At 42.4% G+C, this 144,179-nt stretch overlaps 2 protein-coding genes across 2 annotated transcripts; one reads left to right on the top strand and one right to left on the bottom strand.

Moving 5' to 3' along the window:
* Window positions 1–1,109: 1,109 nt before the first annotated feature.
* On the bottom strand, window positions 1,110–47,621 carry SCAF4 (SR-related CTD associated factor 4). Its single transcript, XM_059819788.1, has 20 exons — window positions 47,592–47,621; window positions 36,299–36,382; window positions 35,640–35,684; window positions 34,605–34,766; window positions 32,154–32,289; window positions 29,539–29,678; window positions 28,816–28,992; window positions 28,345–28,445; window positions 26,531–26,639; window positions 26,015–26,182; window positions 24,471–24,556; window positions 22,871–23,061; window positions 20,937–21,037; window positions 19,809–19,922; window positions 18,933–19,089; window positions 17,196–17,350; window positions 10,676–10,838; window positions 10,465–10,545; window positions 10,176–10,364; window positions 1,110–2,160 (listed from the first exon to the last, which is right to left on the bottom strand). The coding sequence occupies exons 1-20, from the start codon at window positions 47,619–47,621 to the stop codon at window positions 1,319–1,321; spliced, it is 3,231 nt and encodes a 1,076-aa protein (XP_059675771.1). The 3' UTR covers window positions 1,110–1,318.
* A 28,192-nt stretch (window positions 47,622–75,813) lies between these two features.
* On the top strand, window positions 75,814–134,267 carry HUNK (hormonally up-regulated Neu-associated kinase). Its single transcript, XM_059819679.1, has 11 exons — window positions 75,814–76,083; window positions 97,175–97,467; window positions 106,425–106,480; window positions 111,961–112,096; window positions 113,946–114,073; window positions 119,628–119,763; window positions 124,307–124,475; window positions 125,447–125,530; window positions 130,353–130,453; window positions 130,872–131,089; window positions 133,474–134,267. The coding sequence occupies exons 1-11, from the start codon at window positions 75,814–75,816 to the stop codon at window positions 134,112–134,114; spliced, it is 2,232 nt and encodes a 743-aa protein (XP_059675662.1). The 3' UTR covers window positions 134,115–134,267.
* The last annotated feature ends 9,912 nt before the right edge of the window (window positions 134,268–144,179 follow it).

The following is a 144,179-nucleotide window of genomic DNA, read 5'->3' as shown; positions in this document are numbered from 1 at the left end:
TTCAGCTGAAGGCCTGGTGCTGCCCAAGCCAGTTGGCCTGGTGCGTGAGAGCTCAGCACAGCACGTCTGTCTGTCTTTCAAAACTTTGTGCCAGAAGGGCCGACCACCAAGAACTGGTATCTACCTTCCTAAAAGTTGACAAAATGACTTAAGTGGTATGGGGAGATGGTAAAACTTACGCAAATACAAGAAAAATGCACGCTTTGTCCGCCAGTCCGATAGGTGCAACACTAGGTGGGTAAAAATTTGAAACCTACCTCTTGCAGGATTACAGGAGGTAGACAGCATCAACACAGACAACAGCAGCAGCCCAGATTTGTGTGAAGGAAGAGGCAGCATTGTAAAATCTTTGTGCACCCTCCCGCCTCCCTTCCTTTTCCCAGCCCCCATTTAAAAAAAAATAGGTTAGCATTTTATATTGTGTTTTGGCGTCTTTGATATCTCTTTCACCCCACTTTCCAAAAAAGCGTCAATGAACAACAAGTACAAAAGATGCTGAACTGGTGTGCTTCCTAGCCCACCACACAGTCATTTTATAACATTACAAGCAGAGCAGACGAAGTATGTCTGAAGGTGTCCACTTTTTTAAAAAAGGCTGATTAGGGCAACATTTACCACAGAACCAGTTGGGGGGAGGAAGGAGAAAAAAAAAAATTGATTGCATTGCAAACACTAAACAGGTAACTCTTCAATTAACATTTTAAAACCACTAACTTTTACCTAGTATGGTCAAGTAATCATTAAAATGCAGCAATCTAAAAATCAAGATGACTATTACAAATAAAAATTTGCTTCTGTGAATAGCTACACAAACAGATGTATTTCTTTTAACAAATATAAACAAAACAGTCTAATTTAGACTCCAGTACAGCATTAGCAGTTCAAACTTTAAGATGTTGAACACTTCTTTTCCACTTCAGTGCAGTGTAGGAAGAATAGCACACGTTAAAGTTTGTTACGAAAATAGAGTTTATTAAAAACACATCCCTATTGTTTCGAGGAGCTTTCACCGTTACCTTTTCTTAAATTAAAAAAAAAAATAGAAAGCACTTCTACTTCTGATTTGTAAACTTTTTAAAGTCAAAACTTTAAAAAAGTTACAGCAAAAATGGGTAATATTTTAATCATATCTTCAGTATTTCATGTTATGTTGTGGCTATTTTAAATAGAAGGGAAGCAATCAAATTGCTTACAATTCCCCACCAACTACTGAGGGGCTGTGATATAAGCAGAAGCAAATATAATACAGCAGACTGTACAACTCTAAAGCTCTACACTCCAACAAATGTCACTGTCGTCTTTCAACAACTTCCAGTCTCTAGCGAGGAGCCTCTGCCACTGAGCCCGTATCCTTTTCCGCTTGTTCCACAGATGAGGTAGCCTCGGATGTTAACTCTTCAACAGGTTTTACACCTGTAGGTTCAGACTCTCCTGCAGCAAGTTCTGAAACAATGTCTGCGTCTTCCATTTTGCCGCTATGAGACTCATGGTTTTTGTCGCCATCTGCCCTGTCTGTCATCTCCGGTTTTTCCTTTCCTCGATTTTCTTCCTTGTCTCTACGAGACTCCCTATCTCTTGAATCTCGCTCTCTGTCTCGATGTCCACTGGACCGCCTGTTTCTGTCCTCCAAGTCTCTGTGTCTATCACGCTCAGGGCTTCTTCTTCCCCAGTCTCGCCTGTCACGATTACCAAGTCGCTCGTGATCTCTGTCATCATTGCGGTTACCATAGCGCTCACGATCGTTTTCTACCCGATTTCCAAAAGATCTCCTTCCAAACCTTTCCTGGTCTCTGTTAGGCGTGAACGTCTGCCTGTCATTCCTGAACTGCCTCCCATCTCTGTTATCCTCGGGTCCGCCCGGCCCCCCGCTTCCCGGCATCCCCCCAGGTCTCACAAAGTGACCCGGCGGTGGGAAGGGGGTTTTCATTCCGTGGGGGGGAGGCATCCCAAAGCCCCCTGGCCCCGGCGGAGGCCCTCTGTGCATCATGTGGGGAGGCATGTGTCGCGGTGGCATCAAGGGAAACCGCTGCAGAGGAGGGGGTGGCATTCCTGGCGGTCGCTGGAGTGGTATCAAACCAGGCCGGGCACCTAAGAGGCCGGTGGATGGAGTCTGCAACCCAACAACAGGGGCTGGCGGGGGTGGCGCAACTCCTTGAGTGCCTGAAACAAACAAACAGACATGCAAAGTAAAATCAGAGGCTGGCAGGAGGGGGAAAAAAGCATTTTTGTAATTTCAAAAACTTTCTGAAATTATCTCATGAAATGAGCAACACCAAAATTGGGGGGCAGGAGGAGAGAGCAGCCTGCAAAGCTGCCTGTGATGGTTTACATACTCTGAAGAGAGCATCATCTTTAAACAGAAGTTTGTGTCGTGCTTGAAGTAATTAGTATTGCAATGGAAGTAGCTTATCGCTTATCCTAAAGGCTTCCTTTTGTGAGGAAGCCATTGCCATTTTGCAGGTCGGAGCTCTTCCTGATCTCCAGCTCAGTGCCTTGCTTCCTCAAGTGACTGCTGACAAAACACCCTCGTAATAGGTTATGCTTCCCAGGTTTCTAATTAAAGACACCTCACCTCCTTTAGTTAGCTTTAAAACATTTCTCCTCTATTACAAACACCAGCGAAATCGTATCAGGCTAAAATGCTTGAGATTTGAACAGGTCATCAACAAGGTTTTCAACGTGCAGAAGAGGCAGCAGAATCAGTAAGCTATGAAGGGAGAGGTAACGTCAGAACAGGGCTGGGGTAGGAGCAGGAAATCACAGAGAGTTCAGTTTACCCTTCCAGAAAAAAGGGGTACAACAAAGTTCCATTTTAGTAGAATAAACCTTGCAATGTAAACTAAAAGGAAATGCAACAGGTAATTTCCGGATTTTTTTTTTTAACCCAATTTTCCATCCTTTATAGCACATATCCAACACCAACTATTTCCCATTTTTATTCCTGGACTCTCATTTTTAGCATGGTCTTGGCAAGAGGAAATTAACTCTCAAAACATACCGTTTGAGAAAGCTCAGCCCAAAGCTTGTTGACATCAACACAACAAGCCAAAACGAATGAGGATTACCGAGCTCCAGACGAGGACTTCATACCAATAAGCGTATGCCAGCTTATCTCGCGTGCCTCTTTTTGTTTGAACTAGTAAGACTATTGACTCGTGATCTCTGTAGCCTTTTTACTGGATCTATCTGCTCCTTCTGCTCACTAGCAGTTATTTACCTGAAAATAAGCTCCGTATCTGAGAAAGCATCTGTTGTTTTTTTAAACTCCCAAACCAAAATTTAAAGGAATCAACAGCTACCAGCAGAACAAGCACAAATCTCTCCTAATCCATCTTGCATTCCTTTATTAATTTGTTGAGACGGTAAATAATGTTTAACTTCCACATATATTAATGAAAATGAAAGTTAGGAATGCAGATTACATAAAACTTTGTAACTCCTGCCCTGGGTAGAACTAGAATGTGAAATAGCTATGTAAATTAATACTAGAATTAAGTACTTGGCAGTGTCATCAGTGAAAACTGCACTTTGATTTCAGCTTAATGAGCACGGTGGAGCAGACATCCCAAATAACCTTCCACTCAGCTGTTGTAGCTTCCCTCTTCCACCATCTGATTCATTGGGCGTTTCTATCCCAAATATGCCTGAGCCGTCTGAAGAACATACATGTTACCCTTTCACCACACCACTTCTTATGCTTCAGAACATCCCTAACAGAAACCTTTTTATCTGAGTGGTCTTTATATTCAGATTAGAAGGAAATTATGTTTTGTCGATCAGGAGAACTCAGGTAACAAAGATGTGAATATTCTTCCAGCCCATGGTATCATCTTACCTTCCCCTCCAAGCAGTCACTTTTAAGACACAGCTTGATAGGTCACACTTTTTGAAAGAAATGTTCCAGCAGCAACAGCATTTTTTTTCTGGGGTTGGTTTTTTTTTTCCCTTTTCAACTTTAAAATGCACAGCACTGCCCCCCGCCCCCCGCCCCCCCATTCATAACCAGAGCTGTAAGTCACCTAGTTTAAACTCCTCCCATGACAGTACTACAGATCTGAAGAGACAGACATATGGCTAATGATGTCTTCCAAGAATGTTATTTTGCTGAATTCTGAGGTTTGGGGATATTTTTGTTGATAAAGTAAATTCTTCCACAGAAGATTAAAAATAAAGCAGAAAAGAATAACTGAAATCTAATGAACTGAAGAGGATAAGCACATGCTTCTTCTCTATAGCAGCAGAGTAGATGTGGGTTACAACAGCATGAACATGAGGCAAGTGCAAAAAGTTTTTTTTAAACAAGTACCAGTAATTTAATTTCTCAACTTTATTTCTACATGAAATGAAGCACAGAAGCAGCGTAATGGTATCTGAAACTCACAGAATCACTGTGGTTGGAAAAGACCTGTGAGATAATCAAGTCCAACCATCAACTAACACCACCATGCCCATTAAACCATGTCCCACAATGCCTCATCCACACGTTCCTTGAACACCTTGAACTCATTCTCTTTCAATCTGGACTGCATCAGCAGGGTAGCTGAACACTTTTTATTTTAAATCAGCTCACTCAAATTGTGAGGCTGAAGTACACTGCAGGAAGAACTATGAAGAGTTTCCTCACTGTGCTAACAAATCAGGCACCAATTAAAAATCTACTCTCAAAGAGCCATCCAGAAACACATCCAAGTTTACTGAAAATGCTTGGTAAAATTAGTGGTGCAGATTGCACATGCAGTGTTTAGGAAAATTTAAAGCCCTTAGTTGTCTTATATAGGGAAAGACAATATGTAAAATTTAAAGACTTTGTCAAACTTGAAAAGTACCAGAGCTCCTAGAGAAACAATAAAGTGATTTAATGACCATCTCATACCTGTGCAGACGAGTGACAGAATTTATCTGCCCCAGCCTGTATTTTATTCATTTGTTCACAACTGTAAGCCTTTTTGTAGTAGCTAACCTTTTCTTCTTGCCTATAGGTATGAAATACAGCCATCCCTTTCATCAGCTGCTTATTCTGCGTAACTTGGCTTTTAATAGTGGAGATGGAATCCTCAGACCTTACACCTAGTACGTTATTCTGTTCAAATGTGTACAAATATAAATAGCTTTCACAACTTATTTTTATTTGTAACTTTTACCAGTGATGCATAGCGAAAGGTCCTCAGAACTTGCGAAGCGTTTACTATGAAGAATGGAGGTATAAGTGTACTAGGAAAACCCATCACCAACCACGAGTGTTGTTTCAGAGGTGCAAGAATAATCACACAGTGTCAAGTTTCATAATTTCACTTTACTCGTAAGACATAGCCCAAAACGCTATAGCTGTCCTGAAGAAGTATCTTCTATCCAGAGAGGTCACAGGAGTCATCCTTACTGTTTTGATAAATTAGGTAAAAAGCCAGATTTCTCTGTCACTGCAATTCCATTTCTGATTATCTTCTCTTCTGGCTGGACAAATCCCAGGCTCCCATGTGATAATTATCAGTGTTACAAACATTAACATAACTGAGAAGTGTAGCATCTGATTTTTTTTTTTTTTTACTGAACTCTGCTCAATAAGTGATTACAGTGTCTCTTATAATCCATTAAATTACTTTTCAGCTGTGCTGTTACAAGAAAGCAAGTGGAGGAATGGTGTTTTCTGTATCTGACAGAGCAATCCTGCTTCAAATACACCTCCTTTGCAAATCTGATGGAAATACATATAAGAACAAGTCAAAAGCTTATGATTCCAGCAGAACAGGCTAAAGGTTTACACTTTAAGTTTGATGCTGACGTTCTGCAACATTTAGCAAGTCACTTAATTCTCCTGTTGTTCTCCAGTGGGGAATGTTGCACCTTAAAACTAGAACATTAAACTACCAGGAAATTCCTGAAAGAGGGACAATGTTCTAAGTCTTGTGTCTTTTTCTGGAGTTTGATACAGAATCCTTTAGATCAGGCTAAGACTGTAAAGAAAGAAGCCTAAACTTCAGAGCTTAAATATTGATTCACAGCTTAAATAACTTGCCATAAATACCAACATTTTTCAGGGTAGTCAATGTCCATCACTGAAGCCAGTAGGAGCTTGCTCCTATTCACATAAGATGCTCAAACAAGGCTGTAAGAGTCAAACTACGTTCTGTGCACAGTGTTGGTTACTGGTATTAAGACTTCTAAAATTCCTGCTTTATAAACACTAAACTGATCCAGGTCAAGGGAATCATCAAGGCAAAACTGAATTCCATGAATGGTGCTTGAGAGTTCATGTTCCCTTACCTCTGAATTCTCATTCGGTAGTATTATGAAAGCAGCAGTCATATAGCTAATTAGCAAACATGCAGTGTTTGTTATGCTTTTAAAACAGGCTCTCACAAGAAATTTGGAAATGTATTAAGTTTATCACTGTTCATATCCTGTATTAATAAAAAGCCCATCCTTCCTGTGAAGGAAGCATCCACTTTATAATACAGTAATACTCTGACGAGCTCAGAGAATATTGTAGTCTGTCTTTTATAATTTAATGCAGATTACAAAAAGACCATGCAGTTACTTAAGAACAAACCAGCAAGGGAGAAAAGAATAATAATTCAGCATGCATTACAGGAAATAAATACCAAGTTCAATAAGAACTACAATATAATTAATCTTTGAGAATATGCAATTACCATTGTAGGAATTTTGGTAAAAAGAGCACTAGACCAGAACCTACAAACTGCAATATGGTGTATTTAATCAATGTAATAGATCACAGAATCTGAATATTTGAAACATAGCATCTGCAACAGCAGTTTATTACTGGTCCAAATTACAGCATTTGCTCAACACTAATAACAAGTTGGCAAATCAAAAATGATTTAAAAGTCTGTCACTTTCTGCAATATGCACATGTAAAAGGAGTCTAAAAATATCTGCTTTGCAGATCATTTAAAAAATGACATATGAGCATACACTCACAAAACCAGTTACAGTCTGGATAATCTTGTTCAAATTAAGAACAAGAAGCTATAACAGCAGTGAATATGATCAAGGATACAACTAAATCAAAACAACCTGAGGGTGTTTTTTAGAAATAAGCACAAAAAAATTCAGACACAATGTCCATGAGGGATGACTCCTCTGATGTACAAACGCGTCTTTGTTGGAAGTGATGAAAGAATTACATTGGAGGAACGAATGAAATTAGTGGAGATGAAACAGAACGTAACTTACATTACTAAGAAAGCATACGAAATCTTACAATAATCAATTTAGAATTACTTTGTAACATATCTTCCAAATAAAAACTGAACAGAAAGATAGATAAGCTTCATTCTGAAGTTACAAAAATCAGAAAAGAGCTCCTGCATTTGTACAGATTACATAAGGTGTTCTCAAGCAAGGTTACGTTTGGATTTCTATGACAGTCTCTTCAGAGCAATCTTCATTCCTTGAATTCAGCCTGCTGAAGTAAGTTCTTCTATCCTGCCCAAATAGCCGAAGAACATTTCTTCATTCTTCATGTTACACTACTCAAGCCCCTTCATCCCTACTACCCCAAGCAGAGTCCTCATGACATACTTCATGATGCTGTCAAACAATCTTTCTTCCACCTTCTTATCTCAGCTTGGAGAGCCACGTCATGGGAATGTTTAACAAGCAGTTTGAGGACTTCGTGAGAAACCAGTCACACGATCAGTCATCTGTTCAAATTGCTAAACCATATACTTGTGAACATGAGGTCCTTTTAATCTGAAGCATTTGATTTCCCTTGTCTGCACTTTCCCATGGCTAAATGAGCGTGATGCTGTACCTACTCATTTACTTTGTCCAGTTCATTTGCCTCTGACCCGTACAAAACTGTAGGTCAGACACTAAGGCTACATTTAAATTGTCAAGCCTGCAACTACTTCCGGGCTCCAGGACTGGGATGCGTATGTAGATTGCATCTCATGTCCGCACACGTGGTGAAACCCTGGCACACTCCATTTCCCATGCTTTGACTTCCCTAGGAGTGAAACCTGACACACAGAATGAAAAGGAAGGAATGATGATGCAGCCTGGCCAGCTCTGAAACTCAGAGGATGGGGAGGGCAAGACTTCAAGGGATACTTCTTTGCTATCTAGACCAGCACGAATGGTGGAAAACATGACCTCTTTCATGTTTTTCTTCCAGCCTAGGGAGAGACCAGATCTGGACTCTCACATGCAGAGCTAAGCTCAATTGGTAAGTGAATCAAAGTGGTTTTAAGAAGACAGCTTCATTTGTGTTAACTTACAGAAAAGTTTTAAAAGCAAAAGACAACTGATACTAATCTTTTATCTTTAACCATGTAAAATGTTAGAATCTGTTTCTTCTAGTTTTCTTGTATCAGGTTGTGAACAGTCCCCCTCAACTCCGAAATGTCAGGATGGAAGGATTTTACATAACTCCTTGATTACAAATAACTTCTTCTTGAAATAAGACACTCATCAACATAAAATGCTTTTTAGGTAAGTAAACACACAGATCTCTAAGCTATTACTTCAGGACTACTCTGTGAGCTCACACACGCAATCTTATAAAAAGAAAAAGCTCTCCTATCCCCTTGTTGATGAGACTGAATGTTGAGAGAAGTCACTCTGACCATATGAACAACTTTATCTGCCTCGACTAGTCAGTAAACAAGTTAATAAAAACAACGGCAAGTTCTTGATCTTCAGATTAATCAAATTCAGCTTCCTTGAATTTGTAAGAATAAAAAAAGCTACTTTCCAAGTAGCTAAATGTAGCTATATAAATTACTTCACTCCGACCTCAATTTTGAAATTTTTTCTTATGTGTATAGTAATACAGAAAACTGCAGAGTAACTTAATACATTCCAAGGGCTTGGAATGAAAAGTTCAAGTCATGCCATGCAAGACATAGTACCATGAAACTTCAAAAATCTGGTAATACTGTATTACAATTACAAAAAGTGTAACTTTATCATTAAGATGTGAATGTCTTAAATGTATAGTCCAATAATCTTTATCACTACAAAATTCTCTCAATCCCTGGTGTCACTGCAGAATTTTTTTTAAGCTTTTCTTTGTTTGCCAAGTGTCCAAGATACTGTAAAACAATTAGCTGCTGGTTTTGCATATCTGCTTTGATAGATTTTAAAAAGCAGCTTTTGAGAGAAGTAGCTCTTCACTTTTTGAAAAACGCCTTTTAAAAGGGTCTTATTTCGAGTTTCCAACAGGAAGGATCCAAAAATCACTAGTCACGGCTGGAAAACTTAGCCATCAAATCCAAAAGAGCAGTAAGCTCTCAGGGAGACAAATCTTTGTGTTTTTTTCAGTGTACACTGTAAAGTTCTGGGCAGAAACACACTAAAACAAAATTACCTTTTTCATTCACTTGTTAAGCTCTCATTTAGAGGTCTGAATTTCCATAAATGTAATAATCTCATTAAAATTTGTAGGAAACAAGTCTCTTGAGTATATTCTTGACACTGACCCATAAAAGGCCATCCTGAAACAAATATTTAGCAGACCTCTATAACATTAAACAGTATACACTCTCTTTAAAAATCTGACCAAGTTCATATCATATCGTGAAAAGTAATTTACGTAAGATATCCAAAGTTGGTTTGGTTTTGCTAGTCAAAATACCATTTTGTAGTATTTAAATAAGGTAACATATTGTTAAAAAAGTTTCAAAACCTGTAATACTGCAGGGCCAAATAAAAGCTTTTGTTTTTTCATTTTATTAAAATAATTTATTCCATACATAAAAAGTATACCATACTTTCACAGGTTTAAAAAATAAACTAAAAAAAAAAATACTGTTTCTCTGTAAGTTAATTTTATACATGTAATAGTTGATTCTGAAACACAGTTCATATGTCATACAGATGTTTTGTTATAAGTTAATTTTTCATATGGTATAAACCTCAATTTGTTAAAAGTAGACAGCATTTTGTTCTGTCCTGAATTTGTAACTTAAATGTTATGGCTTTTTTGTTTCTTCAGAAAACAGATCTTCAATAATAAAAAAAATGTACTGCTCCTTCTGTGCAAAATCAAGCCTCTAAAAGTGATTTAAAAGCCAACAGAAGAGCAGAAATTTCAACAAGTTTAGAAAAATCTGCTTTACTTTCCCACAAACTGTAAGTCAGTAGTAAAATCAAAACAGTATTTTAAATTCAGGGAACAATAAACTGAAGAATATATACAAAAATGAACTTACCAAGAAGTGGAATAGCTTGGGTGACAGGAGCAGGTACATTAGTAGGTGCTACAGGAGGTGGAACAGTGCCATATATTTTGGAACTATCGGTAGTTTCAGCAGTCCCTCGGGATCCAGAAACCACTGTTGGGATGGGATTTCCTACTGATGAATCTTTTGTAGTGTCTTCATTCACACCAGTTGCTGTAGCTAAGAAACAAGGCATTGACATATTAAAAAAAAAAGTCAGCTTTTCTGCTTGCACGATACCTTCCTTCTACTGCCACTTGCCCAAGATCTAAACACTTACAATTTGGGATGTTTACTGCTGGAGTGTGAGGAACAGATACCGGAGGAGTTATAGGTGGTGGTGGTCCAGGAGGAAGAAAGCCTATAAAAAAGTATGTGTTAACACACTTTACAAAAACATACTTGTGCAGTTTATATGGCAGATGCTTTTATTTGCTATATAGTAAAAAAAAAAAAAAGGACTTAATATTCCTAAAAATATATAAATATACCTGGGGGTAAATGCATTGGGTTGAAACCAGGTCGTAAAAATGGAGGTGGCGGTGGTGGTGGTACTCCAGGAGCAAATCCAGGAGGTGGGATTCCTAAAGGTGCTGTGAAAGCAGGTGGTTGGAGTCCACCAACCACAGGAGGACCTGATGGATGTGGTGGAACCTAAGAAAAAAGGAAGGGAAAAAATGTGTTACCTCAAGACTGAACGGATTATTTGTTGTTTAGCTGTGGACTGCTGTCTTCTGTGCTTTGTCCATCAAAACAAGAAAATTTAAGCTACTCTAAATTACTCTGCAACAAGGTGACTTACATAACTGATCTAATTAGCAGTCAAAGAACTCCTACAACTTAAAATATCAACATTGATCTTGTTTGCCTTTGTTCTTAAAGAAAAACTTATTCTCTGTGGTAAACTGATATTAATGCATGCTGGTAACTCACCTAAATATACCCTTTACACAGTAGCTGGAATTAATTTTACCATTCAGCATGATACACTATAATGCACACAACTTTGGAGCAATTAAAAACCTTTACTTTTTTCTTTTTCGCTACCTGAGTCTGTGTATTATATTAGAGTGACTACTGTTTCCTTATTCATTTATCTTTTTAAATTCTGATTTATATCAAGCTCTGAATGAAAACTGGTTTAAATTAAGTTGGTCCTTAGACTCATATTTATGAGCTTACTCTAAAAGCTACATTAAATGTGTAGGACTCAAAAGGAAAAAAAGTTTAATCCAAATATGCTCTGCATTTAAAATTGATTTATTAAAGCAAAGGAGAGCTGTGTGCTCAAATGATCATAACTGACTCACCTCCACAACCATCAAAATTTCACAACTACTACACCAAGACCCTTCATAACTCATTTTTTATTTCTAGAGTAAAGAAGGAAAAGCCTTTACTGCTTTATTCTCAGAACTCAAAGAAGTGGCATTAAACCACTTGTGGTTTAATGTGCTGAGGCACATTAAAACTTCTACTATTAGAATTTTAAAATCAATTAATTACAATAGGCTTTAATTCATCAGGCTTTAGTGTAGACCACCACTTTCTATTTTTAGTTTTAAATTGGTTATTTCTTGGTTTATAATAACCTGCAGATTAGGCCCTGGCCTGAAGTTAAGCTAACTGAGCAGGATGTGAGAAACTACTGGATGTGGCACAAGAAATCGCCAGACGTGACAGATAACAATGTGAGAAGCTGACAAAAGTTACAGAAGGCACCATGAGGGATGGCTGGATTCTGCAGGTTGTTAAAGGGGTGTTATGTGAACAACAGCCAAACTTCAGAGAGAAGTAAAAAGGAGCACTGGGGACCTTCTGGGGACTAGGATCTTGCAAGGCCAACAGTGCACTGACAAGCATATCTAGGAGTATCACGTAAGGCCAAGACTACCTAGATGAACTTTAACTTTGAGTAACCCTAGAGGCATTCCCATTAATCACAGTTAAAGCTTTAGAAAAAGTGCTCCAAAACCACAGAAATGTAATAGTCTTGGTAGGTCTTTTTGTTTGTTTTACAGGGCACTCCTTCAAACAACAACGACTTACAAAATTAGCTAGACATAGCGACAGATCTGTTGATCGCAGTAAAATTCTGTGAAGCAAGCATTCATGTACAGAGTGTGTACGTAGCAGAAGGAATTGAGGAGGGGTATCAAGAAGGCAAAAAGGTTTAAAAAAGGGGGGAAACTTGTTAACTTAAGCCTTAAGTTGTTAAAAGCTGAGAAAAGTGTGGATGAAGCATGTGTATGCAATGGCTTGAGAAGGTATAATGGGGGTTGTTTAGCCTGGAGAAGTGAAAGCTCAGAGGAGACCTTATCGCTCTCTGCAACTACCTGAAAGGAGGTTGCAGAGAGGTGGGTGTTGGTCTCTTCTCCCAAGTGACAAGTGACAGGACAAGAGTAAATGGCCTCACATTGCACCAGGGGAGGTTCAGACTGGGTATTAGGAAAAATTTCTTCACTGAAAGGGTTGTCAGACATTGGAATAGGCTGCCCAGGGAGGTGGTTGAGTCACCATCCCTGGAGGTATTTAAAAGACATGGGGATGAGGCGCTGAGGGACATGGTTTAGTGGTAGACTTAGCAGTGTTAGGTTTTCGGTTGGACTCAATGACCTTAAAGGTCTTTCCCAATTTAAACGATTCTATGATTCTATGAATGAATAGTAAAATATTATGATAGAACCAGAACAGAAGTAACATCAAAGGAAGATTATTTAGATACATATTAGAGGACATTCATACCTAATTATCCAAGCTTAACTGCTGTACTTAATTTTTTCTAAAAAGTTAGCCCTCTAATACATAATTGTAAGTAACACAGTAAAACCTTTCCTTTAAGCAGAAAGAAAAAAGGAAGGTGGTAAAAATCTGTGCATGAATGTCACAACATCTAATTTAAAATACGATTTGAAGTATAAAGTTTCTCTGTTTGTTAAAGAGATGGAACCAATGGCTAATAAACACTGAAAGATAACAAATGCAGAGGATTGGTGAACAGTTTCAGAATAATAGCTAAAGAATTGGATAAACCAAAGTAACAAAAATGCTATTGGGGATACCCTTTTTAATGGGGAGACAAATATTGGGAAAACCTGGTATTTTACTAGCAACAGTGGAAACTGGGATAACTAACCTCTCAGTAACTGCAATGCAGACTGCCAGGTGCATCTCAATGAATAGGTCTTGGGGTTTGGCGTGTGTCCAGGTACAACTATTTCTTACTGCACACCTCTCAGATTGAGACTTGAAAGAGAATTGGCCCTGTGAACTAAAGGAGCACAGCCTACCTACAGTGCTCCAAGACAAGTAAATATATATTTAAGAGCACCTGGAGTGTCCAGCAGGAAGACTGCAAAGGAGTCTGCCAGTTTCAATAGCAAGGGTACGGGATGGATATTGTACAAGTGCACAATTCCCACATCTAGTTATAGGGAGAAGGAGCATGTGGGATTGACAAATGCATCAGGAAATTTGGGAGGTACACGCTCAACTTGGACTCTAGTTTCTGGCCGAAAACCCATTAAATGAAGAAAAGGGACTTTGGGTTGGATTGGGAAACTTACGGAAAGGGTGGTCACAGCAAAACCCCTGGACTTCAATGTATAACCCTGGCAAAGCCTGAGCCATGGTTCACTGTAAAAGAATGGCAGTTTTGGTAGGGTAACACCAAACTTTGCCAGGAGAATGGAACACCAGTTGCCCAAAACCTCGTCAACAAATGCACAGCACAAGTGATATCACAAGCGCTATTAACTGAAACTGACTCTCAATAACCAAAAATAGACTTAAGCTGATCTTGGACACTGCAATATGACTTAAAAATAAACACAGACCTACCCTCAGAGTGGACCACTGAGGTGGATTACTCAGACCTGCAGGAGTGGGACCAGATTCAGCAACAGCTCAGAGATCTGAATCTATAGGCAAGAAAAGGGCTCACTCCAGCAGCATAACACAACAGAAGTATTCCACCTATCTTGCCAACAACCCAGGACCCTGTGGCTGAGAAGACACTCCGTGTGCTAGTGAGGCCAAAGAACCAGACTTAGCTACGCAGGTTATCACTCTTAGAAGGGTGTTATCAATTTCAAGTGCCTTACTACATAGACGTTGCATTCATGGGTCAAGGTGATACTGGCAATAACAGGAGGTCAGTCTGCAGTTAGTTACACCGCTCACAGGTAATGTCCAGCAGAGCAGGGCTCCATCCCTATGTGTCCAGCCCATGGAGGGGGGTAGCACAGAAGGCCCGTTCAGGCTCTACCAGAGAAAGGGGTGATGCAGCTCCTTCCCATCCTACCTTTAAGCGTGGGATTGTTAGGGCTGGAGGCAGATCGCAAAGCTGCTGACTAGGCCCTGGCCTGAAATTAAGCTTCATGAGAAAGGGGATTATGGGCATGAGAAGCTACTGGACACAACATGAGAAACTGCCAGACATGACAGATAACAATGTGAGAAGCTGACAAGTTACAGATAGCGGCATAAGGGATGGCTGGATTTTGCAGGTGCTTAACAGGGTGCTTCGTGAACAATAGCCAAATTTCACAGATAACCAGAAAGGAGCGCTGAGGATCTTATGAGGAAAAGGACATTCCTTGTGAGGCCAACAGTGTCTAAGTAAACATATCCAGGAATACCATACAAGGACAATATTACTTAGGCAATCGTATCATAAATAGCAAATCTGGGTAGGGACGCAGCAAACCTGGGACCAACATGGAAAAAAATAATTAGGGGAGAGTTGTTTACTTGGGAGGAGATTGGAGTAGAGAAAGGGAGGAGAAAGCACAACAAAAAGGAAGCTCATGAAGCGAGAAAAGAGAGAGTAAGTTATGGGAATCATGCAGTCAAAGCTGTTTGGGGTTATCTGTCAGGCAGCCCTATGCTTGATCACTGCAGCCTTCATCAGGACAACGCATAAAGCCTGTTCTGACATACCACACGCATCAAACCTGCTTCTCCAGTCAGAGGGACCAGGGTGGGCGGGGTGTTTTCCATGGCTAACAGAGGAGCAGCCAGACGGACAGATTGAGCAACCTGGTATCATTGTGCTGATGCCCATTCCAGGCTGGACAGCATCAGCAGCTACCCAAGCACTTGTAACAACCTCCCCACCTCTTACAGTCCCCAATACTGAAGCCAAATACAAATGAAAGCAGTTCTGCTTGTATCAGAGGACAAAAATACATCAGATAATTAAAATGCAATGGTACTCTGCAAAGTTATTTAAACAAAAGAAGCGGAATATAATGAGCTTTTTCCTTTAGGTATTAGGCCGCATTTGTGTATTACAAAACATGGTACTTTTATTACTACCGCCATTAATATCATCACAGCTGAACTTAATTTGTAAGTTTTAAGAACTATTTACAAATTATTAAACTATTGTAATTTTATGGCCAGAGAAGACAACTGAATTGGTCAAGTATAAGACAGCACGAAAAAGTTCATAGTGAAACAAAAGATAAAGACTAAATACAGTTCTCTGATCCTGGCCTGCGTTTGTGAAGACACAAGTTTCTTTGCCATAGTAAAAAACTGAGGTTGATGAGGCTGAGAGAAGCAATCAGCACACTCCATATATGCTGAAACTGGCTGGGTTTTTCTTTATACTTTCTTTCTCAGCATGGATTTAAGGAAAATATACAAAATCACTACTGTTTAATACAGTTAATGTCTATTAAAACTCTCCGAAATTAGAAATTTTACTTACATATTCATTTACTAATACTACCTTACACCATTTCAGGAATTCTGTGTCAAAACAACACAAAATTCAACATACTATGTTATCAAATCACATAATTGGCTAAATTATATATGTCTTCAAATAATTTGAGTTATCTTTTCTGAGTGTCTGCCATATTGTAATTCATAAATCACATTTTCTCAAGATGTAAAATAGTTTTATTCACACTTCCTCCCATTTAGGAGAAGGTATACCACTATTTTAACAGTAACAAGAAAGAAACTAGTAATATAAAAGTAGTAATGCGTCTGTCATTAAGTAAAGCTAAAAGAAATACAGATTATAAAAATCTGGAGGGAGTAATTATTATTACATGCTACTTAAACTAATGGTAAAACTTCAGAATGTTCTTTTAGCAAATGAACATCAACATCAGCTTTGACTAAAGAACAACTATAACAACAAAGGAAGAGTATGAAAATTTTTATATTAAATTCCCAAAGGCTGTTCAAAGAGCGTATACACAATATGAACAAACATGAAACCGATGTGCGTATTTTAGAAGGTCTATAGCTTATTTAAGCCAACAGTGAGGAAAATTAATTAGGAAAACAGAAAAAAAATGCAATCATAAAAAAAATGCAATCATAAAACTGCGAGGATGTAATTCAGCCCATTAATAAAAAGAATCTACTGCAATAATTTATCCAGAACTGAGAGAACAGGTATTAGAAGTACAGTTCTACAATACTTCAAATAAAGATCTAGCAGACACACATACGCTCTGTCGACATTAGCATTAGAGCAGCAACGAGGTTTGGAGCAAATCCTCCATCATTCCCATCAACCACGTGCTGACTCAGTTCCCAGGGGTGTTCTGGTACATGCAAACTACATCCCCTTTCAGGGAAATCAAACCAGATGCTCTGCTCCTGCTGGGAACAAAATATGCTCCAAACCCTAACGGGTTCGGGTTTTTTCAAGTCTTCCATTGCCACTGTGGCTTAGCAGAGAAGGGATGTTCTTCTATGTGACCATATTGCTCTTTTACATGAAGAAGCTCAAATAATGGATTTCAGGTGCATACTCGATTTATGGCACAGGAAAGTTATCTCCATAAATTGACAGCATAGCCAGTCTGCTAACAAGAACATTTTTAACCAGGGACAACAACATGACAAACACACACGCACACAAAATCAACTAGTTACCATTCATCATATTTCCTCCCTCTCTTAACTTACATATTGCCATACTGAATTATTTTTTAAATTAAGTTTTTGTTTAGATATCCAGAGCAAATGAGAAGCAACTCTCACCTGTGGAGGAGGTACTGTTATTGGTGCAGGCATGGGAACGGGAATTGGAACAGGTAAAGCTTTAGGTATAGGTGACACTGGTTCATTATGTGTAGCTTCTGCACCTCCATTTTGAGCTACTTCATTTTCAGACTTCTTGGGAATCCCCTTCCACTCTACACAAAAAAACCCCAAACATACACATGTCAGGTCACTAGAAGCAGACAAGTAGTCAAGTACTGCCATGTAAAACTACCATGCTTTGTGATGTTTACAAAAATGACATAATTGAAAATATTCAGATAATGAGACGCACAGAGCTAAAAAACATTTAAACATATTTCTGACAATAAAAATTCCGAATTACTTTAAACACAGTACAGCAAATCACTGAAACATAGTAAGTAAATTTATTCCTTTCGTTAGTCATTTAACAATTCTTTGTACTGACAGCATTTATACATGCCCAAGACTCTGAAACGCATTATCTGTAACAAAAACAGTAAGGCTGTTTTGGGACAAGCTTTCAACAGATTCATTCCATTGCTCTCGAGCAAGAAGGCAGCAGCCTTTTCACTAATTTCAGAAGTCATTTCTGAAAAAAACATTTTCAAGTCTTGAACAAGGAAAAGGAGACTACAACAATAAAGAATCACAACAAAAGAAGAGAAACATCAAATACAGCTTTAAACTCATTTTACAGAAGAAATATGCCTCCTATTCTCTGTCAGAACTTCCTGGGAAAAGACAACTAAGCAGAAAAAAGGGATCAGTGAAGAAGCATTAAGGGAAAGAGAAAAGCATTGAGAAGACTGGAACACATTGAGGCTATGTTTATCGTTTGTTAGACTTTCATTTAAAATACACACTCAACCTATTTTTGTGCATTTATCATGACGAGGTGCTACTATTTAGAGTAACAACCACGTAATTAGGGCAAATTGGACAGAATGACAAAACCCTGAAATAATGTTTCAGTAACTAGACAGCACACCACACAATGGTTAAAATCTACACAGTAGCCTAGAGTACCAATTCAAAAAACTTAAGGCAATTTCAATTTTTAAGTACTGCATTCATTTAATATTACTTTTAAAATCACAACAGCCAGCACGCTAGCAACTCTCTATATATTGATATATATAAATATTGATTTGAAGCCTGTGATCGATTTGAAGCTGCTGATTATAACACGTGTCATTTTCTTAATGCAACCATAGAAGCCTGATATTTTAACTGCTTACGTACAAAATAACAAGAATTCTGCTAGGTGCCTATAAATACAAGACTAGCTAAAGGAACTGAAAATGTCACAAGTGTGAAAACTATAGGCACTTTTTTTCAGAAACTATAAAGTTGCCGTCAGCTCAGTTGCTACACAAGTACTCCAAAGGCAGGCTCCTTTGCTAGGGGTGCCTCGCACAAACCAGAACAGGGGATGACCAAGCTGGCTCTGGGACTAACAAGTACAACACACTTGCATCGTGCATTACCATTGAGGGCAAACACCAGTGCAGCTGACAGGTCACCTGGTATCCGCATGCATTTTTAGACCAGCCTCTCGGAACACAGCTGCACAACTCCTTATGAGGGACTGTCATTAACTGCTTACAAACTCTCTCCAATCTGCTGCACTTCTTAGCCATTTCAAGGATTTCATATGCACCTCAGAGTCATGAAAGTCAGCCACACCAACTTCAGTACACCAGCACAAAGGACAATTTTTAAAAAGCATTTAAAGACGTAGCAATACTTTACCTGGACTAAGAGTTTCATTGTCCAACATTCCTCCTTCACAGAAACTTTCAAGATCTTCAGGTTTCACTTTGTCCCATGGTATGTAAGTAACACCTAATTCTACATCCCAATACTGCTTGTAATCTGGCTTTATTCCTTTATTCAAAGCCCATGCAATCTTGGGGAAAAAAATACATGCAGTCAATAAAATGTTTCCATTTTAATGGATTTAATATTTAGTTCTCAGAAAACAGCGTTACCATTTGAGGCTAAAAAGCAAAAATAATACTCTAATTGAAACTGCAGAAAAAATAGGTTAGTTACAAAACCCTGAAACAAGAGGGTTTTTTAAAGCAGACTCAGTTCTTATTTCTTGGCTTGACTCTTGCACACAATTTGTAAAAATGCATAAAGGCAGTTTCTTCAGGTGTTCCCCAGTCACTAAGATTAATTCTATTTCCCTCCAGAGGACAGTGTCATACTCTAATATGATGTTCTACAAAAGGAACAACTTCACTAATAAATGCATTCTTCCTTATTTATTAATACTCTTTGTAGGATTATAATATATAATTAAACTCGATTATAAGACAAATAACTGGCAACAAGAAAAACATAGTTACAGTCCACTGTATGACTAAAAGGACACCCTTTTTGTTGGTTAAATAGACAATTATTGGCAATCTTTCAAGGAAACTGATAGAAGTTCCACTAGTCACATTACAGAACAGGAAGAATACTTACCAAGAAAAAAAAGTGGTCTATTCACATAAATTTACAGAATACCATATCCAGAATACATAAAAGTCTAAAATACCTAAAAGTCTAGAATAGATTAAAAAGGATTACAGTAATTACAGTAACTTTAGAACAGTGTGACATTTTTGCAAGAAGTACCTTTATAGATTTCTGATTGACTTTGAAGTTTCCTCGGCTCAGTTTTTGTAGGGCGCGGTAAGCATCTTGCCTGTGAACCATTACAATATAGGCACATCCTCTAGGTGGTATCATCTGTATTTTAAGAAAAAAAATTGGTTTTGCTAGCACATTAGCAAAGTAATGAACAACATACAAGTGTTCAATTACAGTAAGCTGGAACATCAGCACGTGTTTCAAAAAGGACTATGGAAGTATGAAAGAGAATGTTAGGTTAAGAGGCAAAGATAGCCAGTATCTCCTGGAAATACAAATTTCTAGTAAATTAAAAGCAACTTCTTATGTGGAAAGTTTTAAACTCTATTCCATGTGAGAACATGGATGACTGTTGCAATCCTTTAAAATTGTTTAGCAGTAGCATTCATGTAAATGCTGTGGTCTGGCAATTAGTTGCTTTGTTGGAAGAAACAAGACACTCTAATACCCCACTTCATTCCATATACCACAAGCTGCCAGCTGCACCTCCACATTCAGTTTTAACTGCAGTTCTGTAATAATTTTTATTATTTGTAATGCATTTGAGAAAAAACTTCTATGTTTTACAAAATTTGGGAATAGGAAGAAAATTACAGTCACTTCTTTTTGTTTGTTTAAATGAAATTTTATAGCTACTGGAACAGCTATCATTTATTTATAAAAATAACCTTAAATACAGCAAAGCATAACAGTAGTTCTCCATGTTTATGACTAAAATGACAGACGAGAAACAAGCAAAAGGAACAAGAACACCAGCTGAGAGTCCACATTTCTATAATCAAACAAAATGGAGCAGACAAGGAACTCAGTAGCACAGTATGCAATTCTGTACCCATCTCCTCACTAGCCCTTTTTCATTCAGTTCTCTCCAGAGAAAGCATGGGTTTTATGAAAATGGGATAATCTTCTGTATTACGCCCAAGAGCATTTTTAAATTGCACGAAACTAAAGCAACTGCCTTCTTGTTTTTCTACAAAGAACCCAAATGAATTGAGTTTACATGTTAGAAAACACGACCACATAGGAAATTAGAGCTCTTGAATCTATCAAAAATAAAAGATTTTTGTAACCAAGGCATATCAAAGTAGCTTACATTGCACCATTTATACTTACATTTATTGATTCAATTGGGCCAAACTCCTCCAAAAGACTTCCCACATCCTGCTGAGTTGTCCTTTTGTCAAGTTGTCCTACCCAAAGCGTAGTACTACAAACTACAATCAAAGTTAACACAGCTTGTAAGAGCACTTCGAAATACACATTTCACAAGCCAGAATGTCAAAATAGTAATTTTAAAATAGTCAGTTATTCAAATGGAAAAGCCAGCTAATATTAAAATATATATTTTAATCTTCAGGGGTGTTTGACAGAAACCTCTTTTTCTTGCCTGCCTGGAGCTGCGTTAACAGTTAACCACAGCAACTACATCAAAATCACTGTTAGAAGGCACTCACTAAGAAACTCTCTAGTTAACTTATATTGAAGCGACCTGCAAGTTCTGATGATAGTGAGCTCTGCAAATCATCATAGAAAGGAAAAATATGCTTCGCTGCTAACAGTGCTCCATGAATTATCCCAACACATACAGTGGATATTTCACAAGATAACTCACTCTGCTTATTATGAAATGCAAGCTACGGGCCACCATTGCAAGTTATAGATGGTACTTACTGGCAAGATGATAATTAGATTGTTTATGGTTATACACCCACTACTAGCAAGACCTTCCTCCAGAATGTGGTGACAGTTCAACTACAATGAGCAACCAAACTTTTAACCTCTTTAGTGACCTAGTCAATGCCATTTCTTTCTACAGTTACGTGAAAAATTATGGACATAAGCTTTTTCTTTCAGGAAAGGGTAAGCAACATGCTTATCTCACTTCATGCTTCAAGGTAATAAAACAGCAGATGAGTTCTAAGTATGATGTTCACTGAAGACTACTACAACATTATTTAATACTCAATCAATGTTTTTCCCATTAAGCGATATAAAACTGCAAACCTAAAAAGCATTATGTGACAGAATCTGGGAGAGATGCTGGCAAAAGCATATCTTAACACCACTGCCAGTAAGCTTTTAATAAACAGCTACTAAGTCTCTGCAGTACTTCTAAACTAATGATATTGTCATTCACAAGGTTTTGGCTAGTTAAAACTCTTTCGTTTTCTTCCCTCTTGTATTAAAAAGAATGTTCACATTTTATCTGAGATCTCCAGAGGAGATTCCACATTCCCCAGGAATACTCAGAAGACAACTACTACATTTGTCTATAAACACAGGCAAAGCCAGGATTATTTCAGAAATCCAAACACTAGCCTATGTGTTTTCCAGGTCAAAGCTCCCATCCAGGTTTGAGAGACACGCAACATTGAATCATTAGAAAAACTGTAATGATGTGCTCAACTTCTTGTTGCTGAACCTGCTTTACCTTACATGACTCGAAGGAAGAAAAGAAAAGCACGGCATTTCAGCTTTTTCCTTCCTCATTTTACAGCCAAAATATTTCTGACTTGGAGATATTCCAAAAATGCCAAATTGTCTACTATGAGTAAAGGAAGTACAGGGATGTGTGGTGAATTTAATTCTTACCAGCTTTACACAGTTCAGAAAATAAATTACAGTACAGTTTACTTTTATTCTGTTTGGATGAGTCTTGAAACCCACATCAAATAGCATTAAGCCCAACAAAATGGAACAAAAAAAATTTAAAAAAATAACATCAGACTAAGAGTTGTCTTCTGGGATATTCTGCACCGATATCATATACTGAATGTAAGTGGATAGATACAAGAAGTGTACTTCTTCGACATTTACAGGTTTTCTAAAATACCTGTTTGTCTTCTTAGTATTACATTTTACATAGGCATAGTACCGACTGTAATATCTTCAACTTCACAGAACTCTAAAATTCATTAAGGAAAATACTGGACACAGACAAAAAAAAAATATCCATGTATGAATCAGGAAGATGCTGAGCATCCGAAAAATAGTATTACAAGAATTGGTAGAGTTACATCAATGATAAAAAGAAAGAATGAACTCACCACTGACAGTTTCTGACTTGATCTGAGGAAGGCCTTTTGACCTGCGTTCTCTCTCCCTCTCACGTTCACGTCTTTCTTGTGATCGAGACTTAGGAGAGTGTCGACGTCTATCCCTGGACCGAGATCGCGATCGACGATGACGTGACCTTCGAGATCGGGAGCCAGATCTTGAACGTCTCCTTTTAGGTGACCTAGTTTAAACCAACAACCATTTACGTTCAATCTTTCTGACCCAGGCATTGACAGATAGGTAACTGTTTCAGATATCTATTTAAATAATCAGACAAGAGTTCAGCCAGTAAAAAAATAAATAAATCCAAGTTCATTTGCATGCATTTAGAACTTGAATACGTTATTACAGTAGCTTATTAATGCACTCCAGCTGAACAGTTGATTATTTTTCAATTTCTTCTCTTCTATTAACTTTGTACTAAAGTTGACTATCAAAAACTATGTCCACGTTAACGTAGAAAAAAATTACACCTGCTTAAATGAGGAAAATGTTTATTGCTTTTACAAAAGAATGGCTAAAAAAAAAGAGATTAAAAATAAATTCTGCTAGTGAAATTGTATTTTACATCATGTTCAAGTTCTAAACCACTCAAGGTCTGGAAGACAGAACAAACCTTTAAAGAAGTCATATGAAACTTGGCAAAGGAGAAGACTCGTAACTAAGTAGATCGCTTTGCTTTAATACTGGAGCCAGATTTGTTAGGTCAGCTGAGACATGTGAAATACTGCCTCCATGACAGGCAAAGTCCTATAGTGCACTGGATCGCAGATTTCTTCATAAGAAAAGTGTCTTTAGAGCACAGACAAAATTAAACTATCATGTTCTGCTTCCCTAAAATTTACTCATGGGCATGGAAGTTACTCTCTACCAATAAAAGAGAACTTTCAGAGGTTCACAAGCCTTAACAGTCACTAATCTATTTCTCATTATCACTGCACTGAAGTACATACAACACTTAGCTGTATTTACACACAACTCCCCTCAGAGGTAAGAGATGGAAAGGGTCTCTTTTTTTTCTCTCTTCCAGAAGGGGAATTCAAATAAAGCCCTTGACAGTTTTGACTTTACCAAGAAATTTCACTAGTGTTGTCCATACAGAGAGTAATACACAGACAGTAATTTATTGTCATTAATCCTTAGGTTATATTGAAATGGACTCTTCCACTTAATGTGTCTTTGGCATTCAGTCATAGAATCCAACTTGTACAACATAACTGGGCACTTACAAGAAACGACCTCAAAAGAAATATGCTGAGAGGGGCATCCAAGAAGCCAGCTTGAAATACAAGTAACAGGACTACATCCTAAGGCACTGAAAACAAGCTCCACCAATAGCTCAAGGAGTTAGCTCACCTCTCAGCTATTTACTGTCATCTCAGTTAGAAGTTACCACCCCCACAGTAGATTTGGCAGCACAGCACCAGATTCTCTGAGCTCCAGACAATCAGCATAACTCTCCTCAGTACTTGTACACAATTCATAAAAGCATTTTCAAGTCTTTGGACATGACACACTTAAGTTCCTTATATTAAAATCCAATACTTGATATAATATATACCCTCACTAAAAGAACTTTCACTAGTTTACCTTGATGCAGATCTAGATCTTGACTTTCTGTTGTCAGAAACATGCCGTTTTCCCTCTTGAATAGGTGGCTGTTCCACTTCCATATCCTAAAATATTAAGTCGATTGGTGTTACAGGTGAGTAGCGCAAGCATTTTATTTCATTTTATGCCTAGACTAAATTACGTAACAGCACTAAAATTATATTGAATATTCATATATATGAAATTAAAATGTAATGCAACTCTCCAGAGAAGCTTCACCACTACTTTGTAGTCACTAATAGGGAGACAGTCCAGTATTAAATGAACTTAATACAACCACTGCAAAAACATAATAAAAATAATTTACAAAAAATTCTCATTTTCAATTTGCAAATTACTGTTTTTCCACATTTTAGTCAATTTCAGCACCACATATATCTCCACAGAATATGATTATATTCCTTTAAGTCAGTCAGTGGATCTTGCTCTGTCATCAAAATCACAGGCAAAGTAAGGTCTACTAGAAAACTTTTCTCCAAGGTGTTACAGGAAACTACTTTAAGCCATATATATAAGCAAATTACAATACAATGAATTCAAAGAATGAAGCCGTAAGTCATCAAAATACTTAAAATGCAAGAACCAGCTTGAAAAAAACCCAGTAAGTTCAACACAGCTCTTTGTTCCTACCCCAAATCCTCTACAGCTTCCCACTCAAGAACATACTGTGTCCTGCCTAAACTTTAAATAGTCTTCATGATGCGACCCTGGCAGGGAACATCCAAAAAGGCAATCTCTCAAAATGTACTGATTCAACAGAATTCAAGACTAAAAAACTAATTACAAAAATACTCTTGAGAATTGTCCCTTTATGCCAAGTGGAAAGCAAGAACTTATTTCTACAATCTGTGACATCGCAGGTCACCACATAAGGACAGCTTGGTACCATCACTATTTCTCATTTTAGGATTTCCTTTTCTTGGAACAAGAGAGGCAAATATATTCAACTTTTTTTTTTTTTAAAAACACCGGCTCATAAATAGACTTGCTCTTTGATTTCTTCTTAATAATAGCCAGTTACCAAACCAACAATATACTCCAAAATCTTAGGAACGAGAGAGGTGTTTACAAACACTTAGATTTTTAAAAACTTTTACAAACTTCTGAGTCCATTTCCACTACATCAGCGATCTACCAGGCCCTTAAAAATTAACTTTTCCACATAGTTTCTCTCCAGAATGCGATTGCATTGTTAGAATTCCATGGAACAAAACATTCCTGAAGCATGATGGCAAAAGGCAAGGGAGGATGCGGGGAACTGAGAAGTGGCAGGACAAAATGCAATCCAAAGTCTTTCACAAAAGGAGGCATAAAGCATACATATGCTGGTTTTGCTAGACTTCTGAAATACCAGACTTGTCATGTAGCACTGCAGCTATCCAACTTTCTCTGAGATGAGCTGCCCTTACAACCATCTCTGTCCATGGTTATGAAATTTCCTCTCCTGAACAAACTATACACATTTCAGAAAGACATGTATTAGAGCATTTTAAGTCAGCTTGTTTACTGCAAGGGGTCCTCACCTGCTGATGTGGTTTTTGCATGTGTGATTCACTCTGTACTGGAAAAGGAGACTGAAAAGTTTGCTGCACAGGTGCTGTTGGCGGAATCACAGGCTGAGCCATGGGTGGAAACTGCGGGGTAGGCAGGAGACCAAAACCCGGCATTTGCCCGTTAGGAGGAAGCGGAACCTTTGGAGAAGAAAAAGCACAAAAACTTCCAGTTAGGAAAAAAAATTACATTAGCTTTCCCAGTTTGCTAAAGTAAAATTGTATCTCTGCTCCAAAGTCACAATAAAAGACAAGAAGACTGAGAAGGATGAAGTAGGTCAAGTGTTTAGGTGTACAAAGCAAAAATCTTCTTCTTCAAAGCCTGACTGGAACAGAGAACAAAAATATGTTTCTTGGGAAAGTTGGAGGGCTAAGCCATATTCACTCTTCAGTAAGAGGAACACCACTTCCTTACTTCGGCACCAAAGAAAACAACACAAGATAGAAAACATAACACAACAGAAGGACAAGGGAAAACCATCAAGTTACCTGGTGACGCATTGGATCCTGTTGTATTCCCATCATTCGCTGCTGAAAAGGATCCATATTTGGGAGTTGAGGAAATACTGGCTGTTGTATACCTTCTCCTGGAAATCCACTAAAACCAGTAATATTTTGGAGAGACAAGTCAGTAGATACACAGATTTTTTGCCTTTATTTTACGTATTTCTATGTACATTTACACATTCTTGCTTCAAATTTAGACAGAAAAGTTATCCTTACTATGATCCCATTTCCTCTCTAAAAAGTGAAAACAAAAAAAGGAGAAAGAGTGGCTTCCTTATCTTTGCTCCACTGTAAGAGCAGTCCTTTAAAATTTAAAGAAATGCTACATAAAGGTTTAAGCCTCTCTTCCCTCTGTACTTCTATGACCTTGCTGAAGATCTCAGTCTATGGAAATTTTTCATGAGGGTTGTCTGCCTTAGGCTAACACTCTTCCTTTCCAGTTCCTCTTTTGGGAAGAAGAGAAGTAAGCCTTTTCCTCAAGGGAAATAAACTGACCATACTTTTGCTGGGAAAAAAACTTTAGTTTGGGAGGAATTTAGGGCAGAGGAGAAAGGGATATGTATATCACACAAGGATTACAGTAATGCCATTCACTTCCTGATTCAACACACAGAATGGACAGTGCTCAGGGTATTAATGAGGTCTGTGCAGTTAATAGGACCTGTTTACAGGTTGCAGTTTGTGTTAAGAAACTGAACAGGATTTCAGGAAGATAGGAATTTCATGGTGATGTGAAATGGAACTTTGTAGTATTTTAAGACACAGGTGCCATACAATTCTTAGATGATTCTGGACAGATCAGTTCTTCATATAGAGTATTACTGATTTTGTGTGCCCAAAATGAGACTACTGGAATCTTCAGAAGCATCTTACACAACTATAAGGTAATAAGAACAGAGGCTTTGAAGTGCTACAAATGGAACATGAACATGCTGAAAAGTCTAGTCCAATGATCTCTGGTTGGGCATACACAAGCAGTGCTTATGTTTGACCTACCTCATCTTTCTGTACTCCAGAGTTCCATCTACAGATATATAGAGAAAATACTACCAATTTACTTAAAAGGCATTTTAATTAACTAATACTTGTGGAACATTAAAGTGCTCAAGGTGATAAACACAGTAAGAAAGCCAATGACAAAGTTAGTGATTCTGGTTTTGAGAGCAGGGTTTGGATGGCATTTACAGAAAGTTAGACATGGGGCCACATACTGAAGCAGGGAAAAAAGAAATATTGACTAACCCAGGTATTGAGCACCATCCAGCCTGTGCACTGAATGAGAGAGAGGTCCTGTGGAAAAAACTAGTATGTGATCATGTAATTTAAGACTTTATCATAATGCATATTAAAAGGGAAACAGGAGTCTGAGTTAGTTTGCGTGGGTATTTAATGTTTGCGAACATAAAGCTGCAAAGCCAATTTTAATTTTTTATATTGTTAAAACTACCAATGTTTGGAACAGCATCTTTTCCCCAGCCAGCAAAGCAATCCAGCTGATTACTAACAACGCCCTGACACACTCAATTGTGCAATAAAAACATGGAACTAATCTTGAAACCAAAGCTGCGCTTTTCTCTACAGAACACATTCCTCTGTCAATGATGCAACATGCCAAACCTACAGCAGATCACCAAAGTAAAAAGACAAAAAAAAAACCACCCCAGAAGTTGTTAACAACGTTTTAACTTTGGACTATAACAGTTAAGCACTGAAGTAACTTGGAATGTTAATCAGCTTTCTAACCTAAAGATTTTTAGAACAAAAATTTATTAATTTTATTACGACACGAAACTTACAAAGCTGGCTGAGAAACTGAAGGAGAAGGAGCTGAATCTTCTTTCTTTGAATCTTCCACTGCTTCTGGTTCATCATCATAGTCAAACCGATCTAGCAGCTTCTGAAAGAAATTACATGAAATGAGCCAACTATTTTTTCTGTATCTTATATAATTGGCAGCCAAAATAACCTTATTATTGAAGACTTACTATGTATTTAACAGCTCTAGAATTAAAGACAAGGTTAGAAACAGAAAAAAAAAAAAAAAAAATCTGTATCCTAATACAGACTCAGAAACTGTCCAAAATCAGTTTTATTCAACTTTAGAAAATGCGAAGGCTATAAAAACAGGAAGCTGACCTCCAAACAGAAAGAGAAGAAACAAAATTTGCATAATTTTTCTCCTAACAAATGGAGGACATTGAGGCATCCATCAAACAATCTTCCGCTGAACTGAAAAAGTTAAACACAAAGAACAAATGAAGACTTACTTTGTCAAATGATGTTTTTTGCTCAGGCGGTGGGAAAGCAGCTTTTTGCTCTGGTGGTTGTGCTGCTGTCGTTTTCAACTGAGCAGTAATAGCTTGAACCTGAGCCATCACAGTGTTATCTATGACCGGTGACTGGGGTTTTTGAGGCTGTTGAAAAGTCTGAAGAATTTGCTGAAGCTACAAAAACATATATAGTATTAAGAATATATCCTTATATAAACACATAGTATTGAAAGAGTTGTAGGATATAAATCTTACATCAAACCAGACTATGGCACAATATGAACACCACCACCAACCTGACTGAACTATGGAGAACTTTCAGCAAGACCAAAAGTCACTTTTTAAATACTTCAGTGGCAAAATTCAGCAGATCCCAAGATTTCAGTATTCAGGCCTTTCAACACTGCAAACATTTAAGTGGACCAAATAATAAAATTTGTGTTTGATATATTCTGCCTGTTCTTGAAACGTTGTGACTGCATCAATTCAGAACTAATTATTTAGGAATATATAACTGAATTTTCCTCAAATACCATAATTACTTGATAGAAGGGTCACAGATCATTCAAATACTGACTTTAACTCTTAGAAGTTTTCCACTGAAGACCTTAGGGAGGCTTTTTGTTTTGCTACAAATCAAGGATATTACTTCCATCATTGTTTCCCCCTCATTTAACATAAAAACTGAAGTTAGAAGGGAACCAAATATAAACAGGTTACCTGTTGTCCTTGTGTTGTTTGAAACAACTGAGCTACAGCTGCAAAGGCATCAGAACTGGGCAACTGTGGCACAGTAGGTACTGAGTTAGCAGTAACTTGAGGGGGCTCTGAAGGAACCTTTGCTGGAGGGGGCGGCGAACCTAAGAGTTTCATAGGAATTGAGAAAGCACTACGTTACTCCAAAACATTCATCTTACTCTTCAGTGCATACATCTACCTCCTCAAAACAAGCGTCTACCTACAATACTCTGTTTAACCCCAAAAGTCTTAACTAAACTACCCCAATTGCATACTCTATTCATTTTGCCTTTAACTGCTCCGTTCACTGCTCACATCTGTGTATTACACTAAGAAAGAAAACAAAGAAAAATGGCCTATCTGAAAACTAGTCCAGCATGGCATTTTAGATCACAACTCAATGTTTATAATTGTACAATTTTAGAACAGTTAAGAGAAAAACTGTTAGTCAAACAATGTTAAGCAATGCGTATCAATACACTTAAAATGTTAGTTCTGGTTACAAAGTTCTGGACTCATTCTTTTGGATTAATATTTCAAATCTATCATCTAATGGTTCATTTTAAAAGCAAGTGAGTTTCTCTTAATATTTTCTAGCAGTAACTGAACTTTTGCTGAAACATCTGGTAATAATTAAAGGTTTTTAAAAATTATTTCACAAGCATTATTTCACCTTCTTTGATAAGGTTTGTTCACGTGCCACTTTTGCATAGGCATAAGCCAAACCTGCATCTGATAGATAAATCCTCCTACCATAAAAGTAATTTTTACTAATTCTTCCAGGAAAAGACTTCCATTTCCACTGAGATTTACTAAAACTGAGATCACATTTTAAGACATGCTATTAGCTTTGGCTACACATGCAGCTTTCCCGTTCTATTTGCTTTAGATTACAATGCTTTTTTTTAATAAACGTTTTGCCTGTACAAAGTAAATTAGCAGTAATACCATCAATTCCCACATGCTGTGAGCAAGTAACTGTTCTTTAGCAAATACTTTTTAATGGACTACTATAAAACTGTACAAAGAGAAACAGTTAAAAAAACCCCACAGATAGAAATATTTTTTAGTTTGAGACACTAGGCAAATATTTTTGCCTCACAATACCAACTTCTTTAAAGCCATTCATCTGTTTGCAGTTTAAATAACTGCAGTGTTGACTTGCAGCAAGCAGAGACAAACATGTTGAATAATACTTTCCCAGAAGTCAGATGCTACATAAAAATACTGCAAAAAGATACGTGATTGTTTTAAAATATAAATTAACTCCCAAATTATTTCCTGCGTATATTCAGAAGGATATTTACTTGCTCAAGGGAGAAAATTTGCATTTCTCTCTCTCTCTCTCTTTCTGGCTAAACAGACTTTGAAGCATTATGAGCTAAACAGATTCTATTTCACATAATGCATTAATATATTTATTATTATTCATTAGCATATTTATTTCAGGGCCAAATTATCCCCTCTGGTGCATCTGAATAATCTCACTGAAATCAGTAATTCTGTACATGAAAATCTATGCAGAAGGCACCCAACCTGTTAGCTACTAGTGATGAGACAAAGATGGAAAAACAGTGCCACTCACCTGTCATATCAGGATGAAATTGTACAGCCACCAGCCTGAACCCAAGCTCAGATGCCAAGACATTCCCTCCCCCTTGCCCTGCCACGTTTATAAAACGTGTCAATAGGATATGCTTTCCTAAACAACGCTGGAGACCATTTCACTTATGCTCCTGTACATCATTATTTTGTTGTGTGTCACCACACCTCACTCACTCCATTACAGTTTTTGCCAGTCCTACTCCAACACACATGAGTGCAATAAATAAGGAAGTTACCAAAGCTAACTCTGAAATATAGAGTACAAACTCAAAACGAAAGCCCTCCAGAGAAAGAGAGAATTGTGGTATGAGTATCTTCATCCACAATTCCGTAACCTCACTACCAGCTTTTTATGTGGCATAAAATAGGTCAGTGAAAATACTGTGGGGAGGCCATCATTACTTTACTCTTTAGGTCAGTAGTTTTCAACCAGTAGCCCATGTAAAAGCCTACAGCCAGGCATAAATTTACTGTTCAAGAATTTGGATTTGAAACACCAGTTAAAATGTTTCGGGGCTGCATTGAAAGAAACTGGCAGCTGTTGCTTTCAGATACTAAGCTGATTCAAAGAAAGATTAAGCTCTTAACATGTAAGATCATGCTTTACTTATGCAGATTCTAACATTTAAAAAATGACATCAGAATTACAAAATTGAGAAACAACAGAAAAATGTTTCAGACCAAAAGAAAAAAAATTAAGTATTTTTTTAAGAGGGGACATTAAAATCATCTGTAAGCAAAGTGTGCACATATGTATGTGCATATGCATACACATTATATAAATTTCAGCTGTTTTCCATGTTCACATTCTGATTAATTTCTGAAGTACAGTATCAGCATTTATTTAGAATGAGTTCAGCTGCTCCACATGTGACAACAAAGTTGAGTTTATTAATATGCTACTGTTGAAACTATTATTGGGCACTTTAATTTGAAAGCAAACAAGCTATTATCATTCACCCTTTTAAAAGAAGTTATAATGTCATTCATACCTTCATTATTAGTAGCATTTTCTGTCACTGGTGCAGTGGCAGTAGTTCCTGCTGCCATATCCAGAAGAGGTTGAATTATTTCAATTTTAAATACTCCATTTTTCTGCCAAAGGTTCAGGACACGGACTATTTTACTCTGTTGAAACAAAAGCAAGCGTCAATGCTAAATACAGCTTTCCTAATTCGCAAACTCTAAATTTATCTTCCATACATTGAGAAGAAAGGTTTGAACAATATAGGAGTTCAACATAATCAGGCATACCTATTTAACAACGCCTATGTTGTCACATAGGTCAGCAAGACCTTTTACATGGCAAAGATAAAAACTGCCAACTTATTTTATTATCTGATTTAATAAAAAGCAACTTGTGCCATTTTTCTACAACTGTTCTGGACAGTCAGAAAATCCAGGTTAGACATACAATAGAGGAAGTCACATCAGCCCCATCATTTCTTCACAGATGGTCATAAAGGAGTAAAACAAACAATAAATGTGACAAGACAGACAGAGAAAATTAAGATGAGCTGGAAAGCCCTAATGAAGAGAGGGCAGTTACACCACAAAATGCTAGAACAAAGCTTTAAAGTTAGACAGAAGATTGTTTGCTTAAATTTTTTTCTACTAACCCAACCAATTCTACGCTAACACCAGAAAACCCATCACTATCATTATTCAAAAGGTCAGGAAAGCAAGTGGAAAACATTCTAACTGATCACTGCAGAAAGATTAAATTAGAACCTCTGATTGTCAGCTGTTATTTTAAGTTCATTTCTTTTTTTAACGTTAAGAACAATGAAGCTTTCAGGAACAAGCTGGAAATTAGTCTTTCCTTCTTTAGCCCAGTATTAAACAATAATATCTAACTAGATGTGCTGCTTCAGTTGGAACATGCAAGCAGGTAAAAGTCAGAATACATGTTACATTCACATACCTGTCCTTTTTGTGTACTTAGTCATCTGACTTGCACACATACACTTTTTAAGTACTTTTTACTTCTACTGTAGCTGCTAAGGATGAATCAATTATGTTCCTCCTTGTTTCAACAATAAAATGTCTTACTGTGACTCAGTTATACACACCCATGCAAATCCACCTATACTTTCACAAGCTAAGCTATTAAAGAATTTCACAAAATGTTTTCTACAGTAAAGTCAACTAGAGAGAAGCCTGAAATGGCTATTTTAAAGTAAGATTTTGGTCTGAAAAACAGTTAACTTTAAAACAGCAGCATTTTTTGGCTTTGGATATTCTATCTCTCCAGAAGACTTGAAAATAATATGAAGGCCAAAAAGTAATAAATGTAATACTCTTGTTTTCAGTCACATATTAATATTAGAGAAAAGATGTTAAAAAAAGTAGTATCATTCTCTTTGGATGTCAACCATAGTTGTTGTGTATTTGCAGATCAGTTTTCTTGTTTAGATACTAGAAATTCATTAAAGCAAGCATGTTATAAATAGTATTATTCCCCTAGTGGAAAGTATCTTAATTATTTTAGCAGTGAGATATCAGGTAGTTCCATAAAGGAGATGGATAGTCTAATTCATTTAGATGAACCAAATGGTAACCACAAAGACAGAAAGAAGAAAAGACTGCTCTATTTCACCAGGGTATTAACCCAGAAGCTCTACAATATCAGACTGAAGGCCTAAAGGTCTAAATGTTCCACATCAGAAAACTAGAGAGCGTCAAAGCATTTCAAAAGCTTAGTTGGAAAGTTAGGGAAAAAGTCAGTAAGAAAAAGAGTATTTTGCTCTTACAGTACTACCATTAAGAAAAAGAGTGAGCAGGCGATTTTCTGGAAACCAGTTGGGAGCTTCTAAAACATACTTATCTCAGGAGTCTTTTGAAATTGTTCTGACAGAGGGCAGAAAAGCCCTCTTCTGTTGGTAGCAACCTAGACCATCATGAATTCAGGATACTTTCTGAGCCTCTGTTCTATCAGCAAGTACAGCAAAACTAAGGAAACCGAGGCCTTAAACCAGTCTTGACATTGGAGAGCAGCAATGAAATTCCCAAGTATGGGATTTGTGAAGACTAAAGAAATCAACATGATGATTTTCTTAGAAAATTTTTGGGAGCAGAACCTTCACTGCCTACAACACCAGAGCTTCTCCTATAACACTTTCTTTTGGTGGGAGACACTACCTTCCATAGTAAGTTTTCCTGAAGGAGCCTCAAGAAGAAAAGTTTTGGCATAGTCACACACACTGTTGAAGTGTCTGCATGGGCAAAACAAAACTGATGAACTTAGGCAAAATAAATATTTTAACTAAAACTTTCATTTAACTATCACCTTTAATAATCCTTCTCAGCATGTTTTACTATTTCATATAACAACATTCACTACCACGGACATAGAGAATCACCAAATTAGCTTTCATGTAAGTGGAACACCAAGGTAGGACTGTTATCAATTCACAACAACACTTGAGAAATTATAGTCGTACCTTGTCTTCAGATGGACAGAGATACAAATACTGGAATGTGGCAGTAATATTTTTAGAGAATCTTGGCCCAAAAACATCTTTGTCTGTTCCAAACTGGTGACGAGACTGACGAACAATAGAGTCAATAACGTACAATCCAGGGACTTTATATTCCGGTTTGCACTGAAAGGATAAAAATAATTATCCATTATGCAGTGATACTAACAAGGTAACATACATTCACCTTAGATCTGTACATGAAATCTATACTTAGTATACTTGTGTAGGAAAAAAAAAGTTAGTTTGTTTTATGTAGAATTCTCTTAGTGCTTTACTTTTGTTTTGTTTATAGAAATGGAAAAGAAAGAAGCACGCTTTCACATTTTGGACAGAGTAAATATACCTGGATAGCTTGAAGCAGCCTACATCTTCTCAATCACTGTTTTTAAAGTACCTTTAGCATCACAACATGTAACCGCAACAACAGATCTACTACGTTAAAGTATAGACTGTCACAACTCTGCTATCAAGCTACCTCACAGTCAATGCACTGAACTACTTCCACCAACTCTATTCTCCAGAATTTAATGCAAAGTCCTTCTCTTTGGAGGTCTCTGAAGGACTTCAAATGAAAAAAGTATTTTTCCTGTTCACTCAGAGGAACTTACTTTAGGCAGCATGATAGTTTGGTTTTAGTGAGTATTACATTCTAGCCTGTTCTACATGCCTAGGCAAGCGAGAAAACGGTATTTTCTGAAAATATGTATTATCTTAGCCAGTGAAAATTAATTTGAAGTTCAGTACCTCCAGTTTCCTCCCCAGTTGCTAGACAGAGGAGGAAGGGGGAATTTCACAATTTTTTTCTCCCCTTCTTAATATTCTACAGAAAACTAAAATGACATTATATAGACAAAGAGATACCAAAAATGTATAAAATCTTAACAAAACAGAATTTTCTCCCCCAATCCCTGAATAACAGAAGCCTTTTTCATTATTTACTAGCTAGTAACAGATGCAGACAATATCTTCATCAGTAGATTATTTTTTATTTTTTACCTTTTTGATAAACTTCTCTACAATCTGGACAACATGCTTGTAGAGCTGGAAAATAAATACATAAATTAATTTATCATCTACTCAACAGTGACGCATCATTTTAGAAGTATTTTAAGTCTTTGCGCTTACTACCATTTAGGAAAGACTACAAAATATTGTAGTCACATTCTAAAAAGAAGTATGTTATAAAGCTAAGTTAATCAAGCACAGCGAAAGAGATTTCACAGGGGGGAACAGACAGAAACAAGCCATCCTTTCTGTCAGAAGTGTGTCAGTATGTACACAAAAGACACACTGCTTCTAGAGTATTAGTGGGAGCTTTCTGGATTTACTTTCTAAGCAAGTCCGCTATGTTTTAACATGCTAAGGTGCGGTTGCATCCTGCAACATTTAAAATTTTATTACATAGAAATCGCAACACCCTAGTGTAGCATTAAGAAGCAATGATTCAAAAAAATCAAGACGGCATTATGCTACTAGTCTAAAACCAAGAGATGATATTCACCATCCCACTTGTTTCTAGGTAACATTCTTAACACCAGCTAGAATAAAACATCCATGAAGCTAAGACTGGGAAATACAGAGATGCGTTTACTTAGAAGTAAAATAATAAAACATTGCTACTGTTTCAGTTTCATGTTTGTTCTATTGTACTTTACCTTAATAGCTTTAATGGCAGCTTTTGTGATGAGAATCATTTTTGCTCGGGAAATAGGAGGTTTCATCTCCATCAGTGAAAAGAGCTAAACAGAGAAAACAAATATTAAAAATGTATTCTGAAGTTTAAGCAATTAACCAAAAAGACAACATTTCAGACAACTGATTCATTACCAATGTTCCACACTACGTATCACCACAATGCTGGCTGGCCCTTGAAACAGAGAGACTAACAAGCAGATCTTTCTAGGCAATGTTCAAAGCTATCTTCCTTGTGAACTAACCCATATACACTGATTTACCAGATTTCAGTAAGGCTGCTGTCACAGTTCTATTTGTGTCTAAAAATTAGTATCTGGTAACTTACGGTACAGGCACTGTTAACTTACGGTATGGGAACTTGCTATTTTACAAAAACAATATAAAACAGAAATAACTGCAGCTTGATTTAAATTAGCCTGAGTATCTGCTTACCAAATAGAAATATTAGGATGGCCCTACAGATAGCTAGACTGACATAATCCTATAATCTTAAAAAAAAGTGCATAAAAGTATGGCAACTTTCATCCATCAAGGCGATAAATCAATACTAAGTTTTCAAATTAACATACAGGCATTGCAAATGTCTTTAATGGAGACGTTTACCATTTTGTTTGCTATGACCATACCATATTATTATTAAAATTAACTGCACCAACTGTTTTGGAGAACCCTCTGCATATTCTCCATACTAACGTCACCCAGTGGAAAAGTTAACTCCTCAAGGGCAAAGTTTTCAGAAGTTACTAGTCTTTATAGATGACAGATTGAGGCATTCTCTGAACCCAACTTACAGAATAATTCTGATCTCATTTCCATAAACGTAGCCCAGGCACACTATTATGAAGAGTTTTAATCATATCAGAGGTTAAGAAGAGTTCTATTCTGTTAAGACCATTAAGCACAAAAAAGGATTCTGCAGTGCTAGATTTAAATACTCTTTTTTTTCTTCTGAAGTCTGTATTCACAGAAAGCATATTCTATATTCAAAACATGTAGGATACAGGTAGGATGTTCAGCTCTTCAAATCTGAAAGTATGACTCTAAGCAAAAAGCCACCAAACTTCATTTTCCCAAATAGCATCACCATGACTTATACCTCATGTGTGAGGAAATTTATTACAAAACACTTTCAAAAAGTCTTGAACCTAGACATTCAGAAAAGACACCGCTCTGTCTTCCAGTATTGACCATAACTCTGAAAACAAGTATTAGTTTCACATTTCAGAAACTGAGAGAAACTACATCTTGCACACAGAACTGTCAGAGCTGATGAAACGTCCATGAAGGGCTGAACACAAAAAGCTGAGGGAAGAGGGATACGTTTTCCTCAGAACCCCAGCACCACCTGAACAGCATGACATTCTTACTGTACTTTGCTTCCTGTAGAGCATTTTAAGAGAATAGGGAAATAAGGGATTTGGGGAGGTTTGTTTTTAAATAACAGCCCTAAAGTCCGGCACTCATAAACATGCATGCGCACACACCAGAAGACACCAAAATCCAACGCACATTTCGCCACTTTCCAGACCACTCTGCCTACTCTGGATCTACAGTGAATTCTATATACTCCATAAGCTCCTGCTGTAATTTCACATCGTTAAAATAACCAGTTGCAAAAACTACACCGTATGCTACACTACGTTTTTATGCCATACTGTGCACACTCCTGTTCTACTATTCGTTAAACCTGGAAGCATAACCCACATTGGCTTGTCAGGACCATTCTCTCCTCTCCAATGTTCCTTCCCATCTTCCAAGCAGAAAGAGAAGCCAGGACATCCCAATACTACTTTTTAATTCCTCCTTCTATATCTTAGCTCATAGTTAGGTGCTCTGCTTCATTAAATATCATTTTCTATTCTTCCCATAAACTTAGCTTCCTATTTAAGCTGTGGCTTACTGAAGGTAGAATCATTATAATGTCATGATTTGTATAGTGCTAAAAACCATAGAGACCTTCAACATCTCCTACACACACATAATCATTTTTACCTTGAAATATTCCCCACAAATCACAGAAAAAATGTTTTTGCATTACATAATTTGATTTTGCTCTTCACAACAAAGAAAAAATAGAGCCCTTAAATACTAGCCAAAAATGTAATCAATTGTTTGGAACAAAGCAAAATAAGAGAATAAAAGTATCTTCATTCGACAGTGTAATGCAATGTAAGATGTCATTTAAAAATTTATCTCTTATTTTTCTATTAATTTAAAGTTCCAAGATACTTGTGAAGTGACCAACTTACACAGATTTATCCACTGTCTCAGTTAAGAAAAAAAACAACGCAGAAGACAAAAAAATTTGGCCAAATACTTAAAGGCAAGTAAAGTGATAACAAGACTTCCAGCAATACAAAATGAAAGCCTTCCACCAATAAAATAAAAGGAGGAGGCAAGAAGGTATTTACTTTCTTAATTTCATTCCTATTTCAGGAGATACGAAAGAAGAAAAATTGTCCTTCAAAACAGTGGTAGCCAGATACCTTTTCCAACACCAACATCAAATCAAGACCATGGCTTTTCATTACTAATCTCCATGAAAGGCAAGTTCTAGTGCCAGAATGCTTGCTTTTGAAAGCCATTCAAGCTGTAAGACATACTTCAGCTAACATCCCTGCTTGCTGAGAAATCACAGTACAGACAAATAAAAACTGTCAGATAAAAGACAGAAGGAGAGAGGTGTCTGTGAGTTGGACTTGTTTTTTTAAAAAAAAGCTTAATTTAAATTTCGAATTATATTTCTTTAGAATAAGTGGAAAGACTCTTGATGCTATTATTAAAACTCATGAAAATCTGTTTTAAGAGGTAACAAAAGAAAAAAAAAAAAATTTCCAAAACCCAACACCCATAAACAAACCACCAGAAGGCTCGAAAAATGAGACGGAGGAGGAAAAAAGAAGCCAACATTAAGACAGGCACTCCATATCCTTTCCTTTACACACCAAGAAGCAACTGGTCCTCCAAAAAAAGGAGCCAGTCCCATGTAACAAGAACAAAGAAGCCAGTGTGAAAGGAGCACTTCAGCATTCGTATTTCGGGAACACAACCGGAGAGAACCAGGAAAATGGGAGAGCTCATAGCAGGACAGAAGATGACAATAAACAAGGGGCAGCAAAAAAAAAAAAAAGATGTGTCTTAAAAGGTATCTCAAGAATGACTTTGCAACTAGGGGAAAAAGAAAAAAATCCAAGGAGAAAGAAACTGCCAGAGGGCAGGAAAAAGGGAAATCAGCTAGATGCTCTGAAGTAGCCACGGAGGATGCAATAAAGAATATGGTAGCTTGGAGAAGCCATTAATTAAAGAGCACGAGAGGCTGAAACTTAGGCTAATAAGGCAGGAATAAACAAGAGCTTTGGAAGAACAGGATTGAGCAGATCACTGTAAATTGTTCCTTTGCTGTTACAGACAGCACTCTGCGCAACAGCAACGAAAACACAGTAAAAGCAATGAGGTCAGTACACACAGATATTTCCAGCTAAGGATGAACTACAGCTGAAACATGCATCAAATGGAGATGCAAATATTTTATATATAAATATATATGCACAAATACATATATACACACATATACGTATATGCACATATGTGTGTGTGTGCATGCGTGTGTGTGTATATGTATGTATTCTGCCCTCTCTTCACACTCACCCCCATCACTATCTCCTGGAATAGCGCATCAAAACTTTGTTGCCTTTTTAAATTTTCATAAGATTTTAGAATACCAAATGACTATTTTAAAGCTGATTTTTATTTAATTTTCAGTATCATAGTTACATGTGTCAAAGCCATGTTTTAAAGACGGGTAAATCTAAAATTTAACAACTTTACTAGTTCCTCATGGATTTTCACTGTTAGAAGGGGAAACTGTTCAGTAAGACACCCATGTACTTTACATCTGCATACATTCAATTAGACTTGGATCTTCTTTCATACACATTTCCCAAACCAATATATGGAAAAAACCCCACCTATTTTCAGAGGACCGTCCTTCCAATAATACATCTAATTCCACAAAGGGCACCATGATCAGCTCAAAAAACAACCTAGACACAAAAACTTACACTTTATTTAAAAAATAAAAGAAATGTGATGGATGTAACAAAGGCAACAACAACTTGCAGCTTGAGAGTGTTTCCAATGTACTGCCTCACAACAGGAGCCTGTCCCTGGAATGCTCTGCCCTGTAAAGTCTGACCTGCTAGAAATGACTTGCTAATGTAGAAAAACTAGTAGAGAAAGGCTTAGCCACAAAATGTTATCAAAATCATTAATGCAAAGGTCAGAAGAAAAACTTTCCTATTTCAGTTATAAGTCTCACCTGTTGAAAGCAGTACGAAAAAACCACACTTTTGTTTTACACAAGCTCTAGCTTAGGATACAATTTCAATTTAAGAATTTCCAAACACTTCTGGAACCTCCCTCCCTATATTTGAAAGTCTGTGCACTGTAACCACACATGTTTTTAAAAGGAATCGTTTTTTTGTTGCTCCGTATCAACCCATGTACTACAAAAAAGTGTAGGTATTAAAGAGCCTACTACACTCAAGCCACAATACAAAATAATGATTCAAGGGTATTTCTGTGTACTTTTCCCAACAATATGGAAGTACAGGATAAAATATCTATAAAGCCAAGAACCTCAAAGGCAGAAAAATCACCTGCTCATTTTCAGGCTAATAAAGACAATTAAAAAACAAAGATAAGCAACTCATTAAACCATAGCAGATAACAAAAGGGAGACCAACCATATTGCCTGCTATTTAAAGAGCAATCTAGTAACCACCCCCAAATGAAAATTCCATGTAAAGTACAGAAGTACTATAGAAAACACGTGGCAGGAGTGAACTAAGAAGGCCTTCCAACTCAAACTGTAGAACCTGCCCCAGTTCATAAGCCGTGGGTGAGGTGTACTAGGAAGGTGGGTAACAGGAGAAGGAATAGGAAGATGGTCTTCAGTTTTCATTCTTTCAAGCAGCAAATTATTAATTTCTGCCATTCTACAATTAATGCCCTTTGAGGGTCTATTTTACACAGAAACGTGAGAACTATGGGTTTTTGAAGCAAAGGGGAGAATCACTATTTTCAAATTTACCCACAGCCTTACCTTAGAATCCTAAAAAGACAGCATGTCTGGGCACAGCATGTCTTTAGAACAAGAGCAAGTTGAAATGTAGGAATACTATCAGCTTCACTTTGTTATTGAATTCATTACAAGAAAAGCAAAAGCAGACAGTGATGTGTGGATGCCAGTAGAGAAGAAACAGGGGTGCCAAGGGAAAAACATAAAACACATGGTCAGAGAAAAAAGGCAGGCAGCTCATACACTTTCCAAACCGGAAACTATTAGGGAAGAAGTGAGACAGTGTCATCCAGTGAGACTTACCCATCGGCACAGAAGAAAAAAAAGATCAGGCTTATATCTTTTGGGGTGTCTCGAGCTTGATGTATGATCTTAAGTCTATTTATCTGTTTTAAGCATGAGATAACATAGTAGGAAGGTAAAAATACCTTTTAAGACTTGAACTGACTTCCCTGGCTTTGCTCTCTTGCTGAAGTTTCTTTGCCATAAAAAGGTCTCTTTATTTACAAATAAAGATGTATGGCTCCATTTTATATACTTACTAAATAAAACCCACAGGAAAGAAGCAGCACAGTTAGAAGCATGGTCTACTGAAAGAAACACAGTGTTTAGTGACTAGTGGATAACAAGCACGCAGGTCATTGTTACAATACTCTCATTCAATCTTCCCTTCTCTGATTTTCACAGAGCAGTCTAACATGCCCTCAACAATTTCATCAAGTCTTATGTATCCAAGAATATTTCTCTAAGCAGGCTCCATACACGCATATGACACAGTCAGTACTCTGTACATTCACTCATTATTTTTTGGAATGTATTTTATTCATGCATTTAGAAAACACCAGATACAGCCGAACTACAATTCACTTATAGACATATAATTGTAGTTATTTGTTCATGTGCCTACAGAAAAAAAAAAGATGATGGAAGACGCAACTAACAAGCACAGATACCATACTATTTTCTTAACAAAACACCATTACTATTAATGCATGATCAAATCTTTAAAAGGTCAGATGTTTTAAAAAACACACGGATCCTAAGGAAATCTGTTAGCCACATACATTTTCCTTCCCCTATAAAACTCATTGCTTCCCTTCCTCTTCAGGTCCCCATTCTTCCTTGAGCTACTAAGAAAAGGAGAAAGATAATGTCTACTAGACTTCTGTCACTAAGCTACGTCTCAGAGGATCAATGCAAGTTTCAAATTCTTGACCATCAGCTGTGAAGCATACCAAGTATTAGGTGCTGCTGAAGGTAAGAGATCACCATAAAATTCATGGCTGTCAGGCTACATTCTTTGGAAAATAAAGTGAGATTTAAATTTGACCAGATATGAACCCCAGGCAATGAAGCTAAATAGTACTTCATCAACTAAGCTATTTCTGTGACCTAGAAAGACCATTCATAAATTCTGAATCACTGGCAAGAAACATCTTTACAAAAGACACTCATATGAAAATGAGATCATAAAGGTACACAGAATAGAATTTTGTTTTCTACACAAGTGTTTTTGAAACTTATCTGCCTTTTAGGATGAGTGCTGGGCTCGTAAGTCCAGCATGTCTCCTGAAAAGCTGTTCTTCTCTTACCAAGAATCTCTACTAGAATGCCACAGCTCTCAATATTCCCGGAAACAGTTCAGTCCAGAAGCAACAGACACAGCTCTTTCAGGATCACACTGATGATGACCCTTCAATTACCATGATACAGTCATAAAAGCAACAAAGCAACTTTCATCCCAAAAAAGCTGCACACTACTTCTGCAGTAATTTCAGCCTGGGTCTCACAGTTTAAAAAAAGGGGCTAAATTCACTCTAAAACTCTAGTAGCACTCTCCTATCTTTCTCTCCCTCTATCCCATCCAAATAGCATTTGAACTACTGCTTAAGCACTCTCCCAGGACATGTGGGAGGCAGCACTGACATAAAAATACAGCCTATTGCACCTACTGAAATATGGGAATCATTTCAGGCAGCTACAACAGGTAGCAGCTTCCACTGTTTTCTTAAAGAGACAAAGGGTGCCAAAATGCACAAAAGACTTTGTTCATCTTTCCTCCAACCACAGATCTTTGCAGTTGTGTCCTTGCTGCTTTGCCATACAACAGAGGGAATCTAACGTGGGTTCATGAGTTCCAGTAACTGCTGAAGAACCACTGTGAAGGATATCCTGCTAACCTCTATTTATAGGTCCTGGGGAGGGGAGGGGAAGAACAGGGAACAACAGATTGTAATAGAACATGCAAAATTAAGTCTTACCATTAGCATGATAGCTATACTACAGCAAAAATGCAACTGTCCACTGAATACGGATAAATAGTAAAAAAGAAAGCTGCAGCTCTAACTTTAAAGAAACAGCCCACAAAATACCTATCCTGTTTGTGATCTAGGCACGCTTAAGTGGGATGTCAATTGTTTCAGTGGTACAGATTAACGATTACCAACCTGAGGCACACGATTAAGTGAATATACTGCATTACTCAATACAAATAGAAGATTACAAAATAGGAAACTTGACTTTTTTTCTAGTTCCAGCAGCAAGACTGTGAAGAGATCTCTATTTCTAACTTTTATAACCAGTAAACTATCCCTCAAGTTTTTCAGATTAAAGAAAAGGAAACACATATCCCATAAATTAAAACACAACGATTAAAACCTTTATAAACCCTGGCGGATGTGTGGTTTGGGGTTTTTTTAGAAAAATGTTTACTTGTTTTCTTAAAAACATAACAAAGTTTTGCACCATTATCAAGTTACCTTTTGTGATTTACATACACTGTACTATTAATTTAACACAACATATACACCTAACAGTACATGAATTCTAACTCATTCTTCAGGATACAGTTTGAACTGATTTCCTCAGGGAAAATATACTATACTACGTAACTGTCAAATCCCACCTATTCCGTTGGTAATATCTGCTCAGAGTACAATTGGATAAGAATAAAGCAGCAAATGTGTTTGGTCAATACAAAGAATGTCCTTGCTCCTGTAGAAAATCGAGAATTAAGAGGCACATTTACTGGTAAACTTGCATTCAAAATATAGGTACAAAGAACAGGACTAAGGGAATGGGCAACACAATCAAACACGATCAAATTACGCAACCCGTGTAAGTTACCACCCATTGCCAGAGCCAAACTAATTGACTCTTAAGTGTTCTTTCCTAGCTTGCCACAATTGCTAAGTGCAACGTGCTAGCTCAAACCTCTATATTTAAGTTTTACCTCACAATTCAGATGGGCAGTTAACATCACATACTTATCACAATTATCTGACAGGCAGAAACTTGTTACTTCACTGCAACATAGTCATACATATTGTCAGAAGCCTATAACCCAAAGGGCAGAAACTGAACTTCCGAGTAATTGGAACCCAAGTCAGCCAAAACTACTGATTTCTACTGGACTGGGTGAACAGCTTCAGCCAAAACTAAACCGTTCAAGTTGCATAAATAAGAGCGTTGCTGGCGCTTTTCTCTTCCTCCCTAAGCTCTTTTGCCTGAGAAGAGCATACCAACATAATAGCTTAGAGGATACCTAATTTACAGCCATGATTTGAACTTGGACCTCCCACCGTTCAAGAAATTGCTGTAATCACCAAACCCACCCCAAAGAATCCCAAATTATCATAACACCTGAAGCAGTAAGCGGCATCTCCTCCTTCATATAGACTAGCAAAGAGCTGACAGCTGCCACCTCCACAGAAGAAGAGACAGTAAAGCCAGAAGCACATCACCTCTAGCATACATGGGAAGTCCAGCACAAAACTCACGGCTGCTGCAGTTAAAGTTACCATTATAAAACCACAATTCTCTGCCTACAGTGGTGTTGTACAACCATCAGCCAGCAAGTTCTGGAATTCTTGACCTACAGGGTATTCTGTAGACACCCTGATCTTTGCTGTTGAAGCTATTTCACTCTCAATAAAATAATTAACCATTCAGTGATCAGAGGCTGGTACCTCTGTAGTCCTCACAACGTCTATGCATTGTAAGACAGTCTTACAGACAAAATGAGTTCTCACACACTCACTAGCCTGTCCTATTGCCACCATTCTGTGAATAACGTTGAAACCTTTTGTGAAACAGCTCTTTCACTTTCTCCGCTTTCACTGCGAAAGCCCAAAAATGGAACAATATCTGACTGTAAATCCTCCCCTCCTCAAAAAAGTTTGAGATGTTTCACACTTTATTTTAGTATGTATTATTTTGCATGCACAGCTTCAGGCAACACATGCTGCAAAGTTAAGAGAACAGCTTAAGAACTGGACTTTATGTTCTTAGCTAATATCATAAACACGCCTCCTGAGAACAGGACAGTAATTACACAAACCCTGAATTTACTAACATGCTAGCTTTACACATAAGTAGTCCTATGGAACTAGTCATACGTACAAATGATTGCAGAACCGGGATTGTACCAAGTATAGTTTTCTTCCCCTTAACTGATATTCAAATGAAATCCAGTGTTTTACTACCTTTCAGCAGCCAGCCATCAGAATTTCACTCAATATTTCTGATTGTATCAAGCAAAAGCATCACGCTTTTAATACATCTGAGAGGAAGATGTATGAAATAAAACATACCCATTTCTAAAAGGGAGATTAGTCACAGAATACCAAGAAACACGGCTTTCACTCTAAAGTCACACATACTTTCACCAGCAGATCAGCAAAAGAAGTGGGTTTTAGTGTTTAAGAAACACTAAGCACTGTCTGTACAATTAAGTTTTATCAAGTAGCAACATGTTGAAATGAATGAAGTGAAAGCAATAATCTGCTAGAACTTCCGTTTATATTTATGCAGGTAAGAATATTTCTGTTCTGTTTACAAGAAAATTGAAAATGCCACATGCATGCCATTCTATTTTAACATATTTGGGAAGGTTACTTTGTACCCTTCCATACCACTGGTTCAAAGCAGCACAATACACCCATAACATGGGCAAATAAATAAAAACAAAACCGTTAACAGGACGCATATACTATCTACCTTTCACTTTGTACTTCTGTAAATTTGTATGACAAGCAGTTGCAGAGAGTGAACTTTACACAGCATGACTTCATCACATGAGAGTAGTCTGCCATTTTTCCTGTTTCTGATCAACAAGCATGCACAGCAACCTAACCTTCAAAGCATATTAAACATCCTGGAATAGGTTCTGGCTTAGCTTTAACTCATTATCTGCAACGAGAATATGCATGTTCTATAGTCCATAGAGGACCTGCCAAAGTAAAATTGTCAAACTGAGGTGGGAGCGTCATCTAACCTAAGAATCATTTTAAGTCATGTGTCAAAAACTTTATAAAGTAGAAACTAGAGTATTTTTTAATATATTATGCAAAAAACAATCACGGTCCATTTTTTTTTCAAATTCCGATTGGCTGACTAAGGAATCAAAAAAAATCATCATCAGAAGACAGAGACCTTCTGTGTACCATGAAAGAAGACTGAACGCTTTACGCTTTCCAACCTACCTCCCACGTCCCTAGTGTTGGGGTCGATCCCTTAGTCCAATCCCCAGGCGTCGTTTCCACACAAAGATAAGCCCCCTCGCAGTTTTCCCTCTCTATATTCAACCTCCAGCCTATCCTATTTGCCGCCTGTTCACATGGCAGGTCTCTCGCCAAACCACTGCGAGGAAATAAAAGTGCCTCGCGCCCTGAAACGCGGCTTCCCCCTTCTTAACAACACGCACGCAGTGGGAACGCCTTGTAACAGGGATCCCGGCTCGAATGCTCTCCAGTGGAGCGAGGAGGAAACCGGGGGGGAGCGGGGGGGAGGGAGAAGAGAAGGGGACCCGAAGATCCCCTCAGCGACCTGCCCCCCCCGGCCCGTGCGGGAACCCGGGCTGCGGCGTCGCTCGGGGAACGCTCCAGGCCGTTGCAACTGCCGCGGCGGGCCTGACCCCGCTCGCCTCCATTTTACTGAGGAGACCCGATCTCCCCCACCCCCGCCCCTCGGGCCGGCGGGAGGGCCCGGGCCGAGCCAGGCCGAGCGCTGCCCGGGCCCTCCCCAGCGCAGGCCTCTGGCGGCGCCGCGCCGGGCCCGCGCGGCCCAGAGCCGGAAGCCGACCGCGGGTTGCGGGGACACGATGGCGGCCGCCGTGACCCTCCCCGTCCCACCACGGCCCCCCGCTCCCCTCCCCCCCGCTCCCCGGCTCCCACCTCCTGGTTGAAGGCGTTCACGGCCTCCATGTTGGCGGCGGCGGCGGCTGATGCGGGCGGGCGCCCGCGCGGAGGAGGGTAGGAGGAGGGGAGGGGGAGGAGAGGCAGCTCGGTCCCGCTCAGGGGCTGCGCGCGGACATGGCCGTTTGGCTGCGGCGGGGCTCGCGCTCTCCCCTCTCCCTCGCTCGTTCGCTCGTTCGATGCGGCGTCTCGCTGGCAGGGCCCCGGCACAGACCGTCTCTCCCAGCGGGATGGCGGAGCCCACGCCGCGCACAGCACCCTGGGATCGTGCAGGCCTCCCGGCCCCGCACCACCCACAGGAGGGGGGGGGGGGGGGGGCGGGGGAAAGGAGAGGGTGGGAGCGCGCGCGCGGCGCGGCGAGGGCACCACGTGACCTGGGGCCGGGTTACTCCCCGGGCCCCGCCATGTCAGCTCCGGCCCCGCCCCCGGGGAGGGGAAATGGCGGGGATAAAGCCGTCCCAGCCGCCACGAAAGGGCCGGGTGCCGGCCTTGGCGGTGTGGCGGGGCCAGCGGCCTCTTCCCTGAGCTGTGGGGTCTGGACAGAGCCAGCAGGCTCCGCGGCTCGTCGTCCTCAGGGGAGGCCGCCGCCCCTGAGGGGTTGACCGGGGCCGGGTGGGTCAGGCCGGGCCTGGCTCAGTTCGGCTCCCTGCGGGAGGGGCCGCGGCGGGCAGGGGTGAAAGCGGCGACTGCTTCCATCTTCACACTTGAAAATTGCCGGTTTTTTAATGCCCGGTAGTGGTGTTTCGCAGGTGGCACAGAGCACACGCTAAACCCTTCTCTGAATAGAGCGAAGGACCGGCGCTGGAGCGTGATACCTAGCATGGTCAATACCGTCACGGTGGAAGAAACCGCGCTGCTTGCTTAAATGTAAAACAGAGCAGAACGGAAAGGCTGTTCTCAAAGTCGAGTGTTTTGCACTGGTAAAGAAGATAGTTAATCAATGGCTACATTCACGCTAACAATGGTAGCTAATGTTTGTGATAAAACTGCATGTGTGCTGCAAAGTGTAGTTTCAAGGACATGAGCGGGCTATTGGCATCTATTAAAGAGCATGTTTGTTAAGCACACTGTCAAGTGCTATAGTAATGCGTTGTTATCAGTCTCAAATCAGCGATTTGAGGTTTGCAGGGTGCTGTATGATGTATGTTTGAAATGTTATTGTTTAGCTTAAAATTTCATTGTTCGGTATATCAGCAAGGGAGTAAATTGGAAAGAGGAGACTTAGGATGTTACAGAAATCTCACAGAAAGAGTATGTGGCTTTAGTTTGTGTTCTGGTTTTCAGTTGTGCCTGATGTTTAATTGAGTTGTTAATCAAATGCAGCTTACTTTCAGAAATCTCTTCTCTCTTTTATCAATGTATGGCTGTCCAGCAATTAGCCCTTTTTAAAACCGAATATTTTGAAATTCAGAGAAAGTTGACAGAGTAACAAGAGCTCTTGTTCTACTTAGATTATGAAATGCATAAGGAGGAGTTTGTGTACAGTTATATGGCTGATATCAGAGGAATTTTTAAAATACGTTCTAGTGGCAAATGGAAAACTCTTCCAGGTGTCATAAATTTCTATAGGTTGATCTTGTATCAGAAAAAATGCAGTTTTCATACTTTGTTTTTTTAAACAAAGCTGCCAAGCTAGAGAAGAGTGGGGGGAAAAAATACTGCCAATCTAGTGTCTTTGCTTTTTGTGATTTTTGCCAGTTTCAACATGGTGAATTACTTCACACATAACTTTTACTACTGTTCTTGTTCATGTCTTGGTCCAAAAATTCATAAAAGGTAGCTCGTTCTACCATGTGAAAAATATGAGCAACAAAGGTACAACTAGAGTATGTAGTGAGAGCTTGAAAAAATGCGAATTATCTCTGTCCAGTTCTTGCATCAGCTAAAAAGCTTTCTGAGGTGTAAGAATGATTTCTTTGAGGGCTCTTGGCATAGGGAGGGAGAGTGAGTGAGAGAATGGATTTCCTGCATTGGTGATCAATTTTCAGGTTTGAAACCTAAGTGTTAAATGGTGACAGCTGTTTCCATAATGTTGAGTACCTGACATTATGTTCCTTTCAGTATATACTTGATAATACAAACACAGCTCTCTCAACACACTGTTAGTAGTGTATACAAAGTACAGAAAAACAAAACCTTCCCAGAACAGAAAGGCTGCTAGTGGTTCTGGAAATTCACATTACATTTGGGAGTTCTTTTTTGCCTGTTAAAACTCTTTGAGTTTTTAATATTTTATATTTGCCTTTCACAGGGTGTCACTACAGGTTCTAGAGGTGACTCCTTTAAAAACTGAGTATTAAGTACTCAAAGTTTTCCTCATTGCTTTTTATGTATTAGGTATTGCTTTATTATGAATCTTTAAAAAATACGCTTTTGTAGCATGTTTGTAGTCAGACTTTATGCATAATCGGATTTTATGTAATGTGCAGGGGGGAAAAATAATGTAGGTGTACCCTAGTGTGTTTCAAAATTGTTTAGTACAAGTGCTGGTAGCTGCAGTGCCTTGGTGCTCGATGGGCTAGCTGTGTTAGTGCTTAGCTTACTGTGCTAGGCTCCATGCCCATTCCCCTACCAAGCTAAAATCTGGTGTGGTTTTGTCTGTGCCATAATACGGTCCTGGTTCTGCCTGCAGTATAGACAAATCCTTAGGGTCTGTAGAATTATCCTTGGCAACTTTTGTTCATTGAAAATTAAATTCTCATTCCTCAAGGGCTGAATGTTAGGTTTGGGGGTGGGAAAAGGTGACGTAGGTTAATTACTGCAGCTTTAGACTTAAGTCTGGGTTTTGCTAGGCTATGGCTTTGCTGTTCAAAGTAGATCTGCTTCATCAAGATAATATGCTCAGTAATTTTGAAGTAAAATTTGACATTGCTTGTATTGTCTCCTCTTTCTATAGGTAGTCATAAAACAGTTGTACAATTTCTTAATGAAAAGCATGTTATTTTCATTATGTTTTTGTCAATTTTACATTTGCAGGTACTTGAGCTTGCAGCAGGTTTGTTATTTAGAGTTGCTTTTATAACAACATAAGGCATTGTATAAATATATGGTGTACCATGGCCCAGCATTGTGTTATATATTTGTACAATATAAAGGATGGTTCTTGCCTCAAAGACCATGCAAGCCAGTGTGGTTCCTAAAGCATTTAGTATCATTCTTATTGTTCATATATTATATATTTTAAAAATATTGTTCCATGTTATTCCATATGTCTTATGTTTAACAGTTTTGACTTGTGTTGGTGCACAGGTTTAGTTTATTCAGTTTGCTTACTTTTGTTTGACAGATGGGCAATAAATGAGCACACCAATGTATGGAAATTGCTGTTGAGAACAAATTATGGTTACTTGATATAATGAATCTTTTTGTCTTTGTACCAGCTGATGAAATATATGTGCAAGTCTTATTCAAGCTTGTTGAAATCTGAAATGTTTTTGAATTCAGTATAGTCCTTGTCATTTTATACATAACTGAAATCCTGTTAAACTTGTATTTCATTATCTTAATCATTTAATTAGTTTTACACAATATGTCTGTCATTTTTTTCTTGCAGTAACATTAAGTCTTGATTTTTTGAAGATGTTAAAAATCCTAAATTTTGCTCGGTCTCCTAAATTATTATTAGCATTGTGCATCATTATTAACAAATGATTGACAACAATCATACACAAAAATGTCATATTCCCTGTTCTTTGATTATCTGTGTCTGCCTATCAGTGTTTCTCTGACTCATTCGATAAGGATTAGTTATCACTTGCACATTATCACTCTCTAATTTACTGGTGTAATTTAACTTACGGGGCAACTTTTTTACTATAATTTCCTGGAATCCTGTGTTCTATAGAAAGCAAAACTGGTTTTCCTGCAATGTTCAATATATTGCTGTGGCTTTATATTCTTTATTAAAGTAATACTGTGTATGTTTGCCATGATTTATAAGTATTTGCAATGTGATTGGCACTCTGGGTAGCTCTACCTCACATCATGGGGAGGGGTTTACTTATTGTTCTCTAAATGTTGGTGTCAAATACAGACCACGCTAAAATCAGATCCCTGAAAACAATAGGTCTGAGAGAAGAGTTTCTTTCCCTCACTGTTTGTACTCTGGCAGGATTAAACTTACAGGCCTGTCACTGTGATTCTGTACATGAGAGTTAAACTGATACTTATTGATGCTGATCTGTTCTTTTACTGTTTGTAAACTCAAGTATTATGGACAGGCAGACTGTAGCGGAACTGTGCTTTGGAAGCCTTTTGGAAACTTCGTAGGACGGGGAGTATTTTGCCTGCCTGCTTAGTCGAGTGAGTTGGTGTGCAGAAGCTTTGGACAGAGCTAGCTTTCAATTTGATTTTTAAGTTCCACCTTAAGTATCCAGGTATAGTTTAAGGTCCTGAGTTCTAACCTAGAAAACCTCATGAAGTTTAACAGCCTTAGAGGTTGTCTCTTCCTTTGCACTGTTGGAGTGATATAAGTGACCAGAGTAAAAAAGGTGATTCTGCAGGCAGCCTTCTCATGCGGACAGCTGGATCTGATGTTGGCACTTAAGATATTCTAGCTGTGGGGCTTTCTCTGGTATTCTTAATGAATGCCAAGATTTGAGCCTGGTGTAAAATACTTCTTTCTGGCCTGGAGTTACTTTTGAACTACTTACTGATGCAAGTTGGAGCAGGGGAATTTATGGATTTTTATCCGTTGTGAGCATTTAGATTTTTGTGCTCTGCCATAATGTTACTACTCTAGACTTGGCTTTAGTGTTAAAAAATACTTGGTTTTTTTCTACTGCTGGTGAGCCAATATCTAACCACTGAGGGTGTGGCTTGTCTATATCTGATGCTTAGTGTAATAATTTATTTTAATATTTTGCAGACAGGAGGAAGCCTCTGCCTTTAACAGTATCTTGGATAACCATATGGAAATGGGACTGCCCACTAATCCCTGCTTCCAGTGGATCTGGAATATTACTCCAGTATTTACAGAGATTCCAAAGCATACAGCAAGATAATAAGGAGCTCACTTTGCAAGATATCTTTGCAACTCCTTATTAAGTGAATGGAGGTTTTGCACTTGACAGCTTATGGCGTAGAATGTTAATTTGGTAGAAGACAAATAGCCATTTAGGTTGTCTGTGCAATCTAGACTTGCTTTTGCTGGTAGACACATGAGAACAGACTTCCCACTTTGCTTCTCCATGGTTATATCACCAAACTCTTCTGGTCTGATGTGGAGGCTGGCAAGACTGAGACTAGGCAAGGTTTTATTGTAGGTGCAAAACTGAATATGAAAGCTTGTCAGAAATTACTTCCTTCTCTGGTAATACTGTGGTACTGCTGTTCCTGCTGTCCGTCAGAGGCACAGAGACTGCTCAGGGCTAACAGCCATTAAATAAAGACTAACTCTTTCGAAAAAGTCAGTGTTTAACTATGGCTTAAGAGATGATGTGAATGTGTGGGACTTAGGACACAGCACAAAAGGAACGGATACAGAATACATGCTATATGTGATGGTTAATAGTCTGTATAGCACATTACGGGGTTTATAAGAACAACTGTAACAAATGTGTTCACATCATCACATTAAAATTATTCAGTGCTTTAGAAAACGTGCATGATAGGAAGCAAGCTGTTTTTTTAATTCGGAATCACAAATGACATTTTTCAGTGAATCATTTATTTGAAAAAGTCTGCAATTCTAAGGCAGCCACCATTCTGAGTTTGAGTCAATTTCCAGGCATGTGTGTAAGCCAATAGCAATAAAAATGTTAAAATGTGAAACTGTTCACCACTTGTACAACCTCTGTCTCTTTCTGGTAGCTTTGTGGTCCTAGTTCTTTATCCCCTTTCTTGTTAAGTATTTTAAAACAAAGTATTTAGGTTTGGATTCAACGAAATTTTACTTCAAAGGGTTTTTCCCACCCCTTCCATAAGTGAAGTGAGAAGCAGCAAAAAAATGTGTCCAACTGGATAGGAGTTATGTTTCTTTTTTGTGTTTGCTTGCTTATTTAGGAGAAGAAAAATAAGATTACACAGTCAACAGAAGCGGAAAACACTGTCTTTATGAAACCAGCTTTCAGCTTACGGTGTTTCTTGTGAGTAAAGCCTGGGAACATCCACCTCTTCCAGCACTGATACCTATTTTGCAAAATCAGTTCTAAATAGGATCAAACCCTGATGTCCTTAAGTTCTGTGCTTCTGAATTTCACTGAGACAAAGCTCCCACAGATTTCAGTGGGTTTTGGTGATATGCTATTGCAGGCCTCAGTTCCTTTGCTCTGTGCTTTGTACTTAGTTCCTTTACTCTCTACTTAACCTCCCACTGGCATCAGTAGGTCAGAAGCACTGGGGGCTTTGTCCTTTGTGATTATCACAAAACCCATCAAGCTCACTTCAGGTTTCAAAAGAGTTTGTGTGAAACATCTTTCACAGAAACAATAAATAGTGTGCTATTGTTCCTTTTAGCCTCTCTCTTTCCCTCCCCATATTATCTAGGGCAAAAGGGGTTCTGGATTTTAAAGTGACTTTTACTTGTGTATAATCTGTTAGCAGTATGCTGTATAATCTGTGTTTACAGTAACCCATTCCATTGAACCTGTGTTGAAGTGCCTTATTTTATATTGTCAGGCATTCACAAAACATATTCAGTCCTTTTCTCCTCCCCTGTAATGAGCGAGACTTAAAAAAATCACCAAGAACAGTAGACCTGCGTTTCATAATTATTTGCTTTCTAGCTTTTGGAAGCTGACCTTTAGTGTTTCTTCCTCATGCTGAGGAGGGAGGGATTTTTTTTAACATCAAGATGTTCATGTAGTCACTACTCAGAAGATGGGATTTTAAGGCAGCTAAGTGTCATGGGATGCAATAAAATTCTGGGTACTAGCAGTGATACTTGATTTACTATGGGATGTAACCACGAAGTATTTAAGACTAAGAAGGAATATGTAACTAATTAACTTCTAAGCATTTTTGTCTTTGCAATATACTGGTAAAAATTTCTAGACAAATTATACTTGAGGGAGGAGAAATAAAGTTTATGCAAGAGGCAATAATTCTTAGGCTTAAGTTTATAAAATGTGGCAATAAGTAGGTGTCTCAGTCTTCATGGGAGATGCATGGACAGATTGCTGAGATTCACTTGATTCAGGTGCATATTTTCAATAGTGTTGTGTGTTGCTGCTGCAGCCTGACAACACGGTACAGGGCTGACAAATGTCAGGTTCTTTGAAATTCTACTGAAGTGCCCTAAGAGGAATTTGAACACTTTTCCTTGGTACTATTGAGAAGTACTGGTGGCACAATCCTTGTTTGTGGCATCTATTTAGCTTTCTAGGCTACAGCACGTTGATCTTGGGAACGCAGGATAAGAAGGAGTTACTGGGCCCCTGGCTGCAGCTACTTCCAACAGAGGTGAATGGCATTATCTGATTAAGATGCACCTACATGCAGAGCTTTGTGTCTATCCTTCCCCACTCTATCAACATTAGAAGGATGTTTGCAAATGTGATGACTCTGAACTTTAGGAAGAAGCTTTCACCTTCAGATTAAATTCCTTCACGTTAAACCTGTAGGCACTTGTTCTTCGTCTATTACTGTCTCTAGAGCAAATAATTCTTCACAGCTTTTTTTCCTTTTATTTTACCACTTCTTACCACTCTTACAGTCCCTGTTGTGGCCAGAAGATGGCACTTATGTACCTGCTAAGAAGGGGTAAATGAGGCTAATATAATTTATCTTTGCTGAAATTGTGTTTGTGGAATGGCAGTAAATATCTTGGGCAAATGATAACTCACAGGATAAAAGATCACTTTGATCGTGTAGCACATGAGGGGCACAGATTCAAGAACAAAGTCCAGGAACTTGTTATTCTACATAGAAACTCTTTATTTCCTTATTCAGTAATAAGGATCTGATAAGCCCCTGAATTCAGAAGGCAACCATCAAACGAAAATCCTGCGTGCTTGTTTTTCTACGGAGAATAATCTAAAAGCAGTTTCTAGCACTTTTTTCTCTTCCAGCTGAGATTTTTGTGCTACATGTTAAGGCCTGGTCTAAAGATGATTTCTCCACTGAAATGGCTTTACCACCTATGTTTTTTGTTCTTGCCCTTCCTTCCCAAATTATGGTATTATATCATTTGTGGAGACTGAGTTGGACTGTTCTGCAGCATAACTAACTTTCTATACCCATTTGTGGTAAGCCATCCCCACATGAATCTTTTTATCCCAGTATAACTTTGTCAAATATCAGGGACATTGCTCTAAACTACTCTTTTTAAAACAATATGGCTCTTCTGTGTATCCAAGTTTGAAGGCATGGAGCTCTGAACTTGCACATAAGAGATTGCAGGGGGAGGATATAAAGTGGCTGCAATTCATCTAGGCAGTTTCCCAAGGCTGTCAGCATATTTTTGTGCAGATCATGGGCCCCATCTAAATCGGAGCAGAAACTAGAGTGGTTTGTCTGGCCTGCAGTGCATGGGGTAGTGCTGCCTGAAATCCCTGGACTCATGCCTGTAGACTCTCACAGGGTTGGGATCCAGCCTCCCTATAGCCCTGTTCTTCCAACAAACCTTTTATCAGGGTATGCCAGGGGTTTGATGATTTGCCAGTTCGTTATACCAACAGCCACAGTCACTGACCCATCATGACCTGTCCCTTTCACCTGCCATTGCTCACAGCTGCCTTCCCATTACAATTTTTTGTCACTGATTTATTTTCAGGATTCACTTCCAGATCTTTTTCTTTGTTCTCTATAAAAACAGTAAACATTGTCATGGAGAGTGCCAACTTACATCCAAACTTCCCCAGCTTGTAAGTCCTGTTTCAGTCGGAAAGCTAAGTGTAAGAACAACTTGAAAACCTGCTTCATTTGTGCTTTCATCAGATGTCTCTTGGTAAGAAAATCATTACATATAGACTCACATGCATACTGCACCATGGCCACTAACAACCAGATTATTTTCTATATTACATGCAGAAGGATTCTTGCAGAGGATGGTTCATCCCCTGTCTCTGGTAGTAGTTTTTGTGATTCAAGAGCAAATTAAGTTGTATCAAATCCCAGCCCAGTCTCTGAAGACCCACATCCAAGCGCTAAGCCCCTAAGCAATCCAAAGGGCTCCTGGGCCTTGTGAAGTCTGAAGACAGCAATCAACAGTCTGGGAAAGGAAAGCAGTAGGAAAATACCTCTGGTGTCGATTGTATGCCAATGTCAAATACTTGACCGCTGGCAGGATAAGAGACTATGAGCTGTAAAAGGAGGAAGGGCCGCAAGGAGCACTGGGGGTGGGCTGGCTGGCTGTGTCCAAACTGGCAATGGGGAGGCTGCAGTGTAAGTGCTGGAGTCCTGGCTTGCCGATGGTCCAGAACAGGGTCTTAGCTGGAATGAGGCACACTTGTTATCCAGACTGCATGCTTTCATTTATCTTTTTTTGTGTGGAAACCAGGTCTCGTTAGTTCTTTGACTCGATGGCTGTAGGTTCTTGGCAGTGAGATGTAAGCTGCCTGCTGCTGTTCTGCACTGTCCGACTGTACAGGTCATAGGCTTCAAGCAGCTCTCGGTGGTGTGAGTGTACCTGCTACTAAATGCGCATGTAACACCATACCTTCTTTGACCGTGAACTGTTAGGTCAACTGTTAAGCACTTCATTTGCAAAACTCACTGGGGGTTTTTTTGGCAAAGTAGAAATACAGTCATTTCAAATATAAATAATTAGCAAAAGAGACCCTGCCAAAATAAACGTTATTCTGCATGTGTGAATCTTCCCCTACTTAAAGAAAGAAAACAAGTTGTATGATGGGTACGTTGTTTCATGTGCTACTCTAAAAAAACTCGAGTGCTATGAAGAGAGGGGTGTTGTAAGAGCCTGAGTTGCATATAACTGAGATCTGGACGTAAGGTACTGTGGGAGTCGGGAGACCTGGCTTCTTTTTGTAGCCGTCCTACGGCATCCTTGTGTTGCTGCTCAGCCGCTTGGCCATGGCACCCCTTCTCTAAGATGTGGGTGATGGTGCCTCTCAGGAGAAGGCACTGCTCACTTTGAGGTCCCAGGTGGATTAGCATTTATGAAGCAAGTACAGGACTTTAAGCAGCCCATTGCAAAACAAGAGGTCATGAAACGTCGATGCATATCAGTTTGTATTTGACTTTGCTTAGTATCTCATGAGTTATGTTTACATTTCATTGGGTAGAGAAAAACAGCTTCTGAACCCATTAACTGAAATTATATCTCTCAAAATAGCAATATACTGTTAAGGTGAAATTTTCAACTAATTGCATAGCCTCCTACAAAACATATGTAAGTTGTTTTAACTTACACACACAAAAAAATCCCATTGTGTGCATGTGAAGTTAGCGCTTGCTCATGCAGGGTGCTCGTCAATCAGGTCTGCAGATGGAAGCCCTGTGTTTTTCTGCAGAAAAGCAGTAGACTGTTTGGTGTCAGCATAAATTCCTTTCAGTGTGTCACATAGCATACCTAGGTGTCCTGTCACCGTGGCTGAGGTGGAAATGCAGCCTATGTACTTTGCTGAGACAACCAGAAGGTTCTAGTTAGGAAGGTGGTTTGTTGATTGCTGAAGCTCCTAAAATAGTTGAAGAGCACTCTTGAAATCCTATTGGGAACATAGGGTAATCCTTGGTTACTTTGTGGAGGTACTACAGGCAGCCATCCCAGGCCTAAGCGGTAGCACATTAAGGTCTCAAGCATCATAATGCCTGCAGGGTGCTAGAAATTGTGGAGGATGCCCTTCAGCTGCACTTGCTCTTCACAGGGATGGCAAACTTTACTTTCGAGGGCAGTCTCGAAGCTCTCGTCAAAAAGCAGCGGAGACAGAAAAATGCAAAAGCATTTCCCAAAGCCACAAAAGCACTCCGAAGACTGCATCCCACAGAAGTCCACAGGAACTAGATGGCCCTGTGATGTCCAGTGTCTGTGTGCAGGTCTGTGTATGGGGAGGCAAGATGGGCACCCAGAGGAGGGACCCTTGTCAGATGTCCCAGTGCCACCCACCTGTTAATATCATCTGCAGCATCATGTGCAGTGTGGAAGTGGGAGAGTGGTTGCAGAGTCCCTCCATCACTCTCCTAGAATCACAGAATCATTTAGGTTGGAAAAGACATTTAAGATCATCGAGTCCAACTGAAAACCTAACACTGCCAAGTCCACCACTAAACCATGTCCCTCAGCGCCTAATCTACAGTCTTTTAAATACCTTCAGGAATGGTGACTCCACCATCTCCCTGGGGAACCTGTTCCAGTGCTTGACAACCCTTTCAGTGAAGAAATTTTTCCTAATATCCAATGTAAACCTTCCCTGGCACAACTTGAGGCCATTTCCTCTTGTCCTATCAGTTGTCACTTGGGAGAAGAGACCAACACCCACCTCTCTGCAACCCCCTTTCAGGTAGTTGTAGAGAGCGATAAGGTCTCCCCTCAGCCTCCTCTTCTCCAGACTGAACAACCCCAGTTCCCTCAGCCGCTCCTCATAAGACTTGTGCTCCAAACCCCTCACCAGCTTCGTCACCCTTCTCTGGACACGCTCCAGCACCTCAATGTCCTTCTTGTAGTGAGGGGCCCAAAACCAAACACAGTATTCGAGGTGCGGCCTCACCAGTGCCGAGTACAGGGGGACAATCACCTCCCTGCTCCTGCTGGCCACACCATTTCTGATACAGGCCAGGATGCCGTTGGCCTTCTTGGCCACCTGGGCACACTGCTGGCTCATATTCAGCCGGCTGTCAATCAACACCCCCAGGTCCTTTTCTGCAGGGCAGCTTTCCAGCCACTCTTCCCCAAGCCTGTAGCATTGCATGGGGTTGTTGTGACCCAAGTGCAGGACCCGGCACTTGGCCTTGTTGAACCTCATAGAATTGGCCTGGGCCCATCGATCCAGCCTGTCCAGATCCCTCTGCAGAGCCTTCCGACCCTCGAGCAGATCAATACACCTGCCAAACTTGGTGTCATCTGCAAACTTACTGAGGGTGCACTCGAGCCCTTATCCAGATCATTGATAAAGACATTAAACAGGCCCCAATACTGAGCTCTGGGGAACACTACTTGTGACTCCTGGCCGGGTGCAGCCTGACTCATCCCATGGTTGTGGATGCGTGCGGTGTTTAGCCCCAAACCTTCCCACATCTCATGGAAGCAGAGAAGTCACTTGAGTTTTTCAGGATTTTCATTTTAATTCCCTGTTGAAAAGAGCAGTGTTTCTCTATGTTATCCTGTTCCTCTGCAGACTCATGTATTTGTACTCTCTTGCCTTCCAAGAGCTTGCCATGGCTCTCTAGTCTGGCAATATTTGGGTTTCTGCACTCACTCTGCTGTTGCTGTGCGACCAACCACCAACAGCAATTTGCATGACCCTGTCTTCGGATGATATTAATATGCAGGAATTAGTGTCAGCTGTAGTTGGTGATGTGACCATTCACAACCAACCTTGTCCTCCTTGCCTACCTCTTGCCTCTGATATTGCTTGAAGTGAGTTACTCTGTGTTGTTTGGTATTGGGTAGCATGTAAGAAGTGAATGTTGACAGAAACAGCATGTAAGTGTCATGAGGTCATCCTCACTTGTTGAAAACATAAAAACGCTCAAGGACAAAAAATAAGAGCGCGGACAAAGATTTGTGTGACGGGCCCTTATATGCAACCAAAAGTTAGAAGGCCATGTAAAAAAAAAAATCTTCGGGACGGTAGATGGCAATTCAAACACTTGTGAAATCTAATTGTGTTTTTGTGGCATGTAAGGAAACCTTTCTGGGTAAAGTTTAAACTCTCTGGCCATCCTTTTGGTGGCAGCGCAGTCCTCAGGGTGCATTTTCAGAGGTGGAAGTAGCACTGAGGCAGTTGATTCCTATTGACTGTCAATGGCAATTTAGTACCTGATGGCTGTACCTGCCTTTAAAAAGTCTCTTTCATAGCAGAGGGATTTTTTGTTTGTTTTTCTGTTGTTGTTGGTTGGTTGGGGTTTTTTTCCAAACCAGAACAGCGTTGTTGGAAAGCATTGTAGCGACAGGCACCACCGAGTGCTCCGCGGGCCAGCTACCTTCCCTCCCCAGCACTGCCACACTTCTCCTTCAGCAAAGCATTTTGGCTGGCATTTCCAAGTAGACTCCGGCTTGTGGCATCTTTTTTCAGGCCATTCTCGATATCCTTTGTACTTCTAGAGGTGCCATTTGTACTCTGGAGTACGACTAAGGGGTTTCTGTAAGGAGCATTCTTAATGTATTAGCTGAGGTGAATTATTTATTTGAGATCAGTGCATTGTTTTCTGTTGACATACCATGTACGTGGGTGTATAAATAGAAGCATAATATGTAAAACATGTTATCCTAAAGTTAAAACAGAATAAATTGATAACTCCGTCTTTTAATATATTTGCAAGGTGCCTAGTGATGTTATCTGCAGCCACAGTGCCTTCATTGGTGTGATCCTTGTCCTGCATGCATGTATGCAGGTGTTTAATTTTCCTGATGTTTACATGCCTGGGGATTTTTATGTGATGAGAAACATACATCACAAAGATTTTTGCAATATATTCATTACTTTATTTTGTTTTCCTGTAATTAATCTATATCCACAAATATGAAATATGTTATAAAAATATAGGTACGTTTATAGTAGATTCTAGGGAAAATATCTTGTCGTACACGTACAGGTATAGTTGCAAACATATTAATGTTGAATGCATGTAGTTCTAAATAAGGTTTTTATTTAGATATTTTACTCAAATGTAGTGATTGAGACATACTTCAGAAGTAATTATTTCTGGCATTTTGGAAAGATTCTTAGAACTGTTCTGTGGTTTTGGTATTACACTATTTGGAAATCAACCAGCTGGAAAGGAGATACATTTGGCATGGACTGTGAAGATATGTGTATTATGCTTTGAATGACCCTGAAGTTTGTTAGCATTTTATTTAGAATACTAAGAAAATGAAGCTCATGTAATTATGCTTTTTGTACACATTTTTGTGTTTTGGGGAAACAAGGCGTTAATCTGGTCACAGGATGACATATTTATATATGTCATTATTGATTAATTGATTGGATAAAACCTTGGCTATTCAGAGTCCAGACCTTTAACCCTCTCAAGTAGTAATGCTTATATATAAAAATCATCCTGTTATATCAGTAGGGTTACTTCTAAAAATAAACTTTCATAAGAATGGACTAATTTTGAATATTATGCTTTAAATACATTTATGTATGGCTTTGCTCCACTTAAAACTACTTATTCTATTTATTTCAAGATAAAGATCTATTTTTTTTCATCTATCTTATTTCTTATCCTCTATTGTATTTTAGGGGACCGACTAAAGGAGTACTTATAACTGTAAGTGATTCAGAATGCTGCAGTGCACTTAATAACAAGGATTTTCATTATAATCTTCTTGCTACATAATCTTCACTGTCTGTCAGTCCGTTGATTGGTTTTTCATACCCACTTTGACTGTCTGGCACAGTAAAACACTTTGCTATTTATGTATGTGAGGGGCTTGCAGGATTATTGGCCTCAGAAGCAAGCTGACGATGAGAAGTATGACTGGACACTCATCACACTCGCTTTTCCTGCTCCAGCTCTGGTCCTTTAGGGGCCAGCAAGCAGCTGGAAGTGGTCCTGCAATTGAGCATTCCTGCAAATCAAGCTTGTTACTGGAGGCTCGTACCATAGCAGCAATTTTAGGCTGCAGTAGTCTCCATTCTGAAGGGTTAGGAATTTCACACCAATATAATGCGGGTACGGGAAAGGTCTGCCTCAGAAAGATAGGATGTGACTTACGTTGTACGGAGCCATCCGTAGTTTTGTCTTTGTAAATCATGTATCACTTAGCTGCCCACTCAGCTAACACTTTTCCATGCTCTGATGGTTTGTATTACAGAAGTCACTGCATTTAAGGGTTTGTGACATTTTGATTATTTGACCAAAAGTGTGAGCAGCTGATGTGCCAGTCCCCTCCCAATGCCATACAAAATATGTGTAACTAAAAAGAAGAGTAGAAGGTCATCAGAGATTAGTTCACTTATTTTCCATACATGAGAGAGAGATCCCTAATTGAAAGGAAGGTGAAGCAATTGAACCATTGTCACTTTTCTAAATTTTCGTGCCAAATTCCACACACACTCAGGAGCTCAGCACCTTTGTAATGTGTAAACCAAGATTTTTGGCATTTTGACTGTCCATCTAATCACTAGACATTTAAATATATCACCAGATTCATCACATAAACACAATTTTGTCCCATTTGTCCTTCACCTTTCCATGTCTTAGAGCTTCTTTGCATCTTCATCGTTACTCTGCTTCTCTCTCCCTTTGTATTTCCTAATGACAATCTTGTGACTAGTCCTTCAATCATCTTCCACGATACGTGAAGCTGGGTTTGTCAGGAAATAAAATATTTTATTAGATGAACAAATATAGCTGGAAAAAAATCCAGACAAGCTAGTGAAAGCTGATCAAACTGCATCAGTTGATTGAATAAAAGATAGCGTCTTTCCCTATAAATGATGCTTTGCTTCAGCTTTCTGCTCTCCCTGTTCCAACAGCATAACTGGATGGCAAAATTTTCTCCCGATTTTCCCCAGAGAATCTGGTTCATTACAAAAGAATAATTCTAGTTTATGGTTCGTAATGCCAGATGGGCTACTGCGATGCTCTAGCCCGCCTTCCTGTTTGACACACAGCATCAAGCTTCTTCCTGTTTGACATACAATGTCTTTTAGAAAAACATCTGATTTTGATTTAAAGAATTCCAAAGAAGGAGACTTTGCCATAACGCCTCACTGGGTTGCTGTGGTGGTTAATTACCCTCACTGTTAAAAATGTGTCTTATTTTATAGCTTGAATTTGTCTAGATTCAGCTCCCAACCACTGGATCTCATTATAGCTTTGTCTGTGGGCCTGTGTTCATACTTAGACATGCAGATTATGAACAATCACCCCCTCCCTTTGCTAAGCTTAAAACGACCAAGTTCTTCCACTGTAAAGTGTATTATTTAGATCTTTCTTCACTCTCATTGCTCTTTTCTGAATTTTCTTCAGTTTACCAACTTACTCCTTGAATTGTGGAGAGCAGAACCAGATGTAGTTTTCCATATGGGGTTACAGGAATGCAGAATACTCTGATCATTTAGCAGCTTTTTTCTTTACTCATTCTTGTTTTTCTTTTGTGTATGTATTGATAGGCCATGTTTTAAATGGACTAGGGTGTTATTTTTGATAGGCAGAAAAACCCACCCAGTGCCTCAGTCACATTATCTCTTTTGGCCAATTGAGTTAAGAGCAGACAGGGAGTAGCAGAGTCTGAAAGTGATACCAAAGCCAAAGTTTTCATGAGTAATTCTCCTTCCCTGCCAAATTTTTCATGATACTTAGCATTCATCAGCCAGGTGGATAAATCAGTGCTGATTCAAGGGAGAAAGTATGTGTTTGCTGTAGAAACAGGTGCAGAAATTAATAACCTACTGGGTTTTGCAATAATCAACCTGATATCCTGACATATTCAAACACATCTTTGAGTGATGCTGTAATCATGTAAATATACAAACCCAGAACTAGTTTTTTTATCTGTACATTTTTTTCTCTCTTTCTCTAGGAAGTCTACCAGTAAAAAATGTAAAAGCTTTATTTGGAGCCAGCAGGAATTGGCATCCGGTTTTCCATTGGAGGGCTTACGAGGATGTGTTGACAGGAACCTCTCTGCAGAAAATTTGTAAATAGCACTTTCTACACCCAAAATGGATTTGGTCATTCCATACATATTTAGGGCTGAATTTGTAAAACTTCCTCACTAGGACTAGTCTGATTTTGTTAAACAGGAGTGTTCATTTGAGCATGGATTACCTATGTAAACAGATGTTTGAGAGATCACATATGCTTAGGGCTAGTCTAAATGACCTGTACAACACTAACCTAAAAAAGCCAGAAACCAGAAGGGAAAGGCAAAAAGAGCTAAGACTTCTTTTCAAGCCAGCTTCATGATTTTTGGAGGCGTGAGTAATGACTTTTAGATGCTCGGATTAGCGTTACTGAATGAGGGCCTCCTTAGCACCAGCTCTGCAGGTGAGCTGGCTGAGGAATCAGACGGGAGTGGAAAACCCAGCCCTCCCAGTGGTGTTGGGAGGCTGGTTTTAGTCTGCAGCTTCAGGATCTTCATGTGGAGACAAGGCTGGAGCCAAACAAAACCCTCTCCACAACTGTTATCTCAGTACACTTGAGGTTCAGGAGTTCAGGACGGCACAGGGGTGCCCAGGACTATCCAGATGGTTTGGGCATCCCCTGCCTGGTGGTGGAGCCAGCTGCCCATTGTTGAGGGGTTTGAAAAGACGCATCTTTGGTGGTTGTGCCAGATCGAGGGCGTTTCAGACGCTTTATCCAGATCGTGGAGTTGCAGCAGAGGAGCATCGTGCAGGGCCAGCTGCTGCGCACCGTGTCCTGCTGAACCGGCTGCGGTTACGGCTGCCAGCCAGGCCAGTGTTGAAGAAACTGCTTTTTTCTGCCGAGCTTGGTAGTCTGCCAGCCACTTTAAACAGTCTGTGCAACTTTCCTTCTGCTAACACTGGCCAAATCCTACCCTTCCTCTCCCTAAGCTTTCGAAGCAAATCTTCCCTTGGCATCAGCAGGACCAGGGCCTGAGTGGCCGCAGCAGCAGCAGCAGCTGAAGTGGGAGCTGGAGGCAAGAAACCCATCTCTGTACTGAGGACACCAGTAAGAGAAAGGGCAACAAAATCTTCTGGAAAAGATTATTTCACCAACATATCTTTTTTTTTTTTTTTTTTCTTTTGAGGGGGAAGTTGGAGACATGAGCAAGTGGTCTAAACCATCAGGAGTCCCAGAGCTCCTACTGTTTTGTGTTCTTTGTCTGAACCAACGTGATAGGAGAATTGGGCTTGTTGCTAATACTTCTGAGACTGAAAAATAAGCAAGAATTTTTTTTATAACCTGGAGAAAAACAGAAAACAAATGGGAGCAAACATCCCTTTGAGTATGCAGTGAGCATCGTTCAGATAGGCTGGTTTTGGCCAAGTTCCCCGTAAGGGAGTTGGGGACGGCTTCTGCCACAAGCTCCTGCTTGCTGCCACATCATGGAAGTCTCAGCTGCCCAAGGCAGAAGCCGGGATTTGAGGGCGATATGTAGCTGTGCAGAAAGGTACCTGTGCAACATTGAGAGATTCAGTTGTGGACTAAAATATGGATGGGATGCAAACGAGCTTTGGAAGGAAGGCTTTGCACAGTGCATCCCCAAGCTTTTGGAAGGAAAACCAAAACAATATTGTTGACCAAAAAAAAATAATTCATACTGCAGGAAACTTTCAGGTAATTCATGAAATAATTACACAAGAATATTGTGTATGAGCTACACTACAGAGAGAGAGATCCCTTATGAAATACATAGTCCCTGCATACTGTGTTTATTTCCAGGCACCGGTTCCTGCATCGATTCTGATACTGGGAATCCGAGACCACCAGTTTGGACCAGTGAAACAGCGTAGCTTGGACTGCGGCTGCCCGAGGAATTTCCTCTTCCCCTCCTCTAAGTGCTATCTTGACAGCTGAGACCAGCCAGAGAGCCTTTACTGACACACCCTGAATTTGAACATCTGGTGAGTGTGAGCTCTGCTTTCTTTGTGAAACATCCTCAGCTCAGGAATTTACTTCTCCCAGTGGCCTAGCAGAGCCGACGTCCATTGACCTTCAGGGCACAACGTAAGGCCCATCTGTTTTCTCAAATTTTTGCCTGAGGGTCTGGCAGGGAGGCTCATGGTTAACTTGTCCTGCGGGAGTGTGTGCGAGATGAACGGTGGCCAGCCTGGTATGTATCTGGTTTTTTAAACAATGTGTATGGGTCCAGACTTTTACAGCGAAATTAAACAAAATTATTTTATGTTACAGGCATTTTACAATAAATAAATTTGTTGAAATAAATAAACCCCTCAGATTTTGGTTACTGTGCTATGAGGGTTCGTCATGCTTGAGCAAGAAAGTGATCTTTCCCAGGCAGTCTGTTCTTGATCCTGCAAAGAAAGCGTATCATCACAACTACCTCCATGACAACAGACTGGCACATATTATATGCTCAGGATTAAACACTGAATTATTAAATAGAAGAAGCCCATGTGACAGAAAGCCCTTATTAACACTAAAAGAATTTCAAGGTAACAAAGAAGTAAATTTCTTTTCTCTTTTTTTTTTTTGAGTTCAGTCCAGTTAGTCCTTCTTTTAAGCATGCAAAGGAAAAAACTGCAAGCCTGGCATCAAGCTGAGAAATCTGTTGATTGAAATATCTATGGACTAAATGGAGAGTGGCAGAGTAAACAGGTACTAATTAACTCATGGAAGCTTTTGCCATAGATATAAAGCCTGGTGGGAATCAGAAGATGTCAAAAACCTATTAGCAAGTACCCTAGTTCACAAAGGGATCACACTATGTTCCAAGCAAAAAGCTCTGACTCTGCATAATCATCTGTTTCCACTCAAAATCGGATGCATTCCTCCAAGTCATCCCTCCATTCACCTATGCTCGGCATGGCCGCCTGCTTCCTGTGCAGCAGCATCACATCCTTCCTTATGTTGTTTCTGCTTCCACTGCTCATCCTCTACACCTGCTTCAGCCTGGCAGTGTTTGCAAAGCTCTGGAAGCAAGGATCAAAAGCCAGATCTTTGCCTTTTTACTTGCATGAGCTGTCCGATTAAAACATGAATCTCATAAATAAAGAAATTGGGAATTGGTCCCATACTTACTTTCATGTTTGCAGAACGCTATGCACCCCTTTCTTTTTGTGAGTTAAGAATAGTCCCATATAGATTTTTATGCTAATTGTGAATTAGAGATTTCAGATACCAAGTCCCGTTTAGGTAAAATCACACAAACAGGATTCATAATTTAAAATTGAATTCATTTGTTATTAAGCTAATACCACTTTGGAAATGTTTCAGGGCTATGCCAGGTCCTGAATGTATGCCAAAGTATTCGCCTGTAAAAAATTGTGCACCTCATAATTGGGTTTCCCAGCTCTGAATTTTTGATGTGGTTTCAATAGTTCGGGAAGTTGCATACAGAGACATGACTGCAGCAAGTTAACAATGATTTGCAAATGAGATTTGCAATAATCATGCAGCAAGTCTGTCCGTATACAAAGGAAGACACTGGGAAAAGTAATGTTTTCAGTTGCAAAGCACCAAGATGAATTTTCATAGCTTAGTACAGGACTGCATTCATTTCAAGATTTTTAATCTGATTAAACATATAAGTATTCCCAAATTCTAATTAACACTAAATATACTAACAAGATTTGTATTTGTAGCAGTTTTATGATGGGATTTGTGTGCAACAGTCAGAATGATGGCTGGCTGAACGTTTTTATTGTTTTTCCTTGCCACACTATGCAATCGGGGAGATATATCACTCCTTTTATATTTTTCACAGGTGAAGTGTTCCCCAAGTTAACAGGCTACATATCTAGTATATTATGAGCCTATGGGAACCTGTTTATTGACAGTATGGAGAGCAGTTGTTACTCTGCATCTATTAACCAAGCACCAAGCGCCAAGGAAGCCTGGGCTGGAGCTGAGATGTGCAGAGCTGCTCTATGTAACATCCAGGTAACTCAAGCTAAAGCCAGCCTGAGCTGAACCGTAAGCGGGCGTTCGACACAGTGCTGCCGACTGCGCCCTGCGTGTCTGCTCCTACTGTACACCTCTGTGCAGCAATCTTCACGTACCTTGAAGGAAGGAGCCCAGGTTGTCGGGTAGGAGCTGGAAGGAACATGACTTAGTCCCCATGTGCATCTGGCTGATGAGTATAGACACTTTGCTGCTCTTGTCCGCAGAGGAAAAGCCTGCAGCAGCAGGGTTAAAGCAGAGCTAGCAAAGACAGTGAGAGGTTTGGCCTGAGCACTTCAGACCCTGTCCCTGAGTAGTCGCCCTCCCATAGCCCACATGTACAGAGTAGGTATCAACGATGGTTTTGTGGTAGTGTGATGTACACTTTTACCGCTGTAAAACTCTGCTTTCCAACAATTCATTCAGTCATAAAAAATTATTTCAGGCTTAAACAAAACATAGAAATCTTAGTTCAGGAGTGAAATCACTGGTTTGCTCACATTTTAGCACAGATGTAAACAGGGTGTTTGGAACATTTCTTGCAAGAAAGCCTTTAAATAGCTAAATTTCTCCAACTGAAAAACCAGCACTTACCGTAGGTGCAAGCACAGCGCAGACACAGGCTGACGGTGCTCAGCCTGCAGCAACAATGGGAAAACCACCAGTCCTACATTAGACTCTGGTACTGGGATATTTTCTGACCTATTGCCAAGAAAAAGCAGAAGGGTAAGAAGACACAATCTTACGGCTTGAGGGCCATAATTTCCATTGTGCCAGGTTACTTGCTTGAATGTTGTCTGGCACAACATTTACAGGATCATTTGGACTAGCATCAGTCCCTACTCGAATGTAAAGCTTCATTTCAAATACACGCTCATCTTCGTTCTCATTATGCACTTCAATCGGTCTTAGAGCACAATAACAGTGTGCCAGAGTGACACCATGGAGCGACCCAAGAACTACACTGAAGGGGCTTTGTCAGCATTTGTAATACCTCACACCTTTTTCTGCATGATACACTAATTCCAGAGATTCACAAAAGTCTGATTTCCTTTTTCTTTACGTGTCATCCATCACTGATCTCTAAAGGCTTTTGAAAATACAATGTATTTCACGTAGGCATAATCATACAATACTCTTTTGTTCTCTTGTCTGTAAATGAAACTTAAATTCAAGGTCCTAAATTTTATGACACCATGCACTGCAAGGAGGGTTTCATAGCAGTTTAATTTCAATTCAAAAATATAACTTCTTAATTAATGAAATGTGAAAAAGAGTAACAACATCAATACAGCAACTCCCTACTATTTACTTTGATATTAAATTCAATTATTTGGTTTATGATACCTCCAAGCCATCACATGCTCTCAATTTTTATATTGGCTGCAGAGAACTGTATTACAGGGCAGAGAGCAGACCAGAGATTTTGGGGGGAGCACAGGAATAGCAGAACTTTTGGTGCTTGGAGACTCAGTGACAGATAACCCCATTGCCAACAGATTTCTGTAAAAGTCATCAAGTAGTTTCAATGCTTACTTAGGTACTTTTGCACAGATGTATATATTCTGAATATTTTTGAGGGCAAAATTTGTTCAATATTTTTCAAATTCAAGTCTTAAACTTATGAAAGGTTAACTGTAGAAGTCCTCTTCCTCCAACAATTGAAAGGTGAAGTGCATTCATTCTCTATGATTACAAGACTACATGGATTTAGAAATACCACTGTCACTGTCAGCTGAATGGTATCTGCAGTACCCGTATGTAGGCACATAAGTCATAACATTATCAGTTGATACTGGACATCACTGTCATACTTAAAGGGGTGTCTTCTTCACTGCTATCCATGTTGCAGTATAGGGGAGAAAGAGGCTGAAGCAGGTACATCATCTGTTACTGTGGAAGTGCCAGAAAACTTAGGTTCTTGTCAGTCTGAACTCAGACAGGGATTTAAACACTGTAAAAAACCATGTCTTATAAATTCTTTAAGAACAAACAGAACTACATTCTCACTTCAAAAAATATAATAAACCCAGCTGGTTTAAATTAATATCCCTGTAATACTTGAAACCCAAGTATTACAAAACTAGACAGCTGTCAAAAAAAACCCAAACCACAAAAAAACCAGTTATTTTAAAGCAGAATGAAATACCAAAGAGAGCATAAGCAATAACAGAATCACTTTTCTTTTTTTAACCTAAGATATCAGTACTAAGTCAGGGTTTCTCCTACAACCTGACTGAAGTCAGCAGTTAACCATTGACTTCAAAAGGCCTGGTGATGTGGCAGGTAAATGGAGCTTATCCACTTTTAATTTGACCAGAACAGAATTTACTTGTTGCTCTCGTGCAGCATACTTATGGGGTTTCCTGCTTCTTCATTTACCATCGTACCATTGAAAAGAGCTGAGATTTCATCATTCCTTCAATCGAGGACCTTGGAAGGACGAGTGAGAGCAATTAATGTGAGGCATAAAGAGAATGCGAGCATCCCAGGCGACAGCCCCGTGCTTCCGCGAGAAGTGCTTGGAAAGCTGCCACCACCAGCTGCACCAGAAGAGGCAACTGCACAGTAAGGCAAAGCATTTTGCTGACAGACTCTCAGACTCACAAACGTTTCCTTTGCAGTGCCATGTTCTGCTGCTGGACCAGCGTTTCCCAGTTCTGCCCCTAGCCACATCCTCCTCCGACGTGGTACTGTAGCCTGGGAACTCGGCTGTAGCATTCGACCCCTTGAAGGATTCAGCCCAGGTAGACCTTGACATTGGGAATTGAGCCCAGGGGCCTCAGTCTTCCTTGTGGCTGCAAAACTCCCAGTCTGCAAGCCGATAATACAGTTCACTACAATATTTCAAAATCCTGAAGATGGCAGAGGACAATACTGTCAGGGTAACTCCGAATTTCATTGCTTTCATGGGTTTAAATCAAGCTCTAAATTATTTTTAGTAGCTTGTTATTACAGCTTTTGCAACCTGAAGACAGACTACTGCCTTTAATTCATTAGTAATTTCAACAGTTAATCAGAAAGTGTCATTACCTAGAAAGACTGCAGCTCAAAATAAAGCACATTGGAGTTAAATTTAAATTAAAGCATGGAAACACATGAATGCAGCCTTTGATCCCCCTTCCATCCAGACTGCACCCTGATGGGCACAGCTGGACAGGATAGAAATCGTGAGAAGGCAGCAGTCTCGCCTATTTAAAAGGATACTGTCAACTCATTAAGTCCTCAAGTTGAGTAAATTAAAAAAAATATTCACTGGGTTCTTTCAGAGCTCTCCTAATGTTTGCTGCAATGGCCATTTCTTGCTGCTTTTAATTTTAAAGAGGTTGATTTCCAGGTGTTTGACTGAAAAACATACCATTGACATCTGTCTAATCATCACAGTGGCAAAACCCATGTTTCTGTTAGCTGAGTGGGAGCTGTGAGCCTAAACAAAGGCACATACCTTTGTCTGTCTGTCTGTCTGAAAGCATATTCCTTTGGGGAAGGGTCCGGTTTGTTTTGCAGTGTGTGAGGTTCTCTCCTTCCCCAGGTGGCACCAGCAGGGAAGCAGGCGATGGAGGCACATGGTCTCAGCTCACTTCTCCTATGCCAGTAAGGACTCACTGACGCTGATGTGCATCCCTTTTTGTGCACCCGTACTTAAAGACGCTGAGGCCAGCATGAGGTGGCTGAGGTGAGCTCTGTAGCCAGGGAGCGGAAGATGCAGACCTGTGCATGTGAAGCATCCCTTGCTGCACATACTGCCATTTAAAGGATGAGCTGGTCTCCCACTGCTAACTAACACATTCTTTACCTTACAGCTCTTCTGGCCCGAGGGCATGCTGTCTCTGTTGAAACAGGGCTACGCCTTCCCTCTGCGCTCCATCACTGTGTATAAAGATTAGCCAGAAGCTGCATCCAGGCGTGTCTTCCAGCATTTTCTTGGGCAGCCATGTTTCCTATTTCCTTGTTCCAGTTCCCTGCATAGAAGACACTTGGGAATTCTTGCATTGTCCGTCTGAAACATGTATTTGGTCCGTTACAAGAACAGCTATATAGGAAATATAGTTGCAAAACCTCTTAGCATAGTCGTATCTTCAAATAATATGGAAGATAGCCTCTCCACAACTGGAAAACAATATGTGCTTTTTATTCTTCCAATGTAACTGTCTGCAGTACATTTTTTTCTCCCCGTCCCCATACAATAATATTGTTAAAAATCTCACATACCTCACACTGACCGGAGAAGTGTTTGACGTAGACCTGGGCTCACCACTGAACAATCTAGCCTTGCCACTGTCCTGACCTGTGCAAGGATTGGGTCGCCTTCCCTGCAGGTACACAGGGATGCTCCTGGCACCTTCCCGCTTCCAGCTTTGAATTAGGGAACACCAATAAAGTCCTCTCCTGGACCATTCAGATTTGGTGGAAGCCAGATTTATCAATCCCCATTTATTCAGGAGGGCCAGGAAGGTCTGATAACAGGGTTAATTTGAGGATGACATCAGCACGGCACAGTGTGGTGCAGGGGTACCTGCGCTGCCTCACTGTGTACTTCCACTTACATTTCTCTGGCAGACGGGTCAGTAGAGGAGTTGTCTTAAACTTCCTGGCACTTTTAAAAAGTCTGGATCGCCTCACCAACCCCATTTATAGCACAGCAGCAAACATGCTGGCACAGCATTGCACCGTGGGGGAGAGCGGGGGCAGGCCCAGTTGTGCTGTTAGGGATGTGTCACGTCAAAGTGCACCCCAGCTACAAGGAGCACAATTTCAGCACAGCAGCCATCAGTTCAGGCAGCATGTCATGGTCCTGTATCCCTACGCCTTCCCACAGGGGACTGAACTGCTCCCGGGATCGCTTGGGTTAGTGGTAGGTTGGAGAACGCACAGACTTTTATTTTAGGTGGCTGTGTACTGTAGTATTTGTAAATGTATCCAAAGCATGGGATGAGTGTATATTTTAAAGCCAAAATATTATTTATTTGCTTTGGAGCTTTCTCTTCTCCAGTTTCTGCCTACTGGGACAGTGCTGGATTTCTGTTTTGTTTGAAATTTCATCTGAAAACATATATATCATTGAGTGTGGTGGTGCGCAGCCAGTCCCAGGGTTCTCAGCAACGGAACCGCTTTGTATTTAGCCACAGGGAATAAATTTTGGAGGGGTCAGTAAAAGTTGCAGGGAGTTGAAGTCGAGTGGTGGAAAGTGGCCAGCTGAGCTCCAGAAATCTGTAGTGTGAGTCTCCTTCCCCAGTTCTCCTTTCCTGTACGCCTCCACCTTGCAGTAAGGGCCTTCATCCCACGCTGTTATCAGCCACCATCTCCACGCAGCATGGGCACCTGCTCCCTCCATCTCCTCTTCTTCTCTTCCCAGCAGACTGGACACTCCTCCAGAGCTGCAAGGAAAGAGAGAGGGGTCCAGATAAGGACATCTCTTAAGTGGGGAGGCAGACCGGCATGACTCACAACACGGCTGGGCCAAGAGGGCTGACAAGGTGGGTGGGTGGTGAGGGCTTGTACCTCAGCTGCACCCCAACCAGCGCCCCGGCACCTGCCGTGGGGTCATCAGGAGCTGGCAGGGCTCAGCACCTCCGGCAGCACTGCCTCGTCCCACACAGGCAGCCCAGAGCTCCTCGCTTCCAGCCTCCCTTTTGCCTAAAGCCAGACCTGGGTATGTTTTAATCTGATTAACTATGGCTTGGGAAGCCTGGACTGACACGGGGAAGACTACAAATTCTTATCCATTACAATTGGCACAGTAAAATCATGGCATTGCTCAGCTCTGGCTTAAATTAGGAAGTTTTACCAAAGCAGTGATATCAAGGAAAGGTGGTGTGGAAGGAGCACATGGGTCATCATCCCCTGTGCTGGCCAAAATCCGATTAGCGATGCAGTTAGACTACTCCAGCCGAAGGGGCCAGAGGGGTATAGTTCTCCCAGCGAAGGGATAGAAGTGGAGTCAAGACAGAAGCAAAGGCTAACGGACAGCAGCGTGGTGTAAAACTGGCTCGATAGTTTTAAGGAGTAAAAGAAGAGCTTAAAAAGAGGTGGCAGCGTGTGCGCGGGGAGAGCTGTGCTAGCCAGCCCTCGCGTGGGAAAACCAGCTTCACGTGGGGCAGGAGTGTGATGGCAGCAAAGCTCTAAGCTGGTTTTTATCAGGTACAGCTGCATCTTTAGGAAAGGTTTCGCTGACATAGCTAGCATCTGCTAGGGTGCGGGTGATTTCTTTTTTTCAAAGTATTAACTAACGCAACTATGCGGGCAAAACTTGAAAACATAGATTAAGCTTAAAGTTAAATAGTGGTCCTTGACTACTTTCTTGCCGATAGCACGCTGAAGATAGGTTTTAGGTTAGAATCCGTATGAGCCCTGAGGCACTTCAATGAATTAACTGTGTTATCAGATGGTCCCCGGCATGAGCCGAAGGCTGCTAGCATCGCTGACCGTCGGAACATGGAAGCAGGGTAGAGCATCGCCGGCCGTCGGAAACTCGACGGGCGGCAGCTCTGCCGGCTCTGCCTCACCTCCCGCCCCTGCCCTCCCTCTCCCCGCGCCTCCCGTTTGCCAGCGCAGCCTCCAGCTAGGTGCAAGGGGGCTGGGCGGTGAAAATGGCAACGTACCCCTTTCTTCTGCCTCCCCAGGAGGTGGGGAAGATCGGTCCCCTGGACGCATCCTGCGGCGGATGGGTGCCCGGGTCGCCCCCTCTCTCCCGGTCCACCAAGCCCCGGAGAGCATTTGGGGGATGCAGACTGAGCGGTTGGGGGGCGGGGGGGGGGGAAACCCGCGCTGTAAATCAGGAGGAGGCCGCCGGCAGAGGAGAGCCGAGAGCCGGGAAGGATAAGATGGAGAAGCGGGTGGTGAACGAGACAGGGAGCGGGACCGGAGCCCGCCGGAGCAGCGGGCGGGCACGATCGCGTCGCGGTAGCACGTTTCCCCGGCACGGGGGTGAGAAAGGCTCAGACGCGCTGGGGAAGGAAGGAAGGTGGGGAAAAGCAGCACAAAAGGTATTCCCGGGCAGCAGTAAAACAGAGCCACGGGCCGACAGAGTCACGGCGCTGCCCGGGAGCCGGGACCCCGGGTTCAGTTCCGGAGAGGGATGCGCTGCCACCCCCGGTTTGGGGTGCCGGGGGGGAGGAGCGGCCAGCCGGGTTTGAAAGCACCCAGGCTGCCGGGTTTGGATCGCATCTGCTCCCGCCGCGTGCGAGCGGATTAAATTACCGCAAATTCAAACTGAATGAGCCCTTTCCCCCTCCCTCCGCCGGTCCCTCCCTCCCCCGGTCCCCTCCTCCCCGCTCGGCGCGGCAGCCTCACGCTGCAGCCGCGGCCGGCGCGGGGCAGAGCAGCGGCGGGCGGGCGGGCGGGCGGGAGGAGGGGAGGCGCCGGATCCAATGAGGGGCGGCAGCCCGGGGCACCGCGCCGCCGGCTCGCCCCAGCCCCGGCCCCCCGCCAGCCCCGCTCCGCCCCCCGGCCCCTCCGCCCCAGCCTGGCCGGCGGCGCTCTCCCCCGAGCAACTTTCCTGCCCGCCCGGTGACCGCCCCGCGGGCCGGGGGCAGGCGGCGCGGCAGGGGCAGGGGCAGCGGCAGGGGCAGGGGCAGCGGCAGCGGCAGCGGCAGCGCCGGGCATGCCGGCGGCGGCGGGCGACGGGCTCCTGAGCGAGCCGCCGGCGGTGGCGGGCGGCGGCGGCGGCGGCGGGGAGGCGCGGAAGGCGGCGGCGGGCGCGGAGGGCAGTTTCCTGGCCGCCTGGCTGAGCGCGGCGGCGGCGGCGCCGCGGGAGCGTCTGCGCGACTTCCAGCACACCAAGCGGGTCGGCAACTACCTGATCGGCAGGAAGCTGGGAGAGGGCTCCTTCGCCAAGGTCCGGGAGGGGCTGCATGTGCTCACCGGAGAGAAGGTACCGCGCCCGGGCCGGGGCCGCCAGGCACCCCTCGGGTGGCTGCCGGCACCCCGCGGAGGGGGGGGGGGGGGGGGGGCGGGCTGGCGGTGTGTGCGATGAGCGTGCTGGGTCTCTGTCGGCCGGGAGGATGAGCCCCCGGAGGAGACCTCCCCGGGGGGCGCCGGGCCGGCGGCGGCGCGGGGCTCCCCTCGGCGCGGGGCTCGCAACTTCCCCGCGGCGCTGCCGCCCGCTGCGGGCGTGGAAGCGGGGCTTCTCTTTCGCATGCTGAGACTTCCGCGGCTGTAATTTTGCTTGCCTTTTGAAATACTTAAGTTGTTTGGCCTGTCTCCCTTTTATTGTTGTTTTCCCGGTTTGTTTGCTTATGTTTTGGGTCAGAAATGTGTTTTTAATGGTGTGACTTGTATTGCTGAGGACCAGTCACTGTGTGCAGCCTGGTCGCGACGCGTAGCGTGTAGGTACACACAGATACTTCTTGCTCATCAAAGCGATGGGAGATGCTCCGTGTGTCTGCAGGAGGGGGTACAGTTTGGCGATTAGAAGTTGTTGTGATCGCTGCACGGCAAGAGATGCGAGCTGCACCCTGGGTGTTGTTTTTCCCAGGGTGCTGGTAAGAAAAGTCCATGGAGGGTCTCTCCTTTCTGTTTATTATCCAGAACCCTTCAGCGGAGGCTTTCACCCATCAATCAGGATATGTCACAATGTTATAGACGTGGTAGGGGCTTGGCTGGGCGGTAAACTGAGAAAGGACAAGCCTGCTGGGGCCCCCCGATAAAGAGTTGTTGGAGCTATCTGACTTCTGCCTCTGTTTTATCAGATCCTTAACAGAGGGCTACCCAAAGCAGGATGCCTTATTGTTACTGAAAGCTCCTTGGACCAGTGGGGCTGAGTACGGTGTAATTTCCTCCAGCTCTAGCAGCACTGTAAATGTGCTGCTGTTACGATTGCATCTTGGTAGCAAGCATACCTGCACTCTTGGGGTTTTTTCTTTTCTTTTTTCATTCCAGTAAATTTGTCACGGAGTGAAATTTAATATAGGGCTCTGAATTTCATCATGAGAAAAATGATAAGGTTAGTGATTATTATCATATAGGAATGCAAAAAAAAAATTTTCGCTCTCTTCTGTTACCAAGCGTGTGCTTCTCCTTGGTAACGGATACATCCAATGATCCTCCACTTGATAAAAGGCACATGCACACACACGTCCTTCCCACCTCCACGTTTTTGGATTGCTACATTTATCTCAGTCTGTTAAGAGGGGAAAAAATAAAAAGACCCACCACACGCCCCTCCGTCTCAGCTCCCAGGACTGCTGCTTCCCCCACCCCCCCCAGTGTCGTGAATAACACACACTGTGACAAAGTGACAAGCAGAAACTCTAGGAGAATCACATTTCCTTCCTGCTGAGCCGCCACGTCCGTCTGTGTGGACAGGCGTGATGATCTCTGAGCTCCGTCTGACCTCATCTTGTACCATGGGATCAAAGGAAGCTCTTGCTGTTGACTTCAGTGGGTGAAAGATCAGTCGCATAGTTTCAAACTGGCTAGTCAAAGGTCCATCTTCCCAGAAAATCCACCTATTTAATTCCAGGTATTTATGGATAAGCAATTTGAGTTAATGGATAGGAGATAAGAGTAATTAATGATTTGCTTCAGGTGAGGTCCTATCTCAGTGAAGTTCCTTCCTCTAACCGGAGGGGTGAATGCTTTCCGTCCCACGCCTGACCCCACGTGAGAATTTCACCCCAGGTAGGGAGCTGATGGACACTCAGCTCTTCCGGGCATATTCCTCTGCCGAGCTTTCGCGTGGCCTCCAGCCAAAGGCAGCTGAAACGTGCCCCAACTGGCTCTGCCTCGCCGCTGCCGGCAGCTCTGCCTACATGGAGCACACCACGGGCGACTGAGCTCTGCCTGTGATATGAGGAGGAGAAGAAAAACATCTGCTTACCCGGACTTCTTTGTTTTGGAGTGCAAGGCTGTGTCGGAGAGGAGGCTGAGACTGGCAAGGGTGGGAATGGGATCAAGAGTAAAAGCACGAGGCGGCGTGAGAGTGGGGACCGGCGGCAGCAGGTCACAGGAGGATGTTCTGTGGGAAGAGGATATTTTACATAAGAAATGGTTTATCTACATGGCAAAGTACTTCTGCAAGAGCATCCTGATACACGAAGGGTCAGATCCATTGATGAAGCTATATTTGTGCCTTCTGAGAAACCTCAGTGAACAACGGACCAGGCACTGGAGAGTTGGGTACAACAGTGCCAGCGTCTGAGCCCAGGTGACACCAATGCTCAGCACAGACCTCCTCCAGACATCAGGTGGCCAAAGTCCAGCTGGAGTTAACAGAGCTGTCTGAGACACGGCATCAGTAGCTGCATGTGACAGTTACCTTCTGTCATCTCTCCCTACCCACCTCCATCCCTAAACTTGTCTTGTGTCGGGGGAAAATCCCCCAAGAGTGACACCATGCTCCTCCAGAGGCTGGAAGAGAAGATCGCTCCCTAAGGGCCTGATGCTGTCCCTCCTTCCATGGGGTGAGCCAGAAATTGGCCGTGTATAGTCTTCTAGTCTGCTCGCTTGCAGAGGAAAAGTTAGTCTGCAGGAGTGTATACTTAATACGCTCGCAAGCGGAGTTCAGTGAAGCAAAATGTGGAAACAAAACCATCTCCCGTGGACAGCTCGCTGGACCAGTGTAATTGCTGCATTTTTCTAAGCTGATGTTTTATGAGCCTATTATTCCACGATTAGTGCCTGCATGTATTTTGAAAGCAAAAAAAAAAAAAATTGACATCTGATTTTTGTCTTGTAAAGCTGTTGTTGAGCAAGGGCATTGCCTAAATGTCAGTAAAATTGCCATAATAGTGTAAAGCAGAGGCCTTGCTACTAATGTCTGGTAGCTGTTTTGGCAGAGCCCGGGCCATTATGATCACTGAAATATCTAACTTCAATAAGGGGGGCCCAAACAGGTTTTGATTTGCAGCAGACTTTAGCAACTCCGGAGGAGTTAATGCGCATTATTGTTTCAGAAAATTGTGTGTTTAGAAATGAAATCTGTGGATTAATGAGTCCCCAGCTAGGCTCGGATCCATCGCACTGACACAATGCATTGTACAGAATCAAGGCGATGTGGAGCGGATGCCAAAAATCTGCCATTACCTCACTCTGAAATTGCTAGAAGCTAAAGAGGTCTTTGAGAGAGCATGGGATGTTACATACTCTGGTCCAAACGCTAGTAACTTTACCAGCTGCTTTGAGGGCAGTTTGATGGATGATGCATTTTGAGTGACCTGTGTGGGACGGGAGCCAGCAGCTCCTACAAGCACCTGAGCACGAGAGGGTGAGCTAAGGTGAGATTTTGAAACCTTCCCTATGAACGACGTTAGCATTGGACTTCAAATCAAATCTTCTGCGGTACTTCTTGTGGTTTATGTTGCCATAATGTCAGGCATGTTATTATTTTCTGGGCTTGAAAAACGTTTGGTAGTGCCTGATGCAATTAAGTGTATTTTAGCTGAGCACAGGAGAATGTCGAACAGATTATTCTTTCCATTGCTTTTGAATAAAAATATCGCAGCCTATAATCTGACATTTTTGGGTAAAAGGCTGATTTGTCAGATCAGCTCAGGCAGTCTTTATTGCTAATCCTAAGGAAACAGTTCCTCTATGAAGAGCAAGCCAATTTAGCTTTAAATTGTGGCTCTGAAACCCCGCTGAGTTAGCTGTATTGTTATTCAGCTAACTTCGGCAGCTTGTGCACAATATACTCTCAGATTGTTTCAAGCCTTCTGCTTGGGGCTCAGAGGGGTCAATCACCGGGCGATGTGTATTGGGCAAAGGCAGATATCGCAAGATAGTATTTTTTGTGTTGTTAGACAGCCGAGTTTATGTTGCCGTCACTGCGGTGGGGGTGGTATAAGGCTCTATTAGTAGCCTGAATTGATTGTGTTATCTGCTGTGGACCCCGATGAAATGTCCAAATAACTCCGTATAATGTTGTGGAGTGACAATGTATTGACAATATATTGAGCCAAAGTTCTTGTAAACAAACTAGAACCAAGATTACATTTAACTACTTCTAGGTGTAATCTTTAGCACTACAAAAAAGAGTCATTGAGGCAAATTGAATCATTTGATTTCTCATCCACCAAAAAATTTGTTTATCGTTTTCTTTAGCGCTATTGTTAAGCTCGAAAAAGGTACATTTTTAGTTACAGTTCGTCAAGTGGCTTTCTGCAACAGTGGGAAGCAGCAGCTAAAAATACAATTTACTGCTTTCTTCTATGAAGGGAGAGCAATTAGTATTAAAAGTGGCCTTTTTGCAGAAGAGTTCGTGTTCAGAATGCATTTCTGTATTGAAGAAGCAAAAAACCTAAAAATAAGAGGTGTATTTGGGCACCCTGGAGGTGCTGGGGTGGGTAGGTGGGCAGAGCAGCCTCCCCGCGGAGAGCTGGAAACACCTCTTTCGCCCCGGTGGGCCCTCCTCGAAGGAGGGAGGTGTTTCCAAAGGGCATCTGCACGGCTGTCGCCTGCTAGCGGCACATTGCGCTGCATGCGTTATGCAAAACTATACAGCGGTGTAGCAGGCACGTTTCTGTGCGAACGTCGTGCCCTTCCTTCGCCTTCTGAAGCGCTTTTCGAAGAGCACGGGGGGAGCGGTGCAGCTCCCAGCCTTTTCAGGAGGTGTGGAGCGACTGGGGCTGGAGCCACTGCCGCATGAGGTGGAGCTGCGGTCAGGCAGGTTACGTGGCTGCTCTACATCAGCCAAGCCTCCTAAAACGCTTCCCATGACTAGGCACAGGCGGTCAGTTTAAGCAGCGTTTACGCAAGTGAGAGCATAGAGAAGTCCGTACATGGCAGTATTGGTACCTGGCCCTGCACCCCACCTTTCCCATTGCAAGCCCCCTCCCACTGCAGACCCTTCCGTCCCCTTCTCGGGTAGGATGGAGGAGGCAGCTCTCATCTCATCGGGACCTGTTGCCTGAAGCAAAGGCTGGAGCGACTCGTTTTGCACAATTTCTATCTTCTAGCAATCATTTAAGAAAATATAGGCAAGCGAACACAGAGAAATATGGACAAAAGTGGTGCCAGTAGACAACAGCATGTGTTGTGATGCCATATACACTTTCACATGTCATGGTGCTAATTTTGCGTTGAGTAAATTCACTGTTTTCCTGTGTCTTCCACCATAGACGTCATGGAATGGAGACTTGGTAGCCAAAGGTCTTTGGGTGTGTTGGCAAGTGAGATCTTGCCCTGTTAATGCCCTTGGTAACCGTGCCTCCTCCTGCGACATCGCCGCTCTACATCTGGGAAACCAACACTGGTGGGGGCTTCCCACTGAGGCCTTCTGCGCCAGGACTTGCCATTGTCAACCTTGTTCGTATCTCAAGATCCAGGGTTGCTCAAGTAGTAATACTGGCTTAAAACTTGGGAAATTTGGTGTATACTCATATATAGTTCTAGGATCTCAACTTTTATATGATTTCTGAGTTTTGGGGGCCGTGAATGTTTGGGGGGGGTGTCACTTTCAAACCACCTTGCCAATCAAATAGGCCAGGAAGTTACTTCATTGCGAACAAAAGTTGAGTTTCTAAGGCGGTCACTGGTCTTTCAGTTCAACCCTCTCCTCTTTGCTCCCCCAAATACCGTGAGGTTGTAGGTAAAACTGCAGAACTTGGAATGTCTTCATTGCTTTCAGTGGTTGAGTGGGTAAAGCCAGAGGATCTTAATTTGAAATTTGATTTGTTATTGTACATTCTTCCTCCAGTGATACTTGTATATCAGTTTCCTAGGTGCGTTTGTTCTCTCACTGTAAGTATTTAATTAGTAGTTCTCTTTTTACCTGTTTCTTCTCATATTTTTAAATTTTATCTATATCCGAAAAAAAAGCTTGTTTTGAAAAGTTCTTACTATAAAATCTGCATGGTTGGCTTTCTCCCAGGATGCTGTTCACTTTTATTAACAGCTGCCAACTGTTGCATCTGGATGCTATGCACCTCTTAATTATATGCACTGAGGGAATAAAATGGGGGCGCTTCTGCAGCCTGAATTTTGACATTTCCTTGCTTCTAAGTGTTTTCTTTCACAGCTTTGACACTATTCTTTTCACAGAGGTTTTTGTGTGTGTGCAGATGCATAATTCGTATTGAAGCTACTAAACATATGCTTTTGTTAACACATGACACTTCAGAAAATGATTTGAAGGACAGTGTCACAGTTGCAGTGGCGTCAGTGAGGACTTGGCTGGAAGCAGAACCAGAAGGTTGGTTGCTGTGTCAGCGCACGGTTCCCCGATACATCTTATGGAGCATGCAAGAAATTGAGAATAAGGCAGAATAAATGCCAGACTGCCGATGTGCACCTACCTGCTCAGTTTGCTATATGATCAACTGCTAACACTTTGTTCATCTGGAGAATAACCAGTTGCATCAGACCCTTGTTACAAAGCCACACTCTTCCCTCCAACCGTTTTCTATGTTGCATACTTGGCGTAAGTGGGAGTAGGCTTTAACAGGCAAGAGAGCCTGCTCATTTGTGCAGTCTGTCTTCCAGGAAGATTGCTTTAATATTTTTCAGCTGTAGCTTGCAACTTGTTCTGCCATGAGCTGAATTGATGCACATGTGGCAGTTGCTTATCCTCTTGAGATAATCTGCTTTCAAGTTTACATTCAGCAGTTTTAAGGATGTCACTAACAGTGCATGTCAGCAATGTGCTGCTTTTCGTATAGACTGTTATAATTTTAGTGGTGTATGCAGGATTGAGGGAAGCTGAGTGTTTAGGTTGAATTGACACCAGGTGTAGTTCTTATGCAACGCTCACATCTGGATCCTTGTATTTGTTCTTGCAAGTTTTGTATTTTTAACATATTTAATGACATGTAAAGCTGTATGCCTGTTTTTGTAGGCATGTGTTGCCTAAAAATGTCTTGGTAATTAAAATATGTCTTGCTTTCTACATCTTGCAGTTTGCCATATCTCCTTTTACACCAATGAGGTGAAGAGTGCTGCCGTAGCTTCATGCTTTTCAACGGACATAACACATTAGGTATCTTTGCCCCTCTGCCCTCGTGAGTTATTTGTTAGCCTGCACTTGGGAAAATGGAGGTTATTAATGAGCAGCACTTACTCTTCACAAGGATATAACCCCAGAAGGAAAGCAGTCATGAGATGGTGCAACAAACCTTCTGGCAGCTGAATTGTAATAGTCTGCCTAAAACCTGAGCTGTTGTGTTGTATGAACAACAATATAAAAATGAGCTGAGAGCTTATGTGCTGACTCCGGTACTCTTCAAGGTTATGGAGGAGCATCTAAAACTGTCCAAAGCCAATGATTAGGTAGATACCAGCCAGAAGAAGAATTAGGTGGATTGCTGTGTTGGTGCTCACCTAGCAGCATGGGATACAACCGAACCAAAGCAAACAGTAGTGGCTAGATTCAGACCATCTCGAGTACTCTTCCACTTGCCATGTAGCCACACTTTGCATTACTTGAACTCCAGATTGGCTTAGCTGTTATTTTCAGATAAGCTGAAGAGCCAACAACTCAAACTTCTCGATTCTGTGGCTCTGTAAAATTTCTTCTGCTGTGCTTCCCCAATGGGTTGTCTGTTGGCTGATCTCCTCGAGGGTACAAACTTAGTGGTGCCAGTGTTTTTGGTGGGCTGATGGAGGTCGTGCTGATGAAGAGAACCAGGTAGGTTTTGCCAGTAAGAGAGAAGCCGCCATCACAAGCACGGCTCTGGGGCCCACGCTAGGGTGGAGGTACCCGTTTCTAAGCTGATAAGGTGAATCCCTGCAAAACCTGTGTGTTGATCTGCGTTTAGGATCAGTGCTTGCAGGGAGCAGGATCAAACCTCATCCTCACAGGAAGAGTCTGTGAGGAGTTACCGTGGTCCCCCAAAGAGACCACCTGCAAAAAATGAACAGACAGCTGGTGCTGCCCTGACCAGGGTTTCCTTCTCTGTCAATGCTTTGCTTCACTATTGCACTGCTGAGCTCTGGGTCCAACACCTTTAACACTAGGCCCAACAAGGCTCTTCTCATTTGCAGTGCAAGATCAGTGCTGCTAGTGCTATGAGAAAAATCATTGCAACAAAGAGAACTAAAAAAAGATAAGTTATATATAATAAAGTTCCTTTGCTCTCTGCCTGTTGTGGAAGATTGTCATGGAAACATTTTTTTTCAGAGAATAAATTTATTTTCTGTGAATAATGTCCACACAGCTAAGGGAGAGAACATATTATTTATATATAAAAACTTCACTGGAGACACCCTTTTCTTGGCTCCCAACAGTTGTAAATATTTTATTGACTGTGTTTTAAATCACTACAAAGGAGGGTATTACCTGGGCTTCAAAAGCAGTGGCTCTTGGGTTTTCGTTGCATTTTTTTCCCTCCTTAAAGCCATAAAGCTATATTGGTATTAAAGCACTTTAAATCAGGCACACTCAGTCTTCTGTAAGTCCAGTTACGCATTTGATCACTAAAATGGGAAACGGGGACTATTTAATATGAAACACATTATAAGTCCATGATTGGGGAAAATGGGAAGCGGCATGAGCCACCAGGTTTCTCCTGTAGGGATCGGTGTCGGAGGAATGTCATTTGGAATTGCTCCTCTGCTTTTGCTTCCCCCCACGTAACCTGAGATCTTCATCCATCTCACTGTGACGGAAGACGTTTTCAGCATTAGGAAGGCAAGTTATGGTTTATCAGAAACATCTGGATGGGATACCGTTCACTTGCGAGCAAGGCATCAACGGTGCCTTGCCGCGCCTCAGCTCTGGCAGCTGCTTCTTGTCCTGACAGCCTGTTAGGGCCACCTCTGTTCTCCAGCGGTTGTCATGCTGGCCTCCTCTGTGAGGGGTTGCGAGTAGCCATCAGCTTCCATAGATGTGAAATAAGGACCTCGCTGGTCTGAACGGGTTTTCCATCTGCCGCAGTGACTGCATGTCAGACTCCCCATGCGCTTGTGTGACAGGCCCTGAAAAGCGTCTGTCCCGTTAGCTGGTCATGCCTCGGCCTCGAAGAGTTTTCACATTAAGTGCTGGGCGGTGTTTCAGCATGTCAGTCTTACCTTAAGAACGGGGGTCAAAAAGCCCTTTTCTGAAAAACAGCTAATATTTGGAAAGGGATGCTTGATGAATATTTTACATGTCAGCGGCAAGGCAAACCCAGCTGTCCCAGGCATTCAGAGACACGCTTTCTCCTTGCAGGGAAAGTCTCCGGCCCGGAGGCTGGTTTTGACAAGCTCATAAGGATTTCTTTTGGAACCTCTTTAGTGCATCCTCATGTATCTCTGCATCTGGCTTTCTGCCGCCACTACTTCCATCAGTCTCTGCATAATCTCTCTTGACTTGTGTAGATATCTTTAGAGGCCAGGGAGGTAAAAATGTGCTCCTCTCCCTCGGGGGATGCAGTTATGGCTACCCCATTAATTAGTTGACCAGAAGAGCAGTGAAAGGTCACTGGAATAGGTTTCTTTCTGCCAGAGGCGAGAGAGATCCCCTCCATGACCCACTCAAGACAAGCCATGCATTCCTTCCTGTGGATGGGGCTGTGCTGTAGCCGCGCAGATTCCCGCTTCCCAGGCTCCTGGGCTGTGCTCTGACCCTGTGGCATCCGTGTGTTGTACGATGCTGCTTTGGACATTCAGGACCAAGGAAAAATGTAAGTTGTGGGGGTTTCTGTTCAGAGCGGCTGGGTAGGGGCAGAATCATGGCATCCTCCCTGACTCAAAACCATCTCCTGCTGGTCCCTGTGCTCTGAAGGTCTGGCCATTTCAGGTGGCAGAGACGCTAGCCGATAAGAATATGTCTGTCTTTCAGTTGTTTGAAAAGGGAGTGAAGCAGAAGACGAGAGGGAAGGGGGCAGCTGGCTTTATGGAAACAGCAGAGCAGGAGCATGTTCAGGAGAGGATAACAATAGTTGCCCGTGAAGTATGGCATGAAGTTACCCATAAATACGATGTGAAGTAAAAAGCCCATTGAAGAGAAATACGTCTGAGAACGGCTCTCCTCCAGTGAAGCTGAGCTGCTCTGTGGAAACAGACCACATCAGACAAGGCATTAGTCGTGTGTTAAATCAGCAATTACCTCCGCTCTGTTTCCTTCCTTCCTGTCTGAAGTAAGAGGAAAAGGGAGGAAGAGCTGCGGAGATGCGGGGGATGCCGGACCATGCGGAAGGGCACTAAGGTACAGCGTGAGGAAGCCCTGAGGAGTCCGTGTGCAGAGCCTAGCAATATTGACAGTCTTAAAACCTTCATGTGGTCTGCCCTTGCTCTTAGAATAGCGGGAGCAACCCTGTAGTATGTCCTTACAAATGCCTCGACACATCAGAACTCTGCCTCCCCATGGAAACACTAATTTGACTGTGCCGATACAGTCAGCAGCACAGCCGTGGGTGAGCTGGGCTGTCTGCAGCAGCATCAATATTTTCATGACTCCTAGTGACACTTCATGTCTTCTGTGCTGGGGAGCTCCAGCAAGAATGTCAGAGAGAGCTTGCAAAATTTACATCCCTTGATGTGACTGCTGACGGTTCCCAGAGCGTCTTGCCTAGGTCAACCCCCATCCTTCTGTGTCGTGCCTTGTCCCCCGCCGCTCTCTGCCGGGACAAGAGACTCTTCGCGTATGTACAGGCACTGAAGCCCAAAGGGATGACAGCAATCATACAGCCTGACTTCCTGTAGAAGATGAGCCCTGGTGTTCTCTTCAGGAGTATCTGTATCAGTGTTTTGTTGAGCTACTGCATACTTTTAAGAGAGGGGGGGAAAATTCAAGATCTACATTCATCTCTGTAAGATAAGACGTTTCTGTCATTACTTCACCACACCTAAAAAAACATGGATCATGTTTATAGCCAGAGTTTGCCCAATTTACCTTTTGGGAAGTTAATTTGTATTTTATTAGATTAAATAGCTTTCTGTTACCAGAAATCTTTTTCTCATGTAGGTACTTGCAGAAAATCGTCAAGTCAGTGCTTAACATTCTCCTAATTAAATATTTTGAGCTTCAGTCAGTTACTACTACAAACAGTTCTTGGATCTCAGACTGAGGTTCCTGAAGCTCTTTTCACAACTCTTTCCAAATTTTTAACATAATTTTTAAATTGCTGGCACCAGAACTTGGTACAGTAATCTAATAATAGTCCCCAGTGCCTTGGACAGGTGTAATTAATACCTTTTCTTACTTTAACAAATACATCCTGCTTATGCTTTTAGGGATTATGTTTAAGTTGGCTGTGGCATCAAGAGGGCTTATGTTCATTTGCTTATCTAAAGTACTCCTGAATCCTTTTCTGCATTGCTGGATACTGTCGTCTTTGGGTTGTAGGTAATGGTAAGATTTTCTTTTTATCCCATAGCGATTTGATTCTTTCCATTCAAGCTACCTTGAATCTGAAGTATATGAGTGAGCATACCCGGAACTACTTTCTTATTTAGAAAAGTTTGTATTTCTTCGAGGGATGATTTCAAGCTTTCCTGACTGTCTAGTCTGCCAAGAGAGACAGCGGCCTCCTGCCTACTGAGGCATTTATCCTCTACTCATCTCTACAGCAGCTGGTTTTATGTATTGCTAAGCTCAAAACTCTTGGCTTACACTGTCAGAGACTCAGAAGAAAAGAGAATACTTTAACAGAAGTGACTCCTCTCTACCTTTTCGGATTGCTGATTTTAAGCAAATATAAAAGAAAAACTATATATTCAGCTGTCCTACAAAAAGCAGATACAAAAACTATCAAAGACTGAACATCGTCACTCAAGTGTGAAGCAAAGAGATGATACTGCTTGTTTAACGTAAAACCTCAATGCATCTCTAATTGTATAGCTACCTAGCAGCCTTTTCACAGTGCATATGTGCGCACATGCATGCACAGGTTTAAGTCAACCTCTGTCCCCCACTATTGCATTTGTAGCAAGCATACAAGGCAAATATAAAAAGTATCAGATGGCCATCACTGAATGGTTTTCCTTTTCTATCCTTGATAAATAGGACGGGCCTTATTCTTGTGGAAGAGTCTGCCTTTACACATTGCTGTGGGTTTGGACGATTGCTGGCTTCCTTGAAGTGAAAGGCTAAGCTGTAAGCAGAGTGGTTAGCGAGTGGTTACCTTCTTGCGATGCTTCCGGAAATGCTCTGCGGTTTTCTTTGAAAGCAGCTCTGGAAAGGTGAATAGGATGCTAACATTTGTTAGGGACCTGGGAAGCCAAGCAGGATAGCCGAAGGTGGTCCCACCAAAAATGCCATCCCGGGAGCCTCGTCAGATGGTTTCTCTGAATTGGGTGGTATGGGCTGCAAGGTAATTTGGCAAATGCCTAACATCAAGCATGTTACCTTTCTTACAGTTTCATTGTGTTTAGTCCCGTGGTGAAGGTTAGCTTTGTGTTTCTGTAATGGTGTCTAGACTCATCCATGTCTGACAGTCCTAACGAAAGAGCTGTGATTTCTCTCTGTCCTGAGTGGGACATGTGTGGTCCTTTCTGAAGGTGTACAGTTTCTTGATTTCTGGTATGCATTTGCTTGGATGATGCTTTTCTTCAGTGCTTTATTTCTTAAGATAGTGGAACTTTTTATATAAAAAATTATTCCTTTGCTGTACTGTAAAATTTGCTAGGTTGTAACAGCTGAAGGAAAGCACAAACGCTACCCAGTGAATGGAGCTGGCATTTTCTAGTCCTTGCATTCAGTTGTGAAAAGCTGATTGGTTGCCCAAACTGCGATACCCTTGAAGGGATTGCTTTCAGGACTGTGCTGACAACTGTGCAGGCTTCAAAGTTAGGTCTGTTTAATATGATTTGAATTGGCCACCCAAAATCACCAGCCGGTTTTGAAAACTAAGCTCAGATTTTTGTGGTGAGAACAGTGGTAAATAAAAAGCAAGCTACAAGTGATGCCAGACAGCTATCACTGAAAGGAAGGAAGAAAAGAAAATTAATTCATTGCATGAGCCTTCTTGGGCACTTCAGAAAAGAGCTGGAGATGGGCTTGCACTAATGATGGCTGTAAAATATGTACGTGTTCTGGCTCTTCTTCTCCTGGCTGAGCTTAAACCAGACAGTAAAGGTTTGTGGGTTTAGGTGCAAAAGTCCAAGTCTCAGGCCTTCCCATTGACTGTCCTCCCAGCTGCACCCTGTAGTCTGCGGTTCTGAACTTCATCTGAATGGTCCTGAACTTCATCTGAATGGTCGGGGTGCACCAGTCCTCCCGCGGTCCAGGACGGTGCTGAGAGTCAGCAGTGCTGCCTGCCTTGGCAGTCATCTCCAGCAGGTCTGCCAGAAGTAGACTCTGGCAAAAAAAGAGGAGGGGAACAAAAGAAAGAAAAAAAAGAAAAAAGAAAAAAAAAAAGGCAGGGGGGTTGTCCCTCCAGTAGCTGAATAGTCCCTCCGATAGTTGAAGTTGCTTCTCTTATGCTGTGTTGGTCTCCTGGCCAAATCCCACGGTGCTTGCTGGATTCTTATTCAAACCAGTTTCCTCTCAATTCAGCTGGAGCTCCCTTTGGCAGAGGTCTGCAGGAACTGCCTTCCTCTTATTTAAAGTTAGGAGAGAATTTGCAGAAGGAAACAATTCAAGTGGTTGGGTAAGCGGAGAAAACTCTTTAAAAGTCCTTAAAATGTCATACCCTGATTTTGCAAGGTCTCGTGCAATCTTCTGTTCTCTGTGAAGTTAAACATGTTATAACATTGTTTGCCAGGCTGGGGCCATTACCGTGAAACTGTTCTGGATGTTATTGCAAGTGCCTGACATGACTGTTGTTCAAGACCTCTTGACTTTGACTCGGCAAACAGGCTGTTGAGAAAACCCATTTTCTGGCAAACAGGAAGGCTTGCTGCCGTTGAGGTGCATCCTTCTGCCAAGAGACAGCCTGTGAAAAGACATCCGATCTGGCAAGCAAGAAACCCAAGGCTGAACTCAGACCTGGGTTCCCCGAGTGCTAACGTATCGTGTGACTGAAGTCACTGCTGGTCATATGATTGTTACCTGGGTTTTATTCAGGTGGAATCATGATGTGTCTTAACTGGTTGAAGCTTGAGATTCACTAGGGAAAGCTAGGTAGAGGGATAAATATTTTTACTCTAAAACCATGGCTTGAATAAAGCTCTTTGCAGCTTGGGGAGGTGAGGAACAACCAACCAAAAACCAGAAACCCTATTGCCTTCCATCAGTTTTGTATGTAGTTGAAAAAAGGTTCTACAGCAGGCTTGGATCCACCTTCCCCCCAATATTACTATGTTTTTGGGTTCAGCTTCATCCTGGTATCCAACATTCGGTTTCCCATCGGCAGTACAATGCAGGCATACCATGCCTTGAATTTCTTATTGAAGCACAACAGAAGTTGAAAAATACAAGTTTTCAAAGCAGGTTTCCAGCACCGAGGAGTATTTATGGAGGGTTGGTCCGAAGAAAAAAAAAAGTCTCAGTAAGACTGAGCCGCACTCTGACAAAACAACACTGCTGCAGAGCAGTCAGGCAGTGATCTGGATAGACTTTTGCATGTCCAGTGGGTAAGCAAACATCTTTCCCTCCCTAACAAAAGCACTACTTCTTGAACTGTGATTTTTCCAAGTGTCACTGTCGGGGTTATAAATAGCTAGCAGAAGGGGAGGGGGAGGAGATGACTTTGACTTCTGCCGACTGAGCACCCGGAGGTTCCTCCTGGCTGGCGCAGCAAACCCGTCACCGGCTCCGTGGGCTCGGCGTGCTGTCGGGGCGCAGGTCGCGGGAGCTGCCTGGTGCGAAATGTGCCTCTTTCTTACATGGATGTATGGACGCTACGCTGGGGCATGCTTAGGATGTGTGTGAGCCACCTTCCATGCTTTGTTGCAATTTCATATGTTGAGGCATGACTGTTTACAAGGGGGAAGCAAAATGTGTTTTCTCTGGATGCAGCAGTGATCTAGCAACCGAAGCCCTGGCTGCCAGATTTCTCCAGGCACTGTTCGGTACTTTAAACTATCTCTTCTTGCTTTTTCTCAGGGCCTTGCTGTGACTGTTTTTGTGCAGTTTGGTGCCAGTCAGCTCCACCCTCCACCGCCTCTCTCACAGATTCACAAACCCTCCTAAAACACTAGTTGGCAAAAATCCTCTGCCAGTGTGTGTCAGATATGTGCCTTTGTTTGGGTGATGACACGTGCCTGTATTTGCTGATGGTGTTTTAGCTGCTTGGTTCTGTGAGCAATGTCACCGTCTCCTCCAACGATCTGTGGAGAAGAGCGGTGCTTACACTTCCCCCTCACCTCCGCTCCAGTACACTTTAGCCCAACCTGAACTATTTTAGTGCGACGCTCGAGAGAAGCAGCAGTTGCTCATATGATGTGTCACACCATAAACTTCAGGAAAGTAATTCATTTCAACAGTGTAATTCTAGGACTCGGGAACCAAAAATACGGCCTATTACTCCTCTTTGTACCTCATAACAGAGAATAACCTAAACCATTTATTTATTTACACAGCAAAGGTTTACCCAAACAAAAGTGTTGAATGTCAAGAGCCACTGTTGCTACACATTCAGAGTAAATACTTGCTTTATAATTTATTTTTTATTTCTGTGCCAATATCGGCCAAGAATTTGAGTCAGGAGAATAGGCATGATGCAGATGATACAGAGACAAAGAGCCCCTACTTGAAACTTGGGAGAGCAAAACTAAATAATTGGCATGTCTTGAGTAGGTTATGAAAGCTCGATGTGTTTATTTTATGGTTATCTAACATCTACAGTATTTTCGCTACTGAATGCTTTTTCCTTCTGCGTGAATGAGATTTTCAGGTGTATGCACACACATGTACACCGTACAGGAGGCATGTGTATTAAAGGCATCGGGGCACATTCGGTCTTCACTTACCTTGGCCTAACTCTGAATGAACTCAAAATTGGGGATATTTAGCAAAGTCAACCCCGGAGAAACTGAGTGCAGAGTTTGATCTCTAGATTTCCTCGATACGCTTCAGAATAAATTGTAAATCAGGAGAAAATCCAAGAAACCCAAACAAGTGAAAAAGTCCCACCAGAGCTCTACGTGACAGTGCTGGCCCCTTTGCACAACCTTTGTGCATGGGTTGCATTTCACTTAGGAAAGCAAAGTGATCCTACAAGAAAGCAAAAGCAAAAAGAGCAGTGCAAGGGAAACGGCATTGACTAGGAGGACAGAAGAATAAGTGAAAGGAGTAGTAAGGCAGAAGACCTGGGAGGAACAGAGAGGAACAGGAACAAAAGCTCAAAGCTATTATGGAGAGTATCCATATGAAAGTTGACAGGCTGCTTGTGTGTTTGGGTCAGCTACGATTTTTTTCTTTAGATATATAGAGGTTTCTTTAAAGGCCCTGGCTTTTGAATGGAGATGGAGAGGGGGGCATCTGTCTGTGATGTTTCCAGGGTGCCCCGTGCTGCAGCACGGAGGCAAGGTCCCACAAATGTCTGTCCCAGGAGCAAACAGTATCGCACTGGAGCTAGTTTCCTGCCTGGTGTGGGAGATGCCAGTCTCCCGTAGTCTCAACTTGTGTTTTACTCTTCTCTTTCCCCTATGCAAAGCTGTTGCTGAAAGAAAACTGTTGTCTCCTCCTTTGTCAGCTCTGTCAGCTGTGCTGGTGCATCTCTCGGACCCAGTGCAAGGGGCGTTGAAGGGGGAAAGGTAACTCGGAGTCAAGGGTGGGTCTGACAGCGGCTTTGCTTGTCTGCTGGGATAGGTAGGGTGCCTGACCAAGTATCTGTCAAAACAGAGGAGAACATTTGTCCTTAAGGCAGAGAAAGCTAGTTCTCTGTGATAGTGAAAAAGTCATCAAGTGGTCACAGAGTTGGCTCTGTCTCCTGGGTTCGGGTGGTTGCCCCTGCTCCCCACAGCCGTGTGCAGCCTGGGCAGCAGACGTGCCTGCATTTAGTAATGTGCTTTTTTTTGGTCAGTGGATTGGAGATGACTTACCAATATGGATAACAGATTACTGTTCTGTACTGTTAATACTTCATGGTTTGTATGCTGCAGCTGTGGAAGACAGCAGCTTTTTTTTTTTTTTTTTAAACTTTTGCAGAGACTGTGTTGTGTTGCAGCAAACAAACTGGCATCTTATGTTTCTGTAACCCCTGAATTTGTTTGTCCTCACCAGAATAATTTCTGTGTTTGCTCTCTAAATAATCCATGCAAGCCTCTGTTCTCGGTCCTATCTCATTAGATGGAAGAACATACTAATTTAAGACTGTTTCCTTGGTGAATCACCTGAGGCTTTCAAAAATTGTGAAGTTAAGCTGTGATTTGCCTCTTGTTTTATCTTACGACTAAATGATCTTTCTTTAATGTGACTAGTCAGGAATGTAGCTTCCAGGTGTTTACGGTCCTGATGCTGCTCTGGGCTTCACCCAGGCAGCTGTCTCATGAGTGGTGTTCAGCCTTATCTCTTTATCAAGGGTATTTCATCAGAATGATCTTTTAGCAGCAGAAATGTATCCAGCTAGTAACATGCTCAGCAATCCTGACTTCTGGCTCTGAAGACAGACCATGAAGCCCCAATTCCTGTAGTTTTATTCTTCAATTCCTCTGCTGATAAAACTTGACTTTGATTCAAGGCGTTCATGTCAAAGGGTCTGGATCTATTTTTGTTGTCGTATTTCCAGACCATATTTTTTGTGGCTTTTGTTCTCTAAAGGAAAACCCAAATGTTCGCTAATTTAACCTTTCCGTTGCTCTCAGAAGAAAATAAAGGTACGGCTTGTCAGACTGGGAGCTGTCATGTGCTTGATGTGTGCTTGGCACTTTCTCAAGCTAGGAAGGCTGCCAGGTATGCTTTGAATAAGTTTGTCTCCCTGTTGCTGAAGCCCATCAGCCCGCAGTGCCATGGATTGTAATGATGTCATTGGCCATAGTGAGTTTGCTGCAAGTAGTTAGTTTGTCGGCCGTGAGGAAGGATGTTGTATGAGCTGGAGGTGCAGGGAAGCCTCTTGGGCTTGTGCTGTTGTCTGGATGTTAAGGCTAGGGTAAATATAACTCTGAGGTTTTCCCCACATTTGTTATTCCTTATCATTGTAAGAGTAAGGTAATGCAGGAGATCACACACAGAATGAGTGATAGGGGTTGGAAGGGACCTCTGGAGATCTTCTAGTTCAACGCCTCCGCCAGAGCAGGTTCACCTAGAGCAGATTGCACAGGAATGCGTCCAGGCGAGTTTTGAATATCTCCAAAGAAAGAGACTCCACAACCTCTCTGGGCAGCTTGTTCCAGTGCTCTACCACCCTCAAAGTAAAGAAGTTCCTCCTCATGTTCAGATGGAACTTCCTATGACCAAGTTTGTGCCTGTTACCTCTTGTCCTGTCACTGGGCACCACTGAAAAAAGACTGGCCCCATCCTCCCTTAGGTACCCCTTAGGTATTTATAAGCATTGGTAAGATCCCCCCCTCAGTCTTCTCTCCTCCAGACTAAAAAGACCCAAGTCCCTCAGCCTTTCCTCATAAGAAAGATGTTCCAGTCCCCTAATCATCTTTGTAGCCCTTTGCTGTACCCTCTCCAGCAGTTCCCTGTCCTTCTTGAACCGGGGAGCCCAGAACTGGACACAGTACTCCAGGTGCGGCCTCACCAGGGCAGAGTAGAGGGGGAGGATAACCTCCCTCCACCTGCTAGCCACACTCTTCTTGATGCACCCCAGGATGCCATTGGCCTTCTTGGCCACAAGGGCACATTGCTGGCTCGTGGTCATCCTGTTGTCCACCAGGACTCCCAGGTCCCTTTCCACAGAGCTGTGCTCCAGCAGGTCAGCCCCTAACCTGTACTGATGCATGGGGTTATTCTGCCCCAGGTGCAGTACCCTACACTTGCCTTTGTTGAATCTCATAAGGTTCCTCTCTGCCCAACTCTCCAGCCTGTCCAGGTCAAGCTGAATGGCAGCACAGCCTTCCGGTGTATCCACCACTCCTCCCAGTTTTGTGTCATCAGCAAACTTGCTGAGGGCACACTCTATCCCTTCATCCAGGTCATTGATGAATATATTGAACAGGACTGGACCCAGTACTGACCCCCAGAGAACACCATTTGGTACAGACCTCCAACTAGACTCTGTGCCACTAATCACAACCCTCTGAGCTTTATCAAACAGCCAGTTTTCAATCCACCCCACCGTCCGTTCATCTAACCCACGCTTCCTAAGCTTGCCTATGAGGATGATGTGGGAGACGCTGTCGAAAGCCTTGCTGAAGTCAAGGTAGACCACATCTACTGCCCTCCCCTCGTCTATCCATCCAGTCATGCCCTTGTAGAAAGCTATCAGATTGGTCAGACATGACTTCCCCTTGGTGAATCCATGTTGACTACTTCTGATAACCTTCTTTTCCTCCAGATGCTTTGAGATGATGCCCAGAACGAGCTGTTCCATCATCTTTCCAGGGATGGAGGTAAGGCTGACTGGCCTGAAGTTTCCTGGGTCTTCCTTCTTGCCCTTTTTGAAGACTGGAGTCACATTGGCTTTCCACCAGTCCTCAAGCACCTTGCCTGTTCTCCAGGACCTTTCAAAGATGATGGAGAGTGGCCCAGCAATGACTTCTGCCAGCTCCCTCAGCACTCACAGGTGCATCCCATCAGGACCCATGGACTTGTGAATGTCCAGTTAACTTAACTGGCCTCTAACTTGATCCTCCTCAACCAAGGGAAAGTCTTCCTTCTTCCAGAATTTCTCCGTAACCTCCAAAGTCTGGGACTCTTGAGGGCTGGCCTGGGACTCCTGAGTCTGGGACTCCTGAGGGCTTTGATCCTCCAAAGCCAAATCAAGGCAGACAGCAAAGATGCAGATGCAGCATCTTTGTGCCTCCATCTGGGGGGCAGAGGGATCGTGGCATTTTCTGTGCGTTTTGTTGGACCTGTGCCCATGCAAACAAGACTCTCTCACATCATGTAAAATTCAGTGTCACGCAGGAATACCAAGCACTGTGTTTCCCCCGCCTCATCCTGACAAACAAGCAGCTGTCACTTGGGTAATGATGGGCGAGCTGCAGGGTCCGGGTGCGTGTGGTGAAGGACTTCCTTTGTTGCAGAGCTCTGAGGAAAGGAGGAGCCGGGAGGAGAATTTTGCGGTGCCTTTTGTTGCTCAGCTGGCACAAGCTGTTAAATCTTTGTCTGGCGCAGATGACCTGGAAGTCTGCAGCAGCCAGTCTAAATAAGAAACCTCAATAAATAAATAAGAGTCTATAAATTTGAGGCAGAAAAAGGCAGATACTTTTATTGTGACTATTTAGTGAATCAATTAAAACAATAAAAGGAACCAGATTCTGTAAGCGCAGAAAAGAGCAATATCCTAGCCGGTTCCATCCTTTTGTTCTCGTGCTGTTCTGCAGCAGCAATGAGAAGGAGAGCATTTGGATAGGCGCTAGCACGTGCTATGTCGTAGATTGCGGTACAGTCTCTCCTTAGTTTATTGTGTACTTTCACGATGGGCTCCAGTTGACTTGGACAGCTCTGAGCAGGTGTGCCACTGAGAATTTACATTAAAAAAAAAAGTTTTGCGTTCTTGGATTTTGCAGAATTGCTCAGTTCTAGAAGTAACAAGGGAATCATCTTTCATGTACGTTTTAAAAGAGGGAAAAGAAATGTGCCAGGGAGTGATACCAAAATAATTTTGGTTTTCTTATTTTTTTTTCTTCTTTTTAATAATGCAAAACTAACATTCAGCTATGGCTTGAGAAACTTATCATATCATTTCAAGTTGTATGTCGAAAGCCAGTAACAGCCAAAAATGACCCTTACAACTTGCAAATGCCAGCCTGAAGACTTTCTGAGAAAATACATCAAATAGCTGGCCACCATTAAGTGTGCTAAGTATTTGGGTATGGTTAATGAGGTTGTCTCCTTCCCTTTGTTATCTATTTCCTTGCAATAACTTTTATCTGTCATCATACAAGGGGATAAAGAAAGAAATCATCAGTGGAGAGGGTGGAGTTGGAAAAGCAGCTGTTTCTCTGACCTGGGCAGTTGTGCCTGAAACCATGGTGTATCAGTTGAGACTGACATCCTGTGATTTTATTTTATTTTATTTTTTTTTTTAAATTTGAGGTTGTTTATACAAGGTTAAAGCAAGAAATCATCGCTGTGACTGCTAACAACCCCCTCTCCTCTTTTTTTTCATTAGGTGGCAGTGAAAGTAATTGACAAGAAAAGAGCCAAAAAGGACACCTATGTCACCAAGAATCTGCGACGGGAAGGGCAGATCCAGCAAATGATCCGCCATCCAAATATTGCTCAGCTGCTGGATATACTAGAAACTGAAAACAGCTACTACCTTGTCATGGAGCTATGCCCTGGTGGCAACTTGATGCACAAGATCTATGAGAAAAAAAGACTTGAGGAGCATGAAGCGCGCAAATACATCCGGCAGCTTATCCTGGCGGTTGAACATCTTCACCGGGCAGGAGTAGTTCACAGGTAATCTTAAAAACCCTCTCTGATTGTAATTTATCTCAGAGCCTCTAAGTGGTATTTTGGCATTTATTTGTATAGTAACGAGTGTTCCTTATAAAAACATATTCCTGACAGCTTTTTTGCCTAATCTTCATGATACTGTTTAGATGCTCTTATTGTAGATATTAGAAAGTATCTGCAGAAAGCACTTAACTAAGTGTGTAACTTCAGGTGAGCACACGGGAGCTGACATATCCTTAGAGATAAGCCTGTGCCTTGCAAAAGTAGGGCTCTTTTCCTGCAAGTAGCACTATTTTGACTCTTCAAAGTGCTGTACGAACATTAACTAATGAATCATTTCACTATTTCTTTGAGGAGGTGGTTGTATCTGTTGTTTTACTGGTGCCAATACAGCAGTATGGGGAGATGAACTGATTTGCCCAAAGCCTCACGGTGACACAGCTGGGACGAAGCCTGAACCGGGCTTCTGATTCTCTGCTCTTTCCGCTGGTTATATTGCCTCAACAGGACCTCACAAGTTTGAGTACTGTGAAGTACAATGCAGAGTATGCAGTTGTTCAGTTCATCTCACAGTGTCTTCTCAGGAGAGATCCAGAGCTGTTGTGATACATCACTTTCTTTCTCTATGACCTTCATTCGATCAGTGGATAAGCAGGGTGTGGATCTCCTTGCAGGAGGAGGATGCTGTGGAGTTAAAAGTCTACCTGGGCTCAAGGGGAAACAAGACAAGTTCATCAGAGAGAAGTCTGCAGAGGGTTGCTGAATAAGGAGCAGTTACCTCTGCCTGAAGTCCCTGAGCAGCAATTGGTAGAGTCTAGGAGAGTACAGGTGGAGGTGTCACACGTGATTGCCTGTCCCTGTTCCTTTCTCCACTTAGGTGTTCTTGGAGACAGGAGGGCGATGGGCTGGGTGAACCTTTGGTCTGAGCCAGTATGTCTCCTTTTCTTTTCTTAGGTGTATTTATAGGGTATTGTCTAAGAAGAAGGCTCCGCTTTCTAAATTTGGGCCAACTGGTGTTAAATCTGGACTCCCACATACTTCCCATATGATGCTGAGCAAGTTGTGTAAGCCCCATCCTCTTAGGTTATGCAGGCAGGTAGTAGGAGCTAGGCACCTGAATGCTTTTGAGGATCTGGGTCTTAATTTCCTTGGCTGCACTGACTCTGTATGACTCTCTGAGGGAGAGCTGTTGTACACACCCGTCCACAGGGCTGCTGTGCAGGCAGCTGGCAAACTGCCTGAAGGCAGCCCACAGCCAGCTCCTCCAGCTGTGCCCAGCTGTGTGCTGAGCTGCCTACCGCTGTGCAACGCTGTTGGGTGCATCTGACTTGGTGGAACTCCATGCGCTCTGAAAACTGCTTTTTTTTGTCTTGAATCTCTCTGCGTTTTCCCTGTGATTGATTAGGGATAGGTGCTACGTGCACATACAGCCTCAGGTGTACTGAGGTCTTATCTCAAGCTAAATTTCTGGTACCACTGTAATATAAATATTTGAGCAGCCACCAGGTCGATTCTGCAAGTTCTCTATCAGCAGCTAAACTGCTGACCTCTTTAAATTATTAACCCCACAGTTTGGGGCATGGAAAAGGAAGAAGTCTACTTATTGCTTTAAGGGATCAATTGATATCCGGTATGTACAGAGAGAGAGGAAGGAAAAAGGTCAAAGTTTCTGAGATGGGCAGAGGAAAACCTGGCAGGAACAAGATGAACACATTTAGCTTTTAACAGCAGGATTGAGTTCAGCAGCAGTTCCTCTCCCTGAAAAATTTACCCTCTGCATAGTGGCTGAAGTGCTTAGGGGGGGTTGATAGGTTTGGCTTTGATTCCCTTCCTTTTCAGAGAGGATTCAAACCCACGTTTTGTACCAAAATAGCTCATTCACTAGGTACAAGCCACAACTGACAGGCTACTGTGGCGGGAAGAAGGCGAGGCTTTGGGTCCAAAGAGAACATGAGCACGAGTTCCCGTATGGATGCTGCATGCTCGCAGCAGTTTTGGCCCTCACCCCCTCTTTCTCTCTGCTGTCTCTGTGAACATAAGCACAGCTCACAGAGACTGAAGCGTGAGGGACCTTCATGAGTGGAGGAAGGAAGCAGCCCTGGAAGTACTGATATGCTCTGCTGCATCTGGCAGCTGAGCTCTCTCCATCCAGCCCCGTGGTGTTGGATTAATCCTTACCCCAAAGGCAGCAGTGGAGTCCATCCACTCCATTTCTCAAATCAAAGTGCAGCACAGAGCTCGTCCTTGGGATTCTTCCATCCAGATAATGAGCAGGTCCAATTCTGCTTAAACTGATGTAATTTGACAGAATCCCAGGCAGTACATCTGCAAGTATTTTCTCTAGCTTAACCATTCAATGTCTTGACTTATTCTGCAAACAAAGTATGTAAAGCAGCATAGAGATGCAGGAAAAACACTGATGGCGTGATCCAGATTTATTCTTCTGGCTCTCTGCGAGCAAGAGAGGGAGAAAGAATAGTAGCTACCCCAGGACTTGTCCTTCAGCATCTCGGGCTTTTGACCATGGCAACTCTAAAAACAGACTACTTAATCAGGAACTGAAGAGGGGGAAAAAATAGTGCAGAAGTCTGATTCATTCTCACCCTGGATGAAATGACGATGTTCTGTTGTTGTTGTTGTTGTTATTTTTAAAACAGGTAAAAATAACAGCATTTTCATCTGCGTGGTGATCTGTGGGTGTTTGCATTCACTGCCTGTGAAACAAAACACGGCATCCTAGGCCAGAAAGCGGTCTGCTGTTTGTCTCTCTCCAAATGCTTTCATCATTCACATTGAATGGGGCAGGACATTGAAAAGTGTTCACTGGCTATTTTGTTAAAAAAGGCACGAGCATTTTTGTCTGCGTTATTTGGGGAATAATATAGATTATTTGCCCTGTTCTATAACTCAAGATGAAAAAAAGCCAGATGAAATAAGTTACATGAAATTCGATTACACTATTTGACGAATATTACTCGGTAAGCTTCATGACTTGCAATCAAGACTTGGCATGGCAGAAAAGCACTCTGAACGAGAGCTGGGACCCAGAACTCCATGGAAATGCCTCTTTTAAGAGGCACCAATGTGCGAACAGCCTAAAATTAAAAAAACTTCAAGAAACCTCATTTTATTTAGAGAAGTTAAAAAAAAGATACTCATGTTTGACTGTATAGCTGTATTTCAAATTATAAACATTTAATCTGCTACAGTGGATGAAGACTGCAAGTTCTTGAGTGCAGGAGCTACATCTTCAGTGAGGGGTGTCCAGGGTTCAGAACTCCTTGGCCGCTCGCTGAAAAAAGAAATGCTGCTATTCTAAATATAATTTCCTGTAATCATTTGTGTTTCATTCCTTCTATCAGAAGAGCTGGTTGGTTGCTAAAAATATACTTGCAACAAGCTCAGCTGTGAATCAGGTAGGAATATTTATCTTTCCCTCTGACATAGGAAAACAAACCCAAATGGCAGTATCTGGTGAAGCTTTCTCTTTTCAGAGGCATGTGTACATGTGTTTACATAGGCCTTCATGCTGTCAAAAAGCAGGATGAACAATAGGCCCCTTGGGAGTATAAGGACAACAGAGAAAATGAAGTGAAAGCCTTGGTGCTTGCCACTGCATCCCACAGGAAATTCTCAACAACCCTTTTAAAGTAATTTTAACAAAATTCAATCCCATTCAGTGCAATTACTGTCAGGATGTCAAAGAAAAGAATTTAATAATGTATTGGTAGCAATGATAGCTTTCTGTATTCCCCCTTTTTCTGTCTTCATGGCAGCATATTTGTACCTTCCACTGCCATTTTGTAATGAAAAGCAGATCAGGAGTTTGAAAGACACAAAAAAACCCTGAGGTTTTGAGCGGGGTTTATATATTTTTTTCATGATCTCTTTCCCTAGCAGAGTAAGGTGGTGCCATATGATCCAGTTGCTCAGGGTGCTACGAGACTCCTGCCTTGGTACCCACCACTTTGACATGTTGGCTTTGATAACTTCTGTTCTATTAATTTTAAGTGCCAGTAGTCTGGCTGCTGATGCAATATTTATGACAGATCCTGCGCTACAGAACAAAGTCTCCTTTTGAAGTGCAAAGCTGGTTTGTCTTTCTATTTTATGTCAGATATCAAAATTACCTTTGGGCGTTCTCTCTTGGAGTACTCTGCTGTAAACAAACTAAACATTGTTTTAGTGAAGACAATGGACTGAATTCCTCTTTTACAGAGGCAACTGCATTGAATTCAGTGACATTGTGACTGATAGATGAATCAGGCTCAATAACTATTTTTATTACAAAGCCTTTGAAATGTATACTGATGTGATGATGAACCCAAACCTCTGCAACCTTTCCAGCTCACCGTTGGCTCTTGCATGGGGCTAGAAAGTGGGCTTGTGGGTTGGTAGTTAAGGAGTGATTTTTCGTTGTGCTGTTGTGGTTAAAAATAAGATGCAGGAGACAGCAGCTAACCACTGCTGCTTTGCAGCTGCTTGCTGGCAAAACCTTCCTTCTCATCCCTCCTCCTCCAGACAAGAAGTAAAGTGTGAAATGCAAAAACTTCTATTTTGCTGTCTGATGCCTGCAATAGCACTGAATAAGCTTCTTTGAAAAGGATGCTGCACTGACAGCTGAAGCCTGGGGTAGCTCACCCAGTGAAGCAGGCTCATGTTGCTTGGTGGAGTCACTGGCTGGAGGTGGGGTTTCCAAAGTGGTCTGTGAAGCTCTAAGCAAAGCCAGAGAAAAATCAGTCCCATCAACAGAAGAACAAACTCCCAAACAAACCATCCCGTGAAGCAGGCGTGTTTTCAAATACGGGGAATGATGGCTGTATGCTGCTAGCTCTGCACGCTGACAAGGCATAAATATATGCTGATTCTCCACATTGTGGTAACGCAGCTTGATCTTGAGTGTCTTCATTATTCATAGATCTGACTAATGTGTACCATAGTTAGACACTCTCAACATCACAGAACTAAGCTCTGAGAAAAAGGTAAAAATCTTTGTTCCTCTGGTATTTAATCACTGAGGGTGCACTCTGGTATTTTGAAGTTTTTCAGCAGTGAATGCCAAAAATTTGCTTAAGGGAGGAAAAAAATAATAATCCTTTAGTCCCATTTTCTAAGGCGCCGAGACAGTAAGGAACAAGATCAGATTTACCTCAAGGAGGGAAACTGAAGGTCTCCAGCATCTACGTTTCTTCTCCCCACCTCAACCCCATGCAGCGTGGCACGTGCTGCTGGCTGCATAAGGGAGCGCTTGCCCAGCCTTTCCAGTTGCAAAGCAGCTGTGTCCAGCTCCAGCAACCCACCAAGAAGTGCAAGCCACATGCATAATTATGAGGACTCTTGAATCTGCATGGACTGGCATGTGTACATGACGTTCAATGCTTTGGGTCTTCCCATTGACTTCAACAAGGGTTTCAAGTGTTGTGTGTGTTGTAGCTGGTAACTCACATCCGTTCTTGCAGTTTGCAGCTATTAAAAACATGCAAAAATCTCCACTGACTAGAATAAATAAGGTGGTATGTTTGCTTGTGTTTGTTAAACCATTTATAATATAGTGCATGAAATTCAGGGTTCTCTAACACTTTTGGGTGCAATGGTGCTACTTCTTCCATTACAATGAATTACTGTAAACATTCAAACAAAGCAGCAACTCAGATGAGCCTCTCTTTGTAAAAAATAATTTAAGTTTGAATCAGGCAGAACTGATGTAATAAAGCATTTAGGAACTTTGGGGAAATCGGTCCTGTCTCTCTGTAGGATGAGCAGATACATAATTGGATTGTACCACTGCACTTTTTGTTAAAAAGAGGGTAATTTTGAATAACCCCGCTGTCCTGACGGATGCGGATCCTGTCCAGACACATAGGCTCTATTTGCACTTCTGCTGTCGTGGCTGCCGGTACCTGCCATCTCTGTGCCCTGCTGCCAGCCTGCTGCAGGGGATCGGGCTGCCCGGGGGTCCGGCCCGGTGCCCGCCCGGGGGTCCACATCTGCGTAGCAGTCGTTCTCCAACTATGGCTTAGTCTGGGGATTTTTGGTTTGGTTTCGTACAGCTTTTGCTTCACATTTCTAAGGCTGGTTCACGTGGAATCTTCTCATTAGGTTGTATCAAGGAGTAAAAAGCTGTTGTCCTAGCTTCTGAAGAAACACCAAAAAAAAGTACTTTCATATTGACAGGGGTTGACAAAAATGTGGTGCATATGGACTATTAGATCAGTTACCACTTACTGGCAAATCTGCTGAGAATAAACGTATGGGTAAACATCTTTAACCAGGTCTGAGTGCACTCTGTAGTGAGACTATATTTAATATTATTTTTCCCTCTGATAGCTCTAAAATGTCATGTAATATTTACCTTTAGTTTTATTTTTTTAACCTTGAATCCTTTTAAATATCTTTTCTGTGTTTATTTTTAGCCCTCCTGTCACTCATTTATTATTCTAATTGCCTGCGTGTCTTTTCTCCTCAACTTCCAGTTTTCATCTTTCCCTTCCCTTGCCTTTATTTTTAAAGTCTTACCTCCTCTTAGCTAAGGTTTAATATACTCAGAGCTTCCAAATGGTCTTTCTCCTTTCTTTGAGACGTCGTAATGAGCATTGCAGCGTATGACCTGAAGCTCCATGTGCTTCTGTTGATTTCAGTTTAGTTTTGTTTTTCGGGGTTTTTTTTGTTTTTTTTCCTCTTTCCCATACTGTTTTTTTGGCAGTTTCTCCCGTTAAATTCTCAGCCCTGATATCTTTCTAGAGGCTAATCACACTGTCTGTTAAAACCTCCACCTGCAAGCAATAAAGATGCGAGATGTGAAGAAGTAAGCCCTTTTTTGGCAGTAGAGGGAAGCAGAAGTGGGTTGATCTGGATCCATCTGGCAGGGCACGTCCTCGTTGTATCAAGCCATTTCTCAGCAGCAGCGGTTGCCCTACGAGGGAAGCTCCTTTTGGAGGGTGCAGGGCGGCGGGTCTGCATCGCCATCATGGCACGTGGAGTCTCCCGCGGATGAGGAGAGGGATGCTGTGGATGCCAGCTGGGCTCATGGGGTGCACAGCCCGGAGCCGGTGCTCACCCTTGGAGCGGGAGCAGGGCTGGAGAGTGGGCTCTTTCTAGGTTGGGTCTTGGTCAAAATGCCACCAAATGTGGTTACATCCCTGTCGTGGTATTTGAAATTAGCTGACACTTTTAACATGGCTGGTTTCCTCAAGTCAACACACTGGGTTATTGCCAGAGGAGGGAACATAATCCCCTCCTCCTGTCTCTCAGGCTGGTGCCTTATTGACTGAGTCACACTGCTTCTCCGAGAAGAGGACTGGTGCAGAAGGCAGTCCTCTCCTCAGGAAATGTTAGGCTTTCTCTAGGAAAGCACACCTTTCTCTAGGAAAGCCTGGATATTGTCCCTGAATACCTGAAATTGCAAAATATTCTCCTTCAGTAGACTTATGTAGTATTTCCTCTGTATCTTTTAACACGTGAAGCAAGGAAAATCTGCAAGAAATGCTCACTGGGGTGTAGAAACATCTGTTTGGAGAAGGTCCTTGTGGTCCTATTGATGAAGTGAGTGGCATCCTACCTGCAAGTACTCCTCTGCCTCAGGTTTATTTGAAACACAGCATGGGCATAAAATTAAATGGAGAGGAATGTTTTAAAAAAGGCTTGGAGTTGGTCACAGCTATTTTTCTTTCTTTCCCAGATCCTTTCTCGTGGAAGTACTTTGTTTGGTTTGGTTGGTTTACTTGTCTTATTTTATTAAGCCTTATATCTTCATCTGTAATAGAGGCATCCTTCATTACTCCCTTTGCCTTACAAAGGCAAAATACCATGGATGTCACTGGCTTCCCATAATTATAGCTGATGGCTTTATTATCCAGATTTTTCCGAAGCGTGCTGGGAGAAGCATCATTGCCCGTCTGAGCTATTGAAGTCCCAGCATGCTGATTGTTAGAAATAGTTTATGTCTGGATGGGGGAAAAATTCTTGTGATAAAGACACAGCCAACTGCAAGACGTCATGGACAAGTTGTGTAGCAACCTAAATGATTTTTTCATATTATACTTAATGCTTAGTCTGTACAGTTTGAGGTTTTGGGGTGTGATCTCTGGGATATTGTTTTTAGGTAGAGCATGGCTTAGGAAAGCGCAGCCACGTTCTTAAGTGATGAAAGGGTACATGTAAAGTGAACAATGTGCTAACGTACATATCAGAAGGGTTGGTCGTCTTGTAGGAGACCGCTTTCATTTTATCCTCTCTCTCCCAAAACTGGTCCAGGCCCTGATCTGTGCAGTGGCTCTGTGGGGTCGGGCAGGGTGGCATGGTGGAGAGAGCAGTAACATGGCACTCAGTAAACCTGTGTGACGTCTTCTCTTGGCTTTGTTACTGGCCTTCTGGATGGCATTGGGCAAGTCATTTCAATCCCTCAGCCTCAGTTTTCACTGGGAGTACCATTGCTGACCACCTCTATAAGGAGTTTGGATGCTTCATCCCCAGGGAAGATTGATTCTGGTCTCCCTTGTAGACAATAGCAGAGGACAGACGTTTGACTCCTCAGATCTCTGCAGAAGAAGGTTTATTGTTCAGCTGTGGCCAGTGAAGAGCCTTTGGTTATGAAGAGTAATGAGAAAGTGACCTCCAATTCCAAAAACATATATTTGAAATGTTTCCAGTGTATAAGATTTCTGCAAACTTTTAAGTACGTGAGAAATTTGAAGAACCTGATTAATTACAGGATGTACTGACAAATGTTTACAAAGTCATTTTGTGCCTGAATAATAGGTGTGAAACTGTGTGTGAAAGCACTGGTAATTGTGGAGAGGAGACAATGCATGGGGCTTTCTGCTTTGAATGTGGAAGGAACTGTGTGCGCTGCTTTCATTATACGTGTTATTGTATATGAATCTTGTAAATACACTGATGAGAGTGATGGGAAGCTGCTCCATTATTTTGGAGGCTTACTCAAAATATTTTCTTTCTTTCAGAGACTTGAAGATAGAAAATCTGTTGCTAGATGAAGACAACAATATCAAGCTTATTGGTATGAAACCAGTTTGGCAATTCCAGTAATTAAAATTGGTAGTTTTGTAAAGAGAGTTTTTGAGACTTCATAATCCTCCATGTGACAACTGCTAATGTTGCTGCAGAGAGGAGCTGAGAGAGTATAGATAGCAATCAAGCTGTTCCTGACAGCATCTTGTGAAAAAAATGTTCCAAATAATTCAGCTTTAACTGGGTACGGGAATAATCCTACATCTTTTAACCAACAGCTTTCGTGTTCAAATCAGGAACTTTGTAAAGAATTAAAGAATTGACACCACAAAAGTAATTTATTTTCTTATCTTGATAATTTCATATTTACTAAGGGTTGGATTCTGCCCCCATATGCATATGTTTCTGCTGAAGTTAGTGGGAGTTGCACACATTTTTAGCAGCTGGCAAAATTTGGTCCTATATTTATATTCGTTAAATTTGCTTCCAGCACCCAATACGAAACTGGTTTAGAGGGCTGTTAAAAAATAAAAAAGATCAACGATAGAGTCTTGATTGCATTTGGGTATCAGTTGTACACAGCACTCGATTCATTCAAGTTGTGCAGACATTTTAGATTAATCATCGGTGGGTATAGTCTCTCACTGCCTTTGCATAACTCCCATTAATGTTAATGTGGGCATTGAAAAGAAAATACTCCCTTCATAAAATGAACCCCAAACATCTGTTTATATTTATCTCCATGCCTACACTTTTGCCAACAGCAGTGTCTGTGGTTGCAGACTTAAAAACTCAACTGACTTTCTTTCTTCAAAAGGTTTCATGATCTAAAAAGTGATGAAAAACACTTAACATTCAGGTCAAGTGGACACTCACTGTAACGTATAAAGCACGTGCATCTCCAAACAAACAAGAGGAAGATGGTTAATGAAATCTGAAAGACTCAAAATTTACTTAGGGAATTCAGTCTTTGGAAATATTACCACAATTTTTAGTCATTACTCTGTAGCAAATCAACTGACTCTGGGAAAATAATAGCAAAAGAGAGCTCTGCATTACCTCAGCTATGGGTCAAGAGGATACTGATATGTTACCATGAATCATTCATCTGTAATGATGGATACCACCCATTATCTTGATTTAGCAGATAAGTGAGACCAGATGGTTTGCAACAGTGCTGTATGAACATCTGATAGAGTTAAAGAATTTCTATAACTTTCCCATTATTGGGTGTTTGATTACACAACAGTATGTGAACTTGACATCCAAACCCAGACCTAATCAGATGATACATGTACAATTAAAACTCACATGCCAAAAAATTACTTCAGAACTGTTCCTGCAGTTTCATTTGCTTCAGTTGCATAGAAAGGCCTCCTCACAGTGGGTGGTGTGGGAAGAATAGAGAAGAGAAACAGTTCGATCTTCCATAGCCTCGCTAGCGTTGAAATAAATTGTCCTCAGGTCTGCAGCCTGATGTTTTAAGCAAAGCAGATTGTACACAGTATGTATTTTAAAACAAAGCAATTAAATCCCACCATCCAACTGGGTATGTTATAGGAAAATAAAGGTTGCTTTATTAGTAATAATTTTGCTGTAAGTAAAAACAGATTTAATATCACAGTCAGCTCATGCCATATCTTGCTAGCGACGCTGGTGATCTCTGGTTGTTCACCCTGAAGAAGCAGTGCCTCCATTCTTCATGCTCTGTGTGCTGCGCTTGCAGGGAAAGCTGGCGCAGGGGCTGCAGAAACCGGCCTGAGGGCCCTGGGCAACCTCTCCTCACCAACACCTCTTTTCCAGCTGGTAGCAGAAGTAGTGCTTGAGCTGCCGCGCAGCTTTCCATTGCCACCAGCGTTTCCCAGGACAAGGAAAATTTGCCAGCACCCGTCTCTGGCTAGTGGAATAGACCAGATAATTTACTCCTCTTCCTCCTCCCTGCCTGTTCCCTCACTCAGCTCACTCAGCACTTAGTACAATATTTTATGTAGTCTGTCTTTCTAGAAATGTGATGTATCAGTTGTGTCACCACATAGTCCTGCCCAGGAACGTTCTTCAGGAGTGAAGAACATGTTTTGAGGAATTATGTGCTGCTTTTCATGCTTGAGAGAAGAGACTTTTAAGCTACAAAGGCAGCTCACATTAACTGCTTTGGGGTGGGAGCTTTTGTAATAACTGTGAAATTAAGAAAACCCACCATAAAGGAAAAAGAAAAGGTGAAATGAAGATTAAAAATGTACCAAGAAGTGACATTGAAAGTCCCTGCTTGTTGATGTATTTCAGTGAGAACCGAATCCCTTGAGTCCCTTTCTTCACCCAGCTGCTTAATGGCACCTTGCTTTTGTTACTCTTTTTAGCTACATGACAAAGTGGTTTATAATGCGTTCTTAGATAGTATTATTAGAAAAATTCCCTTTGCTGCGTTAAGTGGACTTATTCTTAGCTGTCTGTTAAATCTCAAATCTAAGAACATCAGGATTGGAAACGCTGGAAATAATTCACTTCCCTTGACATCTACCAGCCTATGGTGGTAGGTGTCTGATAAAGATGCCGTGAAAAGCCACTCACGGGCCATGCGAAGTCCTTGGCATCCTGCTCAAGGACCTATGGCACCAAAAGGACCCTGCCAATACGTAGCTCTGCTGAGCTCTGTGGAGGTCTGCTGGTCAAACTTGTCCATCAGCTTGGTGCTAAGGCTTCTGTTGTTCAGTAACTCTTTCCCTATTCCAACTGTCACAGCTTCAGAGATAGCCATATATCCATAGCTTAATGTTGATTTCCTGGAGGCGTTAAAGAGTAGTAGTGTAATGCGATACTTCGATAGTACGAACAGTGGGGGTGGTGGAGTTTCCATGTCATAATATTTACTTTGGAAAACCAAGTGTGGCCTTTGATCTGAATTCTGTAATTAGCTCAGCTTATTGAAAGGAAGCCCAAGACAGAGGCAGGAATGGCAGTGGAATTGTCAGTGTTGGTGGTAATACTGTTCTTATCAAGATCAGCAGTGCATCCTTAATAAAAATCACACTGCAATCATGACGTGCTGCCACAGTGTTAATAACAATATTTCCATTTCTTTTGTGATAAAATCCCTGTCCCCAATATGCATGTATTTGCATGCATTCTCCATTTCAACAGGCACTAGAAAAAAAGAGTATACTAGCCTAAATTAAACAAATGGGCTGAAAAAAGTAAGTTGTTTATAGTTTAAGCAAGTAAGATCATTAAAACCTCCACTAGAGTATACCTCCATTGATAATGATAAAAGGATGCTGATTTACATCATCACAGAATATAGCCCTTATATACTTTGATTGTAAAGTGTTACAGTCAAGTAATTCTGAGGTGGTATGACACAGTAGAGTAGAGACCATGAATAATACTGTATGGAGATACTATTTCTAGGAGTTTTAAAAAATATTTTACAGTTGACATAACTCATCTCAGGCCATAGCTAATAAATACATTAATTAAGTAAATGGATCCTCGGAAGTATTTGTATAAGCCCCAGGGATAATACATATATAGCAGAGATGATTAAGCAGTGTCCAGAGACAATTGTCTTCCATCAGAGGCAAGGAAATTGTCTTGATCCTCCCTTCAGTTTTGACAATGCTCTCCAGCAAAGCCCCTTTGAGCCTCTTTGGATGTTAAATGTGGTTTTTCTTGTCTCTTGTGCTTGTCTCACTCTTAGAGATGCAGCCAGTCGAGTGGAAAGCACTGTGCAGTCATTTGGGCACTCCGGCTCACATAGTCATCTTCATAATTGCATTTTTTTGTAAGCATTATTATTTTTTTGCCTGATTTTGTAACGGAACAAGGCTTATGTGACCGCCCTGTCAGGGGACTTCTAATGCCTTGAGGAACTCCTTCAGCTAAATTTAACATGGGGTAAAAGCTAAAGGACAGGCCATTACTTCAAGTCTTCTGCAAATAAGTAGGCAGATAAGGGAAAGAGACCCAAATTAATGACTCTGTGGAGAGGAGAGTATTGCATGGGCTCAACCGTTGCCTGCTATATTTGGCCTGCAAGATGTGATGCTTTTAGCCCATCCAGGCAGGTGGGTAGCACACCCAGAAATATGCTATTTTACAAGACACATGGATGCAAGACACAAGCCTGTAGGAAGAGGATTCAGCAGCCTGCTTCTGACTGCCTCACTTATGTATAAGAAAGTTTTCATTTTAAACATGCATGCATTCTGGGAATTTTTAAGAAGACGGGGTCAGAAAAAGAAAGGAACAAAACAGATGTCAGTGTTCTTAATAGCAGTTGTTGCAGCAGTTGCAGCTGTCACCAGTAACAAGTTATTAATAAATGCGAACATCTTTGATTGTGACCTCCCTAGATCCACTGCTCCAACTGGATAAGTTGCCCTGCAGCAAAGGCCGTTCTTCCAGCCTGTCAGCTTTGCCCGTGTCATCCTCCTCCTTGCAAGCTTGTCTTGCTTCTTCCCTTTACCGCATCAAGTTGTTTGACTTCACTTTCAAGACCCTCTGCAGCCTCTCCTCACCTTCCCGTGTCATCTCTCAGGCTGTGGTTTCATAATTGGTTTCTCCCAAGCCAAGCATGGTCTGCCACTAGAGAGGGTGGGCTTGCACGTTGCCCCCAGCCGCTTCTGCTGATGGTGCTACTCTGTCTGCCTTTCTTTCCTTGCTTAGTGGTTTAATTTTTAAGATCCTTTTTTAAACCCAGCTCACCCTGCAGCCATACCAGCACTGGAGGAGACAAGGGCGATTGCGGGAACACCTTTCTCTGTGCCAGCCTGGGCTTGGGTTGGCTGAGAGCGCTTGGGAAACTGCAGCCTCCTTTGGTGCGGAGAGGCGGCCTCTTGTCTTCGGTCAGCTCATGGTGCCAGCCTTTGCCAGTCCCTTGGTATTACTGCCAGCAAAAGAGTGTCAGATACACCCAGGGGCCAGAAATACAATCATTGAAGGCAGAAGTCGGGGAGGGGGAGAGCCAAATCAACACATTCCCGTTCTTGCTCCAAGATCTGCCTGTGTTATTTCAGAGCTGAAATGCTGACTCTGCAGCCCTGTGCATTTGTGCATCACCACAGCAGTCCCAGAAAGCAACCCCCCCGCCTTACATCTGTTGGCTCATTTACACGATTTAGAGGAAAACATTGAAGAAGTCCCACTGAAACTTGGCCTCTACGTAACATACCGCAGCAGTATGGAATCCACGACAGCCTGTGGTGGCTTCCTGCCCCGTGCGCATCACATAGTGCCTAGGACAGGCTCAGCTCCGGTTGTTGCCATCCAGTTTCCAGTGAAAAGTAGTTGCTTTGTGTATGAAATTGATAATTGTGCATGTTCTAAGACTTTTTTATTGTTTGTAGAAATCTCTTGGTTCTTTAGCACCTCAGAGAAACAAATTATATAACATTTTTGCATGTGGATGATTTTTTGCTTAGGCAATTCATTGCTTAGCTTTTGGAAAAAAATGTGCTTTTTTTTTCCTTGTGTTCTAGCACAGTTTTACTGTATCTGTCTCTTTCATAACTCTTACTTCTGTGCCTTTCACAGACTTTGGATTGAGCAACTGTGCAGGCATCTTGGGTTATTCTGATCCATTCAGCACCCAGTGTGGGAGCCCAGCATATGCAGCCCCTGAACTTCTGGCAAGGAAAAAATACGGACCCAAAATAGACGTTTGGTCCATGTGAGTTACTTCTCTAGTTTATAATTGTTATTACTGTCATCGTTGTCCATTGCTCAAATGAGAAACATTATTCATGTATTTGGCTACTCTGAGGAAGAAAATCTGTTTAATTAGCATGAACTAAATTGCGCAGATATTTTGTCTGAAATAGATCTTTTATGTACCTGTATCTATATACACGCTAGAACATACAGCATAGAGAGACTGCAGTAAAGCGCAGCTGTTGTTTAGTGATGTTCAGCCATAGTAGAAGACGTGGCTCTGGCGCAAGAGGGCCAACAGCTTTTTTTGTTTTCCTCAAAGGATCCTCAAGCATTCACGTGGGTTCTGTGCACTATCTGCCGTCAACGTGATATTGAGTCAAGTCATCACTTTAAAAGCACGGTTGTTAAAGGGGAAATAAAAATAGCCAGAAAACTTGTGAGTCTTTGTGAGCTTACTAGTGTTCAGGCAAAAGAACAAACAGAAGTCCACGGTGCCAGAGGTAGAAGAAGCTACCATGACGTTTTGGAGTCAATGAATTTGTTTGCAGTACTGTTGTAGACTGTGCAACTCCCACTACCCTCCTGTTGGCCATGGACATGGTGTCGGTTATCCTTGTCAGTCCTGGAGAGGAGTTAGCTGAAATCAGTTGAGCTTTAGCTTTTGCTTTAGTATCAATAGATTTTCCCTCACCAAGTGGCGATAATAACATTTGTATAAATTTCAATGAAATAATGGTAATTCCAAAGTTGAAGTATTTGGAATGCTTGGAAAATGTGAAGTACTGTATAGTAGTATAGTAGTAGTATAGTAGTAGTATAGTAGTAGTATAAGCACTACTACTGCTAAGAAAGATTGGCCAGAGTTTATATATTAGACTAGGACCAAGGTCAAATTCATCTCTCAGTTTAACGTGGTGGGTCCCCTGTTGCACTTCAAGGCTCTTTAGAACTTCCTCTCCTGAAGCCTAATTTGCAGTCTGTCCTCCGAGGAGACCCACAGCTAAATCATTGTATGGCTACTGAATTTCTCACTCCAGCAGTGGGACATCCATCCACATCAAGGGTGAGAGCACCAGCCCTGAGGAACACAGGCAAACAGAACACAGTCATTCTTGTAAACCATTTAAATTTCTCCAGTAATAATGTCCTGCTCTTTTTTTTAATTTAAAAAAAAGAAAATGTGGTTAACTCCTACCCTTCCTCATAGCTGAACAAATTGTGTCTGTGATCATGGTTCATGATAGCACACCAGTTTAGTTTCTTTCTGCTCACATACATGTATTCAGCAGACTGGGGAAACAAATTCCCAAAAGTGAGAAATTCCACTCAAATTGAATTTAAAGCCCTTTTAAGAAAAAAAAGAACAAGAGTGCCCAACCCACTTTTCATTGCTGGCTTTGCTGGGTATAAACAAGCAGTAAGCTTTCTACTCTGAAAAATATAATTGTTCACACCTGATCTTTGGGCTGCACCAGAGACGATGGAGGTCACCTTTGGGCGCTGAACCAGGACCTGCGATGTCCCTGTTGGTACAAGCAGTCATTCCACACCCAGGGCACCACCAGGACAAGGCCTTCAAAAGCAGCATGTTTATGCAGCCTGAGGAGAGGCTTAATTGTGGTGTGGCATTTAGCTGAGGAGTTGCCTAAGAAAGAGCTGGGCTCGGTTCTGTGGCTCCCAGCTTATGTCCTACACATTGTGTGGCCCTCCGTGAGCAAACCTCTGGGAATTCTTGCCCAAATCTTGCCCAAATTGCCCAAAGAGAGCTTTTTTTTGGTCTTTTTTCATAGCTGTCAGACATTAAAGATGAAGTTTTCCCTTGTTCCTGATCATTTTGGTTTCTTTTCCACTATGTTTTATTTTAGTGGGGTGAACATGTACGCAATGTTGACTGGAACATTACCTTTTACCGTGGAGCCATTCAGCTTGAGAGCTTTATACCAGAAAATGGTGGACAAAGAAATGAACCCTTTTCCCACCCAGCTCTCTGCAGGTAATCAAGGGGATGTGCTGGGACCTGTTCAGATCCAGTCGGTCAGAACCATTGTGTTGAATTCTGGATTGTGAGTCAAGCTGCCAACATGGCACACTAATTGGGAAAAATACTCTTTTTTTATTTTAGCCTCCAAAAGATCTGTGGGAGTTGCTGTAGTATAACTCCTTTTGCTTTGACTTCTGTATTTAAGCTGGAAAAGCACCAAGTTGTGCTGAGTATGAGAGAGGAACAAATCTGTGAAAATCTATGAAATTGCTTTTGTAGAGTAGTTGGTCCGTTTTGCACGTTCAGAAGATTTTAGCGTAATGTATGGATGCATGAACAGATTATTTTGGATTAACAAATTCCTGGGCATTATCATGACTAAGGTTGAGTGATAAGCCACCTTGAATGACCTCACATTCATTATGGAATAGTGATATGCACACAGAAAGTTATTTTGGGACAGTGGCCTGTGATAACCTTTGTGTGTTGAGAAAATGCAAAATTGTTGATGTATTAGTATTAGAAATATTAATTCCTCCTTCAAAGTCATGTCACTAGGCAACAGAATAATTTTTCAGCTTACAGCAAGACTATTGTCAGCATTTGGAACAAACTCTGTTTTGTAGTTGGGTTTTATTTTTGTATGCTGAATTTGTTGTTCATGGAGAGCTTCTGTTGTCCTTATCTGGCAGCCGGTTTACAAGGGACATTCAATAAAAATTAGAAGATTGCAAACAGAAAAAGGGTAACAGCATACATTTTCACTCGGTACACTAAGGATGGCAACCACTGTCATGGGGGATAAGAGAAAGCCTTTGGAAGTTGTGTCACAAGATGAATTCTCCAAGTAGAGACTTACCTGCATATGGAAGAAGTAGGTAGTTAAGGGTTTTCTCACACAGATTATCTGTGGATCAAGCAGAGTATGTTGTTCCTTGTTCACTCAGCATCGGTATGAAGTACGCTTTTCCTGCCAGCAGTTCATATTGCTGGCATGTTTTAAACTGGTAGGTTTACAAGTGACCTGGGATGCTGCAAGTCTTGCTGTCTATTTGATGCAATTAGAGTGTTCGTTATTTCCATTCTGGAGACTTCCCGTTAGGATTCAGTTGCACAAAATGGCTATTTTAATGTTCTAGCACACAGTCTAAAGCCCCACTGAGTAAATGAAAAGAAAGATTATACTGACTGCTTTGTGCTGTACTGATCTATGTGCCAAATCCTGCATCAATTGCAAAGTTAGTCTTGAATTCAGGGACTTGCATATCATAGTAAACATTTTCCATGGCAAAAAATTTACCAAACTTACCTCACAGAGTGAGGCTTTTACCAATAAAGAGCAGTTATATGATGGCTGTCTAGTGTCCTTGGACCAATGGACTGTTTCGCCAATCATGGTTTTCTTTCAATCATCTTTAAGTGGGAGATTTCACTGACTTCACGGGGACAACTCATGTGTTAAAGGCTGAATCCACCCACAAAAGGCCTGTAGAAGACCAGACCTTGGGTAGAAAAAAAGATAATGTTATTTTTGACAGGTTTGATTTTATTGTTTCATTTATCCTACCATTTTATAATGAAGATCAAATTTTCTTGCAAATGCGTCTCTGTAGCATTTGTAGCTCACTGACACTATGGTCTCTAATGAAAACGGTATTTTGTTTATCCTGTGAGAACTGTAGCAGCCTGAACTTTCAGAGGTGATGGAAAATTAATGGAATAGATTTAAACACGTTAACCTTTACTCACTGTGAACAAAGGTACGCATCAGTTCTTGATCTAAGTCAGCAGCCTTGCGCGTTCATTGACATGGCAAACTGTAATTTAAGATGACATTTGTTCTTGCCGCGGTTAGGCTTTGGGTCAGTAGGTAGAAACTCCTCTCCTTTGCTCTGCACATTGTTGTTTTTGTAACTTCTTAGGTTTATGGATCTTTTTCTTTAATCGTGTTTTCTTTTTCTGTAAATTCACATATAGGTATTTTTTGCAGGAGTCTGTTGCTTGTTCAGTACATTGCCTTTCAATATTTAATTTCACATTTAAAGAACACACAGTCCCATCGTAGAAGTAGCCAGTCTTATCACTAAGGAAGAGTGTCTTTTATTTGTATTAGTTAAAATGTTGGGTGACTGTGAGCACCCAAAGCAACTGTGTAGCAACAGGGAAAATTTGGAGTTAGTGTTTGATTTTCCCATTTAGGAAACAATTTTTCATTAAGCTTCTTAAACAACACAGCTATCTGATTATTGATTTTAGATGAGCAGAGTCCAGTTGTTCAGGAAGTTGGAATTCACCTTTGCACACATTCCTTTTTTATCCTCAGTTTACCACTTCTGTGTGTTCATGGTCTTCCTTCTGGAGTAGAGAAATGAAGCAGAGACGAGAAGAAAAGCCATTGTCTATCTGTGCCTGTAATTTGGAGGAAGGATTTTATGAGGTGGAGCTCACTCGTGGCTTGTGAAATGACCTCATTGCATTTTCTCCGGTCGGTTTTCTAAGCAACACCTGTACACTTAATTTCAACCAGGCACACCCTCACAGTGTGAGCAAGACACTAAGTTGGTTTCTTTCATGAAAAAGAACATGAAGGCGGCAGAGGTCTTGTAATCCCCGCTGAAGCGCTCTTCGTTTCTGGTCGTCCCTGAGCTCAGTATGCTCAAGGAAGTTGAGAGAGAAATGTAGTTTCTCATGATGCTGGTCTCTCATGTGTCAAAAAAGGAAAGTTTGCCCCAAAATTACACCATGGGGACAAAATTCCACCGAGTGCAGGTCACTGGCTAACCAGATTAGTGCTGTCCTCGAGTTCCTGGTACAGAGGCCTCAGGTAGTGATGCCCTGGGGGGTGGTTCACAGCGCCCTTTGTTTGCCAGCCTACTTGCTGCAGCAGGAAGAATGGCTTCAGGTGCAGTGGGTCCAAAAATCGATTGGGCAGCTTCATGTTTGCTTCCTGGGGGATTAATGTTTCCGTCCCACAGCCGTGGGGCCAACTGGAAAAGGCTTCTCTCCTCCCCGTACCGTCTGATAGCTCAAATCGGCCAAGGTGCTGTTACTCATCTCCTCCATGTCAGCCGGGTCTGGCAGGCCAGGGAGCCTCCCGGGGAAAAGTCTTCTCTCCAGAATTAGTTTCTCCCAGTCTGGATCCATTGATCTTTGTGGTGCTTCACAAGCCTCATTTAATTAGTTTGCCTTTTGCCCAGGGGAAAAAAAAAAAACAAACCAAAAACCCGACTTTTTAAGGAGATGTTAGCTGATTTGGTGACCAAGGGTGGTGGTGTTGGGGGGGCAGTGCGTGTTGGGTTGGGAAAGGGTTATTTACTTTGCTCTGAACCCGTGGGATGGATGTGGTTTCTGAGACAGGGGAAGTACTGGAGAGAGAGGAGATCAAATGGAAGAACAAGGGGTTTGTTGTTTGCCATAACGGGGTGGTCTGTGCCCGAGAGGCATGCTAGGGGGGCACTGGGGGCATGCAGAGAGCAGTCATAGCATCAGCTTCCAGCAGGTTTATGAACTTGGATGTGGGCTTTTCCTGCTGTTGCCGCAATATTGCTGTCATAGGAAAAAACCAAAAATGCTGAGAAAGATTTAAAGTATCTTACATAAATTAGCAATTTATGAAGACAGACCTTAGAAAAAACCCGGCTGATGCCTAGCAGAACCAGTAAATACATAATCATAACTCTCTCTTCCACATATAAACTTCGTGACCGCAGGTCTGCATTGAAATGGATAGCCTCTCAGGGCCCTCTCCAGCTGATACTTGATTTTTGCAGGATGTTGAACGCAGAGGTTACCCAAGGTGTTAGGACTTGGCACCTATCGGGTCTAACCCTGATTTATTTGAGGAGAAACCATCTTCCTCATCCGCTGCCCTGCCCTGGCACGTCGGCCCAGCCACCCTGTCCCATACTGTGGTGGGGCATGATGCGGGTGGGCTTGGGGAGATAAAAATGCTTGGGAGGACAGCCAGGAAAACACGGGGGAGGGCAGCAGTCTCATAGAGGAGAACCTGTGAAGGGCAGTGGCGCTGTGCCTAGGTTGATGTTTATGCCGTTTTCAGTTGAGGACATCGTGGCCTCACCAGCAAGCATATTATTCTCCTTAAATTGCATGTGGGAACAGGATTCACAAGGGTTTCACTGTACTGATGGTGGAGAAGACTGTTGTGCTGCTCTGCTTCAGAGTAGGGGATGGTGTGGTGCTGAGTGAGCTTGCTGTGGTGGTGAGACCAAACAAATGCCTGTAAAGCTGAATGGGAGGACTGGCTCATAATTTTGCAGTTTTCTAGCACTGAGGTGTTAGCACATCCAGTTTGATTTGCTTTGTAATGCAAGCCTTTAAGGGGTTTGGTTTGCCCGCAGTGAGCTGAAGCAGCTGTGTTGGCAAGGCTGTACTGCTGCTTACCCAGAAGACACATCCCAGAGGACACCATCCTGTGCCACAGTGGTCCTGTGCTGCCACTGCACGAGGTATCTGCTGTAGTAGGGAGACGAGTAGACACGACATGCTCAGGAGAGCATAGGAGGGGAACCACAGTTCTGCTGTGGGAGGAGGTGGAAAAAAGCCCCCAAGGTCCTGTCCATCTGACCTGGAGAAAACTGTGCCGCAGCCATCACTTCTGCCTCTTGCTTGCCGTTGACTTCATTTGGGACTCATTTGGCATCGTCTCACTTGACTATCTCCTCTACAAAATCATTCCTATCTTGGCTTTCCCAGAATTTCATGCAGGGAATTGTAGAGGATTTAGTTATCTCTTTACTATCTTGTAGCCGATAAACTGAATAATATAATAATAAACATGATAATTTAAGGAATAAAGACCAGACCTAGTTAAAACAGAGTTTATTTTCAGCTCAGATATGCACTTCTTGTGAGTCTTTGTGCAAATCACTTGATTTCATTGCTCCTAACCATATAAGAAACACGTGACTTAAAAATATCCGAAAAGTGCTTTTGAGGGTTTTTGCAAGAAACTCCCAAGGGATGGCTGAATGTCACTGAACACTGAAGGTTCAGTATCTGAAAACAGAATGAAGCCTATTAATTTTACTGTGCTGTTTTAATTTAGCTAAAACCTTTTGCAACTGGTTGTAGGTTGGATGGAAGCCAGGAGAGAATTTGTCCTTATAATGTCAAAGGAAGCCCAATTCTCCGTGTCTTCCCTCCCAGCTTTGCATCCCTCTCCTCCACTCACCTCCAGTCCGTCTCCTTCTATTTTAAACACAGATTGAGTGATATGCCTCTGACCTGACTCCAGCCTCTTGTCCTCATACAAAGACTAAGTTTTGGCTAACCTGCTCAGAAACTTCAAACAAGCTCTGAAACAAAAGGCATTTTTTCTTCTCTGCTTTATGACTCTATAAATCATTGTGACTATAAATCATTGTTTATTTTACTTACTAATCCCTTATCAGGTTTTCCTTTTTCTCAAGGACGTTAGAGCATACCATAAGGAAAGCATTCCTTTTTAGTATACTCTTGGTCAGGCTACACACCTGTAGTAACTCAACTACTGTGTTAAGTCATAAAGCATATGACACAGCTGTTGTTTTTCCTGATTTCTTTGCAGCGGCCATAAACTTTCTACGATCTCTACTAGAGCCAGATCCTGCAAAGAGACCAAACATCCAGCAGGCGCTTGCAAATCGATGGCTTAATGAGAATTACCCTGGGAGAGCACCGCCTAATGTCACATATCCAAACAGGTACTGTGCGAAAGCGTGGAGAAAGCCTGCCAGGATGTAGATACATTAAAATGTAAATGACTCTGATGTTGCAGTTTCATTCCTTGTGTGACAGCATCCCACTGCATTTTCTGGGATTGCTTTTGTGACTCTGTCCTAAAAGTTGTTAGGACTGGCCATTTAATACGTGTTGCTTAAAATGGTCAAAAACAATACCTTGAATTAGAAGCTGGCATCTGATGCATTATTTGCAGGGTGGTCTTGGGTGCAGATCATATGATTAATTGACTCCAGACCTCGGAATGGGTATGAGTGATCAGTTCTGATCTTCTCCTTGTTTGTCAGTAAAAGCCAAGCTACTTTTCCAGTGAAGGCTATGCCTGTTTGTGATACATACGTGAGGTTCTGTGGATTAGGTAGATACGCAAACCGTGGTGAGAAAGGTCAGAGTTAAATGATCTTGCTTTGTTGGTTGTGGATCTTGAATACCTGTGCAATGCTGAATGCATGACTAAATGCAAACAGAGAACAAATTTCATGGCCAGTCAAACATCCATCTAGGGAAAAAGAAAAAGAAAGAAAGATACTTGTGGTCCACTGTCGTTAGAAATATTCTTGCTTGACTTTAAACATCTGCAGTGTAGAGTCAACACGAGCCAGCCAGCCTGGGCTCTTGTTACCGTCAATGGAGAGAAATAAGGCCACTTTTTACAGAATGATTCATCTGACTTCTTTTTGATTCTGCAATAGGATGACTTTGTGCCCAGGAGATTGGAGTTCCTCTTCAGTGACAGTAAATGGAGCCTCAGGCAACTCACTTAGAAATATATGTCTACATTTGATCAGATAAAACCTCCTTCCTGCATCAAAGCCCTCCAGCTGTGTCTCATACACAATCTAGTACCTGCAGAGGATTCACTGTAGGAGTTACTAGCTTGCAGGCCAAGGTCCTAAGTAACACTGAGGCAATGACAGCAACTTAAAGCCTAATTTTGGTGCTTAAAATTTGATAGTTCCCCAAAATTTCTCTCAGAACTTGCTAAGAGGAGAGTCCCTAAGTGAAAATCCTAACTTCCCCTCTACAGTTTACTCAGTAGCCAGATACCAGATGTAGCATATGCCTGGAGTCTGAACATCTGAACCACTGTCCTCCACCCAAAAATGATTTGGTGTTCACCAGCCAGGCCATCTCTTTGTGTCAGTGCCCTGAAGGACTCGGTCCCATAGGCATGTTCAAGCCATGCGTACAGCCAGCCTTCAGCATTCAGCCCAGGTCACAGCTTTGCTGGTAAGAGTGCCTCCCACCCATCTTCCCCTCTGCTTCCCCACTAGCCAGATGAACAGGGTATGTTTCAGAGCCCTGGGTCCAACCGCTGTGGGGCTGAGAGGCACCTGCAGCACCCTTCTTACTGCTGAAGCAGGTGACGAGTGCTGCCACTGCTTGATCATGCTGAGACCTGGGCACGGGAAATCAGTCTGAGCCCTGAATCTCGGGACAGCCTTTAGGAGTTTTTGGATACCTTGCCCTTTGACGTTGCTGTTGGCTGGCTTATGGGTCGCAGCCTGCACAGTTCTGGCTCCTACCTCAATCACCTCCCTTTTCCTTCTGCATTGACAGGCAATGGAGGTGCCCTAATTTAGCAGCAGGCATTTCCCTTCCAGAGGGAGCATGTTAACTTTCAAGTACTGCATTGTGGAGAATCCCTGTGACTATGCCTTTCTTTGACTTGAGGAAAATAACAGGTCTCCTGCTCTCAAAATATGGTTGGATAGACGTTGAGCAGCTTAGATGCCTGGAGGCATCACTAGAGCCATCCACTGAAACGGGAAGGGCAAATGTGAGGCCAGCTGCCTGAAATCCCCAGACCTACGTGGACAGAATATAAAGATGTCCCCTTCGAACAATTGTTTCTCAAGGAATAAGAATGAGAACAGGCAGACGCAGTATCTCGACGTTACTGCCCCAAATTTAAGGGCAGTTGAGTTAATTTGCATAGTATGCTGTCCAACCAAAGGAAATGTGAGTTTCCATGGTGCATTGGACTGTACTGAAGTATGGTACATATGAACATTGTATGGTAAAGAAAGGGAAAACAAGTGTAAACTGAATGAGTCATTAAGCTAATGAAATCACTGTCATAATGAGTCTAATCAATCTACTAAACGTGGCATCTGTTAAGTGAATGTAAGTGTAACTGAGAGCTGTATGGGTAATTTAATTCTTTTGCCATGTGCGTCTTATGTGCAGAAAAGAGGAAAAAAGAAAGAAATATGGCTTGAATGTGCTTTCACAATTCTTTTTTATTTGTAGGTACATTTTCATGCCTCTATTTTTGACTTCTTAGCTTGCAGTTGTCAGGCTTTAGTCAGGTTGTGGCGGAAGCATCCCTTCTAAAGTCTGCTCACTGGTGCAGTTAGGTAGGTGACTTACAAAAGAGGCTGGCCTCTATTAGAATAGCTGTGTAATGCTCTTTATTTATGGAGTGCCCATTAATAATTCCCTCCTAAAGGCAAGCAAATCAAATGGAAGAACAGAAGAAAAAGCAGCGCCCAACTGTAGAGAGGGCATATGTTTGCTCATGCATATAAGCATATATGGTGATGATAATAATCCTTTCCTATTATAAGCACTTTTAAAGGGAACATCAATGTGGAATGCTATGCTTTGCTATTGGAAAAAAAAGTTACTTTTTTTCTTTCTTTCTCATTGCACTGCTTTTCTCATCATTTGGTCTGAAAACAAGAGAAAAGTAGATACTCCTTCTATCCACACCCAGGTTTTATGTGAAGCTGTAAAGGATAAAAGTCATACATATTTGTTCTTTCACTTCATTTTTGGATAGTATTTCTTTAGTATAATTAGTGTATGCCCCAAGCTTGACCTACCTAGAATTTGTCATACTGGAGCCTTACAGGGTAAATACTCTGCAAAGTTTGTAATATTTAAAGACATGGCTAGACTCCTTTTGAGTTTGCCTCAGAAAGTACCACTAGAGTCAGCTTCGACAAAGTTTCTCCAAGTTTTTGTTAGTGTGCAGATGTGGGTAAGATGTGTTGAAATAGTTATGAAAAATCCACCACTGAATTTGCAAGGAATCACTTCCTCTCATAATCATACTTTTTATAACACAAGCAAGAAGCCTTGTTATGTTCTTGCAGTGCTCTTCCACCATTTTGGGGGTAACACCCGTTGTTCTCAAGACAGGAACATGGTCGGAAAGGGGAGAACATGGATATAAGGTGGAAGAATGGCAGAAACTGCATTTCCAGGAGAATATTCTCTCAGGCTTTTTATAAGCTTGCTTTTATTAAAGAAATTCCCTGAAGGCAAGCAAAAATTTCCCAAAGTTGCTTGAATTTCTTTTGCTGTCCAGATGCTTTAATGTGCAATGGCCAAGATAAGTTTTGCTTTTGAACTTAAAATAACCCAACCCCAAGCATTCCTTAGCTGCAGAACGAATGTTAATAAGCACGCCGAATAAAGGAAAAGAGTTATTTGAGATTTTCCAGACTGTGTTTTATATCTTGTCTAAGTCCTCTATGTCAGACCCAGACTGCTGTCCGGGCATTCCTCACATCACCGGTGCACAAGACAGGGGGACAGCAGGGCAGGAGTGGGAAGAGTGGAGAATGATCCTTTTGAAGGGGGAAGGCAGGCTGTAAAAAAACCCCACAACCCAAGCTCCCTTAAGTTGACTTATCCAAGTATTAGGCTTGATATTAGGAGCAAGGAATATCCTTGAGAAACCAAACAAAACCCAGCGTTTCTTTGGAGATGGATGGGAGTTGACGGGCGCATCTGGGAAGCTGGCCAGCGCATTTAGACGTCTAAATAGGAGCAGAGTTCTTTGGAAAATCTGGTTTTAGACTTAGACTGAGAAGATGCTTTGCCATTTCCACAAGGCTGCTATACTCCATTTCTCGCCTTGGCTGAGTCTGTTACAGACTTTACAAGACAGCCCATGCATAAACATGTGTTGTACTTGTGCTTTTAACTGACATGAGTATAGCAGTAGTTTTACCATTTTGAGAGCTGCTGTAATAACCCTACCTGTACATCCCTTTTCTCCAGGGTGAAATTCTCTAGCTACTTAGTGCATGAACATCGTGCAACAGGTAAGGGGTGAAGCTGAACGCTGTGGTATTGGATCACGAGAAAAGGGTCATTTCAGAAAGCAAAACATAGCTACCTGAGCTGGATTTTACCTTTTTTCCTTCAAAACCAGCCGGATGATCTTGACAGTCTTCACCGATCAGATGTAGGGTAACAAACAGCATCATCCTGAGCATCACGGTGCCATTTCAGGTCAGGGTAGGACATGAGGTCCCTCTGACTTGGTGGGAAGAGTGCTGTTCATTCAGCTATCATGGCTTCCTGTGGTGCCCACGATTCCCAAATGGTCTGTCCTTCTTGTGCCTGCTCATGAGAGAAGACAGCGAATCACACCCACGTTACTGAGCCTTTCAGGCCTCTTCTTTATGGTCTGCCACGTCCCCCATGGCTGGCAATGCTCTGTCCCTGGGAGGACGGTACGAATGGCGTGCTCTGATTCTCTCTGTGCAGGATTCACCTTGAAGACCTCAGCCAAAGCGTGCTGCTCCATATGACCGAGAAGCTCGGCTACAAGAACAGCGATGTCATCAACACTGTGCTCTCAAACAGAGCAAGTCACACGCTTGCCATCTACTTTCTACTTAATAAGAAACTGGAGCGCTACTTGGCAAGCCTTAGGGTAAGTACTGCTTGAAGCCAATTCTTTGGACAAGCAGGTGAGGAGGGTAAAAAAGTGCTAAAGTTTCCCTGCTTGCCGGCATTTGATCTCAAGGCTTTACCTGAGGTGGGTTTTTTCCTAATTTTCTAGCAGTAACCATGAAGGGGAAGTATTCCTCACAAACTAATAACATTATTTCAGATAAGAATTCCCCAGGTTGCAGAGATAATTGCTGATAGACTTTACATCTCAGGAGTCCATGTTTCCATGAGAGATCCCCTCCAGCTAGGCAGTTACCCTTTAGAAAGCAAACTGTTGCCATGCAGAGCATTACTTGTGACTTGTGACGTACTGTGTCCATATGTTGAGATAATTCTGCCTCTTGAAATATCAATAACACAATGTAATTTGATTCAGAAAATCAAGAGGAAGCTTAAGAGCTATTAAGATGTTATTTAGCTTTTAAGTGAAAACTTAGCTGAAATTTTTGCATGAGAAATAACATGAATATGAAGTCTCCTAATCTCCTGCTGACCTTCCTGGCCCGGGAGTGTTGGCTTGGGGGTCAGAAATCCTGCTGACGGGTTTGCACAGCAGCTTTCTCTGGGGCAGGAGTCTGCTGCCACATGTCACCCTTCCTTGTACATCCAGGGGAGCTGCGCTCGCTAGCCACGTTTTGTGTGGTACTTGCTGGAGTGCTAGGATGGGCACAACACACAAAGAGAAGCTGCACGCTCTATTCCCTTGGCCTCTCCACATAGCTTAGCTGCCTGTGGGTCTGGTGAGGAGTGTTAACTAGTTGAGGGTCTGTTGGCTCCTACATGATGCCATGAATGATATTTAAAATGTAATGGATGAAATTCACCATCTCTGTAAGTGAATTCAACTCCACTGATGGCCAAGTGTGGATACGGTCCATTAAGCAGTAATTAAACGTTAGTTTTCTCTAATTGTCTTACATACTACACTTTTCTGTGCCTCTCTCTCCACAGAAGTCTGAAGGCCAGGACAATATTTGCCACAAGAACCAACTATACCAGATAGAAAAATACAAGGCAAATAAAGATTCCTATGAGGTAAGGCTCATTAAAGCTCATTAAGGTACTTGGAAAGCATACTGAATTTGAGGATCCCTGGTGATTGTGATTAAGGCAATGGGTGGACCCGTGGAGAAAAAAAAAGACCTGTGGTCTTGCCTGTGCAGGACAAATAATTCCCTCAATTTCTTTTTGAAGGAACAAATAGCAACTCCTTAGGGTGGAAGTGTAAAGGTGACTTCAAGCTTTTATGAAGAAAATAAAAGTTTTAAATGCTCTGTTTAGTAAAATAATACAAGCTTCCTTAGGGGGCTCCGTAGTTTCAATTCTGGGGTGCAAGTTGCTGGTGCTGTAAGAAGACCATAACTATGTAGCCTTGAGTCTCAAGACCTTGGTGGTGTAGGGCAGAGAGCTCAGTGACAGCCAGGGTGACCCTCCCTGGTCACCTGGTGCTCCTGGTGTCCTGGGCCAACCCTGGCTTGACTACCAGGAACGGTGAAACTGATTAGCACAAAACTCTGCCCAGGTTAGTATTTTTTGCTTCTTAGCAGAAGTGATGCAGAACTAGCCCACTGCATCATGAGGGACTGCCCTTGGCCAGAGAAAGGATTTAACCAGGTTACCTTTTGCTCTGTCGGTCTCCAGTCTTTTTTGCCTGCAAGTAGAGAAGGTAGCTTGTATTAGAAGAATACGTATCAGATAGCAGGAGTCTTCTCATGGCTGGATTTTTATTCCCTGTCTGATTCTTTGCCAAGCACTGAAATTACAAGAGTAATGTGAGCTGTGCAAGTCTTACCTACCAACACAAAGACCAGTATTCCTGAAGAGTGTACCTATTTCAAAAGCTACTCTTCAGCACCGGATTGATGATCTAATCGCAGGGGCAGGTTTGTATCATGGCTGGGTTTGTGTTTTTTTAAAGACTGCTTGCCAGACAAGCTGAACTGCAAGCTAGATGGAAATACCAGGGCAAAGTACTTACCATTCTTTTCTTACATAAATCAAAAACCACCTTACTTAAAATACATCAGCAGTGGGTAGACTCAATGAACACAGTATTTCAAAATGCGCTTTTGGCAGCCTACTCCAAGCTGTTGCAGGGCAACCTTCCCCTGGCAACACAGGCAGGTACCTGGAGGTGAACGCTGCAGGTGTCGCATGGTGCATCCTTGATTCTCTCTGGGCGAGCTTCTGCCAGCTGCTGGTGTCCCTTCTCTGTGCAGTGACGGAGAGCTGCGGGTGTGCTCTGCCTGCCACCCAGGCGTTAGCTTACAGCTCCTGCATACCTACCCCGTGCAGGGGAGTTTGTAGCAAGGCCTGCCTGTGCACTGGCGCATAGCCGAGAGAAAATGCGTGGTCTGCTTTGGTGGTGGTCCTGAAATCCCCACACCCCTAGAAGGGAACTGGTGTTTGACTTCCATAAGGATAATTGAAAACTGATGGTAGTGCCACTGTATGACCACAGTTTTGTTTGTAGGCATGCTTAGGGATAAAGGCTCCCTCCAAAGCCTCTCCTGCACTCGGAGTTAATCCCAGTGTAGCTATTTAGAGGATGAGGGGGTGTCATTTCTTTCTTGAAATAGTTAGCTTGCTGCAGTCACAGTGCAGACACTGTGATAATCATACAGTATATTCTCTTTCTGCATGGGCATAGCTGAGTATAAAGCATGTTTTATATCACTTTAGCTGTATTTACACAAGGGGATAGTGTTACCCTTACTGTACCAGGACAGTTACAGCAGCACAGGTGGTTGAATGCAGACCCTGACAGGCTACTGCCATTTGTAACTATGGCAGACATCTCTCCTAAAATGCCTCCATGTGGATGGGAAGAGAGCCCTGGTAGTGTCTAGCTCGTGCCACTGGGATCACTGGGTGCCACCGGGACTCAGTGGTAGGGATTTTGTAAGCTCAGGCAGGTTCATGACCTGCAGATAGAGTCCCCTCATCACCCCCCATTTCCAGAGGGGAACTGGGAGGCGCTGGTCCCTATGCAAGACACTGCGTGGAGAGCATTGAGGTGCGTTGCCATGGGAATAGCAGGGAGAGAGCTGGTCAGCTGCAGCTTCAGCAGCCGGCTGAATCTCTTCCACCTCACTCCAGCGATGTGCAATAAGGACTTTGCCTCGGCCGGGGGCTGCCTGCCAGCAGCACTGCCTGTTGCTGGGGCAGGCAGCAGGGCATGTGGGCAGTGGTCATGCCCAGCCCCTCTTCTCTATTAGGTTTCCTAACCTGGTGTGGTGGGATCAGTGCGCCAGGGCTGAGGGTGCTGAGAGCTGCTGTCAGCGCTAAGTAACCAGGCTGTTTGGCAGGCTGATTTCATGTTAGTGCTCAGGGTAGATGGGCAGCACAGGGAGGAGGGAGAGAGGCAGCCGTCTGCCTCTCTCTCTCCATCTCTCTTGTTTTGTTGGAGACGCCTCAGGTGATGAGCGGTCTTCCCTGCAGCATATCCAGGGGACCAGCGCTGGGGATACTTGCATTCCACAGGGTAAACAGTGGGCTCAGACTCGGGGAATTTGCAATTTTTAAGAACTTGTGTCATTGTCCTATCACTATTTTAGACATGGTCAAGGCAAATACCCTTTATCTTCCTTTCAAATCCGTTGCTGGGACTAAGAGTAGGTTCCCGGGTCGAGGTCAGGACAGGAAATAGCAGAGGATGATGTAATGCCAAACCTATTCAAGTATAACATACCGGTACAACTCCTGCATTGTGTGACAGCAAGCCATTACGTGGTTGCGCACAGTACAGTGAAAAGCGAACTTTTATAACTCCCCTGAAGGAAATCTTCTTTTAAAATATAATAATATGTGGCACCTTGGGAGTTTAGGATTTTGGTCATTTCCCCTTCAACAACCATCGTCTAACAGGAACAATCTTAGTAAATTTTAAAAATACTTAGAAGACTAGTTACAACGTTCATCCAGGGTAAAGTAATTCATTGCTAACACTGGATATGTGAATTTTCTTTTTGGGGGGGGCTTTAATTGTACAGTATGGCTGTATTACTGCTGCTTGGAAAACATTACAGCAGTGTGAAGGCAAAGTCGGGAGCACTTGGCAGGTGAGGAGCTGCAGCTTGGCTCTTGCACCATTAAGTTAAAAATATTGCAGCATTGAAACGTCCTGCATTCTGACAGATGCTGCAGCAACTGACATGCATATTGTTTCCTCACCTATCCAAAATAGCAGAAAGCCACTAACAATCTTGATCAGCTCCTTTAGGTTACCACTTGGTCTCATCCTCACAAGTACCTTTAAAAAAAGTTACTCAGTAGAGCCCAGTCTCTGCTGAACTTGGCAGCAGAGTTTCAGAGCCTTGAGAGGAAAAATAGTGTGGTGGGCTCAAAATTAACTGTACAGCTCCCACTGAGTCTATTGTCACCAGATGTTATTCACACAGCATTATTATTATTATTGTTGCTATTGTTGTTATTACTGTTGTTATTACTTCATCGTCATCAGTTGTGACTGTGCTTGCCAAGATAGTGCCTGGGCCCGATCAGATGTTGCGTTGTTCCAAGGACAGCACGGGCAGGGAGGAATAAATGCTTGGTGCCGGAGGTGTTTGCAGCCTCTAAAGCGAGGGGAAAGACATCAGGTGGACAAAGAGGTATTACGTAAGCAAAGTGATGACGACTCCATAATGCATTGGTTTGTTTCTGTGGAAGGGTTAGCCAGCTTTAGCTAGCTAAAGGGAAAGAAATTGGAGAGGATAAGGGACTGATGGAGAGAAGGCTGGGGACAAAAAACACGTGCTCAAAGAGAGACTGAGGTGAAGATGCTGGGGAGCTCAGAGAGGGTTTCTGGTTCTCGCTCTCCCACATCACCTAACCACTCATGTCATAAAACTAAAAATCCCAGTTCATGATTCGCCAAAGCTCTCTTCCTTCCAACTCTGTAGCTTCTGAAAATTCAAAGGTTAATGAGCCGAGTGGTGCCCAGACACAGTCTGTGCAGAGGGCTGGACTCTGTCTGAGCTGGGAATCATCAAAATGGGTGCTGTCCCGTTATTTTCCTCTTAGGTGTATTAATATGTTTCCAGAGCTGTTTAGTGGCCCGAGAGAACCCAAGATGTCTTCTGCATCTTTCTTTCCCTCTTTCACATGTATGCACGTTACTTCACATTTGAGGGTTTCGATAGACTTCATGTCAATGAACTTTCAAAACAAAATCAAGAGAGCCAGCCCTTTGGCAGTGCATAATTATCAGACAAAATACAGACCTCGGCACATAGTTGGGTGAAGGAACTTTCCTGTTGCTTAAATGAGAGTTACAACCACACAAAGAATGTCACGTAGATGCCCCTCTAAACAACCAACCCCAAAGCAACCAAAACAAAAGCCCCATTTCTTTGAGGCTGACATCTAAAACCGGACCACACAGCTTTGTTCAAGAAAGGTGAGAGATTCTTGAAGTCTTTGAGGGATAGCAAGATATGGGCCACAAATTTGATGCCTGATTTTTAGAAGTGAAAGAAGACTTTTGGCTCCCCCTGAAATCAGTGACAGGTAAAGAGTGTTATGCAGCTTGCAGAATCTAGTGATTCATGTTGAAAAAAGATACAATGAATTTTCACTGTAAAACAGTGCTTTGAAAATTGGACTCCTCTTCGGAGTCCCACTTCCAGGTTCTGTTTTTCCTCCGTCATCACTGGAGATCAAACCTATCTTTTAGGATGTATGCGTTTGCAGTCCCACCTTCAGCTGTCTTCCCCATCACGAAAAGGAGTTAGGGTTCAGTTAAGGGTTGGGGCAGTAATTTTCTCCCCCTCCATGTCTTGTGCAGTTGCAGAGATGCTATAAAACACTACTAGGTTTGGGTTGTTGGGTTTAATACTCAGCTTGCGCTCCTTCACAGGTGCAGCCCCAGCATTGCAGCCTAACCCGCGTGTGGCATCGGAGCCCGCGGTTGCAGAGCGAGGGCTGTATTCCTCCAGATCTTGTTCAGACGGAAGAGAAGTGACTCCAAATGTTTAAGCTTCTTTAAAGCTTTGCAGCTCACCTTTTCAAATGTCAGAGGAAGTGCAATAAAGAGAAATCAAAGACCTTTTTTTGGTCTTTAAATGGGTTGGCAAATTTCAGCTATGAAGGAGCACGAACCTGCATCTACTTGCTCCAGCGAGGTCTAGGACAAATGGCCTCTGAAGAGAGAGCTTTCCTTTTCCTTTAATTTTCCAAAACCAACTTTCACACTGCATGACTGTCAGAGCAGATGGGAGCCATGAAATCATGTCAAACAGATCACAGGAAAATGAGGCATGGAAGATGTAGTTATTTCAAGTAGCCAGGATAAGTTCCTTGTAAATGTATAGTTTTTAATTTGGCTTCAGTAAGTGGTGTGCTTATAAGTCTGGGGCTCATTTGAACTTCCCGTAAGTAAACCAAATTGTTCTTGTTTGTTTTACAACTTAAAGGACAAAAAACTCAAAGAACAAGAAAAGAAAGGGGAGATTCTTCACCGTCAGCTCCCAAAGAAAACTGAGAAAAGTCCAGTTTCATATAGACAGCCTTCTTCCTGTCTTATCTCACAGATACAGAACACCAAGGCTCTGCTGAAGGACCGGAAGGTCACCAAGGCTGGAGGTCCGGAGAAAGGTCAGTGGGAGAAATACCAGTGGTGTGTCCCTGTGCGCATGGACATGCATGGGCACGCACAGTATTAGTGAGAGCGTCTTGTGCGTTGTGTGTTTGTAAATAGTTGTGCGCTTGCATTTGCTGTCTGCTCTGGAGGTGGTATGTGAAAGGGGACTGGATAATGTAGTCAAACATTGAACAAAACGTCCAGAGGAAACCATGACGATGTTCAACAGTCATGAATCCTCATTCTCACTTCTTTTTTTATTTGACAGAATTCCCACAGTGTTTTAAAAAAAGCTTTCTTAACCTATTTATATGTACTTGTACAAAATCATCGGCACTTCACACTGGCGCTTTGAAAGCGCCAACACCCACCCCAGATCACTGACAAACCAAAGCCAGTAGAGACGCTTCTTCCTACCGGCGAACGCGTTTTGCTAAGAGGGGGATAAGGGGCAGCACGGGCCCCTGCTGACCCTGAGGACAGCACTGACCCTGAGGAGAGCGGTAGTAACAGTGGCATCCCTGGGAGAAGCAGTGGGCAGCAGCAGCTGATGGTTGGAGGAAGGGGAAATAGGCAGCCGAGAGGAAATGCAGGTGGGACTGCCAACCCCAGCGAATTTCAGGCAGCAAAAGGAGGGGGGAAAGCATTAACGGGGAAAGGAAAAGACAGCCAGAGGAGAGCAGAGCATTAATCACACAGGGTAGGAGGCAGTCTGGGAGGGATGGGTGAGAGCTGCTCCCAAAAGGAGGCAGAAGAGAGGAGTGGAGGAAGAGGGGAGTCAGCGGGGAAAACGGGGTGTCAGTAGTGCACACGTGGACGGGAGACATTGAGAGGCAGGAAGGTGATGTAGCCAGCTGTTAAATGAGGGAACTAAACAAGGGGAGGTCACTACAGAGCGGAGTGGGGAAATACGGCGATGCAAAACGTTTATTGTGGTGTTGGGATTATTTAGAGTGGTGGCTTATGGTGGTTTTATGCTCTTTCTCGTGACTTGGTAATTTATCATTTGATGTTTTGTACCTGAAAAAAAAGTCAAAATGGTGTTTGTCTGGCAGCACAGGCACCTCTGCTGCAAGGTAGCAGGGTAGCAGTAGTGCATGGAGCTGGTCAGAAATGGGACGTACTTTTTTGTTAAAAATGTAAAAAACATCAAAAAATGCTCGTTTTGTTCAGAATTTGTCATTCCTTTTGGGAGGGAGGCACAGGGGGAAGCAAGCCTAGTTAATTTTTTTTTCCTCTTTAGTTTTCTCCTTGCTTTTTTAAACTGAAACCTGAAAATCATTCAGATCTCAGCTGAAGTAGTTCTCTGCTTATGGAAACCATGTTTTGACACTTCTTAAATGAAGTGGTCAAATAATTTTGACCAGTTTTGGAAAGAAACCAGTCAGATTAAACCTGTTCTGCTTTTCCCAGACAACTCTCTATGTGAGTGATTTCATCCCGTACATCCATTCAGATCTCAAGCCCAGCCAAGACCATCCTTTTCAGAAGAAATACATGTGAGATTTGTGGCTGTGACCTGAGGGCTGGCAGAGCTAAATTATTTTATATCCCTTTTAGATGGTTTGAGACTGAGGGAACTCATGGACAGTGATTAACTGCCAGTCCGCTATTCTTTCAATTAGGGGGAATCTAGCAAAGCAGGTTCCTTGGACAGTTTTCCATAAAGGCAGCAAAACGTGTTTTCTTGCAACTAGCTTGGCATAAGCCAGTACCAGCATCCTGTAGAAACCAAGCAGATCTTCTCCACGAGCTGTTTTGTTTTACTGGGTCAAATCCTGCAAAGATTGTTCCATTTGTATTCGGTCCTTGCTGGGGGAAGATTACCACTGAAGTCGATGCAGCAAATCTGTTCCAACTGTAACAGCCTGAATCTGGCCAGTGCCGCTACTCCGTATTTACATGTGTGAAACCGAGAACAGATTTTTTTTCAAAATGCAAGGAAAGACATTAGGGATTAACTCACTGTTGTCCCCTGTGTCTCTAGGTATGTCAGTGAATACAGTATGCAGACCCCGTTAAAATCATGCAAAGTTGTGCTAAGAAAGGAGAAATGTGAGATTTCTCAGACATGGCCTTAGAGGATATAATTAATACAAACAGCTGAAGACAGCTGTGGTTTTCTATTTAATATCCTTGTCTTGCTCAGTTTAAGCACTCTTCCTGCCTTTGAGGAAGTGGCAGATAAATTACCCATGAAACAGCAATGTAAGTATCAAATGAGAGTCAGGGAATTAAGTTCTGAGTATATCCCTACGACCATTTGTTTTAGCTAGTGCATTTGTCATGCTCTTCTAAAATTTGATAAAGATGTCGGACGCTGTCTGCCGTAAGGCAGAGAAAGCAGTGATACTAAATGCAATCTGCTCTTCTGGTTCCTCTTCTGATTGCTTTGCAGACTCCAGCGGTGGGGTGAGCCCTTTCCACGAACCCCTGGCCACCAAGACAGGCTGCGTCACTTCCAGCTCCCTGGAGTACCTCGAAGTCCAGCAGCCGCCCCCCAGAACCCCTCGGCTCCTCAAGAGGCAGGAGTCTCCGCAGCAGGAGCCGGCCCGGATCGGGGGCCGGGCAAAGGACTCTCCTCTCATCCTGAATATCGTGCACTCCTTCGAGTCGGTTGACAGAGAGGACCAAATAGACCAGGTTTCCCCCTCTCATCAGTACAGGATTTTAGGCTCGCCAATGAATTTCCCTTACAAAAGCTCAAGTGAAAGGACACTGTCCCCGCTTTTTCAGCCAGGGAGCGCGTCCCCCGTCCACCCTACCCAAGTCTCTTTCACGTATGAAGAAAAAGCGTATCCGGCAAAGGAAGAAGCAGTGTCCCCTACTCAGCTGGTTTCCAACAATCCCTTGGGCAGCCCTAACTGTGTTAAAAGCAGAGGCAGATTCCCCATGATGGGGATCGGACAGATGCTGCGGAAGAGGAACCAGACGATGCAGTCAGCGAGCGACAAGCCGCTGGAAGCAAGGATGCCTCAGCTGCAGCAGATGAGCCCCACACAGATTTCCTTCAATGCAGCAGATGCTGTCAGCGGCTAGTGTTAGTCTGACACCCCAGGATTTGCACTGCTGTTCTCTGGGACCTAACCTTTTTTACTTTTACCAAGAAGGGAAAGCCACAGGCATGTTACTGTCACTACATAATACACTACAGTGGTCCAACGTAGAAAATCAGAGGTCTGCTTGTGAGGAAGGTGTTGTCCTACATATTAAAGTTGAAAGAAAAGGGCTCTGCTTGTGCTGTTAAGAAATATTTGCATTTGGCATCTGACTGTACAGTAAAACATGTCTTGAAAGAGCTACATGAATATGTGTCTCCACTGCTCTCATCTAGTATTGCAGTAAGGTTGATTGGAAGAGCAACAAGCGTTAATGGTTTGATTCATCCAGGTAATCTGCGTGGTGCCATGAAAGCCGGTCCCATCCAGGATCGGTGTGGTAAGACTGTCCGTGCTCCATCTGCCTGTGCCATACCGTACATGGTACTGCTACAGGCATTGTTCATATGACTAGACAAGTGGAAAAACTCCAGATACTGTGTCCAAAGTCAACTTGCTAACAAGCACTGCCAAGAAGATGAAGTTGATAGAAGCTTGAATAAAGACACAAGTGATCTAAACATTCAGAAAAAGTGTGAGTATTGGAAGTCAAAGCAGATTTTACTGTTAATTACATAAAGTAGCTAATAATGGAATCATTTTTTTCCTAAAGAAAATTATGATTTAATGATGTCACTCAGAAGAAACATGATTATTTAAAAATAGGTTTCATCACATGGAAATTCACCACAATAGAGGCCTGTTCCTTTCATATGATGGGTCTGCAAGCAGGTGCTTCAAGGAGTAATCCAGATTGCAACGTGCTGTGTTTAAACAATCCAGTCACCTCTGATTTTTGCAGTTGTACTAGTTCCATGGCACTCCTACGTGCAGGGCTGTGTTAGCCCGTTACAGAGAGGCAGCATTGGACACACCTGAAGGCTTTTCTGAGAGACTGCAGTGAATTAAAATGACTAATAGAGGACACATGAACCTGTACCAGTGCCGTTTTATACTGCAAGATTAGTAATGCAGTGGTTACCAAAAATTCGGTATTGTTACGAGCGGTGAAGATTAACTTTCTTAAAAGGCACCATGTTCTGCATACCAGTCTTGTTTTTTAAGTAAATGACACATCTGAGAGGTTGGCAATTTTTTTTGGTTCTGTTTTTGTCTTCAAACCATTTCCTATAAATTAGAAGGTTTAGCCAAAGACTACTATTTTCTTTTGTCATACCACCCTTGCATATGTGTTTGTGTGTATGGGACATCTCAACAAAGCTTGTTCCAGTCTGGTTCCCAAGCAGGCAGCCCTGGCCCACATGCCCCAGTGCCACCCACCCACTTAATGCCATTTCAAAACTCAGGCAGCAGAGGCGTTGTCTTCTTCTTGGGGTTGTTGCTGGAAGACAGGGACTTTGCATCTTGACCATCGGTAGGAATCCAAGCCCTATTTTTATCAATTTTTTTTCAAACAATTTTGTGGCCCCGTTGGTTTGGTGTCTGTGCAAACGCTGCGAGTTCCTCCTGTTTGAGAAGCTTTCCTTCCAGTTTTGTGAGAGAGATACACAGGGACTGGGGCAGGAGGAGACGGTCCCCCAGGCAGGGGAGATGGTCGCCAGCAGAGCACATAGCTGAGCGCATGTTCCCAATTCTCAGCATAGCACAGGCCTTACACCAAAATCTGCAAGATAAAGATTGGATGTTAATCCAGATGCTGACAGAAAAGATGACTGGACTGTTCAGTATCTTGAATGCTTGCTGGCAAAACCGGCAGTGTGAATGCCCAGAACGCCCTTCTCATCCCTGCAGATGGGACCTTCACCTGGGCACTGAAGCCACCCATCAGTTCAGTAGAGGGGAGTCCATATGTGTCATCTTGTACTCTTCAGTGTAGTGAGGACACCCACCTCTGGGGTAGTTAAGCTGCCTGTAAAATAATATACATAAAAATCCCAATACGGTAAGAAAAACAGCCCTGAAATAATTTAACTCACTTTCATATTGAAAAATGTCATCTTCTGTTTGTACAGAGCACCTGTGCATCCTAGGGGTCCATTTTAGCTCTTCCATTCGTTTAAAAACATCAGAGCGTTTTCTTTTTCTTTGCGCTAAGAACATGTCTGCGCTGCAAAGCTAGCGAGTGGGGACCGCTGAAATCCCATCTTTTGCATGCGTCGGACTTGCATACCTGAACAGATGGCAGATACTGACTTGAATTACAAACTCAGGTTTATTTGGAACCCAATAAAAGGTTGGGGGAGGCAGGAGAGAGACCTGTATTTTTTGTGAAACCCGGTAAATATGTGTAAGAATCAGAATGAAAACAGGAATGTTAAATTTAAATCTTTTATTATATTTATAGAGAATATATGAGTACTACACTGCTAAAACATAACCATGTATCCAGCTTAGGCAGTAGCTATGTACAGTCAAACTGCAGTGACCATAGAAGGGACTTACTGAAATACAGTAGTGGAAATTCCAGGGGGAAAAATTGTATTTGTTATCATTATTAAATATATGTACTTTTTGAACAAGATTGCCATGGACTGCTGACTTTGTTTGCCAGGTCGCTATGTAGCAAGGATTATCTAAGTACAAAAACAACCAGCAAGACCATGAGGTGACATGAGGATTGCCTGCACCTTTACATTTCATTCATCAAAGACTATCCCTTTGAATCTGGCTGCTGACTTGCCTATAAACCCTGAGTGAGCTAAAAGGCACAAGGTGGGATTTCCCTTGCTTAATATTAGCCCTCTGCAAGTTGTGCATCTAGTCTCTGGTCATTATCCAAGCTCTGTTTGTCACCAGTGGAGTCTGATAGGTATCTCCAGTTCTTCCAACCTTAAAACAGAGGTCCAAAATGGTGGGAATGAATTGCTCCTCAGCAACGCGTAGCTGTATCCAGATGCGAGGGAGGGAATAGGGTCAGCCGGTTCAGATGAGAACCCAGCTTTTAGACAGCCATAGGAAGTCACACCAATATAAACAAACAAAAGCATTTTCTGATCACCTTTCTACACCTCTGGAGTTAATGTCTTCAGGTTGTAGCAACAAGTCCTACCTTTGCTAAGCTTAGCACAGCCATGCACTGACGATCAGCCTTGCAGCTTCAGTTGGAACATTTCTGTTGTTGTTGATCCCACAATTCTTGCAAGTACTGTTTCCTCCTCCTCCTCCCTTTGTACAAATCTGTTTCCTGCAACAACTGATCTGAAGACCTCCAAAATCAGCTGAGGTCTCTTTCTGGTGTTTGCAATAGGTTTGGCACTGAGCCCATAATGAACCTGGTTGATAGATCTGAAAATATGCCTTACACTTCAGGTTGTGCACTGGGGAAAAGAGAGCACTGCTGAGCTTTGGATGCAAGGTGGAAGCACTGTGGCTTTATGGAGCCTTTCTGAGGTGCTGTTTATGTGCAGAACCCAATGGAGTCAACGGAGCAGCTGTGAAGCACTTAAAGAGGGTTTTGCAAAATAGCTGATCCCTGGACAGCAGTTCAGGATCCATAGTGATAAAAGTGATTTTGTTCAGGCTCTTCCGTATGGAAAAATAGGTGTTGAATTTATTCAGCAAGACAAAGAACACAAATCGGCATCTGTTGCTAAAGGTGTTGGTCTTTGTACTTCTCCTGTAAATGGGCTGATAAATATTAAAATTCCCTAGTGTGGAGGTTTACAAATCCTAAAAGTAAATAACAGTTACTTTCGTACTTTTGCGCTTGACATCACTTGATCTTTGCAATAAAATCCCTTAGTCTGTAGCTGCAAAAAGGTTGGGTTGGGTTTGCAGGAGACTTTTAAGTCTCCAGTGTACCAGTAAGATGGTTTGTCAGCCACTCCCTGGAGACAGCCCAGCACAAATCTGCCCAGGCCAGCAATGTGGCTGTGGTTAATGTATGGAAGAAGGGAAAGGAGAGGGGGGAAGACTCGGTGGTCAGTATAGCTTTGCTGTACTTCTGCCAGGCAGACTGTGCCAATGGCAGAGCGCGAGTCCGGCGGGTAAACTCGGTGTGTTGCGGGGTCTAGGGCTGCTGCTTGTGGTAAGGGAGTTTTAGGGTGGTACGGATACACCCGCTCCACAGCTGGTGTGACAAAAACCTCCAACCCAAGAGGAAGCTGACCCTTTATTTGCTTATTTGTCATTAAGCTTTAAACTTCACTGTTTGGAGCACCCCAAGCTCATAAGGACCTTGCTTATCAAGAAGTGAGCAGATACTTCAGGGATGCTTTTGCTGTGTGCAGTAGTTTTGAATTCGCCTGCCTCTTCCCTGCTTTTTTAATACTCGGTGGTCAATTTTATCTTTTGTTTCCCCCTCCACATAGCTTCCCTGGAGCATAACAAAACTGCTGGGTACAGCATCGGGGCCTGTTCTTCCTATTAAAAAGTTATCATAGCTCTGTGGACTGAGACCTACAAATCACTCACGTGCACAAAAGCAGCTGTGGGGCAAATTCATGAATAGGTGTGACTCCTACGGTCTTTCAGCAAGCTCCCTGCCTCCTGGTTATGCGACTTGGTGCATCGGAGGCGGTCTCGAGCAGGAATAGCGTGGGGGAATACCGGGAGAGGGTTCAACTTCATGTCATCGCTTCTCATTGAGAGAAACATGCTCCCTCAGAAGTGAGTGAGTGTCTTATTTGCAGCAGGTTTTCCGTCAAGGGAACTGCTTGATCACTGGTTCCTAAGCCACGTACTTTGGCATCTGTTTCCCGGGGCGTTTGCATTGCCTGTAATTGTCTTTCACAAAGATGGCTTGCAGACATATGTAGGGGGAGGACAGGCAAAATCATTTTGAGTCCTTTCAATATTTAATATCAAAAGAAGCCTGTATATGATGCTTGCTATTATTGAGGTACAGGCAATTAGCTGTTGTTAGAAACAAAGGGTGACAGGATAGAGCCTACAATAGGATTTGGAGTTCACCTGAGCATCCCTGCTGTGTGCCTGCTGATGCCAGGGCAGTGAAATGCCTGCGAGAGAAGAAATAAGAGGTTTATTGGTTAAAGGTGAGGTAATTTAAAATTTTGGTTTATATCTAAAAACAGGACTACTGCATTTTTGAGCTATAGATCATGAAGAAATAAGGTTATTAGTATTTGTATGAATAGCACTCTTCTACTTAGAAATGTAAAAATCCCCCAATTTGTTGTATCTCCTGCAACCATAAAAGATAGACCCAATCTAAAACAAAGAAAAGAAAAGCCACCAGAGGCTTTATTTCAAAACAGCTTCCCTCTTTCTGTTTCACAGAAGGAAACAAGTATTGTCCTGTGCTTATAGCACAGGGATGGCTGTCAGATAAAATGTTTTTTTTCCCTCCCATCTCTACCTGCCCCCAGACAATTTGTTTCTGACGTGCCCGTGTGCGGACTTGAACCCGTGTTTCCTGTGCATCCCACTGAGCTGATCTACGTTTCCTCTACCTGGTTACCAGTCCTCATAAAATCAGTGAAGACTTCAGATTTTGGAGACCTCCTTTGGTTGAAAGCAGCCAGGAGGGCTCAGGCATTGCTCAGGAGACTGACGGATGGATGGACAGACTGATCTGTGATCCACGACAGAAATTCTTTTTCACCCCACGTCGACCTGAGTGTTTTTCTGGGGGGTATCCGACACATACTGCTATCCAATGCATGGGGCATTTACCTGATAGCAGAAATTACTTGGGCGCTCGTGCAGCAAAGCTCACGTCCATGTCCTCTGCTGTCGGGCGGGCCTGACACTGAGAACACCCAGTCTACTATGTCAACGCGTTAGCCATTGGAAATTGGGGGGGGGGTGGTGCCTGTTGCCATCCTCCACTTTTAAAACACTCTTTAATTTAGCTAAAATGTTTCTGTCCCTTCAGAGGACAGGGCTTGGGGGGCGGGGGGCAGTATAGCTTGGCAATTGCCAGGTTCACAAGTTCTTGCAGCTCCTGTCTTTGAGCAGCTCTCTGAGTACAAACCCTTCTCCAGAAAGCCTTCAAAGCGCCGGCGGGTGGCCTTTGTGTCCGCCCATCCCTGTGAGAGCCACCCACATCGGACCCGATCATAAGTCTTTGAAAAACAGCAGTGGGCAGATCTTTGAGCGGAGGCTGGGTTGTTCTAGCAGCTCGATTCCCCAAAGACCCTCCCCTGAAGACCCTGGCACTGCAGGCAAGGGGTTTTGGGGGGCACGTAGCAGAGCTACCCCCCCCAACGGCTAAGTGGAAGCCGGGGGGGTGGGATATGGAGCTGCTGAAGGTTTTGAAGGATGAGGCAAGTTTCTGACGTGATCTTGCTGGGTGTGATCAGCACCCAGCAGCATCGGTGGGAAGTCCTCCAAGCAGTGCCCACGGGCCTTGGAGCTCATCCTGCAAAAGGCCACCATCACAGTTTGGGAGCGGGGAAATGGGAAGCCACCCTCGAAGGTAGTACAGAGCAGAAGCTCCCCCACAGACGAAGTCTGTAAAACTGGGAGGAACTTCTGCCCTAACATTTTAACGGGGGCACTTGCCGTAACTCCCTCAGGAGAATTTCCTTTCACGTTTATTGATTATCACTTTCCAAAGACCAATTAAGTGAAACCTTAGTGCAAAACAATTTTAGAGGGGTGAAAAAGTCCATTTTCACAGCACGCCTTCTGAATGGAGGAGTTAGCTATCCCAACAGAAAATGTCTTAAATCGGTGCTTAACTCTCCAGTCCCTGCGGAGGCCACCAATTTGTGACGGTTTATGGATTAATTAGATTTTACTTTGAACCCCAGGGCTATTAATAAAAACTTCAGAGCTTTTACTGATGGGTTTAAGGCTTACCTTCTTAACAACCGTGCACAGCGCAAACCTTCTTATTTAGTTACTTAAGCACACATCAAAATTGCAAGTTACAAAACCAGCCTTTATTTATGAAAACGACAGCATAGTGGGTGTTTCAGCCAACATGTTATGGTGCACAGCTGTTTTGTTGAACACCTTTGAAGAGGAGAGGAGGGAAAGAGAACAAGCCTCCGTCCTGCCGCTCAGCAGGTGGTCGCTGCGGGAGAAGGTGGCCTTTGGGCTGGGTCCTTCGGGTCTCCGCTCTGGGAAGCAGCTGAGGGCAAGGGGGAAAGTGGAGGAGACCCAGCGGGGATAGTGGGCTGATGGCAGGAGCCCAGGAGGGAAGCCCTCCGATGAGACTCTCCTGCTCTTCCCCACAGCTAAAATAGTCCTCGGAGCAAGCAGGTTTCCTGCATGCTTTTCAGCTGCTTCCATGGGTCAGTATTTACCATTTCCCCCCAGCCCTGGGCTTGCAGCTTGGCCTTGGGAGAGGACACCAAATCATGTAATTCCTGTGGAGCAGTTAATGAGAGCTCCGTGGGGCTTCCCCTTCCCTCCATGCACCTCATGCCTTACCCATAGAAGGTTTCCTTCTCCCAATTACTGCCCTGAGCCCACAAGCGAGGCAACACATGTGATACGCTTCAGCGAGTGCGATTTGGGAATAAAATACAGCACCAACTTAGGCCACCGAGGTCGGCGTGACTTGGGGTGCGCAAAGGAGGGTATCTCCTCGGTGGGAAGCTGCTGCTGCTGCCAACTGGTGTCGAGAGCGGCGGGCGGTGCGTGGCAGCTGGCGTGGGGCGTGAGAGCAGCTCAGCCGGGCTTAACCGTGATGTGGAGCCAACCGGTGCTACCTTGGGGGAACTAGAGGCAAATGGAGCCTGGGAAATGCCAAAGGAAAAGTTAATAAGTGACACCTCCCTCGGAGACGGGTGTCCTGAAGGGGGCGGAGGAAAGATTTCATTTACAGCTGAGAATAGATGACCTCGGGATAAAATCTGATGGATGCTTGCTTTATTAGCACAGAGCTGGGTAGAGTTCCTTCATTTGGGCTTACTTCGTGTGTTAGGAGGGCAAATCTAACTATAGCCTGTACTTTGCTATGTACTGGTGTTCATGGGTGAGTCCCATGCTCGTGGCCATGTGCAGCAACAGCACAGCAGAAACCATCTCAGCAAAGACGGACGTATTTTGCTTTCTCTGAGAGTGACTGCGCTAATTATTAACTCAGACAAATGAAACCAGAGGGCAGGCAGAGGGAAGACAAGGAGTAGATGGGGGGCAGCTCTCCCGCAGCTGGAACCTCACAAAACCAAGGCTGCAGCTGGACCATCCACTCCTTTCTTCTCATGCCCACCACCCTCCTCTGGCTCTGTTGACCTGTTTCTGCCCTCTTCCACCCTGGAGCTGGTTTTCCAACACTTGACAAAGAGTGACCTCAGGAGGTGACCCAGCTGAAAAATAATTAAGTTATTTGCTGGGCTGGTTTTCAGCTCCCCCGAGCCCACATTCATTCTCACGTTGGAGAGGGGACGGGAGCACACAGATAGGGTGGGGGTACCTGTCACCTGCCCAGCCAGGGCAGCACCTCCAACCAGTCTAAGGTCCTGCAGAACTGCACCCTCAGGTGCTCTGCTCCCAGGTGGGACTTTTCCTGATGGTTCATAAACAGAAAGCAAAGGCCTGTTCCTTTGTTTAAACATGAAGGCAAATTTCAGATGTGAAAGCGCACCGATCTGCACGTGCTTGCTTCAGCAATGGGTCTGCCTCAGGCTTCATAGTAAAACCTTAATAACGTGCTTTAACTTGGTCAGCCCTGAAGTGGTCAGGCAGTTGGACCAGATGATCGTTGTAGGTCCCTTCCAACTGAAATAGTCTATTCTATTCTATTCTATTCTATTCTATTCTATTCTATTCTAAAACCTGTCAACCTTTCATGTCCACGGCCCCAGAGGCAGGAGAATCTCTGTTTTTCATGCATGGGAGAACGAGGACACAGCGAGCTTGGGCAAAGGTATCATCACGGTTCTCAGGAACAGGACCATGCTCCCTCAGCTTGCTGTGATAACTCTAACAGGTCACCAACACTTCCAGCCTGAATCTCTCACAAGCGAATCTGAATGGTTTTAATCCACTATTGTTATGTCTGCAGCCTCGAGACTCTGCCAGAGGCTATGCTGCAGTTAGGGCTAGACAGCTGGTTGCAAAGCCCCAGGTGAGAAGATGTGGATGCTGGGACAGTGAGAGTGTTTAGGAATATGAAGCTGCCAAAAAAATGTGTCCTAGATGATGCTCTAAAGCTAAGAGAATTTCATATGCAGAAATAAGGCTCAATAATTATAGTTTGATTGTTTTGTCCCCATAATAAAGCAGCGCAACCTCAGAAATTAAACATTTTTAAACTGAGTACAAACTGCAGAGAACTAGGGGAAACCAATGGGGGGTTTGCTGAACGCAGCATTAAAGACAGACAACTCCTTCCTCACCAGTGGCTCTTGCTGTCCCAGACCTCTGTTAGGCCAGTTTTGATGACTGCATAACTTCTTTATTTTGAAGGGACATGTAGCAGGGCAAAGCCCCAAGGTCTTCTGGGGCTACCACGGCACTGGTGACATACGGCTCAAGTCTGAGAACATGGATTGAGATAAAATGAGAATGCACCTGGTGCTTTTCCCAAAACTGAAACCAGTTCTAACCTTTCCCCTTCCTGAGCTCAGAAAATAGCTGGAACTGATGCTTTTAAAAGCATGCCTTATCCTTTCCAGCAGCTGTGGTTTGGGTTTCTCTGCTGAACCGGCAAACCTTTCAGTACTTGCTCCACAACGCTCAGTTCAGCTGGAGTTTCTCCATTGCAGTTTCAGGGGGCTGGTGCAACATCTGAAGGGTGGACGGGGAGCTGAAACGGAGGGTCTCCACCAGGCAGGGCTGCCTGGAGACTGCCTCAGGCCTAGCCCAGGCAGAGCAGCTGCAGAGCTGCTTTAAATCACACGTAGACATGTGTGTCCCTAAGGGCTTAGGTGCCTCTGGGTGCAAGCAGGAGAGGTGGGCTCTGCAGCATCTGCTTTGGGAGGTATTCAGTACACCTCAAAGCTAAAACTGCACTCTGGCACTGTGGACAGGTATTTCAGTGTGTCTGTCCTATCAAGAAACCACCAGGAAAGGGGACAATTATTCAGGGTCTACATCGGCTGTCTTTAGTGTACATCTACAGTAATGGAACTGGGGTGAAGCAGAGCCCCGGAGTAGGGTGGGTTGTCTTGTGCATTACAAGGGCAAT

Source organism: Gavia stellata, chromosome 1 (assembly GCF_030936135.1).
Source record: "Gavia stellata isolate bGavSte3 chromosome 1, bGavSte3.hap2, whole genome shotgun sequence".
NCBI lineage: Eukaryota > Metazoa > Chordata > Aves > Gaviiformes > Gaviidae > Gavia > Gavia stellata.
This window is presented reverse-complemented; position numbering and strand designations above follow the sequence as displayed.

Excerpts from the sequence above, each read along its gene's own strand:
- HUNK (XM_059819679.1), top strand. The coding sequence starts at position 75,814 with ATGCCGGCGGCGGCGGGCGACGGGCTCCTGAGCGAGCCGCCGGCGGTG. Across the intron at positions 125,531-130,352 it reads CAAATAAAGATTCCTATGAG|GTGCAGCCCCAGCATTGCAG; the intron begins GTAAGGCTCATT and ends GCTCCTTCACAG. Across the intron at positions 130,454-130,871 it reads CTTGTTCAGACGGAAGAGAA|TAAACCAAATTGTTCTTGTT; the intron begins GTGACTCCAAAT and ends ACTTCCCGTAAG.
- SCAF4 (XM_059819788.1), bottom strand. The coding sequence starts at position 47,621 with ATGGAGGCCGTGAACGCCTTCAACCAGGAG. Across the intron at positions 29,679-32,153 it reads AAATGCTACTAATAATGAAG|GTTCGCCGCCCCCTCCAGCA; the intron begins GTATGAATGACA and ends TGAAACTCTTAG. Across the intron at positions 28,446-28,815 it reads AAAAAACATCATTTGACAAA|AAGCTGCTAGATCGGTTTGA; the intron begins GTAAGTCTTCAT and ends AATTTCTTTCAG.